The 144179-nt window shown below is 38.7% G+C and overlaps 1 protein-coding gene across 3 annotated transcripts; it reads right to left on the bottom strand.

The window, feature by feature from the left end:
• Positions 1-66250: 66250 nt before the first annotated feature.
• Positions 66251-89888, bottom strand: MAP9 (microtubule associated protein 9). 3 transcript variants are annotated; one of them, XM_074822966.1, is made up of 13 exons: positions 89744-89881; positions 88675-88771; positions 87031-87453; positions 84687-84763; positions 83857-83968; positions 81292-81545; positions 80415-80473; positions 79707-79872; positions 78495-78584; positions 77622-77783; positions 77024-77169; positions 76171-76303; positions 66251-70835 (listed from the first exon to the last, which is right to left on the bottom strand). In XM_074822966.1, exons 1-13 carry the CDS (start codon positions 89795-89797, stop codon positions 70713-70715), a joined length of 1896 nt encoding a protein of 631 aa, XP_074679067.1. In that variant the 5' UTR covers positions 89798-89881; the 3' UTR covers positions 66251-70712. The 3 variants fall into 3 exon arrangements, with proteins under 3 accessions (XP_074679067.1, XP_074679068.1, XP_074679069.1); XM_074822967.1 differs by lacking the exons at positions 83857-83968; positions 84687-84763 and having other exon boundaries at positions 89744-89876; XM_074822968.1 differs by lacking the exons at positions 66251-70835; positions 83857-83968; positions 84687-84763 and having other exon boundaries at positions 76170-76303; positions 76957-77169; positions 89744-89888.
• Positions 89889-144179: the final 54291 nt, after the last annotated feature.

Here is a 144179-nt window from a genome sequence, read left to right as displayed (position 1 = left end):
CCCATTGAAGAATTTGCAAGTAGGCAGTGGGGCACCCAAAATGAAGTGTCATCATTGATTCAGGGCAAGAATTTGAACCAATGCACCTCAGTTCTCAGGACCTAGCCAGCACACTGCAGCATCTCCTGAGGCAGCAACATACATCTTCTTAGAGCTGTTGTATTGTGTATAAAATAATTAAACATTGAATATTGTGATTTTATGGGCAGGTGTTTATGACCTTTGCATGACATTCAGGTTCTGGGCCAAGAATATCAAAACAGATATAGAAAGAATTTAAGTTAGGCCCCTCCACATTCTTCATGAGTACTTCTACTATAAAGATACCACAATACAGGCAGGAGGAGAACAAGGAGAGTAGCACTGTGCTAATTTCTGTGTGGGTCTCTGGGCTCTCAGTTGGGGTTGGTTTATAAAAGACCTGCCCGCCACATGAATCCCATCAGATGTGATCTAGGATCTTAGCTGGTCAGTGCTTAGTTCTGGGCCTCCCTGGAAGAACACATCTTGATGCCTTGCAAATTTTACTGGCAGAAATGTGTCTCCAGGCTTAGGCAGCAGCAGAGTACATAGTGCATAACAGTACATAATTAGATATGTACAGCTGCACTTGTACTGTCTCCCAGCAGTGGCTGGACACAAGTCAGCTCAAACTTGGAGGCAGAAGAGCTGCACTCATGCACTCTCCTGAGGGTTTAATGCTTTTGCCTTGAAGGAGGACATAGCAGCTTGGGGCCAGCACTGCAGGCACGACGCTGTGCTGCTTCCAGATGAGTGTTAAAAGTCACGTTGCCTGTTCAGGGCTACAACCATTGGACTACAAGTGGAGAAGTAATCCTGAGTAAGCTTGCCAGGGTCTTATGGGAGACCATGAAGTTGGGTTTTTGGTATGTGGGGACAGTGCTGAATCCTCTCACCTAGCCCTATGAGTAAATAGTCATCACTGAGAATTGTGATCTCCACGTAGAGCAGCAGACTATGACTGAGCAAAAAGTATTTCATTGTGAATCTGAGAAAAAAATAGATTTGAGGGCATAAGCAATTAAAATAGAGGGACTAAGCCTGGACAACAAATGGGTTTAGTATAGATACCTATTTATATATAAATTGTATGGCAGAGCTGTGCCAAAGCTGTTTGGTATGGTTAAGTTTGTTGGAAATAATTATCTGTTGCCCCACAGCTGGTATAACTATGTCTTGTATAAAATCTATAATGGACATACATACATTGCCAAAATATGAATAACTTAAGTTAGATAACACCAAGAGTAATAACTAAATGGAAAATATTATCTGCATTCTATCTGGCAGACCACAAAAGAACCACTGAATTCACAGATTAGTATAATCCACCTCCTTGCTTCGTAGTTTCTAAACTCCCTCAGGGATTTTTCACATATTAATCCAGATAATGACCTTAAGGGATGAATTTTGTCTTTGGATCACTGAGTTATTTACCTGGTACTGTCATTGTAAATGTCACTCCACAATAAGGGAGCTACTTTGTGCCAAATTACAGGTTCTTTGCCCTGAGAAGCTAGGAGATGTATGTAAATCTATGCAAGGTTAGCGTTGCTGAAGAGCCATGTTTTTAATACTGTAGGATAAATGCTTATTTATGCAACTGATTGTGATTTTCATATCTCATCTTCATTTTTGAAAATATATTAAATTGGATGTTATTTTAAAAGAAAATTAATACAAGGGTAGTGAGGAAATCTGAAGCTGCTAAAACTGGAGAAGTAAGAAAGTCAGAGGATGAGCACTTACTTCAAGAAGCAAGCAAGAAGGAGAAAGAACGGGGATAGTGAGGATGTAATTGATTTATAGACTTTCCCTCTTCCCTTAGTCTGAGCAGCAAGAGAAACGTGTTAAAATGAAACCAGAGCAAATGAAGACATAGATCAATTGTATGCACAAAGGACAGTGTTGCCCAGGGAAACTGAGGAACTTGGAGGAGAAATTCCCATGATCATTTGAGCCTTAAAATTCACATCATGTTCTCAAGGAAGTAAACCTGTTTCTGTACATTATTTCATCTAAATGCAGTATAGGTAAACAGCTCTGTACTGATAACATACCAGAAGCAATGGATATGTTATTAATTCTAGCCAGTACATGGGATGAATAATGCATACATACTCCTCATAAGCTCACTTCAGATGGAATATATGAAAAAATTGGTGCTTGTGTTAAAATCTTTCCCCTCTCAGACTTCACTGAGCAACTCTGGAAGGATGAGAGCTTCAAGCTATAAAACTTAAAGACTGTGGAATTCATATGTGAAGATGGAGGCACAATTTAGCTTGAAAAACTGTTGTGGGTTTTTTTTTTTTTTTTTTTCCCTGATACTGCATAAGGGAAACAAGCTGTGGTTTGCCTCTTGGACCTGGAACTGAATTTGCACAACTGGAGTTTATATGAAACAGACTTTTATTTGTATACTTTACAACTCTCATAGTCTACTAACCCTGACATACAGGACATTTTCAACAGTAGAATGTATGCTTACACTCCATAGGGCCAAACTATTTCTGCACAGAAAATAGCAGTCTAGGGCAATTCTCCTATTTACTGGCATCCTCCAAAATTAAGGCTGTTTGTACCCAATTGGATTTTAAAATTTGTTGGCAGCACTGTGACTTTTTAATTTATTTAAGGTAACAAGCTGGTGAAACAGCAAGCCTTGCTCTCATTGCACGCTGGCTCAGGACAAGCCCATCCTAGCTGAGCATGGCCACAGTTACCCAGCCATTCCTCACCGAGCCAAACCTGAAGACAGCAGTTGAGGAAGAAACACCCTTCCCCAGTGGATTGTGAGGATTGCTCCCAGCATCTGGGCTGGGGAAATGTGTATCAGTTTTTCAGCACTTCAAATCTCTGTTTATGCTGCTGTGAGGGCCACACATGTTGTGTTTGGTCATGTTTCATCCCAGTTACGCTCTGATATGGATGACTCCACAGCGTTAGCGTGCAAGTGCCACATGTCTGCTGCCTCTCAAGTTCAGCGTAATCCAGCTTCCAGAGCTCAAAGACAGCCGACAGTAGGCGTCCACAGACACCCTTGTACTGAGCGCATGGAAGCTGTGTACTGGTGCAGGGAGAGATGATAGCTGTAGGTCAGTCAGTCTGGGCTGGTGACACTGTAGCTGTGGCAGAGTTCCCCTCAGGCTGGCTCATCCTGTGTGCCTTAGCGCTAGATTAAGGCTCGATCTGGTACCTTCCTCTGTCTCTAACACTGATTTGCCCTGAGGCACCAAAAGCCTATGGCCACTTCAAGCAATAGGTGAAGTGAGTGCTGGTTAGCCTCTGTCGCTTTGGCAGTGCATTTCTCCCCCACACCTCCATCAGCCCTACTACTTGTACCAGAACTGAACTGTCAGGGAGATCTGCAGGGAAGAATATTTTACATGTAAGAAGTGAAAATGTTATTGTACTGACAAAACCACTGGCTGACAGGTGGTTATACCAAAACATAAATATTTTAAGACAGAGATGGATGCAGCTGGTGGGATGGGAGTATGCAGCAGCACAACCTCTCCTCTGTCACCGCAGCATGAAGCAGATGCTTCTTTAGGCACTGCTGGTCAGAGGGGGCAGAACAAACTTTCTTCCCAGAAGAGGTACCTCAATTTACAATGTGGTATTCCATGGTCCAGTTTCTCTCATGGGATAGGAGCTCCTTGTCAGGAACAGGAGATTTAATCAGCTCTCACAGTCACTGGGTCATCTTGATCAATTCCCCGCTTTTGCATAAAAATCCCACAATACAATAAATAAATAAAAATATTTTAAAATTAAATTTAAAAAATAAATAAAAATATATAAAAATAAATAACAAATTTTACACTGTGCAACCTAATCATCTTTATCTCAAACAGAGGAGCTAATGATTTCCTTGCACTTGGTGTGGGTTCATTTGAAACTGTGGAGGACCAGGAAAAAATGGAGGAGCATTTCCTGAGCATGGACATCTACCTCTGCTTGTGCAGAGCAATGCAGGAGTTTCTTGTGTTTGCATGCATTCTTGAGGTTTAAAACAGTATAACTGCAGGCTGATTATTTTGAAATTAAGCCATCAAACAGGGCTGTAAAAACAAAATTTTATGAATACCACACTTTGAGAAAACTATATCATTACTTACAAGAGGCAAGCACACAAGCACAAATAATAAGATTTCATATCTAAGATTGCAAAGATGCTTTATAATGAAAGCTGAAGACTATAGATTTTTTTAATTAAAACATGAATTTGGCTTTATCAATTTACATAAGACTTTTTTTTTTTTTTTCAGACTAGCTCAGCAAAAAGCAGAACTCTACTAGGTCAATTTGTTAAACCCAGTAGTCTTTTCCTATAGGAAAGAAATGCTTGCTAGCCTTACTAAACATGTTTTTGTGGAGACAAATGTGTCCGATCAGACTTCCAATTTAATTATTGGAATAATGCTGTGGGAAACAATGAAGATCCTTTCAGAAGTCACTTAATCAATACTGATTTTAACTGTGTGGACTGTATTTCACCCCAACACATCTCAATTTTTTCTTCCAGAGATATTGAGACTTAACAAAAGAGAATGAACATTACCGTCCCTGTACAAGAGATGGGAAAACCAGAGCACGGACAAGTAAAAAGATTGCTGGGTGTCGTGTGGGCCATGCTCACTGCCTGTGGCAGTGCCTGTGTGTGTGGGTGCAGTTTGCATTGACAGATGGCTGAAGCTGAAGGCTTCCACACTATCTGTAGAAACAGGCTGGGAGTCCCTCTGATTACAGTTGTTGCTGCTGATAGTCCACACCACTGAATTAGCATGCTCCTTGGCACTGTTTTGGACTCTGCCAACTAGCACTCTCCCAGACAGACCTTATGCACAGACACAACAGACTGTTCCCAGTAGATCATGTGGCCAAGACTGATACAGTTCTCTTTGTCATCCACACTGTCCTATCATAGACAGTGACAGGACCTCAAACATAGTCTCAGTGCCACCTCTCAGGACGTAGAGCACATACCCACTGGTTCATGCTATGAAAACCCTTCACTGGTGGGCTGTAATACGTCTCTTCCTTCACTCCAAAGTCTCTGAAGATACGTCTGAGGGATAGAGGGACACCATAAAAGGTGCAGAGGAAACCTAAGGCTAAGTACCACAAAATTTGTAGGAGAGCTACTGCTGGTATACATTATCTGACCACAGGGCCAGAAGAACAGTGCACTGCCCAGTTTTATTGAGCTATAGCCTCTATGTCTGAACTCCTTTGCATAAAGAAGGAGATTCTCCATCCTTCTACAAAGGATAAGCCAATGTGTTGGCAGCAACGATTTTACTAAGTACTGTGCTCAAACCCCAACCTAACTTAACAGTATAGTTGTGGTGGCTGTGAACGAATGGCAGCGCTAATACTAGGATGCTGTAGCTCTCCAAAAGCAAAAATATGAAACCCCAAATATTTCTGTCCTGTTGTCTATATGGCCAGCCAACATTATTGTTGTTGTTTATTTGTTTTGCAATGCTATTGTAACAGATATGAACTGTGCATATATTATGTGTATATGTGTATGATCTGTATCTACATCTACATCTACATCTACATAAAACAAAGTGAGGTTTCAGTCTGAAAGGGCTTAAAGCCTACGTACTGTCTAAGTTTAGAAATAATGATTACTTGCATGGTTACTGGCAGTAGAGGGACACAGCAACACAAAGAGTTATGGAACTTGTACTAGTCAGTGTCATATGCTGCAGTCACGACACCCCAGCTGGGTAACATTAATTCCTGTTTCTGTAGGTGACTGCTGAAACTTTAGTGATAAAGATGCACAGTTTATGGTCTCCAGTGTTGAGATCCTACATGAGTCATCTTAAGCCAGAGGAATAATTGCAAGGACAACCAGAACTAGAAATGAAGAAAGGGTTAGACTTTAACAAAGGCAGTTATACTGTGTATGGCAAGTCTGTATCCTTCAAAGTTGAAAATCCATGGTTAGCACAGTTAACAGGAGTTGAAGGTAGAAAAAGGAGAGAAAGAGAACTCATTACATTCAGGATCCTCATTTTTATTTGCTTGTTTTCTTCTTCTAATGGGGAAGCAAAAGGGCTGGTATCCAACTCTCTGTATAATTGATTACCAGGACATAAATTGAAATGAAAAATAATGCCCTCCATAATTGCTATTCAAAAACCTAAGCTTGAAATACACCCTGAAAGGATGCTTGCAGGTTTATCAATCCCATTCATCATCCTTTCCCTTTTAGTACTTGTGCCTCTGCTATGAATGCTGATTTTAAACATCAGAATAAACTGCCTTTCTGACTCTTAAATTAGCTGGAAACCCCAATGGTGTGTTGGCTTATTCTTGATAAACTGCTATCTAGACTCTCATAATCTCTCTTTCTAGCTTGGGCTATAAGACCAGGCAATAACTTTCTCTAACCTTACTTTGTGTTTATTATTTAGCTATTCCTGACAAACTCTTAGAACACTTCATAATCTCATATGCATGTGTTGCATATGTATGATGCAGCTCATTTCTGACTTCTCTGATTTTCCTGTAGTAGAATATAGCTGTTCCAATCCATTATAAAAACCCCAATCCCTCATTTTTATTGCTTAGTTTATTACTTCTCTGAGACATAATACAGGTGATGCCAGAAATTTTCTGTCTCTGTGAGATTATATATATGGCACCACTCATGCCTCCTGACAGTTGAGTAATTTGAAAGATACTGAACTTTGGCTCAAGAAGGTGTTTTGCTTACCTATTTTGTCCTGTTAAAACAGAAAATTTCTTGTCCCTTCTGGTGCACATGGGTACTCGTTGTATGGGCTCTGCTGCTGAAAAGGTACGTTCCAGGGGAACAAAATGCACAGGCCTTTGTGTGTGATGCTGGCAGCACTATAGCGTCCTTGAAATGCCCCCCCTTTCATGTTTTGTTGCCCATCTCCCCACCCAGTTTGCTCCAAAAGAGATTTTCCTCTTGGGATCTACAAGTGACAGTCCTTCATGGACTGTTTTACAGCCTTATGTCTTTGCAAATCCAAAACAACTGACATTTAAACAGCAGGGAAGAGCCAACAGTGCAAACAGAACTACAACTCTATCACAGCACGGCTTCCTGTTTAAAGCAGATGAAATGCTGACTCATCAAAGCAAAACAGGTAAAATGGGGAAAGTCAGAGCACTGATGCCTTTTTTTGTTCTTATGTTGATAATTTCAGGTTAGAAACTGCATTCATGTTTTTCTACTAAAGTTCCACCTATCCAGTATCACAGCTGCCGAGGCAAAAAAAAGATTAAAGAGTTACATTATTAGGACTGCTTTTTCCAACACAGACTGAACTGCACTTCTAATCTTTGTACCAGTGGGCATGTAATTCTTGGTTTTGGTGTCCATATCTGAACTCTTGCAAACTGGTGTGCTTACTGCTGAACTTTGATGGATGGCTACCAGCTTCTGTTACCAAAAAGAGCTAAGAAATAGAGGAAGGCAAATTTCAGTGAAAGCCGATTTTGAATTTAGGCTTCCAAATCCCTTTTATTCTTTTGAAAATCTCCCCTTAAGCAATTTCGTACCTTTACATATGCACACATTTAGATCACATAGCCTGCTCTCCTTCAGTTGCATGGAAGGATCAGCAGCATCAGACTGAAATTTCATGGGACCTATCCCACCACTCTGACTGAAGGTGGCTAAGTTGTGGGCCTTCATTTTACCTGGCTACTTTGCAGCCCTAAGTAAGCATATACTCTCTCAGGCATAGGCTGGAGCATTCTCAGGGTGGAAAGCTTGCAGATGCTCAATTGTCCTTGGTAAAGTTCTGGTTCATGGATGAGGATGCAACAACTCTAAATGACCAGCCCCTCAAGAGCCCAGTCCCATCAGCAGGTCTCTCTAATGCTAACATCTAACAAAGTCAATGGAAAGCATTCAGTTTGCGTAGTTTGCCACACTTCTTTCCTTACAGTGGAGCCTACACTTTAGGATGTCAATGAAGAGTAGCTTTTAGCAGTATTATTTGGAGAAAATGGATATTATTTTCTGTATCTCCACTGGTAATTTAGAGGCCATGTACTTGTCTATAGCACCTGTTAAGAAGCTCGCCACAATAACCCTCCTGAAAAGCATGACAGGTGGGAAGGTCCTTCCCGTGGCCAGGCTTTTAGCCTGCCTCATTTCCTGAGGCACTGCACTGATCACTCCTGGGTACTTCCCTCCTGGCTGTCAATAAGTCAGGCTTTAACGTTCAGAAATTATTTGGGTGGCTTGAGTAGGCAGTCAAGACAGCTCTCATCCTTCCCACCACCTCCCCTAGAAGGATGCTACCATGTCTCATTTCCAAACAATCCTGCTCGATAACATGGATACAAAACAGGGAACTGGTTTCTTCAAAACACCATGAAATTGCTTTTGCAATTAAAAAAACCCAAAGAAGCCCAGCACAAGCAACATTTGAAATAGGGGTGTATGATTTAATTTTTATGTCTGAAAGTCATATACAACCATATTTAGAGTATGACCCTCTCAGAGGCTGCTGAGAACCTTTGGCTGCTGCAGATTTCAGTTTCTCACTAGACACCTTTCAGGAGGAAACAGCAGAAAGCCAACCCTGAACACATACAGCCTAGTTTCATCATCCAACCTTGAAGAAGGACAAAACCTACACAGGGAGAATTGGCTATTAGAGTCAACAATTCATTGGATTTCCATTTTCTGTTAATACACACACAGCTTAATTGATTTTTACAACAGCTCATTTTAAAAATATGGTCCTAGGTAGTGTTCCTAGTACATTTTTACAACATGACTGCAGGACTGGTAAAAGGGAGATGTAGTCTATTAAGGCACAGATGTGTTCCCATTGCTTACAATCTTGGAAACACTTAATGCAGACCCTGCTATATCTGAACACTGTGGCACCTAGCAACTCAGGAGTACTTCAATTCTAATGTACTTTGGCAGGTATTTTATTCAGATGAACAGCGTGCCACTTGAGGTCACGATTGGTTTGTAAATCCATGCTGAAGAGCTCTACTGAACTCTGTAAAATTATACCAGACCAAAATATTCTTTTGCATAGACAGAACTAAAGACAAGCCTGATGTCTTATTATCTTATTTTACCCTCACTTATTGTGTTATGTTTAATACAAAATTATTAGTTTCCTGAGACAGAGACTTGGCTATCTTTTTTTTTTTTTTTTTTCTGAAAGATGTTTAATTTGGGTGGGATGTTATAAGAGAAAGGAGAGAAGGAAGTCAGATATTGGCAAATATGCCTGAAAAAATGGAGTGAACCATTGGGAAAGAAGGAAAGGTGTTTCTCATGCAGAAATTTATATTATGCACTCTTTTGCTGGCTCAAAATGTAGGTAAACACTCCCACTCGGCATTTTCTGAAGCAGAGCACAAACAAGCAGAAGAGTAGGTACTGTAAGCTGCTGACCAGATTCTCAGCTCCCATAAATTAGGTCAGTGTAGCTCCACTGCATGTAGTAACACTAAGCCCATTTATATCATGTTGTGGCATGAGCCTGAAGAACTCTCCCTTTCACACACTCAGTTTCAGGCAATAAAAAGAAATGTGCTACGTTAGTGCTATGATAAACTTTTTCATATGCCCTACTTTTCTTTCTTTGGAACTTTGTTCGGATGGATTATTGATAAACGCAACTTGTGTTCTCATATCTGAAATCCCTCCTGAGGCAGGAGGGAGAACAGAGGGGAAACAGGCTCTGCAAGCCAGAGCAGCCCTTGCTACAGTCACACCAGGTGCCAGCAACAATGGGCACATGGGAAGAAAGGCTGGTGAGTAACTGTTGGCTGGGGGCTCTGGGATAGAAAGTTGAGTTTAGGAGGAACGGAGATGCCTGGGACCAGGATTATGAGAAGATAAGGGATTTTTTTGCAAGAGAACTTGAAGGTACACAGTATGGGGATAGAAAGGAGAAGTAAAGGGCTTGGGGCCAGAAGGTTAAGTTTTATACTTGATACTTTATACTTAAGTTTTATATGAGAACAGCTGTGTGGTACGGTAGTAGAGACAGTCAGGGATTGGAGCTATGGTCACAGAAGGGTAATAAAACAAGCTTTTCCCCATGCCTGTTAATCCTGTATCAACCAGGTGCCCTTTTCACTCATCTTGAGTGTTTGAGTTGACACACCTATCTTAACGGCGGTATCCACTGGTCTCCATACTTGGTAAGTATTATGAAATAATTACGATGCAGTTCCCTGTTTCTCCTCACTGCAAAATGAAACCATTTCCAATTTAGCAACCCAGTAGACGTCCAGGCCAAATGGAGCCTGAAGCTCCTCATCAGCCGCCAGTTGCCTTGGCCAGAGTTTCAGCAATCCAGCTGATGGCTGGCAGTTACTCCTTCATCTGTTCTTGTTCCCATAGAAACAGAGACAAAATAGTCAAAACTTAGGTAAAGCTTTTTAGGTCCCCCCACCCCCCCCTCTTTTTCTGAAAGAAAGAACAACAGCAAAGATGTTCATGAAGTGCTACTTGTTTTCTGTGACCTGGGGCTCTTTTTCATCAGAACTGGCAGAAAGTAAACAGCCAGCAACAGAATCATAAAATCCTGTGGAAACTACAAGATGTACAGGCTCAAGGGGGATAGAGATACTGAGATATTTCCTCAGTAAAGCATGCAGACAATGAGTCAACAGTAGTGAAAGATCAGTAGGAGTTTACCTGATGAAAAAGTAAACAAAAGGCATGAAAAAACACCTGTAGGTGTGAGTTCCTCTCTTTGTAATTTAATGGTATTCATTTGCCCTAATGAGTAAGGAGCAGAGTATATTGTTTGGGTTTATTTCATTATACCATGTACAGACATGATCAAAACATTTGCTGAAATCAAATTCTTCCTTTTGTTATAACCATTTTCTTAAAAGCTACAGCCTTGTTGTTTTGCAAATGCTTGCACTCACACATCTTTTGGGCAATATGTTGCTCTCACTTGTTCCTACTGAAATTATTCCAATTCTTTAACAGTGCAGTGGAACAGCAGTTGGCCCAATGAGTATGTTTTATGGCACACATTTCTGTAAAAAGAAGACAAATTTACTTGGCATTTAAATGTGCCAAAAAGGAGAAGGAAGTATCTTGCTCAGGATGGGGTCTCTTCTGCCTCAAAATTGGTGGCTTTTATCACTAGTCATTGATCCTCGACAGACATATCACATATGAATGACAGTGCTCCATGTGGATTCAGACTAATGGTGCAGGTGAAATTTCTACAATGTGTGCATTTTCTGACTAACTTCTTCTTCTTGTAGTACATCTGTCATCCCCAAAGGCTAACACTTGTTGGTTCTTTTATTGAGACATTACACTAGCAGGTGGACATCCATTTAAAGCCAGTATCCAGATAGATTTATTAACAAGCTGGGAAGACATCCATCCCAAAAGTTACTGTAAAAGAAAAGCACCATTCTGGGAGCTCATTTCCATATTGTGACAAAAGTTTACAACATTTTTGGATGGGTTTTGGTGATAATTTAGAACCTTATATATGCAGACACTTATTCTTGTGGTCTTCAAGCCTCAGCAGCCTTGAGGTACTGCTAATGCAACAGATGAGTGAGCTAACTGAGCTGGTGACTGACAAGAGTAATAAAATGGCTAAGGAAAACCGAAACCTCTTCTCTGTTCCCATGAGAAACATCTATTGCCAATAACATTTCCACATTGTAATGCAGCTAGGATAGATTTCTTGCTGGTTTTCATTAATAATGAATGTTTTAGGATTTTACTTTAAGAGTAACTGCTAACAAGATCACTTACTTTCCTTTCATCATTTACTTCCTTGCAGTTGAAGGAAGTAATTTTACATGTTATAAGTCAAATAATGGTGAATCTTGCCTCTTCTTAAATTCTGGTACACAGAATTCTGAAATTTCTGTTTGGAACAGCTAAGAGAGTAAAAAATGAGATTGATTTATTTATTTAATTATTTTTAAGAGGTAGATGAACCTAGATTCTCTGCTTTAATATTTTTTACTTCTTGGTGCCCTATACACCCATTTATCCAGTTTCCCTTGTAGCTGACTCAGAAATTTAAACTCTCTACTGAACATGGACTCAGTGTGATTTATTTATATGCATAAGGTGAGACTCAAGTAGGATACAAAGGCAAACTCTTACTTCATCAGTTGTCTCACCTATATCAGAAGCTGTACCTTGTGTATAGAAAGTTACAGAGAAAATTACCTACAGAGTGCAAGAATTCATTTTTTTAGAGCATCAGAATGGCTGGACAAGGTTGGCTCAAGTGTCTGTGTAACCCCAAAAGGCCAGAAAGGGTGAATAATTGATATGAAAGGGGGAGAATAGTGACAGAGCAGGCATGTAATGACAGCTGCCCCCAATACTTTCTGTTTTCCGGAGAGCTACACCCACTGGATGTAGGTAATATCTCTATATTAAATAAATTCTTGGATGCTACAAAATTGTTAGATTTCAATTCCACAAACTTGTCCAAGCAAACCTGTCTTGCTTTTTAAGCCTATTCAAACACTTAATACTCTCTGGCAAAGGATTTCAAGGCTTAAATATGTGTTGCATGAAGGACAAATGCTCCCTTGTTTTCCTCTGAATTGTTGTCAGTTTATTTGCTGCCTCTCTCAACAAACAAAGCCCAGGAGCTTCACCACAAGGCCTGAAATACCATTGCCTTGTGCCTATTGATAAAAAAATCTGCCAACAAATTGCTCGTCTAAAGCTACACTGTAAGAGAAATAGGGAGAAGCTGGTTTGTATAAAGCCATTACTACTCACACCCAGGGGCCAGAGGGTGTAAGAGGCAAGGGACAAGTGCTGACTACATCTTGCTCTTCCACAGTGACTCACTTAGACTTCTGCAGAGCTTTGGGTTGGCTTTCACAACCAGGTCAGGTCACCTTACCACATTTGGCACAGCTCAGCAGCTGGTGACTAGCTTCTGTCAGCCCCAGTCTTCCACATACTGATTTACTACACTAATGCACACTGAACAGAGGGTGTAGATTTATATTTTGCGTATCTGTGCTAGCAGCTCTACAAAATATGAAAAAGAAATTGTTTGGTGGCAAACGAGTCCATACATTCTTTCTTGTGGCGTCCAGAAACTGTTTTTTGTCTGTATTCATTATATTACTACAACATAGCATTATAATGACTTTATGAGTATCATGTTTTCAGCTACATTTCCTCAGTTCATCCCCATGTCCTATTTACCATATTCCTATTCACTGGTGATTATTTAAAGATCTATTAGATATCACATAGGCAAAAGAGCAGCTACTCCAATATATAAAGGTTTTACAGGTAGACATACAAATTATATATCGTTTACATAAACTTCAACAAATCCTATTTAAACCGGAGACTGAAATGTCTCCATCAATAAATGATGATTTGGGTGAAGATAAAACAACTACTAGAAAATCAATATTTACTTATTTTCCAAGGCTGGTTTTATCTCTTTCCACATGAAATTACGTAGTAATACATTCAGTATTTTGCTGCTTGGCTTTTCGTCAGCAAATCATTTCTTATAAAAGCAAGCAGTAGACCAGCTATCAGCGAAAGGCAGGCATCAAGCATCTCATTATTTGAGACACGAGAATCTAACAGGAAAATGCTGCTGCTTCCAAATCTTTCCTCTGCTGTCTGTAGTTATTACTGTTTCCATAAATATGGTGCTTTAGAAAGGTGCTGGGCTGGCATCAACATATGGCTGAAAACAGAACTTGTCTTCTGCATTCCCAGGATCAGGAAGAGTCGTGACAGTACGGCACATGCCAGTCATCCTGATGCTATGTACTACCCATTATATGCCATTTCTCATAATTCAGGTTTTTCTGTGTCCTTCAGTAGGACTTTTGTGTGCAGAAGTGCAGGCTTAGGACATGTGCACATCTGCTCAAGCCTGGGAGGTCTGCCTCTAGGAGTCGGATGGCAGGTTTGAAGCAGGTGGATGAAGCAAGATGAGGTTTATTCACTTGGATGTCTGGTTTTCCAAATTATGGACATCTGATCATTCTGAACTATGAACTTTTTTTGACAAGGCTTGTCTTTAAAGTTGCTGCCTGTCCCAAGTCACTGGTGGTTGTTCAAAAATATTTTGGACTATCACACTGCATAAACATGACCATTCCAGCATTTGTGATATACAGACGAATGTACACAACCCCTTACTATAGCTTACAGAAGACTTCTAAATGTGGCTGTTAAATGCACAGCCAGAGCTGACTCTGGGTTTCTCCACAATACAGGTAAAATTCAGTTTTCAGATGTGGAGTGGTAAAATTCCCTTTTGCCTAGATCTTGCAGGTGCTATTCCCCTCCCCACAAAGCACCGGGGAAGTCCTGTGGAAAGTAATGGAAAAGAGTGCTGTGCCTCATTGCCCTGCATTTCCCTGCCTGGCACCGAGCCCATGCCCTGGGAAGGAGAGCAGCAGGCACTCCTGGCCAGAGTGGGGGCACAGAGAGCAGGAGTGAGGGTGCCAAACACCCGGATTCTGGTGAGCACAGAAGCCTGCATCCGCCCATCACTTCTGAAGAATCCATGTGGAGTACAGCAGGGAGTTTGGTGTGCAGTGGCAGTGGGAAGGCAATACAGATTAAGATCCCCTTTTCCTCAGTGCTGGGGCTCTATACTATGGCATGGGCTCTTTCAGTATTTCAAATCTTCTTTGTGGTTTATTCACTTTCCATAGGTACCAAACAGGTTAGCTAGCCGGCTCATTAATATACCACTATGCTACGGCTAGATCCTGAAGCTCTCATTCAGGCAGTAAGTCTGCTGCATTGCATGAGACAAGCAGCATAAGTAACAGCTGCCTAGCTCAGCCCTAACTCAAACCACATTATGAAACTTGAAGGCATAAAATGATTAACATAATTTCTGAAATCTAAAGAAAATTTAGCCATAGTTAATTTCCCCAGGCACTCTAGAAATACCGTTTTCTTGTTTAAGACATATATAGGTCAGTCAAGTGTTATCAGTAACCAGCATTTAATGAGAAAGCTAATGCTTTCACTGCTTCAGTCATCAGTTTTTCTAAAGCTGACTGCCTATTTCAGAAATCTGGGGGTTTTCCATATAAACATACAAACAAGCACAAGGTGACGTATGGATGAGTAACCTCTGTCCTTGTATTTCAGCAGGAACCTCTGTCACTCCTGTACATAGCACTTTTCTCCCATTTACTAATTCTTTAAGGACTGACTTAACATTTTACAATTCATCATGATTAAAGAGCAGAGCATAGCCTAGCTGTTTCAAAAGCACACTGAAGGCATTTTCACTTCATACCCCAGGCCCTCCAATCCTACTTTGATAGTGCGTATTGAAACAGACTAGGAAAATGGTCTGAAACCTTCCAGTCCTGCACATACTCTGAGCAAGTGAGGGCCAGAGCATGACAGCTGTGTGAGAGGAGAGAGCTGCCTTTCCCACAACATTCACGGAAGAGCACTGACACCTTAATCAGTATGAGGATGGTCTGGCTCGGTGTTATGGACATAGTTCCTACTGAATTTCTTGAGCTCTCTGCCTAGTGTCTGGAAGATCTGTCACTTGTGATAAAGATCCTAGCACTGTTAGCTGGGGAGTTGCACAGGGCTCCCTACCTACCCAGAGTACTGCATGTAAGGAGGAAAAAACCAAACATGGATTGCATTGGAGATTTTTCTCTTTTCTTAAAATGACTAGCAAAAATCTTCTGTACAAAACTGATAACATCACCTTCTGCAGCTGTAGCATCCAATGGCACAAAAGGAAAAATCAATTAAAATTATAATGTGGATGGTAGGACTGCCCATGAACTTTCTGTTCTCAGCATTTTCTAACCCTTGAAGTGACCAGTCAGCGATAGCAACCAAAGGCAATGAGGCAAACACTTTTTAAAATTACTTATTAAGCAGTACTATCACATCGTATGATCATGGTCTCTTCTAATCTGCTTTATTATCCAATTGTTCAATATGCACATAAGCTTGATCTGGTGTGAGGGAGAACTTTTCTTTCATTTAAGGTTTTGTGGAGTAAATAGTTAAATATCTGACTACAGATAAAGAAAAAAAATTCCAGACACTAAGTTAGATGATGAAAAAAATCAGAGTTGAAATGAATCCCAAGTGCTTTTCACTTGAAGCTCTTCATTCACTGTGTTGAAACAGTCAATGTCCTCATAAGACACTACAGATTCAGTACACAGTGCTGCTCAAGCATGACACTAGCAGCATGCTATACTCACAAGAAGCTATGAAGTACTATGAAACAGAAATTAGAATTAGAATTAGAAATTCTCTTCAAAGCTTGACAAAAGCTAAAATATAATAGGGTGTCCTGACAAAAGAGAAAAATAAATATATGCAGCCTATGGAAAAAAGACTTTGTCAGTAAGGCAAATGTTTCTGTTAATTACATGCCACGTACTGGTACCATTTCTACAAAGCAGTAAACAATATGCTAGGAAAAACAATATGTTAGGAAAAACACTCATTTAAATGGTGCAGCTTTAGAAACAAGATAGTATTTGTTTACACTTATTTTTAATTTAATTTAATTTAAATTTTCTGCAAGATGACTAATTTAACATATGAGACCACATAGTTTCAAAATGCTGTCCTAGGAGCTGCTAAAGTTCCCCAAGGTGGCGTTGAAGGCATCCACTACTAACAGAGATAACAGCATTCTTCAGTCTCAGATCGTAAATCCAAAATACAATGTCAGGAAAAGACTGAATAAAATATCAGAGTTACCAATAGCTATAAATGAAACTGGATTAAAGGCATATAACCTCTAGGAAGAAGTGATTAAAACCAGCAAATTGTAAATTGATTGAAATGTGAATTCTGTACACAGAGATGTGACTGTAGTTGCAGAAGGACTAATGGGTAAGGACACAGTCTGCAACGGGCACATGAGTATACGGGAGCATGCTGCAATCTTTGGTTCCATAGATGTTGTGGGAGATGACAATGCCAATAACCAGACTGGCAGTGCTGGGGCTGTGACTGAACAGAAAGTGGTAGTGGCCAAGGAAAACTTCTGAGGAAATTGAAAAAAGTTTCTTTACAAAGACAAAGAAAGCTTTCCAAGTTCTCAAAAACAAATGTCAAAACTTTCTAAAACATCTAAAATGACTTCTTTAAATTAAAAATTATTAACTAATTCTCTGTGGCATTTTGGTTTGTCATTGTTCCAGTAATAAGTAATGGTAGTGCCCTAACCTTATTTTAACACAGCCTAAACTATAAGAAAACCATACATCTATCAGAATGTGGAATAACTGGAAAAATTGTCTGGTTTTGCTTTGAAAAGCCATGGGAAGGCTTTTCATTTTCCTCTGAGAATCAGGTGAGAGTAAAGCAAATGGATGAGGAGAGCTGGCTACAGTAGAAACGCATTTATTAGACAGATACAGAACTAGGTCAAATTGTATTAAGACCACATGCTTTATAAGGGAAAGGCCAAAAGTAAAGAAAGTGTGGAAAGGGATTCATTGCCTATTAAGCCTGGAGGAAGATAAAATGTGAAAACAATTAAATGTCTTAAAGATTACAGTATTATCAACATTAAGAATGTGTATTAAAAAGATTAGCATAATTGACAATGATATCATATTGTGCAAATGTAAAGTGTAAGGAACTGCAAGAGGCTAGAAATGGTAAACCAGTGTTGTCAAAAGAAAAAACATTCTCTTCCTGCTTACTTTAGCTTGTCAAATATGTCTGACAATATGACTTTTTCAGTGAAAAAACTGAGATTTTGATTAAAGCAATTTCTATAGACTGTGCCTGTTTTCCATTAAAAAAAATCAACTTTTCACTGAAAAACAATCTTAGGCTTACATTATTTAAAATGAAAATTGCAAAGGCTCTTCAGAAAAAGAGCCATTTGCTGATGGAGGTATCTTTGGATAGCTTGGAAAGGGGCCTGGAAGTAAATTCCTGATGAAACAGCAAAGATAAGAATTGAGAGAAATGAAAGCAGCTTTGGAAAGGATGGCTGTGGAAACAAAGACAAATGAGTGTTTTAAAAAAATATTTATGCTAGGCTGATTCAAATAACATTGTGAGGCTTGTGAGTCATGGAAAACAAGAAAATAATAGGACCAAAGAAAGAACTGTCTCGGGAGATGGATAGAGCTCATACTCTCCACCACCCTTCCCCAAGTGATGGCCCTCAGGACCTTGGGTGGCCAGCTGAGGAGGAGCCATCCCCCAGTGAAAACTGAGCAGCCCCATGGTCCTACAGAGCTATTGTAAAACAGAATGGGAAATTAATGTAGGGAATCACATGCACATGAGCTTCCGATTTGCTTATATCTGTTTACAGTAATGAGCAAGTAGTTAGGTCTCACTGCTCTGTGTACCCAACCACCTGAGCTGTAAAGACAGTACTGAGAGAAAAAGACTTGCAGTTAAATTACTTGAGCAGACTAAATACAGAAAGAAAATGTTAAATTAGTTGGGTTCAAATGCCAGCTCACTTCAGAAATTAGAATTCATTTGATCTATCACTTTCTTGCATGTCTGTCAGCATGAGAAAATCACTAATTGGCAAAGAAACAAAACTGGCTCTCTACTCTGGACTGGGACAGCAGAGCTATCAGATTTCAGGACAGCTTTGGCTTCTTTTAAGAAAAGAAAATGGAGGTGGGGGGAAAGAGAAATTAGCTTTAAAAGAGAAAACCCCTCTACCACAATGGTGAGAAAGAGAACTCAAGTAATGTATGTTATTAATAGGGATAGAAAATGTAAACAATATTATTAATAAGGATAGTAATTATTTACATCAAATCTTGTGGCTGCTGCCTGTGAATTATTAGTGAATACAAACACGGTATTACTAATTATTGTACTCTGTAGTCATTGCTACATTCATGCTTCTTTATTTTGGTCCCAATCTTGTATTTTCCTCAAGAACATCTCCTGGTGAAGGCACAGGCCAGGATGAGAAGAGGCCATGGTGTTCAGCTCTAGCGTGGACTGCAAGGGTGAGCAGTTTATTCCTACCCTGTGTCAGACTGATGGCACACATCTGAAGAAAAGCCAGACATACAGCACCTGGGAATACTGTTGTTTCTTCCTTCTGTCACAGTCTGGGATGCAAGCTCTCCTAAGATGTGAGGCCATGTCTAAGACTGCCACGTCAGCCCCGGATGACTTATTGTCTGGTTCCCAAATCCAGCTGTAAGCCCAACAAGGAGCCTTCAAATGCTCTTTTTGTTTTTCTTATGAAGGGGACTCACGCAGAAAATGAGGCTGATGTATGTCAGATTGTCAGCAGGCTGCCAGGGGAGAGACATGCTGCCAGCAGTCAGTCAGCTGGCCGGTCAGTCTGGACACATGCAAGAGATTATTTCTTTCCTTTATTTATCTGAAGCTAGGGTATTGCACAGTCCCAAATCGCACAGTGGACAAAAGGTATGCAAGCCTCTCTTCCGCTTTCAGCATGGGTAGATCAGATATATCCTGTGGTGTCTAGGCAGATGAGAAGGAAACAAAAGTGTCTGCTGGCTTAGACCCCCTTGGCTTTTTGGCCAGGGTATGCAGAGTGATGCTGGGAGGGAGTAAACTGATGCCAAATCCATGTTAAATAGCACAGAGGTCTAACCTCAGGCATACTATGGTTGGACTTGATGATCTCAAAGGTATTTTCCAACCTAAATGGTTCTATGATTCTATATACCAGCCTTGGAGTAGCAGCAATTCCACTTCCCTTGTCTTTATGAAGCATTTTTCTAAAACCCCACTCACGCCTCCTCAAGAAGCAAAGGGAAGAAGTCACTGCTGCTGAGATCCCTCAGATCAGAAATATCAGACTGAGGGGAGAAGGGTCCAACCGATTTGTGAAGAGTGCAACCAGCATAGACTGATTCAGCCCTAGTTTTTGCACAAAAACAACGTATTGAATTTATTCTCTTTCCCTTCCCCTCTGCCATGTGCACTTAAGAGTCAGAGAAAGTAATCAATGAAAGAACAGTGGCTCCAATTACAGACTGTTTCCTGACTTGTTCCAGGATAATACTCACACTGAGACAAATGGCAACGCTGTAGCTTACCCACAGTCTTTATAGAATCTGTCTTTTCTGACATTTAGACTAAATTTAAACTGCAATTCAGGGCAATTTGGTGCTGGCAGATGATTGTCTGTCTTTTAATTCTATGGTGTGATTTTTTAACCACTGTGTTGCATTATTCCTGTTTTGCATCTCATGACATGGAGTTAATTTTACATTATCCATAGTATTCAGGGAGAGAAGAATGAGATAAGTATAGCAAAAAGCAAAGCAAAAAAATATCTCCACTTTAGGCTATAAACATGTACACTGAGAAGAGAAAAGAAAGGTCTGTAATCTACATTTAGGCTCCAGCAGGGGCTGATCTGAGCTGGCACACTCATAAAACCTCATGCAATCTGATGCCGGAGTACCTGTTTCTGGGAGGGCCCAGGTAGTTCACCAGAGACCATTACTGTGTTTTCTTTTCACCTTCCATAGCCAATTACAAGATGCTCACCACTTACAGTCCTAGGAAACGTGTGTTTTCCCTTTCTCTTTCTGGACGACTTGAGCCATAATTCAATATGGTGAGGGCTCCAGCAGCACCAGCAGCAGCTCCAGAGAGCTACAGCCTTGACCTGAGTGCTTGTCCCCAGTCCTATGCTCAGGGGCTGTCAGACAAGGGGAACCCATCTGAGGTGAGGTATCCCCCACAACAGAGATAGTATTTTTATTTAACATCGGTCATTTTCCCAATCTTGTTTCTGGCAGTGTGGGGCAGAAAGAAGTCACGTATAATATTTTTGCTGTCCAAGAAGATTACACCATGTTCAGCATATGCCCTGAATCTTTACCTGTGACTTCTAGAAGCAGGATATCTTGTAAAACATTCAATATCCTGCATTACTGTTGGACCAGCCCGAGTTATAGGAATATAAAGAGTAATGTTGACTAAATTTATTTTTCAGGGGAGCGTGAATAACACAAAGTCCTGTGACTACGCGTTTACATTAAAGTTCAAACTAGCAGCCTTTTTTCTGCTAACTTTCAACTAACATGCAAATAATTAAATTTTAATTGTGCTGTGTTTATGAAAAATGAAATGGCATAGTTTTTGTACCAGTACTTTCAAAGCTAATTTTGACTTTCTCCTGAGGTGAACATTTGTAGCTGAAGAGTTTGCCGTTACAGAACTAATCTGCACAGCAACAACTAATCCAAGTACTTTAAATGATAAGAAATTGCAGGAAAGAATTTGCCATCAGTGAACCTGGATGGTTAAAAAATGGAATGCCTCCCTCCCTGAATCCAACATAATTAAAGAATGATTAAATTAGTAAGAATCTTGATTATCATGTTTCATAATGAGAAAATGATTTGTTTGTGGAACAAGTTCTTCATTATATATTATTTCTTCAGCTCTGTTATTTTCTGCCTGCACTGCAGCCAGCTGTGGTTAGAGCACTGTGGTCCCACAGTCACAGATAGTGTTGCACAAAGAGAAATACTAACTGCTAGTTCTGATGTGACACCATTTTTTAACGGTGAAAACAATCTCAGATTGTTTAAGAATGTATTTTATGGATAATTCAAACATTATTGTTACCTATGCCATGGTCTCCAATTGCTACTTTTCTTTAAGTGGCAAGCTACAGTACAATTATCTCAAATACCATATACTAAATCACATGAAAATGGTACAAATTAGAAGTACATTAGTTGAGAGGGTGGTTTATTAGCCATAAACATTCAGATTAATCACATTTCAGCTCTAAATTTTTGTTATCTTGTGTGCTTCCATTCCCTTTATTATTATGCTTTGATAGGTTGTTTTTAGCACCTCTGGGTGTTTGTTTTTTATCAAATTATGATTCATAATTCATGAAAATCATGATTCATGAGCCTTGAAAGATTCACAGCTTTATATAAGCATCTGAGATTTAGAGGTGCATTTAACACTAATACAAATTATCGGCACATTATTCCCTCTTTTCAGTGGAGACTTGTCTCTTCACTACTGCAGTTTCTCTCTGATGGGATTTGGCTTTCCCTACCCCTTTCACCCTTTGGAATGAGAGCTATGGGAGACAGAGCTCACAGGTTGCTACTCTCTACCTTTTTTCAGCTACCCACATTTCTAGCAGAATCTCTTCTAGCTCAATCCCTTGGTTGTACAGTCCCTCAAAATTACTAGGATTTCATTTCTGACTGCAAGACAAGGTCAATGTTGTTTTTAAAACTCTAGTGGAAATATTTAATTTTTTCTTGATCATACCAAATGTTATTTTGCTAAAAAAAAAAAATATCAAAATTCAAGATGAACATTTGCTGAAGGACAAACTAGAAATGCAGGCAGTAGCTCATCCCCAGAGATGATTCACTGTAAGAATGGGAACGAAGAACCTGACTGCTGTGAAAGTTACTGTATTCATGCAACCTGTTAATCGCCACAGACCTAAGAAAAGGTTTTTCGTAGATTAAGGAAAAGAGAAGAAATGTCCCAAACCTTAACTATTGAAGTCCTCAGAAGTGGTTACAGCTTTGTTGTGACATCTCAGGAAGAGCTCTACTGGCAGCATGGTCAGTCCAGCAGAAAGGCAGGTGTTAACCATACTGCAAGAGCAGAGGTACCTGAGAGAATATGTATCAGTTCAGGAAAAAAAAAAAGAAAAGAAAAAAAATCCCCAAACCCCCCAAAAACCCAAAACCTGCTATACTTCTCTGGGATGGGTTAGTCTAGTAGCAGACCTCTAGAATAAGACAGATGTACAGTTTGACCAGAAAACACCATGAAGACAGCATAAGGAACCCGTGGCTGAACACACTTCAGTGACTGGTTTGGGTATTGACACTGGAGCACAGTGAAATGAGGACATTATTTCAAAATGTTACTATTGGTGACAAACACTTTGTGCTCCCTGCACAGAAGCACACAGAAGTCACACAAAAAATTGTGTCACAGATCTCTGGGACATTCAGTAATATAAAGACAGAAGAATAGAATAACAGCATTGTTTCATTCATTTTATGCTTAAACCCCCAAACAGCATTCATAAGAAGATTTCTTAGTTGAATAAACAATGAATCAGAAATGGTATCAAGTTATAGAAGTTAAGGATGCAACTATGGTATAAAGACTCTCCAGAAAATAGGTTTACAAGGCTCATCTCAATGCAAAGAAGCTCTTTCATTTACATGAGTGTATATGGATCCTCAGCCATTGTCTCTGGACAGATTTGTCAAGTATTAAACCAGTAACCAATGTTACACTTGGTCTTTTTTGTTCCCTTGAGTATGTGGATTTGTTGACCACTCAGTTCTCTCTGTGGGCTCTGTTCCTAGGACTTAGGGGAAAAAAATCAAATATATAAGAAATTCAGTTAGAGCACTGAGGAAAATTTTAAAAATCAGTCTCTATTGGTGATAAAAATGTACAGAGTAAAAATGAGCAGATGGTACACTATACACCATCATTTTTGCAGAGCATATACATATATAAAAAAATATCGCTATCTCCATAACAAAATTAAACCTGCCACACGTAACCCAAATATCCTCTCTTTAAGGAATATCTTATTTCTTGATTCAGTAGAAACAGAAGAAAGTAGAATTGGGAAGCTGCGTGTGAGAAACTGGGTTTTGTTTTCAAAGGTAAATTTTCTTTTAAAATACTTAGGTGGATCACAATTTTCTTCCAGATTTAGTCCATAATTATTTTATAAATGATGAAGTACAAGATAAAACAGGTTAGTTTCGGTCTAACTTTCAATCTTACTAACTTTGTCTAAAATAATTCATCATGTTTCCTACATCACTTTAATTGATATACTTCAAATGATAGAACTTGGTAGCTTTAACTAATTTTCAAGTTGTTATAAAGTCCACAATATTTTTTAAGTTCAATTTGTCTTTGTTTATCAGTGATGGAAATGGAACAGTGAAACTACCTTTGTGTTAAAAAGAAGCAAAAGTTCTCCAGAGTAGCTAAATTTTAAATGAGGAGGAAGTAATCTTTAACAAATTTTCCTTTTTGTAAGAACGCTGATTGTCTAAATAAGCAGTTAGGCAGCTAAAATAAACTTTAGCATGATTTGGGTTAGCAATCTGAATGGAGATGTAGGTGAGATGGAGGATGTATCCATTTTCAAGTCCACACTGAGGTATTAACCTTTGTCCTCCCCATGACCCACCATCAGGCATAGGGCTCCAGCATTTTACTTCACCCAGGAGGTTTGTGTCTGCCACAACCGCTTGTGCCAACAGAGTGACCCAATCAGCCACTGGTCACAGGTGCTAGAATGGATGGAGGGTGAGCATTTCTGGGTAACTTAAGACAATGAGAGTGTTTGGAAGAAAAATTATTTCTCATATATACTTTTAAGGTGCGAAGTCGCTCATTGAGGTAAGCATGAATTTAAAAACTGACGAACTGCGAAGAGGTATTGAAAGGGATTTTGGCTTATCATAGGAGCTGATCCCAAATCAGAAGTGGGGATCTGAAAATTCATGCTAATTTTGGCATGAGGACTTGAAGCCCAGCCCTGAATTTTGAAACACTGGCTTCCTGGGAAACTGCACACCCCTTCTTTCCTCCCTTCCCCTAAAGCTGAAAGAGAAAACAATTGCACCAGTACTGGTAGCCAGTCATTTCAAATTTTTGCCCTTAACCAGAAGGTTGTGGGGTTTTTTGCGGGTTTTTTTGTGTTTTTTTTCCAGCTACTGGAGTAAACTGAGAAGTATAAATAGCATTGAGCTAAGTTAAACAGTCTGAAGTTTTCTCATTAGGAACAGCTGTTCAAGAGAAAGTGATGGGACCTGAGCTTGTATTTCTAAGGCCAGAATTAGGCTGAAGACTGAGGACCTGAGTTCCCACACAATCTCAACAGCAGTTCCAAAAGAGACTAAGTCACTCTGCTGTGTGGGGTCTGATCTCTCAGAGAACTCAAAATCAGGGTTGCTCCTCCTCAGGTTCTACCACAAGCATTAGGCATACTTTTTTTTTTTCCTAAAAAATCCATATCTTGATATTATACATTATGCCAGAAACTGTTTTCCTTTAAAAATCAAAGGCCATTTAAACTTTTTCCTATAGAGCTTAAAAACATGGCCCTAATAGAAAAACATAAATGAATAATTTTAGAAGTTGCTTGGCCTTTGAGCCAGGAACACGATTCTCTGTGACTGAGATATGTGGTGCCAGTGCCATGAAAACCCAGTAGCCGCAGTGTGGGCTTGTGGGGAAGGATATACACAGAGAGTTCAACTGGAGATGGGAATTTAATCTGCTCATAGTTTCTACCATCGGAACTAAGGAGTTAGAGGCCAAAGACATCACAGATGGAAGTGCTACTGAAACACCCAATGAAGCAGAGGTTCCCAACTGAATGATCACAGCGTTAGCCTAAGAATAAAGGAACACACAACATACTGGGACACATGAAGGCTATAAAATCTAGCCTTTCACATCACATTTGCAGCTGGTGGCTTGGAATATACTATTAACTCTATGACTCAAAATCCTAGTAAATAATATGAGTATTCGTAACAAAAATTAGTATTAGATAAGCACAATGATGTATTACCAAATTAAAGCAGATTTTCAAAATCTCCTCATGATATTTGTGATGTCCAGAATATACTTAAACACATGCCATCGCCTTGTCTTTCCAGCGATTAAGTTACCATGAAAGCATCCTTTTCAAAGCTGGGTTGACAAAGCTGTGCTAAACTACAGCTAAATTACAGCGAGTAATCTCTACCTATGTCTTGTTTTGCTAAGTAGTCTGTTTTGAATCTAAACTTAAAACTTCAAGCAGTTCTGAAATATTTTATAACTGACATGCTTTTCTATTGCCAGTATTCCAAATACAGTCTTTGTGGCAAGATGCATATTCTGGTTGTGTAGGGGCTAAATTATTCTAACATTCATCAGAATAAAAGCCATTTTGTCTGCAAAAAAGTAATATCCAATGTATTTTTCATTATAGAAGGAGTACAGAAAGGACAACTGGCAGAGTAAGACCCATCTCTTTAGATTCAGTACAAGCCTTCCAAAATAAAATGTGTTCAATTTTCTATTATATGAATTCTTCTGTGGTCACAGATGTTCTCTCTCCTTCCATTTTACTTATTGACAAGAGACAATCATGTATTTAGTCCAGTCACTTTATTGTCTTCCTTTTATCACAAAAAATATGTTCATCTGAAGTGATTCTTTATCTTTTCAAAAGCTGTTTCATGAAATTAGAAATAATACAGAAACCTGACTTGACCTGTCCATTTTTAATTATATAAGTTAAAGTGTAACTAGCTCTGTGCTTACTATAAGCATGTCTTATTAAATTATACACATAAAGGCCAATATTCCATGGAAACTCCAGGTGCTATCTCAGCATGATTCACATTAGAAACAGCTGAAAGCTATACAAAACTTATGGAGGAAATATTCTAAATGGATTTTAGGGACACATGGAGTTACTGTACACTCAAAAGACTTAGATCTAGAGCTAAAGACTAAGTCTTTTCATTGCAGGCCAGTAATGAGGGCATTATACCTTCTCTTCCTCTGTTCTTCAGAAGGGATGCAAGTTAACAATGTGATGGGTGTCCTCAAGTTAGGGAAGCTTTAAGTAAGGGTTCAGAATCATGTAGACTTTGGTGTTTATGGTGTGGGCTACTGATTCCAGCAGTGTCTTTATTTTGCAGTCTCCTGTAATATTTTTTAATTCCCATTTCAACTTCGTAATATGGAAATGCAGTCAAATTAAAACCTCACCATTAATTTTCCTCATAGTAGGAAATATGGTCTAGATAAATAGATTAACACACATTAAAAGTTGCTGTGAAGCACAGTGGTGCTGAGGGAGCAAAACAGATCACTTTTTGCAGTGCTCTTGGCAGTACTAAGTAATAGCTTCTTATTTAGAGACCTTAATAAAGAGTCCAGAAGCAGATGGATCCTGAAGTGCAGACACAATGCAATTTTCCAAAAATATTAATAGAATGATATATGAAAGAATTAGAAAAAGCATAGGTTCTGTGTTTCTGATGGCTTCCAAATGTTTGTTTTTCACATCCTGTGATCTGAAAAGCACCTGAATGTAGTTCAGAAAATATCTGTAAACAAAAGTCTCCAAACCCAACACCATATATATATCTGTATTCAAGCATGCAAGACAAAAACAGGAATAAAATGTGAAAGGAAAGCTCAAAGCTTAGCCAAAAAATGCAGAAGTTGATAAAAGGAAGCTTCTACAGCAGTGTTGGGTAGACAGTCTTTTGATTGTTTCAAAAATGCTAAGGCATCCTTTGAATTTTAAAAGGTTATGAAATACTGGGTTTGAGAACTGTGTTTTATCAGCCAAAACTGTGAACTCTAAATGTGTTGAAAAAGGCATCTGCCCAAGTCAAATGAAAGCAAGTTCTGCCATGGCTGAGAAAGAAATAGTCTGCCTGCTCTTGAAGCTCCCAATTCAGGCGCCCTGTAGAACTGGGCAGTCAGAGCATTTGGGAGCCAGATGCTAATGGGAGGGGAACTATCAGCATAGGGTCATTAAACTGGCATAGTAAGTAAAAAATTTCTTACTAGAGGCAGACTTTTCCTGTGTGGGCCACCCACTGAAGAAATAAACCTGTTTTTCATATATGCCCCATACCAATACATTAAGAACATTTACCATACATTAAGAATATTACTTGCTAATTTAAAGCAAAACCGAAGAATAAATAGAACTCATCACTTGATACATCAATTGTATGATGTATCAAAGGAAATGACCATGCTCCCTTCACTCCTTAAGCTGTCTCTCAATAGTTATCGAACAGATGCTATTCTTGGAAAGATAAAAAAAACCCCCACAATATAGAGAATAATTCTAAGATCCCAAGTGGTTATTGTAAATTGCTGAGATTAATTACTTCTAAATATAAACCTTAAAATACAGGGGTCTAAGAACACAATGAAATCTTGACTCTCTGTGCAGAATATAAACATTCCTCCAACCCTATTTATCTATTATTTTATGGCGTTAACTTCATAAATACTCTGAAATGGCCATTTTTCTTACATCTTGATAATGAAAAAACCCCCAAACATCTGGATTAAAACCAGGTCAATGTCAAAGTGTTTTTATGAAAATGTCTGCTTCATGAAAAGGATCTGAAGGCACAATTTAGTTTGAAGTCTTTCAGTATTTGGAACAGTGTTTGTGTGTATATATGCTATGGTCCTGGGGAAGCGTAATAGGTAAGGAGAAAATTTTACAGACCTTACTAATGCTTGAAAACATTTATAATTGTACAAAAATGAAAGCATAGTATTCAGCTGCTAATGCTCTCTGAAAAGAAAATTCAGTAAAGGAAAGAAAATTAGGTCAATTTACTTTGGTCTCTAAGTACAGAGTGGAATTAAAAAAATAAAAAAAAGAAATGGCCCCTGTAGTTTTTCAAGTACCATTACTCAGAAGATCAAATCTAGAGCTTCTACAGTCCATTCTTGTTATACTTGAAAGGAACAGTTGCAAGTGAAAATTTTTTTCAACAAAAATACAATTAATTTTGTAACAAACACATACTCTGCAGTTAAAGTAACTCAAAAGATTCAGCCAAACAACTTTAGTCCATAATATCAATTGCCATTAGTCTTCTCACTACAGTTTGGTTTTTGTATGGCAGGGGTTAGAGGTGGATGGTGAGAAGTTGTGCTTAGCTATGTTTGAAGTTTCCTGAACAGAAGGAACCCAAACATGGTCTCAGAAGAATCAACACATGTGACTACAAAGGCCAGGACACTCTTTTTCTGCACCAGCTACTGTTCAGAAGATTATCTCAGTAGCATAAGAACATTCTAAGGAGTACCTCTAATCTTGCTTCAGCAAATTGATGAAAAAAATTTCTGCGGATTTTCCTTTCCAGTGGGAGGCAAGAACAATACAGAGTTCAGCCTTGATTCAGCAAAGACCCCTTTTTTTTTTTTTTTCCTTTTTCAATGTCAAGTACCTCTGAACCATAATAAATTCTTGTTCTGATCCATATGTTTAATTTTCTTCCCAGGTAGTGTGCGGAGAGCCCAGGTGTCGTTCTGCTTCCAGCCTCTGATCAGACCAGGCCATCTTTTAAATTGGTTTTGTCTCATACTATTTCTCAAAAGCTTTGCAGAATCAGCTTCCCTTGTACAGCGCTCTTCACTTGTACAACTCTTCACAGAGTTCTCTTGGTACTTTCAAAGGGCATCCTTAAACTTTAATTTTCTTGCATTACCTTCATACTGCTTAGTCCAGCAAAAAATGCATAGCCTATCCTAAAAGCCAATAACTGGTCCCCAGATCCTACCACTATAGTCTCGGGCATATTTCTGCTCTGGTATGCATGGGTGTAACTGCATACTTCAATTAAAAGAAAAATGTGGCTCAGTACATAAGCATAAGTCTGCAGCAGAGAAGAGGTTTATCCTGGAACGAATCAAGTATCAAAGCAGGATGATACAGTTGTTTATCTAATCTCTACATGCAAGTAACGCTTACTATAGCAAATCTCCTTCAAGGCAGGGAAATCCTTCCATTGCTGGGTGAAACAAAATATCATGTCATTGCTTTACTTAAATGAGAAGTGCAAGTCAAATGGGATTTCAAGCAGCTGTGTTCACAGCTCTGCACACTTGTCAAACCAGCCTGCAGATTCTGGGAGGCAGGAAAGCCAAACAGAGTGCACATTTAAATCCAAATAAATAAAGTACCCCCAGGACACTTGTGGTGGTCCCAGCCACATTTACACTTAGCAAATGTGCACAAAGCTTTGGTTTGGCAGGTTATTTACTTATTCATACATGCTTCCCCCTTTCTCGATGCCTATTTCAATAACATGGTAGGTTACAAGTCAAAGACTATAGACTAGGTGCTTAAGTAGCTACTAAGTGATGGTAATACAGAATAGTTGCTTCTCACACTCGAGAGCGGGAAAGCTCATGCCAGCAGGTACAGAAGCAAGTGTTCATTTAAGCACATCTATGAAACCATTAGCCAAGACTCCTTTGCAAGATTTTTCTTCCCCATTGTTGCTAGTTATTTCACAAAGCAACCTTAGACAAACTACCATCACCTTCAGTTTCCTCACTGAAAAATCAATCATCTCCCACAAGTAAGAGGAGATTTAATTTTTATACAAAACAACTAATGAAGACACTGCTCCTCAGAAAAGGCATTCTTTTGAATACGATGGCTCAGTAACATATTTCAGTGCTTATTGGAAGTAAATCATGGGCCTGAAGTCAAACATGTTAAGAAGCACTCCAAGCAATTGGGATACATTTCTCTGTATCAAAACTCTTATAGAATATCATGCAACTTTCTCAGAAGTACCCTGTTGCCATCTTTTCCTCAGTACTGTTGTAGTAATTAGTGAAATATCATCAACATGTTTAGAAACCCTTTTTGGACTGTTCTAGCCTCCAGGGAAAAGGGACGCCCTTTGGGTTAATTTCTTCAGTGCAGGCAGGCTGAACAGACAGCATTTTCAAAGCAGATTTGACAGGAATTCAACATCTGATGGAAGTGGGCACTCAGAGCACTTTCACATGACTTTGGAAAGCCCATCTGGCTAGAATTATTTATTTTTTCCCTTCAGAAAAACAAAAGAGTCTAACGTGATATGAAGCTACAGTGCATCTTAAATCCTATCTCTTGCAATAAAAGATGCTCTGATGTTACAGTAAGTCTACTACATCCTCTCTTTACAAAACTTCCTTCAGTGTCTTACTGGCCAGAAACAGGCACAAGTTACTGAATAATTTCCTCAGAAAGTTTATGAAGGCTTTTCCATTCCAACATCTAATTAGCTTTGGAAATTTCACAGTGCAGTAGAGTATGCAGTAATTGGAGTGAAAGGTAAGAATAACATCCTGTTTATGATGGAAAAATAAGGTTCGCAAGTTTATTCTATCAATACATAATGCTACCACTAAAAGAAATTGGTATTCAGTGTTTTCATGACAAACAGATCTTGAGACTGCCCCTGGGTCTACACACAGTGCTGCTCAGTGAATGATGTTAGAGGAGACTGGAGAGCATAGGAGAGAAAAACCTTTAGTCCATGAGAAATAGGGAGGGTGAGTGAAGGAAGACAACTTTAATCACAATGAGACAAAACAGAGCAAATGTGAGAAAAGGACAGAGTAAGTGAAGGATGTGAGCAAAGCAAGGCAGTAAATGTGTGCATGGGGCAGGAAGAAGACTATTCTTCAAGGCAGCCTCAGGCCTCAGGACTTGCTTTTTTAGGCACAAGACCAACAACATTTCTCATGCATTTGTTTTGCTTTGGCAGGGCCTAGCTGAGGCATCAATGCAACCCACCCGAGTATTGCTAAACTACAAAGCCACTTCAGAGAGAAGCGCAAATGTCACTGATAGAGGGGAATCCCACTGGAAATGTTAGGATGGAGATAAGCGGTAACAAGCATCAGCAGCATGCTCATCAGGTGTGCAGGCTCTAGATAGAGAAGAAATCTTTCATCCCAGAAGAGGACATCATGGCAGCAGCTTCTATGGGTCTGTCAGCCACAACAGTGCTGTATCGGTTGCCACCGACCAGGGGCAGCAAATCAGGACTGCCTGCAGGAAAACAGAGGTGTCTTTTGGGATGCATGGGAGGCAGCAATAAATGGCATTCAGTCCATCCAAGCTCATCTTACTGGATGCCACAGTCACTAGAAAAATGAACGCTTGGATTAGTGCCTCATTGCATGAAGGGACAGTGTCTGTGGTTACAGAAGCTTTAACGATAAATACCAATTTCTTCTTTTTGGCCATGAATGTTTCCTCCCCAGTTGTTTCCTAGGGTATAAACCATTTTTCTAGAGAACTGCTGGTCAGCTGTTAGTACAAGATGGCAGCACTGACTGCACAAGTGATAGTGCTGCTCAGTCAGTTGTTTGCAACAAGCATCATGTGGACAGATGACTGATAACCCTGCCAGTGACGATTTTAACAAGATGGAGGTGTTAGGTAGCATGCTCATCTATGTTCCTTTCTCTCTCAGATTTATGACAGAAGACAACAGAGTCAAAACAGGACAAGCAGACTGCAAGCATACCCTCTGAACACTCTCCTTTTTGACAGTTTATAAGGACCTCATCAAAATGTGTCTGTAAAAGACACCAGTAAAATAACTGCAGCAGAAAATGGGAAAATGCTGGGTTTTTTTCTGTTTGCTTTGTGCATCTGACAACATAAGCTCAGGAGCGCAATCTATAAATAGGTGGCAGGACTTGTGTTCATGACATTATGGACCAGTGTCAATCAATGTCATCCAGTTACTGATCAAAGCAGACTTAGCTTGTCCATATATGTTTTGTCTCCAGTCAAACTGTATCACTTGCATTGATTGAAAATAATAGCTATGCTACTGATACCTTATAACTGCTTTGCAATATACATATACCATTAAAGCCTTATCCTAAATTAGCAGCTCTCCAACTCTTAAGGGAAATACATAGATTGAACTCTGCCTTCATACTGTTAAATAAATTTGCCTTTGATGAGCAGAAATAACTCCAAAGTCTGCTGGCATTATAATTCATATGTGATTTTAATGTCTTCTGAAGTTACTCTCTCAAGGTTTTTTTGTCTCCTACTGATTATCTTCACACCGACAAATCAACAGTGCCTGAATTACGGGACCCATAATACACATCTCACAATTCCTGAAGAATCCAAGACTAAATTTGTTTCATATGTGTATATGTATAATACTTGTTCTGTAGAAGTCTAAACAGTTATTAACATTGCAGTCCAACGCTCTAAATCATCGACACTTATCAGTGCTGCTAAATTGCCAGTCGCCTTCCTGGACGCCATTGAAACAGGAAATTGAACAAGAGATTAATCAGCAAGTTAATGCAGGCAACCAAATATGAGGGTCCCCTCAAAGGCTAAAGACCTGCTCTCATGCTTTCATCTCTATCTCAAAGTCCAAATATAAACAGCTTCCCTACTAGTTAATTTACAGGGATTAATAACTGGATGACTTTATAATTCACTTCAATGAGGCTGGGAAAACAGGTCAATGAATCATGTCTTTTATCCGCCTGGTCAGGCTTGTTCTGAAGTCTGTTCTGCATCTATGAATGATTAGCAGCAGGTGTAAAATTGTTCCCCAAAGGTTGCTACTGGCAAGTCCCATTCACTCCTGGGTCCTCCTGACAACAGTTCGTTAATTTTCCGAGCTTTCAGACCTAAGTCCTGACATCCAAGTTAAGGGTACATCACATCTGTTTCCATTAAGAGACCTTAAATGACCTTAGCCAGTAATTCAGATCTTCAGCAGCTTTACCAACTATCTAGGCCATTTTTTTTTTTTTTTTTCATAAAAGACCACTAAAGAAAGAACCAGGTGCCACTGGCCTTTTTTTCCTTTAAAAAGGCAACTTGTATATCTCTTCTAATGTAAGTTCTCCTTGAAAATGATTGGAGGGTTGGAATATTTCAGCATTTTGAGATTCAGTGACCCATGGGAGCTAAATTTATGTCACCGATGCAAGTTGTACTCTGCTCTGTAAACAAGTGGCTGTAATTCCTCCGATACTACATTAGAAAAGAATATAATTATTAAAATGATCATGTGTATCTGAAAACACTGAAAAATAGAAGAAGTATATTTGATGGAAAAAGAACTAGATGAAACAAGGTAGAAAAGAGGAAATTGAGAATGTCATCAACATAATTCAACAATTGCTCAGTCAGAGCTAGCATTCAGTTTAATATAGTAAAAATGGGCTTGCTTCACTCAGCAAGTGTCCAGTGTCCAAACCCTGCAGCTGCCTCACTTGGATCAGACCTTTTGCAACTGCACTGTCTTTAGATACAGCAATTAGGCCCAATTCTGCATTGCAGCTGAGGCTGAGGCGAGTCCAAGGAAGAAGACATTAGCATACAGCGGAGGAGTATCTGAGCATCAGTGTGAACTACAGCATCTGAGATTGCTCTTCCTTAAAGGCACAGCTTGACCTTACAGTTGTTTCCAGAATAAGAAAAAAAAATTCTGTAGGTGAGCCTCTTACCTACTATTTATATATTTATATTATTTTTATATTAAAAAGTATTTATACTTTTTTCTGTAAGTCTGTCGTATTCTAGATGCAGCAGCACATTAAGTACAAGTGCTGCACTACTAAAAATGCAGATCACACCCGTGAGTCTTTAAGCAACAGGAGAATCTTAGCCATGTTTGGTAGCAGGAGCACAAAAAGGAGCATATTGCAATGCTGCTATTTGCTTTCAGGTGTCTTGGTCATCTTGATCATATATCAACATCCAGTAACATGCAGTGATGTGGGAAGAACAGACAGCAGCTGAGGAGCAAACACCTTTGGAAAGGTTATTTTAGCCGTAACTATTGCTACAGTATACAAAATGGAGTTCCCTCGTCTTATCATCAGATGCCAGACTAGGTTTTTGGTTTAATCATAATGTCTGTCAAGAGGACTTCACAGCAGACAGTGAGCAAAAGGCTTTATGGACTGCTTCTCTCCTTCCTTCCCCTAATATGTTATAAGCTTTTTCAGTCAATCAAGATAGTTAAACTGCTAATGGCAGATTGCCTGAGGCATCAGAGATGGGCACAAACTAGGAGTATCTCATATTTGCAAGGCTTTTCTTCAATGTCTAGGTTCTAAACAGCAACGTTTCTTAGCAATGAGACTAAGCCTTTGCATGTGACAGCATTTGGTTGTTTGATTTGTAAACAGATTAGAACAACTGCTGAAAAAGCTATTTCTCATATATATGCAGACACTAGTATGAGGACAACTTTTATAAGCCAACTTCTTTGTTAGTGAAGTGTAAACCATTTCCTTATTTGGGTTGTAGGATCACTTTTTGTCCATATCTAAACTCATAGCGATTTTACCAATCTTCCAGTATCAGCTAGGTAGTTGCAACTTTCTTATGCTCTTGATTTCTTTTTTACTTTTAAACAAGGACTACTATGGTACATAAGTGCAGACTAAAGGTTTTACCAATTTTACCTTAATGAGGTAAAATTTGTCCAAAGCTTGTCAGATTGTGAAGCAGCCTGTGAACATGATGAAGCATTAAGTGAAACTACCTCTACAGCTCTGTTGATCACTTGTACATCATGAACAAAAACCCTTTTGTGGATCTCATAACAGTGGTCAACAAATACTTTTTGTTAAGATCTGCCAAGGGAAACAAGACTCTTTATTGTACTATACCTAGAACAGTGATGTCTCTCTCTGTAAGATCTTCTTGGGAGACTGATGAAACTACAATTTCAATACTCACCCATTACTGTAGGCATGTTTACTTATACCGATCCAGAGCAAATAAAGAGAGGGTATGCCACTGCACATAGCAAAGCAAGAAAATACTTTACTAGAAAGAATAGAATTTGCAGCTGCTATCTGGTTTCATGTTCAAAGCCTGTGATTGCTTCATGCAGTTGATCACAATCTGATTAACTATCATAATTAGAGAAACTGAAAAATGACTCATCTGAAAAATGTGCAAAAGAACATTGTAATGTGAGTCCTTACTAGGAATGATCCTGTTTTCAAGTCTGACTCAAATATTAAGTTCAGAAAAAACAATTCAATTATCCAGTTTAACAGAATACAGACACACAAACTCATCACAGAATTTCTTTGATAAATACACAAGTGAATATGAAGACAGGGAGACACAGAAACCTCCTAGCTTCAGTTATGCACAAAGTTGGTGATAATGAGGGGAGTTGAACCTTCCTCTTTGAAGAGAAATATTGCTTGGGCTGTGCAGTATCTTATTTGTGTCCACTTGTGGGGACAAGTAAATAGCTTGTCACATCCATAACACTCTGCATACAACATTCTCTTGACTATCTTCATTGTGGGTAAACCAAAAGTACCGAAAATGAATCTGATGCATCAAATCTGTCCTGATATTTTCTGTGCAGGGACAGGGAAGTGATCTTACCCCTGTACTCGGCACTGGTGAGGCCGCACCTCGATGACTGTGTTGTTTTGGGCCCCTCACTACAAAAAGGACATTGAATTACTCGAGCGTGTCCAGAGAAGGGCAACGAAGCTGGTGAAGGGTCTGGAGCACATGTCGTATGAGGAGCGGCTGAGGGAACTGGGGGTGTTTAGTCTGGAGAAGAGGAGTCTGAGGGGAGACCTCATCACCCTCTACAACTACCTGAAAGTCGGTTGCAGAGAACTGGGGATGAGCCTCTTTAACCAAGTAACAAGTGATAGGACAAGAGGTAATGGCCTCAAATTGCGCCAGGGAAGGTTTAGACTGGATATTAGGAAACATTTTTTTACAGAACGGGTCATTAGGCGTTGGAATGGGCTGCCCAGGGAGGTGGTAGAGTCCCCATCCCTGGAGGTGTTTAAGAGTCGGGTTGACATAGCGCTTAGGGATATGGTGTAGCTGGGAACTGTCAATGTTAGGTTAATGGTTGGGCTGGATGATCTTCAAGGTCTTTTCCAACCTAGACAATTCTGATTTTTTTCTGATTCTGATATATCCTATAAAAGAACAGACTAGTTTGATCTTGAGTCCCATAGCAATAGTAAACACTCTGAGTCATTTGACATTCCAAACCAAGTGCCAATTGAGAAATGGAAAGAAAAAACAAAAGGATTTCTCAAGATGCCAAGTATATCCTTCCTCCTACTTCAGTTATAAACAAAGTACTAAGGCAGAACTACGGTTTCCAAATAACTTGACTATTGAAAACAGAGATCCTGTCTCTAAGAGTAGTGACTGAGCATTTATTTTTGATGAAAGAAACACCATTTTTAAGCAGTTATGAACAACACTGGGTACTTACTAGGAATTAATGGCTAGCACAGGACATTTTTTGGTTAATGTAGTTTCAGCTGGGATATTGAGAGCTTTTACAGAGGACTAGTGAGTCATAAAAAGACTCGCTCACTTGCTTGGACAATCTCTCAGAGTTGTTGTCCACTTCAGATGGTCTGTGTTACCATGTCACAGATGAGATGGGTGACCTCTGTGGTCCCATTTCTGTCCTTACCTGCTGCACAAATGACTGCACTTCTACACATGCATAATTCTGTTCAGATTCATTGGTTGCATGACTTCATCTGAACCATAGTTTCAGCCTTACTGAATTTTCTCTTCCACATAGTTGTCTATATCTGCATTTTTTTGTATTCTTCCTGTTCATAAATAGTACTTGCCACAACAGCTGCTTTTAATAAGAAAATAGTTAATTTTCTAAGTGTTGAGCTCTGTTTGTTTGAAGAGTACTTCTCATATTCTAAGCCCATGGCTGCTAAACAGGATCAAGCACTTTCAAGAGCATACTTTAATTTGTGTGAAGAAAGTACATGAGGAATTTTATACACAGTGTTTATTGAGAGATATTAATATAATATAAATAATTACAAGACAATTGTTCATTGTTTTTGTATTCCCTTTTGCTCTTGAACATCTGTAAGAGCAGTTTGAAAGAAGAGGAATATGGTGAACTGGAGTTAAATTAAACTTACAGTTCAGAAAAATGAAGGATGACTACATGAAATGCAGAATATTCCTTGGAGGAACAATTTCAGCATAAATACAGAACTTGTGTTAAGTTTAGTATTATAAATGCTAGCAGCAAATCTTGCAGTCACTCACTTTAAACAGTCCAGAAATATTCTTTCGATTCCTGAGGGAATTTAGGGAGGTATACTTCCAAAACTTTACAGCTGTACACAACGGACGTTTATAATATTACTTAGCATTCTGCTACACCAAATGAAAAGTCAATTCACATTCACTCCCTAGTCAGAAGATAGTTCAGAACAGAACGACCAAGTAGCAACAGAGAACAGAGAATGTGAAACAGAAACACAGTCTTTAATTGCATGAGATGTTTACAATTCCACAGGCTGTTCTCATCTTTAACTTGGAAGGTTGTGAGCAAAGAATGGGTTATTAAAAATAAGTTTACACTGTTATGGTTTTATGATGAATTAGAAATCCTGGAAAAGAACACTTAAATTTCCACTTTCACAGTGTTGTTTTCATGCCCATTGAAATGCTACAAACAGGTAGCATTTCCAAACATGAGCAATCAAATGATTTTTACAAGTTATAAAATTATTGCAACTTCTAGCTCCGTTATTCAAAGGAATTTAGATGGTTAGTATTAGGAATAACGTTATTTTAGAAGAGGATCATTACTGGTGTCAGGTATGTTTTCTAGCATTAGGTTAGCTGATATGCTGAGAGTGCTGGAGTGTTTCCATGTTCTGAAAAAGCACAGATTTCATAGACTCAGTAAGTGCTATTCCATAAAAGTTAAGACACTTCTGAAGTACTATAGAGGAATGTAAATGTTCGGTTTCATGTTCTGTTTCAGAAATCAGAAGCATTTAATTTTCATCTCACTTTCAGTGTCCTACATATCCCCTCATTACCCAAAACTCTGTAATTTTCTCAGTTACATTTCTCCTAGAAAAACAGAGAACAGAATGAGCCAGGTTTTTTAAGCCATGCCCAGAGATACATGAAAACTCTTCCAGAACATAAGAAGTACTTCATACAATCAAATATCAGCTGGAGGCAACAAACTGGAACAACCTCTTCTCACTAGATACTATGCCAAGCCACAGAAGAGACCAGAATGTCGTTGTATCACCAAAATAAGTCTTGTGTAAATATGCAGTTCCAGCTAAACCCCATTTAAAGGTAATTGCAGCCTAGCTGGCTTTAAGCATTGAGTTGCTTATATCTTCAGTACTTACTGAGCAGAAGCAAACCTTTATGTCTCAGTTACAAAAGAATATATCTTCACATGTGAAAAAAGATCACAGATGTGCAGAGTAGCTAGGTGCTCAGGGAATGAAAGCACACAATGGCACATTCCCACCTCTCTGCTCCCTGTTGTCACGAGAGCCTTCCACTTACGTCTCACATGTGTCCGTGATGCATAGGACGCATTCCTGCCTGTGCCAAGAGCCTCACCCCTTGCACACTGGTGCATGTGGGAGGGATTATTTTATACCCACCGGAGCATGGATTATTTCAGACTCCTACCTGTATCCCTTTCAAATCCATAGGCACAAATGCACCATCTCACACCACATATATATTTTAAAGTGTTGCAGTGGAGGAATGGCTTTTTCTTTCACTGGAATTTCTTGTCAAGACCCTGAAGTATCAGTTTCTTCCACATTTTAAGAACAGAAATGTATGTGAGAGCAAGCATTGTGAAAACTATGGCTCTGACTGAAACTGAGCTGCAATGATTTAAATTGTAGGTGTTTGCTATGTAGCATGACCTTTACCTCCCTTTCTTGAAAGGTATTTATAGGACATTTCTGCCAGAGCACACATCTGAGATCTGTAAGCACTCCAGTGAGTCTGTTAGTACTATTAAATATCTATGAGTAACTGAAACACTGTATTTCATTTTTACTTTCCAGAACCACTTCAATGATCTCCCCTTCTTTGACTTTAATAGTTTTCAGATTTCTTTGACTCACCTTGCTAAAGGCTAAAGTAAAATTCATTATGATCTAGAGCATCTAATTTATGTTCCAGCCAGTCAGTAGCCTTGGACAGAACAAGGTAACAGACAGCTGTTAACACTTAGTAAATGTTCATATTCATCAAAAGATATGCATGGGTGTACATGCACTAGTTTTCATAACAACTATTACATCTCCAGGCTTCCTAAGGTGGAAAAAGACATTTAGAGAAGAAGAAGACATTGCATACATCTCCTACACAGTTTTGTCTCCACTGTATCAAGTCACACACCAAAAGGACTGCAGGCAACTGGAAGTTAATATTATTGTATGAGTAACCAAGGACCCCAGTTTAGATCAGGGCCCTGGTCCTCTTTGCAAGGCTGTGCCATCAAATGCAAAGGAAAAGACAATTTGTTCAGGTGCAATTCATATTCCCACCAAACTAGACAGAGGCAGAAACAGGAAGTTATCAGTGCTAATTTACACAGTGGTCTTTCATGGCTCACCCTCATGTGGATGATTATCAGCAGTTATTGACTATCCACTGCTTCAATAGATGTGTTACAGTGCATTGTACATTACATGCACTTACTAAACCTTAGCAAGCGTATTCTCAAAGAGCCACTATTGGGTTAGCTCACAATAAATATCTTGACATTCTAGTTATAAAGTTATGCCTAAGGCCATCACTCCACTGACTTTGCCTGAAAGTACAAAGCAGATTGCACTGACCAGGTTCCAGCTGTAGCATTGGACCTACTTTTGTGCAACGTGTGTGTCTATCTAGACAGAAGTAGAGCACAAAGCAGTTCAGCTGTGCACATGTAATGTACTGAGCTGAAAACACTGTCTCAGCATTGCTACAATGTCTGATTTTAGTCTCAATACAAGACATTTTTGGGAAAGATTAAAAGCAAACAGCATCTGACTGAAGATCAAGAACCATTCTTTGTTATCCTCTGTCATTTCTATCCAGTTTCCTGCTCTCTTACCTATTAGAAAGAAAACTAAAAAAGCTAAGTAAAGATTAGGTTCTTCTGAAATAATATCATTGCTAAACATGTGACCTGATAAAGGAAATTAAATACATACCAGTTCAAGTATTATAAACATGGTGTCAAACAAGTCGATCCAGCCTATACTGATGTTAATAGGTTTGATGCAGGTTTTGCATTACTTAAAGCATGATATAAGACTACCTGTAAGATCTTTATCTGCTATTGTTACAAATGAAGTCCAAGATGGCTGAAAGGGAAAGCGATTCTTTTTTCAGCTTGTTTACTTGGTGCACTTGACAATAGTTTCTGTACAGTCAGATTCTTCATGCTGAAAAGGATGAGCTTGTACAGATATGCAATCATTATGATAAAGCTTCAGCCAGCACATCTTAGGCTCTGTATATAAATCCTGCTCTCTTTTTAACTGCATCCCACCCCATCTAAGGAGATGATATCAAGTAGCCTGTATTCACACTAACTTGCTCATGCTCTAGTCCTGAATAGTGAACTGGGGGAATTAATGCAAGTTACTATATATGTGAAGTTAAAACATGATAGCTGTTACTCAATAGGTCTCCATTAAGCAATCTTGCTCCACACTGAAGCCATGGCTGCACAGGACTCCTCAAGCTAAAAACTCCTGTAATGGACAAGGGCGTGCAACCAACCAGATGTCAATAACAGGAAAATTGAACTAAAAAAAAAACCCTCAAGAAAAAAGCACAACTTCACCTCACTACACAAATGCTTCCAGAAGAACTTACCACAGAAACCACTGCACGCAGCTCTGGCCGGAACACATTCCTCTCACTTTGGCAGTTTTCCTGATGTGACCAGACAGGACAGTGGCTTTTCACAGGCTGTTCCACTCCCCCCTTGGGTGGCCAGAAACCCCTCCATGCTCTTCCACTGGCTTCTTTTCCAGCTCCACTCCTCTGCGTGCAGGTGCAACAAGGCAACTTGCTCTGACTTCAGACCCAGAGCTCTATTGCTCCTCTTATGACTGTTGCCTTGCTAGCCCACTTCCATTTGCTCTACTTAGCCCCCAGGTTTAAAAAAGTAGCATTCTGGTAATGAAGTGCTGTTAATCTATGTATCCAGCCTAAATTCAGTTCACAAATAATTCAGGTGAAAACTTGGTCCTATTTCATATTAATTTCCCTTGAAATCTGTATTATGCCACTTTGTTGCTTGGCAATATACCAGGAAAGATGTCCAGTACCTGGGGGAGTAAAGAAGGTCAAGTAACAGTTGTTTCAAATGACAAGCTTTTTCTCAATAACACTGCAACCCACACTTGCTCATCTAATAGAAATCTCATTAACTGTCAGCTCTGACAGTTAAATTATTGATAGGTCTGAGTAGCTTTATCTGAAATATCGTGTTAGAATTCTTTCCATCTTAATCAAAATATTAAGACTTAGAACCATAAGAAGGAACAAATACAGAGTTCAAATCATTTCCTTTAAAACCAAGGACCAGTTCTTGAATTTTTAACTAAAATCTAACAAATACTAGAATTATTTCTAGAATGTGACTTCACAGATAATAAGGTCTATGAGATCTGCAGTTTTGAATCTCTCAGCCCTCAGTCTGCTTTTTAAGAAAAATGTAATGAAATTAGTTATATGTGATTTCTCTAATGTAACTATATTTTTATCAAAATATCCTCAGATGATGAAAAGGGCTAAATCACTTTCTTACATCAGTTTCAGAAAAGGTATCTTACCACTCTGTCCCTGTTGCATTCAGGCACCTTTTCCACCTATTTATGTCTGCATTTTCAACATCAAGCATTATATTCTGCCAAGAGAGAAAAAGCACAGTTGACTTTCTTGCATCATTAATCCCAGGTTTTGCCTAGTTAATGTCTTCAAAAAGTCAGAATTTGTGTTGTTCCTAAGTAGTTAATGGCTAGTGACTCCTACTGGAGAACCTAACAGCAGGCAACCCTGGCTGCTCTTCTCAAACGTAAATCCTGACTGTAGGAGGAAGAATGAAAGTCATAGGAGTCACTACTTTTAAAGCAAGAAACTTCTCTGGATAAAATACTTTAACCCACATGACCTTAGAAATGAAGCATGGAAAAATAATATGATTATGATGGAACACTGACTCAGTTGCCTCATAATCACCAAGATATTTCTCAAAGCAGATTTAAGAAAAAACATAGCTGTTAAAAAAAAAAAAAAAAACACAACCTAAAAAATCTTCATTACCCCACTAGAAAAAATGTTTACCTTTTGAAACTGCTTACTGCTGCTGTTAAACTTGGTAGGACAGGAGAAAGCTAGCACAATACCTGGGGCGCCTCCCCTTCTAAAAGTTGCAGAGATAGTAGTAGTGGTTGTGATTATGTATTCTACTAATATTAGCAGTACTGAGAGGAGGCATAGGACAAGTCATTAGTGCAATCAGGTAGCTAGGAGTTTTTATAGATACACCTCTACTAGGAAGTAAAAAAAAATATGTTAATTTTCAAAGCACAGTCAATACACCTGTCAACTCTGACTCAATCCACAAAGATACATAAATTCAGAGCATCTACTTACACATTAGTAGTGGCTCTGGGAGATAACATGGTCACCCCACAATAGTCTAAACAATGTCAGACCTGCCACATTGCCAGTAGTTCAAGTGCCCATGCATTTTGATTTTGTAATTCAATAACATTTCCTAAAAAGAGCCTATGGCCAAATTTTCCAGCTCTGGTGTCATTAAAAAACATTTGAATCACCACTAGACATTGGAATTATCTACATATGAGCAAAAGTTTAAGATTTAGCACTGGGATTTTCTAGGAATATACTGAGGTTTTAAAACTGTGCTCTTCAGCTGAAGTCCAGCATGACATTACACTTATTTACGTCACCTGGCAATCTAACCAGCTCTAGTTAATACCTACACTTTTAGTTAGAATTGTTGTGCCATAATGATTGGGCCTTCAGTATAACTGGAAATTTGGCGTTTGCTATACTTAAAAAGGAAAGGAATCTGATGAGCTAGTGCTGTTTTCGCAATGAGAGTTCTGCTATTGCTCACTGTTTATGCTTTTACCAGGAAAGCAAATTCCACTGAAATAGTTTCTGCATTCTATCTACCTTTCTGGTACATTGATGAAAAGATTTTCATCAGCATTCTTTGTGAAGTGTCTCATTTCTATCAGAACTTGCTCATGACGAAACAAAGGTTTGCTTTTTATTCCTTTACACAGGGAATTCAGTACAAATGCATGGGAAAGGATGACAAATGGCAGCAGGTAACCAAAACCAACATTCAAAGAGCAGGATCAGAGAGACCACTGACTCTTAGTGCCCACATAAACACAGTAAGAATGCAAAGAGAGTCAGCAATAAGTCAAGAGGTTAAAGTAGCTGCACATACCTTACTGTGTATGCCCTTTAAACTGGTGGTTACTCTTAGATTACTTGAGAACAAGTACACTGTATATTGATGGAAAAGGGATTACTCCCAATTTTGTTCTATTTACTCATATATGAAAATCTCACACTAAGACCATTGCTTTGCTTTCTTACATAGCTCTTTGCCTCGGCTTTTATGGCTACTGCTTTTTTAATCCAGATCCACATAAAACAATGGTGTGAATAGGTAAGGAAATCAACAGTACACTTAACAAACATATACATCCAAAAGACTTCGAAGTAATGTTTAATCAGATAAATCTGAGCAGAGATACATTTCTTTCTCTTCACCATGTTATGTTAAGGGAAAGGGGAATTTTAGCAGTTTGTGACCTTTACTGATTCAGTTTAGATATAGAGATAATATTCTACTTACTGAGTTACTTTATTAAGTCTTCGATACCTGTCAGTTACTACATGAATATATACTAAGTAAGTATATATATATACACTTGAATGTATGACTGTATTACTGTATGACTATATATATCTATATTACTGGTGTTACTTTTCACTTAGTAGATATCTTCCTTCAGTTTTGGGCTGTCTGACTTAGGCCTTCCTTGCACTCAGAAATTTTTCCAGTTTCCCCCAAATTAAAGGCCTAGTATTAGATAGAGATAATGACAACTGCAATGTTAGTAAGTCACTGACTACCTGACCCTCTCTCTCCAAACCAGCACTTTGCTATGTTTCTGAAAAAATGACTGTTTATTACTAAAAAAGTGAGCAATTATTTCACTGCAATAGACATCAGCCAAAGGGTAGGATGCAGAAATGTGGCACCTCTGGGTAAGAAGATATTTTGTAACCTAAAGGGATTTCTTCAGTTTTGCAGAATGACCCAGTTTTTCTACAAAAGTATATACAGATTTAGTATCAGGGAGGACTGAGCAACACAGATCACCTTAAGCAAAGTATTTGATCTTGATACAATATGTGAATATTTTGAAAGAAAACAAGAAGCTTGCTTAAATATTCTAAGTGATTCATGCATAACTGTTGGAATTTAAACTCCAAGCAGACATTGCCTGCAATAAGGTGCCAAACTGATATGCATTTCCAGCACTAACTTCCTTTTTGTACTTGGCTCTTACAATATTTTGCCTACATTTATGTCCAGCTTTTTCAATCTGCTTCAGGTTTGTTTCCATTTTCCTAGGGAAAGAATTAGTGGACCTAGCACACATGTTGTCCACATAATTAGATAACATTCTTATACATTTTACCATGGAAAAAGCCTCACAGGAGCGGAAATTGAAAGAGAGAAATGGACATCACAATATCAGCTAGCCTATCTTCTGGCCCAGAGGGAGAACTGTCATCCTTAACAATTTTTGAGTCTGTTTTTAAACCAGCCCCCTAGATGGAAATCCCATTATCTCATCAGTGCCCAGCAAATATCAGTGCTAAATTACCTTTCCTTACTTTTTCTAATGACTTGCCTAAGTCTGCCCACTATCATTTATGTCCATTACTGCTTGCCCTACCTGCAGCACATGGAAGGGAATTTAATTCTGTTTATTGCACCCCTTAATGTAATTGAAGACTTAGATGTCCTCAGTTTTCTCATCATCAAACTTGAAGTTACTCTTCACACCCGCAACCCGTCCTTGTATTCTCCCCCAACCTGTTTTCTGATCTCTGACTGACCTCACTACTCTGGACCCTGACATTTGATGTACATCCTTCCTGATCTGCAGAATTCAGTGCTGAACAGAGCAGGAGACTCCTATTTCAAGACTGTTTCTGATGATGTATCCATTCTGGCGTGTCTCAATCCAACAGCATGACACCATTGAGTCATATTTAGCTTGCAATCCTCTATAATGCTTAAATCCTTTCCTGCAATTCTGCTGTCCAGGCAATCTTGTTCCTCTGAAGCTGGCATTCATCTCAAGTGAATTAGATAATTTCACAAGAGTCTGAGAACCTAATCTTTTCTTCCAATTCCTTTTGAATTAATATAATCTGCATAGTTAAAACATTATTCCTTCATCCAAAACACCAATGAAAATACTGAATAGAACTAGACTCAAGCAAGGTCCTTGAAGAATCATGTTTGATATAGCCATTTGGTTTGATGTTAAAGCACCGATTTTCTACTCTAGAGCAGATTTTTCTTACCAGTTCTGCATTTCCTAATAGTCTCACCTACTGCATATTTTCCTAGTTGTTAGTGAATGTCCTAGTGAACAGTTAGGGGGCATAAAAATCTGTAAAAGTCAAATTATTTAACTCCTACTGCTTCTCCCTTATTCACCCTGTCAGAGAAGAAAATTAGATCAGCTTGACATGACTTGTTACTGGTACAACTGTGCTGGTTGTTACTCATCTCCTTACCATTTTTTTAGGTGCTTACAAATTTCTTGTTTGTGTATATTCTCGTATTTTTCCAGGATCTAAGTTGCAATGACAGCTGTATAATTTCTTGGCTGTTCTTTTCTGCTGTGTTTCCCAAGATAAGGTCAAAGTTTAGGGGAAGATTTTAAAAACAGTTTTCCAGGCTCCAAGATCACCACTAGCAGTTATGATGGTTGAAGCAATTTGCCTATGTAACCAAGCTTAAATTTTACCAGGTCCAACCTGTAAGTCATCTTTAACCTAATCTTTCCCTATAATAAGCTCAACTCTTATCCTTTTGTGACTATTAATGCAATGTCTTGCTGTCTTTGGTTAATGAGACTACTAATGCAATGTCTTTGGTTAATGCTGTCTTGGGGTCACTCCTGTTTAACATCTTTATTGATGATCTAGTCGAGGGGATCGAGTGCACCCTCAGTAAGTTTGCAGATGACACCAAGTTGGGGGGGAGTGTTGATCTGCTCGAGGGTAGGGAGGCTCTGCAGAGAGATCTGGACAGGCTGGAGCGATGGGCTAAGGCCACCTGTATGAGTTTCAATAAGGCCAAATGCCGGGTGCTGCACTTGGGCCACAACAACCCCCAGCAGCGCTACAGGCTTGGGGAGGAGTGGCTGGAGAGCTGCCAGTCAGAGAGGGACCTGGGGGTGTTGATTGACAGCCGGCTGAACATGAGCCAGCAGTGTGCCCAGGTGGCCAAGAAGGCCAATGGTATCCTGGCTTGTATCAGAAATAGCGTGGCCAGCAGGGACAGGGAAGGGATCTTACCCCTGTACTCGGCACTGGTGAGGCCGCACCTCGATGACTGTGTTCAGTTTTGGGCCCCTCACTACAAAAAGGACATTGAATTACTCGAGCGTGTCCAGAGAAGGGCAACAAAGCTGGTGAAGGGTCTGGAGCACATGTCGTACGAGGAGCGGCTGAGGGAACTGGGGTTGTTTAGTCTGGAGAAGAGGAGGCTGAGGGGAGACCTCATCGCCCTCTACAATTACCTGAAAGGAGGTTGCAGAGAGCTGGGGATGAGTCTCTTTAACCAAGTAATAAGCAATAGAACAAGAGGTAATGGCCTCAAGTTGCACCAGGGAAGGTTTAGACTGGATATTAGGAAGCATTTCTTTACAGAGCGGGTTGTTAGGTGTTGGAATGGGCTGCCCAGGGAGGTGGTGGAGTCCCCATCCCTGGAGGTGTTTAAGAGTCGGGTTGACATAGTGCTTAGGGATATGGTGCAGTTGGAACTGTCAGTGCTAGGTCAATGATTGGACTAGATGATCTTCAAGGTCTTTTCCAACCTAGATGATTCTGTGATTCTGTGATTCTGTGAAATTTGCAACCTCTACTTTTTCCTCATAGTGTATACATTATATTAGACACATATTATGCATAAGATAGGAATGGGTCTAGTAGATATATTGGATAATTTCTTTAGTGATAAGTGATGGTCCTTGTTCTTTTCTCATTGATCTTCCCATGTTTGTTAGCCTCAGTACTCATTTACTTGGCCTAAACAGACTAAATCTGTAAAGGAAAGTGTGGCTTGGGCCAACAGGTATAGTGCCTTCTATGCCTACAAGATTTAGGGTTTTTGTGTTTGTTTGGTTTTGTTTGGGTTTTATGTTTGTTTGTTTGTTTTTTTTTTTTTTTTTTTTTTTAAGAAACATTGTCAGCTCTGACTGAATTATTTGAAGCTAAAGAGTTACTTAAATATTAGCAGCACAATAGCTTGAGAAAGCTGTGAAGCATGGTGAAGCTAAAAATAGGGTTATTACACATAGGAATACAAGTACACTCACGTTCATTAATATCTTAATCAGCATTTTTTTAAAGCCAAGAATGAAGGACTATGTTTCAATATAGCATCCCTGTTAACTATCTTATACATTTATGCATATATATGCATATAACCCTGCCTGATGCCTTATTCAGTTTTTTTCTTATCTTGCAAAGTTTGGGAATTTATTAATTTGACAGTATGTTTAGTTGAAGATATAAATAAAGGAGTCATTATTTTGTCAATATTTATTCCAAAGGGAAGATTTCTGGTCTCCTTATATTAAAGGATAGAGTCAATGGAAGCATGAGACACCACAAAAGGAAAAATTGTGAGCAAAGAGGAAACCCCTAACCTAGTGACATGGAAACATTAACAAATAATTTCACTGTCATGATTCTGCTAACACTGTTCTCCAAAAGCAGTTTATGTCCCTAACTCTTGAAAGTCAGTGGGAGCATCTCTCATTTTGTTTGGCCTTCATTATTTTCCCGCAGTGGCTGACTTACAAGGTGGAGCAGGGGAGGGCATAACAGCAATTTCACCTTGTGCAGCCATTCATACTCATGGAACAGCACAGGAGACACAACACCGAGCACAAGCGAGTCCCACCACACCAACGCTGGCCACAACTGCACTGGAATCCCTCAGCCAGGAGAACAGTGTCTGGCTCCAGACCAAGCCAGACAGGGCCACCTGACCTGTTCAGCTTAGTCATCACAGGTGCCTGCTGGAAGTGATGGCAGTCACAGGACAAGTTTGTGTGCAAGGAGACAGTGGCTCCAAAATGGAGCTGAGGGGAGAGGTTCTTGGGATAGGTAAGGGAAAGGAACAAGGGACTAGGCACAGACAATCTCAGACAAAGCTCAACTACAAAACAGTTGATCTGATGGATGTTAGCCCTGGTCTTGAGGGCAGAACCTGTTACAATTCATCCCCTTTTGTGAGAGCTAGCAGACAGTTTCTCAGACTTAAAGAACTGAGCACTGTGACAATTAAGGTGTAATTAAGCAGATGAAGGAGCTGATCTGAAGAAAATAATCAATTCTGTATTTCACCTTTCTCTGAGGCAGATAAAATTCTATGTTAAGAAAGTAATAAGTACGCAGGTAATTATGCTCCAAATGTCCTCTTAGGTAAACTTTATTATTTTGTCTTCCTAGTGGTCACATTCACCATATTCATATTGATTAATGCTGTCAACAACTGATTTACCTGCCTTTTGCTTGCAGAAGACAGACATAAGAATTTAGCTGAGAGATGCTGCAGCAGAAGATTCTATCACAGACATCCAGAGAAGCTTTACAGATAACAAACATCAGCTTTCACTGACCTTTCCAACTTTGCTATTTCTATAGTAAGACTTTTGAAATACCAAATCCAAATATACTCTGCAGTCTTTTTAAGTCTGCAGAAAAGAAATCAATTTCCCCTTAATACTTACTATAAACATCTTGTTGTTACCCTCTACCTTGAAGCAGCTGGTCTCAAAAACAATGAAATGTCTTACTTTGCACAAAGTTCAACCTCACTTATGGATTGCACAGATCTTGTCATGCCATTTGCATTTTTATTACTACCTTGTGTAACACAGGAACGAGGTAGAAGTGTGTATCAAATCTGTCATATATTCCTAACTGTGGCTGACTGTTGAACAATGAATCTGGGCTGTTCCAAACATCTGACAGTTATGCTGAAGCTCTATTTGATGGAGCAACAGTCACTGTATATCTCTAGCAATGAATGCAAAATTGGAATTTTAAATGTTATTTCATACATCAAAAGACAACATTATGTTATCTGCTCCATCCAAGGCTTTAAAAGCTCTGTTGGAGAAGCTAAGGAATACATTCTATTTAATTTCATACCTCCTATGATCACACAGCTGTGTGATATGATACCACCAAAATAACTTTTCAAGGAATAGAAACGCTCCACATGTTAAAAGTCAGAAAGTGGTAATAAATCTTAAGGATTCAATTTGCTACAGATGTTGGATATTACAACAACACAGAGCACAGCTCAAAATATTGTAAGAAAAACAGGACACATGACAAAAATGCAATTTGTAGTTTTCTAAACAGTTCTGATTAGCTTTTTAAAAAAGTTAAAAAGCTACATCTGTCAGCTTTAGACTTGTGTTTTATTTAATCCTGAATTTTCTCCCTAGTATCTGCAAACTTTTTTCAGATCATGCTTCAGTCTTCAGCAAGTCTTACTCTATTATAAATCAAGGAAATAATTTGGTTCCAGTTTAGCTAGCATAATCCACCCCTTTACATCTTTCTCTGACACGTCAGGTACTAGTCCCTATCGCAAACAGAATATAGGAGCTTGGACTCAATCTACCATAAAAGTTCCTAGGCCTTGTTTAGATATTTTGGGATTATCCCTCAAAACTAATTTGAGTAACCAGACAGTCCAACTGCACTCTTGTCAGAGAACATATGCTTACCTTTATAGACTGTCATTACCAACGGTTAGTGATGCCTCCCCTGCATTACCCTTCTGCATTTAGGCAGCGTGGTGCTAAATTTGTGTTTAAATGATATAAAGGTGCCAGACATAAAGAGTTGGTGTAAACAAACAACGGCTTGATGGTTGAGTGTCAGCTCAACCAGCTGAAGGAGAATGTTTTCCTTACGTTAAGGTAATTACTTGTTTATAAGTAATTAAGTATCAAGGCATGAGCAAGCTCAGTTTTCCATCTTGAAAGAACATGATTCCGTCTACTTACACCAATAGCATAGTATTTCCAAAAGCCATTTTATTCAGTCACTGTTTCAGGAAGGAGGTTAAAATCAAAGCTGGTTAAATTTATGAAAATCCTGGCCAGATGATGGACAAAAGAAGGCAAGGAAAAAGAAGAGTTTAAGAGGCCAGATATCTCACTCTAGATCTTCCTCAGATAAAGCTTTATCCAGGATGGGAGTTTTGGCTAGATGCCTAATCTTCACCATGATCTCCGTATGTATCTGGATAAATGAGAACAGACATTTCTTGGAACTGATATGAAGTATACACCGACTTAGACACAGTGATATGTGTATAACTTCCTGTAAACCTAGGAAATGTGTTGCTCTACTACGATTGCTGAAATATCACTCAAATATCTGAGAAAGGAAGCACCCGTAAGGTGTAGTTGGAAGTTGTAGCAAGGTAGCTGCTAAAGACGCCAGGATGGAGGACTGTGTGCTACACTTTGTCTATGAAATAGGTATTGAGTGCCTAACCTCACTGTGTTTCTCAACAAATATGCGGTATTTATTCACACATGCTCAAAAAGAAACATGGCAGCTGCTATCTGTAAAGACTGCAGAACTGCAGAGACAAGATATAAGAGGGATTTCTTCCCTGCCTTGCTTCTCTCTTCTCCTGTCTTGTATTTTTGCCTCACCCAGTCTTACTTTCTGCAAGAGGCAGTGACTAGAAGGTTGGGTAGCCACATATATATTTAAGAAGATTCAGTTAAGTTTCCAAAACTGTTTTCTATTGGATGAAAGCAGATGTATCTATAATCTGGATACACAGTTATAATAGATTGTTTTAGTATACATTATCAGTATGTGTATTTTGCTTTGTTACTAAAGGCCAAATGTGGAACACTCAGTTAACAGTTTACAGCCAATTAAGCAACAAGTTACTTCACAGTAGCTTTAAATGATGCATATAGTTTCAGTCCTGATTTCCTGGGAATCAATGTTATTTCCAAATTTCTATTTAAAACTTTAAACAATTCGATTCTTATCTGCTAATGGATAGTTCAATCTTTTTATGTTTGTGCCTGTGAAATATGCCAAACTTGGCCTATGACAAAATAATTGTTTACATTGTTACAGAAAAGACACCATAGTATGTATTTGAAACTACTATTCCTGTTCACTCCAGTCTATATCCCAGAAACAAACAGCATTGTTTCCTGTGAACACAGAATTAAGTAACCCATGTCCAACAATGATGGGACAGAAGGTAATTTATCGGGATGGAAAAAGTTCAGTCTCGGTACCCAGTCAGGGTTTGAACCCTTTACCAAAAACACAGTAAAACAATCCAGCCACCACAATAAACACCCCAATGAGCATCTGGAAGCCTCTCTGCAAGATTTGAGACTGAGGAAAACAAATCTCACTTCACAGATACCACTGAATATTACCAACATGATGAAATACAGCCAGAAAGGATCTAGGCACCTAGAAGTTACTTACTGTATTATCTAATGTTCAGGCTCATGATTAATACAGTGGGGTTTGAAACCTGTATTAGAAGTCTAGGTCCATGCACAATACCTGATGGTGTCTCACTCAGGGATTCTATACAGGCGTTATGCCAAGAAAATCATCATCTACAGACAAGGAAATACACAAGTTATAGGAAATACAGATTTTACACCCTTTCTAGCATATCCTAATCTTCAACAACAGAGTGCTGGAAGGTTGCGTCCACTTGTTTAACAGTTTGTAAACACAGCAGCAGTGTGAGATGCTGTTAGGGAAAGCCTGGCCAGTATTCAGCCTACTCCCATCATACTCCCAACGTCCACCACTGTTGAACTGGTGCTGTCAGAGGGTACACCCCTGCCTATGGTTTCAGAGCACTAGCAACTTCAGCGTCACCTTCTGGAGTTGCAACTGCCAGTTTTGAGCTCAGCATCCCATATGCACAGATTATTTTTTTCTCTAGAGGCATTACTTTGTTTTAAAAGAGTAATCTATATCGAAGACTGTCTGGCTTTTTTTCTTCCTCATTCAGATCTGTGAGGTCCTTCTGGAGCTGCCTGCCATTAGCGCATCATTTAACTACCCAAAGGAGCCAAAAGACTTATTAACTGGAAAGTTTAAGACAGCATAACAGAAAAATGTCTAAGCCTACTAGTTAGGATATGTACCAGGGTAAGACCTGGTTTCTGTCTGGAATTCATTTAAAGTCCTTGAGTATATGGTTGAATGCAGCCTGTTTCAAAACTTCAACAGAATTTGTAATAAAAATTTAGTCTCATTATCAGTGCACTGAGCCATTTACTTACTCCCACACACAAGTCAGAAGCATGGCAAATCATTTTGCAGAGATCATTTAATTACTCATGAGTGCACCTAGAGCAGTATATCCTAATTCTCATAAATGACCTATAGTTTCAAGTGTTTATTCAGAAGAGAAGCATTTCAAAAGGTCAGAAAGGATCATTCATCAGAGGCTTAGAAATTGCTCCTTTGTAAGTTTTACATACAGTAAAAGGATACACAGTAATTTTCAGACTTGCATCAGGTTTCATTATTTTTCTGATAAAGAACATTTTTTTTTCCACAGAAAAAATAAATTCTCATTTAAAGGATTTCTTAACTAGTATATTCTTTAATATTGAATCTAGTATTGAACATATTTTATGCAATCATCCTAGGACTGTGAATAAGAATAATTTTTTATTTATCCTGGCACTCAGAACTTGATTGCTTTTGTACGGCTACATTTTATTGCAATGTACAAAAGTTCTCCCCTCACCTAAACATGAGAAAGAAGACTAAGCTCCATTAAGCTTTGAACACTCAAGAGGTATCACACTATTACCCTGAACATAAAGAGAAATTAATTTTCAGTGTTTTACTATAGGAAATTTAGACTCATTTTATTTACAAGGCTAGAGATGTTTCCATGTGAATGAGAAAGATGAGGTAAACCTCTTTCCCTTGCCTCTTACAGGAACATCATACATGATGGCAAGGCATGGTCTCACAGGGTATGTTGGGGAGCACCATCTAAATCCCAAATTACATCAGTCACATGACATGGGGTGCAGTGACACAGGACATCAAGTCACTCTAGTAAAGGCAGATGTGGGGCAGCACTGCAGCTGCAGGAAGACCCTTGAGATCTTGCCCCTCCTTGACCTCATCCTCCTCCCACTTCCCCATCACAGCTCTGCAAAGCCCTGGGGAACACCCTGCTGCAGAGGCTGTGGGGGCCACCTGACAGAGAAAGAAGAGGTGGAGAGGTAAGTGCTGCAGCTACCTCGTGCTCCAGCACTGTCTGCAGGAGAAAATTGGGCTCTACTACAGCTTAACAGAGGGCAAGTTTTGCCCAAAGGCTTCCTTCATATAACTGATGGGCATTGATTTTAACGTCATGATTCATTTGTTGTGGTTCTCTTTGTAACTAAAAGATGCAATAAAAATAACTGCAGTGTGCTCAGCAGCCAACTTCAGAGATGTGGTGTCCTGAAAGGCTGATACAGACAAAGACTCCTTGGCTTGGAACATGTTTTAAATCTTCCCACCTCTCCAGGAAACATTTATGACCTGCCTAACACACACTATTGCTAATGCAAGTCTTTGTAAAGACAAAATTCCAGATATAGATCAGGTATAACTCACTATACCTCTACTTTCTACAGATAGCTTGAAAAATGACTGGGGGTTGAAATCGCCCTTGCGCAGTTAAAAAATTATTCTGAAGCCCAAGAAAAACATGAATGTAAGCATTAACTATTTGGATATCTGTCATTTTAGTGGCTGATAACTGAAAAAAATGGATGAAATATGAATTTCTAACAGTAAAAGGTAACCAGAAGAGAGATAATGGAGAGGAACAAAAAATAAAACAGGAGTACCAAAACCAGGACAGAAGCCATTGGGGTTCTTCCCTGAACTTGCTGTCACCCTGTATGATATAAATCATGACAAAGTCCTGAAGAATGAGCTGTGACACAGCGCAAGTCTCTACCCCCATCTCACCTGCAGATACATCACTGCTCCTGGTAAAAATATGACTTTGACTAGAGAACAGCATATATAGTATTTCTTGGCGATGAGCCAGAATATAAATTATTTGCAACACATCGCCTCTGCTGAAATACTTTGCATGACTCGTGGCTGAGAGAGCAGGACCTCCAAAAATTGAAGCTGGGAGTTGATAGCGAGCCACAACTTTAACTGTGAGAGCAGGACTGATCCTTCTAACATGGTGAACAGCAAAGTAGGCAGAAAGGAGGAACCTAACATGCCTAACCTAAATAAAAATACCCCATCAATAAGAAACAAACAGTAAGAATGATCATATTTATTGGACAATAACTCTAAGTCACTTCTTTACTGTAAACTGCATTTCTTTCTGTTTTGTTGTGCTTTTATAATGTTGTCTCTCCCCAGAGATTGAATTGAGTGCTATATTTCTGATTTTTGCAAATAAAACCAATGAGATAAGAATGATTTTAAATATAAACATCGGGATATAATATTTAATAATGTTGGCATTTCTACAAAATAGCATCACTAGTTGAAAGCACTGTTCAAAATGTAACTTGATTTTTCAGAGATATTTACTAAAGAGAGAATTTTCTTAAAATGGGCCACAGTTTGGAAATCTGTAGTTTGGATCAAAAAATAATACAAGCCAGTCTGGGATCATTTTAAACTCCACCTTTTAAATATCCTTTGTAGGTAAGAAATGGTGAGGGAATTTTGAGAATATCAAAGTGTTAGAGAACAATCTGAATATCTGCATAGCTCCCATAATTCTGTGCCATATGGCCTTTATGTAAAGTCTGTGAAAGCTCTGAGATGCAGCCTGCTCTATGGATTGCTTCTCAGTGCTGATCAGTACTGCTGAGAGCATATCTGCAGGTGTCAGGATATCAGATGACCTGAACCTAAGAGCAATGAGCTTTAATATGCAGATAAATTTAAAGAGCTCAATTCCCTGCTGATTTAAAACAGGATGCTAGAGTCTCTCCAGCTCCAGACATTGACTAGTAAGAAACAGCAGGGCAAAAAAATTAGGGAATATTCCTTGCAGTAAGCACAAGTTCACCATTACCCTCAATTACCGTCTGAAGATCCTGAGTAGCTTTAAACACCCTATAGCAATTAGAAAGACAGCTTTTCAGTAAAATGGGCATTTGCATTTGAATGAAACATACTTAACCAGATAGACTCCAACATATCAAATTCTGATTCTCATTTTTCTCCTCTTCAAACAAAGGTAGAACATTTAAAGTTGCCCTGTAGAAAGAGCTTCCCATTTTTTTTTTTCGTATTCTTACTCCCTCCCCTAGACTCAGATTCTTTACTATTTTTATTACTGCAGTTTGAACAGCTTTCCATAAAACTAATGACTGTACTTCCCCCCTTTAATCTTGTTTTGTTTGACTGATTAGAAACAAATAGAGCATGAGCTATAAAGGAAGAACTTTTGCTCTTCATCAGCTGACAGAAAGCAAGTTACTCTCAAACTTACAAACATGGATCTGCTGGTTTATAAATAACCTCCAGACAGTCAGTGACATCTAAGCCTCCCTAAAAGACAATTGAGGGGAAGAGACATGATTGGACAAAATTCTTGTTCTGGATCATTAACCATTAAATTGAACTAGGAATTCAATTATTTGGTTACGCTGTACAGAAATACTTGGGCAGATTGTCTCTATCAGAAAATTGGACAAAATTAACCCTCTTGTATTTTTGTAATGTGCATGTTCTGGCAAGATTTCCTTGTAGGAATGATCGCACAAATGACTAAAACACTTGGATACACCTGAGTGGTACAGATTATGAGATTTTTGGTTTTTCTTATTCTAGATTCTTGGTTTTCTCCTATTAGGTCATCCAGGTGAAAACTATTGATTTTTTTAGCTAGAAATGGCTACAGACATGTATGTTTTGAAGCTCATGTGACATTAAGTGGAATAAAGTACCACTCTGACTTTAAAGACTACAACTAAGAATGAAGATATGGCAGCTAAACAGCATCAAATATCTCATATAGTCTGACTAGTGAAGCTAGTAGGAATGTGTAGGAATTGTGGGTTTTACATGTGTAGGAACTGTGGATTTTACACGTGTAGGAATTGTGGGTTTGTAACTACACAGGTTCCAGTATCTGGTATTTGTGTTAAAAGTACCATTTATATTTGTTTTCCTCTACTACAGAGTCATAATCAAACATTCAGAATGGTGTTGTAACTAATTTGTATTTTATTTAAAAGTATATAACACATGTTGGAACCTAGCTGTTTGAAATTACCTCCTGATGTCCATATTTCCCTGGAATAGCTTTTTAAAAGTAGCTATTTTCATAGCTTTGGTGCTATTTTTAGGCATCTTTCTAGAGGTTAACTGGAACAGAGGACAGACAAGTCAGTCACCCTGGGCTCTCCTATGACCTGGTATATTCATGGCCTCCAGTTCACCCGGATTAAAAATGCCTTTAGTATTTTACTTGCACATTATCAGTGTCTTTAATTTCAACAGGACAACAAGTATAACAAGTAGGAAGGTGTCAGAAGTGTACCTTTGTGCCCTTGGACAGTGATATCACGTACCCACCTGTGCTGCATTAAGAACTGATATTTGTATAAATTCGGTTTCCTGCTGCTTTAACATAGATAATGCAAACATTAAGAAGATGTTGTGTAGCCATCTTCACATAGGTACATGCTATTTTATGCTAAGCATCGGGATCAGTGATCAGCGTGTGTAACTGTTCAGCTGGAGGCAGTAGGGTGACAACCAGTGAATGATGGCAAAGTTGAGAACAACATGAATATAGCTGACTTGAAGGTGCTGGCAGAGACTGGCAGATAATTTGCTTCAACTGCTCTAAATGAAAAGCATCACCTAAATTGACACCTTTAATGTCAGAAAGGGATGTGCTGAGGTGCACTGAGTCTTGTTGGTTTCCACCTGAAACCTGACCTGCACACTTTTTGCCACTGAATAGCTCCAATAATATGCAGGGCAGGAGGGAGAGGGGCACCTGGAAAAGTGCATATTCTCACTTTCCATCCCAATGTCTACAAGGCGACATGTCTACTGTTCCCATACCAAAACATCTTTATGTGGCAACACCATGTGCATGATCCACACAGAAAAAACTGCCCATGCAATTATGACTGACACAATTAAACATTTAAAGATTAATGTGTAGCTTCCAAGTTGCTTTGAAGAGCTAAAGGACAAAGGAAATTCTGCCACAGATACTAATCTCCACAGGGCTCTGCTCAGTCCTTTTCACTGATGTGGCCTGAACTCATCCCTCTGTAGCTAGGTCCATTTTGGAACTGAGACCCAGGACATATCTCCAGCAAAGATCCTGAGACTTCCCATTTCCTCACAGGGTACCCCTGCTTTGTAAATTACCCATTGGAGTAAAAAAACACTTCAAAACAGAACACCATCTCTTGGGCCATGTTTTACCAAATACTTTACACAGATGAACACAACTTCCCCTGGCTGTGAAGATTCTCTAACCTTTCTGGTTTTAAAGCTTTCTATTAAACAACAGTTCAGCAAGTGGAATCCTACTTTCAAGCGTCAGTGCCAGTTTCCAGGGTGCTGTGCTGTAATTTAATAGTGCCAAGTACTAGCTTGAATTTTAAAGCATGCTTTTAGCAGTTTGAACTGCATTTTCCACAAGACTATTTCACTCTGAGCTTGCTGTTACACAGTCAAAGAACCTCGCTTTTGAGAACATTTAAACATCACAGTCAAATCACGACCATCTGATATCACAGTTGCTGTACCATGTCTAGCAAAAATAGATTATGGAATATCATATGATTAACAGAAATAATCTTACAATAATACCATATTCGGAGAGCAGACATAAACATTCAGAGCCACTATCTATAGCTTCTCCAGCAAGCATAGGCAATCCAAGCTTTCCTCAAGGCTTTTTGTTGTTGAGTGGATAGCTGCAACCAATGTTTTCTTAGCCATGTTCAATCCGTTTTCTGTCACCCACCTTTTTAATTATACCAACATTTTTATCTTAATCTTTTCTTCATGCTTTTGTTTAGGTACCAGAATTCAGTTTTTCTCTTACTTTTTCTACAGTTTCATTTAATTGATGCTTCCTTTGTTGCTACATTTATTTTTCTTTTTAACTTGTGTATTTTCATGGCAAGTACTCCCTCTGGCAAGGCTCGTTGGGTGATTTACTCCACCATATTTCCTTCCTAGCACTTCCCAGGTTTTTACCATGGATTGTGTGTCCTGTTCCCATATGTCTGCTTTCTTTTTGAAATACAGGAATCACACTAGAAGTGCACCAATTGAATAATAATTATATGTATTCAGGTGGAACACCACAGGGATCCTTGACTCATTGCCTTTTTGCAATAACATAAACATGCATTTCCCATCAGGGAAACCCATGTAGAAATACAATGCTATTTCTAACTACAGTGTCCAGATATACAGTCCTAATGCTGGCAGAAGTGTCTAGCAGAAAAGAATATAGATGGGAATGAATAGAAAGAACTTGCGAATTCCACTCCATCCTTTTCACATCCGCTCCTCAATAGCCCCTCCTATTAGCTTCCATTTCTCATCCCCTGTACGCAGCACTGGCATCACCCATGTTCCTTGGACATTTCCTCCTGTTCCTGTGACTCCCATACCATCCACATCAGGCAACATACCAGGTTGTATGGTGATAAAAATAATTCAGAAACATACATTTCCAAAGCTTTTCCCCTTAGAAGAAGTAAACTAAGCTATTTCGAGAGTTTCATTCAAAACAGACATTCCCTATCCACAACTGAATATGGGATCTGGATTTACTGAGCTGCCCAAAGTGCTTTGTTCCTCACTGGTTGGGCACCAGCCGGCAGTAGCACTTAACCCTGCTCGAGCAGTCACCTGGGAAAGCTGCCGACTGCATGTGCTCTGTCAGCCTGGGTCTCTGGTCACACAAGGTTTTGTGTAATGGACCACATGCAATACAAGTGAATTATTTACCATAATTTACAACAGGTCTGTCTCCCAGGAGAGACCAAAAGCTGGAATACCATATCAGAAATGAAATGTAATGTAGTTTGTTGGGGTTTTTTTCAAGTGCATTCAGAAAGTTTGGAGCCAGACAAAATACCCATTTTATTGGGGTCAGTGACCACAAGAAATACTCAAACATTTCTGGTGAGATTCAGGAAAAAAAGTAACTGAGCAGAAGCAATGCTTACCAGCAGAAAGCCTCTCTGTTTGCAACAGGCTCTGCCAAGCGCCGAGCCGCCTCTCCCTGCTGCCATCATGTTTGCTCCATTCCCATCCCTGAGGTACTGCCGCACCGGCAGCTGTGTGCTGTCAGTTCATTGAGGCAGCGAGGGGGTAGTTATAAATGTATAATGAATGCTTTTACAGCTCGTCGTCAGGAAGGGTGCGTGCTGTTTGCAGGCTGGTGCAGTGATGCTATGGCCGGGGCAAAAAGCTGGTAGACTAATGGAGAAAGGAAAGTGCTAGAAAGTGTGAAAATGTAACCTTTTTTGCTAGAACTTTTGCTCGTGAGGGGTGTGCGGTTCTGGAGGCTGGTCAGGTGCCAGTCACAGGAGGCACCCTGACATCCATGCCACAATGAGCATGGTAGGGGATCGTGCTTGTCAGCTTCATGAATCACTGTCTTTAAAAGGTGGTGTGTTCTCATGTGTTTAGATGGAGGGGAAATGCAGCCTATGACTCTTGCTCTGTAGTTGATTGCCTGTTTCCCAAAAACATTTAAACACATACTTTACTCAAACACATAGTCAGATGGTTCAACAGTGTCCTCTGGTTATGTTCAGGTACTTTCTATTTGTCAACTTTCACCTCAAGTCACAGTATGCCTCTGTCTAGCCAGCCACATTGGTAACAGTCGACTGAAATGAACAGTTTCAGGTTTTCTCTACTTGCCCTATTTAACGTTTGTCTCCAGCACTCATTTTCCATGGAGATTCCCATGAACTTATCTTGTGAGCCATAGCAGAGCATGATACCGTTAGCGTCACCTTGGCTAGCCTGACGAATCTTCAGCACACTAAGTGCTAATGTTCAGGCACTGAATTTTCTCCTAGAGATGGGCCACGTTGGCTACTGACAAGACTTCCAGTTTGGTGCTTAGAGCACCTTTCAGGTCACACAGGGGTGGTTGCTGAGCTTAGTTCAATGCCTCTACATAGCTCTTCAATACCTCACAGTATAAATATCTGAAATACAAGTTCCCATTCTCCTCAACAACCGAAGACTGTGATGGGCATGGGGAACAACACAGTAAATTAACTTGGCAGAACCTGAAGCCTTTACAATGATATTTGCACAGCTAAAACTTTGTAAGAAAAACAGCAATGTCTGCAGGAGACAAGGCAGGTCTGGGAATTAAGTAGTCACGTTTTCTGACCTCTGATTTGGTCGTGACTCAGGGTTGAGAAACTACATCTGTCTAATATGGGGGATAACAACTGTAACCTGTTCCCATGGGCCATTGGGAGGATCTCTTTAACGATTACCTTGTGCATCAAATGTGTCACACTATCCATGAACAGTAAGTGCTCTAATTTATTCCAGGTATGGCTGGACATGAATACGAGTGAAATCTCTGGGAAGTTTCAGATGATTTACATTACAGAGCTGGAGTTCAGGATATATGAGACAGGATGGATCTCTCCTTGACCTGCTAAGATTTTAAGTGTGGCCCTAACAACAATACTTGCTTTTTCCATTAAGTATTCTTAGCAGTATTCAAGGTCAATCTAGGCCTCATACAAGAGCAACAAAGATGTGTGTGCTAATTCTTGGCTGTGTGTTTTGCTAAAGATGAGTAAGACTCACTTACTGCCCATGGAGTGTTTTACTGTGGCAACAGATTACCCATTTTTTAAAGGAATAAATGTTTAAATCGTTGAAAACAGAGCCTTGCCAGCCATGACTATAGTACATTCTGCCCACAGTAAATCCTGTCCTGGCACCTTTGGGCACAAGATTTTTCAAACGCATTTTCCCAAACTTTGGTAGGTCAGAAAAGAGACATGCAGCCTACAACAAAGAGCGGAACCTGTACAACACCCCACTGGCCAGTCTTGTCCTTGCTCTGTTTTACCCCATCAGTGGGGAGACAGTCCATGAGCTCAGGATGTCATCACGGTTCTGTGGCATGGCCCCTTGGACACTTTTATATGAACCCAATGGCACAGCTGTGCAGAAAACCAGGTCCGGTGGCATCTGAGCCCAGGTTGCAGGCTGGCACATTTCATTTCCTTCCCTTGTGGCAGTAATTTCAAGTAGTACAGTCTTGCCAGCTAAATTTTTTTAGCAACTTCTGTTTTGCATCCACACCCATTTTATAAGTTTATTTCTACATGCAGCTCACAGACTGACAGCAAGGATTGCATTTACTGGTAAAACTCTTCTGGCTCTTTCTCTTATGTCTGCTTTAACCATTGCACATGATTATTTAAAACAAATACCTGCATGAGAAAAGGCAAAAGTGAATCATAAAGAAAATAGTGTAAAGGGTATTTGACTTGCAAATCAGTAGACAGGCTTTGTGAAACACTTAACGTTTACTTGCTACATTGAGCCTTCAGCTATTAATCCTGTCGTTTCCAACTGTCATTGCCCTGATATTATTTGCACATAACCCCTCTTTCTAGTGATCATGAGCCCTTGCTTCGGATAGGTTACAAATGCATAGCCATTTGCAAAGAGCATTTCTCTAACACAGTGTTCCTACGTTTTGTTGATTCACATGAGGAATAGAAACTTTAAGCAGAATGTCGTTTTTGCTGCAGTGAAATTTAACAGCTTGATGCACTACCATCTGTTTAAGGGAAAATAAGTATCAAGCCGATGTTAGGGTTTAACGCTATAATAATACTTCAAATTGTACAGCAATACTGATGGCAGATTCATTCTTTGAGTAGATTGATCTCTTTTGGAGGTGCTGTATGACAGCGAAAATAGACAGAATTATTTGGTGTCTTAAGCAAGAAAGACTGGAAATTTGATACATCAGAAGAAAGGAAACCAGAGGATGCTTGACAACATAGTCAACAGAAGAGTCAACGGGAGAATGAGCACATTGGCTTTGTCTGCTGAAGGCAAGATAGCAAGCAAGGACAATAGCTGGTGGACTGCGAAATCAAAGTGCCAGGAGCTGTTGATACAACTGTACCATGGCTGCTGTTCTGAAACTGCTGCTGCCTTCCCAAGACCATCCTCAACCTCCTTGTGCTTTTGACTAAATCTCTATTATGTGTTTTCTGGGATGGGGAGCCTTCTGTGGCAAGTCATCTTTCCATTTTGCTTGTGCAGTATCCAGCACCACGTTCATAAACACTGATGTTTCTACAAATGATAAATTTAATAGTCACAGTACTGATTGCTTTTATTTTCTCACTGGTACCCTCTATTTCACTATGACAGCCAAAAAATATTTAAATAAAAGCCTGAATGTCTTAATTTTGCTCCCTCAGCTTTTGCAATATAAATCTTTCCTGCTCCCATGTCAATCAAAGACAACATTCTCCTTCAGTGGTAGATGATCTAAGCAATAAAAATTGTATCAACAAGGGTCTGCTTAGACAAAAGTCAAATCTGGGAAGTTTATAAAGTTACCTGCAGTGGTTAGTTATTGACTGAGTTAACTGCTGCTCCGATTTTGCCTACAGCTGTCACTGAAAAGATACTTCTGGTATGGGGAGAGAAGAGCAGATACCATCCTGCCTGCATCAGGGAGCAGAACTTGCAATCCACAGGTCTCCCAGAAGCCTTCAGGATGGGAGCAGTTATCCTGCCCACCTGCAGGGTTTCATGGCCAGTGTGTTAGACTAGGTGCTAAATAACCTCTGCACATCCTCGTTACACTTCAAGATTAGCAGTGCTAAGAAGCGCATAGGAACTCAGGGTAGCTAAGAAAGTTCTTTCCCAAAATGTCATTTATTCTCCATGACTCTGCAAGTGCTTCTTCAAGAAAGTGAACTAGATTGAGGACAGCTTTAATATTTTCCCTTTCTCTACAATTTTTTTCCTGTTGTTTTTCCTTAATTATTTTGTTAGAAAACAACATATGGGGATGAATCCCCAGCGTATTACACCGTGTTAAAATGTGCAAAGGAAAATATAAGTCAACCAGGGTAATATTGTTAATATCTATGCTACACCTGGGCACTAAAACAGTTAAATGGTGGAACATCCTATTTCACTTGTTGGGAGTTAATGATGCTTGAAAACAATGTTATCCTCCTATCATTTGTTATCATCAAGGACTGGACATCCCAGTTTATATTCATGAAAATGAATATATATTTCTATTCATGAAAACTGATTAACCTATAATGGGTTATTTAAATGAAGAATTAATGAAAAAACTTTCAACTGTTCTAGTCTGAATCTACTCAGAAACAAAAGAAGCACAGAAAAAGACTATTCACAAAGGTAACAGCAGTAAAAAACCCCTTGCAATACCAAGGACTTTTATTAACACTTTTCTTCTGTCTTGACTGTAGTTGCTAAAATTATGTGCTATGTTGAAAACATAGCTTAACCGCCTGAATGCAGTCTGCTAATATGAGCAGACTTCTCCATGCCCCAGGCTGAAATAACAAGGTAAGAGTTTTGCAATTACTTCATTATCTATTGGGGGAAAATCTAACCAATAAATGTTATCAAAATTTTAGAAATTGTTCTTTAAAAGCCAATGTTTCAGTAGAAATGTGAAGGTGGAAGGGCTGATGACCTAAGAGGTGCTTGGGACTTGAGCTTAGTTATTGCATGGTTACAGGGATGAACTAGTCTGGGTTGTGAAAGCTGATAGATAGCCACTTGGCAGCCATGACTCTCAGACTGTGAAGCTTTTAATCCTGTAAAAAGAAGGCAAGATAAATAGTAGAACCACAACCTTGGCCTTCAGGAGAGAAGATGATGGCTTTTTCAGGGATCTGTTTGGCTGAATCTCACAGGAGACTGCCCTGGAGAGCAAAGGGACCCAGGAGAGTTGGTTGACTTTCAAGAACATCCTCGTCAGAGCACAAGAACAGTCCATTCTGACATGTGGGTAGTTGAGCAAGTGTGGCAGGCAGCCAGCGTGCATGAACAAGGCTCTCCTGCCTGAGTTCAGACAGCAAGCAAGCACACAGATGGTGGAGTGTACTTGCCAGCCAGGAGCAATATAGAGACATTACTTGAGTGAGCACTGAAGGATTTAGTAAAGCCAAAGCTCAGCAGGAGTTAAAGCTCATATGGGGCTTGAAGGGCAACAAGAGGGGTTTCTGCAAGTACATTGACAGTGAAAGAAAAATGTGGTCCTGCTGCTCAGTGGGCAGGTGACTTAGTGACACAGGGCATGGAAAAGTCTGAGGTACTTGATGCCTTTTTTTGCCTTTTTTCTGTTTTTTCACTGGTGAGGTCTGCCCTCAGGCCCTGAAGAGGAAGACAGAATAGGGGAGCACTTCAGCTTAGTGGACATAGCTATGTCCGTGGAACCATGTAGGGTATCTCTGAGGGAGCTGGAGAAGTGGGCTGATGGGAACCTTTAAGTTCAACAAAGGTAAAGTCAGTCCTGCACCGAGGGCCAAATAACCCCATGCAACAGTATGGGCTTAACCCCAACAAGATAGAAAGCAGCTTTGCAGGAAAGGACCTAGGGGTACCAGAGAACAAGAAGTGGAATGTAAGCCAGCCATGGGCTCTTACAGCGAAGAGTGCCAACAACATTGTGGGCTCTATTAGCAAGAATGTTCAGCAGGCTGATGGAAGCAATTCCTCCCCTCTATTTGGCATGTGTGAGACTGCAGCTGGATCCAAGACTGCATCTAGAGCACTGTGTTCAATTTTGGGCTCTCCAGTGCAAGAAAGATACGGACATACTGGAGCAAGTCCAGCTCTTGACTTGTAGCCAAGGCTGGCATCAGCGTTCACAACCCAAACTAGTTCATCCCTGTTGGTCAGACTCAAGCAACTCAGTTCCACACACAATTAACCAAGTGAAACATAGCAGTCCATGTTACACAGACCAGGTAAGATGACCTAGTATTTAGTGAATATGAAAGAAAGAGAAGATGTAAAGGAGAACAGCGTACAATCTTTCTTACCCAGAATGAGAATCGGAATAGAAAATTATTCATCATGAACCTGCCCTTTAGTGCACCAATGCAACAACATAATGCCTGAATAAAATACGAAAAAAAAAAAAAAGAGAGACACTGAACATCTTTCAGGTTATTACTTGGAACGCCCTGCCTTCATTAAAGGTTTGTTCGCATTGGTGTGGCAGCAAAAGTGAGTGTTGGTGAGCTGGAGGAGAGCGCTGTAGTGCCAGAAGCTCCAACTTCAGTGGGATACAATTCCCTGCCTGCTCGTCACATTAACAATAACAAAAGAATAGCTTGTGCTTAGGGACACTTCCCTAGTTCATTTACATGCATTAAAGCCTTATTTAAAGATTTGTATCCTGGGATCTGATGAAAACATTGAGGACATTATACTAAAATATACTTTATTAAACACAAAATATTTTCCCTCTGTCATCAATAAACATATTAACAGGATTTATATAGATACATATACATTTTTATAAATGTACATATGTTCATATTTCTCAGCTCTATTTTTTACATTTGCATCATGCTGTAACATGTCCAAGTTTTTACAATGTAAAATTAGACAAAGCTCTAAAATTTTACTATAAGAGTTAAACACACAGTTTTATCAACTGTTTTCCCATGTCTACAGACCTTCAGCATCATTTTCTATTTGAAAAGTTGTGAATTTATGTGAGTGCCGGGTATATCACTCCTCTGAAAGATGTCACCAACATCTTCCCACTTCTATCTTCTGTCAAAAATTTTCCGTCCAATCATCTCGAGGCTTAAAGCCAGTAAGGATACCATATTCAGTTTAGTCACAGGCACATGACAAACCTTTTTCTAGCTCTGTCACTTCCCCTACCACACTTCATTTGCACCCCTCAACTCTAGGCCTGTCAGCATAGGGATTTACCTTACTTGCTCGAGCTGGACACTGCAGAAATAAAGATCCAGACAATTTGTTTCTCACAGGGACGCTTTGCCTCAGACTCTCCTGATCTGACCCTGACAGCTGTACAGCACTCTCCGCTGTCTGCTACACATTTCATCGTCCCATGATACTATAGCTATGAATTCATTAAACCTGAATTCAAGGCTCCAAGGACTAGAAGCCTAGAGGACCAATGATGCACATCACTGCTCCAGCCCAGATTTGTTCAGAAATTTTTCCATAAAATTTGGGTGGGTCAATTTTGAGTTGGTAGTTCTGTTGCATTCTGCCCATGCTGTAATGCTGGTACCTCTCCTGCTGCTATCTGTAATTTTACTCTACCTCTTCAGTTGTCCACTGAAAGTGCCCTGGCTGGGCATCTTCTCAACTTCTTGAAAGTTTCTGTCGGCAGTGGATTCTTTCTCTTTGGATGTCAATACAGTCATTGTGATACTACTACTGCTGAAAAAAATGCCCAACCTGCCACAAGGTAACAGCCAGAGCCAGACCCAGGGTTTATGAAAGCCCCACATTCACTCCTCTGTAGTATCTGTCCTACAGCCTGGCTTAAGCCAGATAAAAATCTGGATTTCTACAAAAAAGCTGATGTGCAGGATTCCCTAACTGGGAACTTCTGTGGTAATGCAATGCACTGGAACACTGCAGTGCAGGAACCTCAGCATGGGTACTACTATGAAGAGCCTACAAGAGAAAACACCAACGGCCTAGGAACACAGCCAGACTCCAGGGGCTCTGCAAGAGCAGACTGCAGGCCTTGGGGTGCTTCTGAAAGCTCCAGCCTCTTTCCTGCCCTCTCCCCTTTTTGACTAATGTCCTCCTCCTCCCCCCAGATGAAAAAAGAAGAGCTGCTCAGCACAAACCTGTATGAATGCTGCCCTACCCAGAAGTTCAGCATCCGAGTGATGACTTGGCACAAATCTGAGTCTCACAGAAGGGGCAAAAACGTCACTATTTTCATTAAGGTCCACTGGATGATGTCAAGCGTGCATTACCTGCAGACTGTATATAATCAAAGGGTGGGTGTCTGTACTGGGTCTGGCTGAGCCGGAATTGGTTTTCCCCTATAGCAGCCCTCATGGTGCTGTGTTTTATGTTGGGAGCTGGCAGGGTGTTGATAGCACACTGGTGTTGTGGCTACTGCTGAGTAGTGCTTACACAGCACCAAGGCTCTTTCTGACATTTCCCCCCCCACAGTGGGACGGGGTGGGCAAGATCTTGGGGGGGACACAACCAGGACAGCTGACCCGAACTGACCAAAGGGATATTCCATACCATATGACGTCTGCTTGAGTATAAAGCTGGGAAAAAGGAGGAAGGGAGTGGGGTCACCCTTGGTCCTCCGAGGCAACCACTACGCGTATTGGAGCCCTGCTTCCTGAGAAGGCCCGACAGCGCCTGTTAATGGGAAGTGAGAATAAATCTGTTTTCTTTTTGCTTCCGTGTGTGGACCTTTGCTTCGCTTTGCTTATGTTAAAACTGCTTTTGTTTTACCCACAAGGGTTGTGGTTTTTTTTTCCTATCTTATTTTCTTTTCCCTTTTTGTCCTGTTGAGAAAAAGGGGGAAGTGATAGAGCGACTTGGTGGGTACCTGGCATTTAGCCAAGGTCAAACCACCACAGTGTCATAAAGGTCCCTAGTTTCTCTAGACTTTAGTGGAACAAAAACTTCCAGCCGCAACATTTCTGGGTGAGTGGCCCAGTGACAGAAGGCTAGAAACAAAGAAAAGAATAAAAGCCAGGTCCAGTACAGTTGTCTTTTGAGGAAGAACCAGAACTTAAAGCAAGAGTGAGGACCAGTGGAGACATGCTCAAAAATGTCAATACACAATAGGGCTACCATGAACAAGGTACATGAAAGACAACTAGAAGTTGAGACACGCAATGTGAAATACCAGAAAATATACTCAAACCTGATCCTGCAATAAAAATACTTCATAATCTAGAAGCTGTATCAAATCTGCAACCATTCCTCACAATGGATCAAATCTGACCTGTCAGATGATTCGGCTGTACACAAATCCAGCACAACTACTAGTGAAACCTCACCATTATTCTCAAGATTAGCAAATAATTCTTGATGTTGTCAACCGATCATATGCAACAGAAATATTGTACATTTTACAAGCCTTCCTCTACACCTATTAATAGAAATTCGGTTAATTATGGCAATTACACCACTATCTACTGGTTCTAACAAATTTATCTTTTCTTTCTAGCATCTGCTTGTGCCTGTCATAAACTCTGCAAAAGGTCTGAATCAGGAATTCACAGAACTACAGTTCATACTAACAATAATGAACAGGACCATATTCAATAATGAGACAGAATAGATATCCTTCCAATTTCACTCTTACATACATACCAGCAGTAAATTTCACCTGAACAGCATTCTGGTAATAGAAACAGTTACTGCCAAAACAAATGTCTCTAAATCCTCACTGGCTCTCACTAAAATGTAAAAAAACAGGCAAGAAACATCATGAAACAAAATAAATTAATCTGTTTGCCGGTCTTATGGTTTTTCTTTCCTGAGGAGACGCCCCAGTGTACATGAAATGCAGAATTCAAGAGTATCTCAGTGATTTATGAACAGCGCAGGACTCAAGTGGAAAAGGCAAGTCTACTTCTCACACACTCCTTTGACTTCCCAAAGAGGCTGTCAGTCTAAACAGGAGCAAGATTCTCAATTGAGAAAATACATCTATAATTTAAAGACTAAGTTTTTTTACTTCTTGGTTGGTGATGATGATTTTGTGGGTTTTTTTAAGAATACATACTTGAGGAGCAAATCTGATCTGGAGTGATTATTAAAATTCAAATAAGAAAATACAAACATAAGAAACAGCTTGAGTTTAGACAGTAGGCAAACAAGAGATTTGAAGATTTCTAAAGATACACAGTCTTGCCATTGTTTCCAAAACAGTGAGGCAATAGCCATGAAAAAACAGAAGAAATTTTAATCATGTACTACAGCAACTAGCTCATTAGCAATGATGAAAACAGGTTTGGGAAGGATTTACTTCATCATGTAAAAACCACCACAGAAGCCTTTAAATTAAGCTCCTGAAAAATAATTTTCAGTGTCTAAGCTTGCCTCATAAGAGTACCACTGTTCTGTCCTTGCAGTTTTTATGTAAGATTTTACGTGAACTGAAAAACATGCCTCTAAAAACAGTTTCCTGTAGGAAGCAGGAAATCTAAGGAATGTATGTGAAGACCTGAAATGGAATTAACAGCTACAGTCTTACTTAGTCCTGGATCATTTTACACTATATGGATTCTAGTTTCTTTTGTACCATCACATGGCTGGTTTTGGCCCCATGAAATCTTCTTTCTGCTTGATGCAGTTTTAATTTAAAAGCTATTTTTATATTTCATAATGTAACATAATCTAAGAATTATATGTTCCCTCTAGCTTGCCTCTTCACGTATGAAAATGAAGTCCCCCTACTATACTGCTTAGCCTTTTGTCTTCTTCCTATCACCACAAGGGAGCCAACATCTCCTTGCCCATCATCCCCTCACCCAAAGCATTTCTTCCAGACTTAACTCCCCAGCAGTATGGCCTAGTAACTTAAAAACAACCATTCTGCTACTTACTGGGTGAAAAAAAATGCAAGAGTCCAGCCTTAGGTATCCTGAATATACACTTTCACCAAAAAGGAACAAAGTAACACAGGATTCAGCAAAACTAAGTTAAATGAGGAATTACAAAAATTAGTACATTTTCTAAAGCAGTGGAAAGGGACAACCGATCTATTTAAACTGCAGAGATCAAATAAACCAAAAATAAAGGATGCAACATCTATAATGCATTCAGTGAAAATCAGCTGTTATTGAAATAATGATGAGCTATCGTCAGAACTTTGTGGATCATCTTTTCTCACAGAAGGCAATAGACTGCTCAGTAATTCCTTGAATATGTGACTTTGCCAGGTGGACTCCAGGGAGAAAGCACTTCATTCCCATGGACAGCCTGCAAATTCTTTTGCTTCTTCTCAAGCTGCTCTCTCCTCTCTTTCTTTTCCTGAGAATAAAAAGATGTGTCAAAAAAACCCAAACCAAACCCCTCCCCCCTAAAAAACTCACAAAAAACCCAACTCTACCAACAGAAAAGTTACAATTATTGTTATACCTTTCTTGTGTAAAATGAAAAGTTAACATGCAATGGAGATTTGCCTTTCAGAGCTTAGTGCATCCCTTTTAGGGATTCAGACACACACACTGCACAATGCAACCCAAGAGGCTGCACACTTAATGTCATTTACGATTACGGTGACTGTCTTAAGGATGGGCTGGTTTTGTGCATCATCTAAACGAAAAGCCCAACAAAAGGCCTAGTGGATTAGGTACTGTATTTGTCTTGCATATAATCAGTCTCATCTTAATTACTTCTTTTCTTTAAGAGGATACCTAAATCACAATGCTAAATATGTTGTTCTCATTAATTCTCATTGATGCATCTTTGTAACTTTCTGTACTTATTAAATCACACTTGCCCTGTACTGGAACAAACTGGGAATTAAACAATTTAATTATAAACAAATATCTATCTAACATTATAAGCACTGCAAGGTTCTGATGATATCTTCTATTGTTTCAAACAGCAATGGGTGATTAGGACGATGATGGATAAGCAAGTTGCTTGCAATATTCTTTTTGTGCCTGATTAACTAACGATTTTCAAGAGACCTGTCATTCAAAAAATAATTTGCAATTATTTATAATTATTTTTGAATATTTATAGTGTTCTGTTCTATATAAAATAAACATTCTTCTTTGCAAAGATGACTGCCATTTCACCATTGCGAAGACCAGCATGTACGGGTGCATCTGCATGAGCAATTTAGTACACTGGAGAGTTCTTTATAGGTGCAAATTTTCCTTGTATCATCCCTGCTTGAGCACACCACTTACTGACTTAAAGTAGTTTCTCTCTTGGGGGAACCTAGTTTGACATTATGGACCAGAGCATAACTTACAATGCCCCACCTGACAGGTGGGTAAAAGGTCTTTGAGCAGCTGGCTTTCCGGCACATGAACAGTGCCCTCACTCCTAGGACCAACAGCCTGCGTACACATCACTGGTAGTAAAGAAGCAATGCGGATATGCAGACTTAAAAACACCATCAAGGTGGGTATAAGCATTATTGTAAAAAAGGGAGCTTGAGTGGAAGTTTTCTCTTGTTTTCCACGTATGCAGCAGTCAAACTGTACTCATGCAGCTATACATGTGATATGTACAAAAATTTTAAAAAGCATAACATGCACTGAAACATCAACCCTATCAATATGATGTTAATCTGTGCCCTTTAGGTCTTTGTTAACATAAATCTGAAGATCCAATTCAGTTAGGAATGCCTGGTCTGACTAAATAAACACCCAAGTATTTCATGCTGTTACTAGTAAAGCTGATTAAAAGCAAGGCAAAGTTTGTATGGGGAAGTAATGCCCTTTACTAAAACAAGCGATACAAAAGTTCATCACAGTCTAATAAAAAACCATTATCTCTCTGTACAAAGTGTATCTTTCTGAATTATATGGAGTAATTGAGACAAACTGGTCTTCTAGCACTGTAAGATTCTGGCTCTTCTGTGCCATTTTATACTTTAGCCTTCTTTCTCCTTCCATAAAGATCTTCCTTGGATGAACACAACTGGTGGCTTTGGGTCTTTAGAACAAGTTCAAGATATTACTCATGTATGAAAAACCCAAACCAAAGATAAAGCATACACTGACCCCGGAAGGGAACGAAAGTTGCTCTGGATTTTTTAATCACGTCTCAGCTTTGAATGTTTGGGTTTGAAGATTCAATTTTCATGAATGAATCCCAGTGCCAAGGAAAGAGTCTTGAGTTAATTTAACTGGTTTTCAAAAGAATAAATTTGACATGAAGAATTATTGGCTTCTTCCCTGCCTTCAACACACAGAAAGCTTTTTATGTTCTAGTCCTAGCCACAGTCCACATTCTCACAAGATATAACTGACATAAATCTTCCCTAAAATAATAAACAAGATGTTATTTGCACTAAAAGGAGAAAAGTAACAGAAACAGTGAAAGATTAAAACAATAACTGTAGCTTGTCATACACTAGATCAACTCAATTGTATGGCTTGAATTCTCTGTGGAAGTTTCCTACTCAGTAGCCTAGTAAGATGAATACATTTCTCACTTACAAAATTCTGGGAAGATCACATTCTTTAGCAGTATGACTGCTATATAATAATTGAATTTTAGATAGTGCAGAAGCCTTACAACATTTAAAAGGAATAACAATAACAGCCTTATTTCTAAACATATTGCAATTTCAGGAGATTAAAATTCCAATATAGAAAGTATTTTCAGATAGATCTTATTAAACCACATGAAATGAATAACCCGTGTCAGCTGTTTCCAACCCAGAAAAGCAAGAAATCCATGAGACGCATCCAGTACATCATTTAGTGATGTTTTTAAACAGCTTTAGAATGCCAAAAATAGATGTTAAGCATGCTCAACCTCAAGGTAAAATTCTTCTAGGGCATTTAACCTTACTATGTTGATGTTCAAGAATTATCTGCGAGCAGCCTTACTTCTCTTCAACTCATACTAGGTTAATGCTTACCACGTAAAATGGAGAACATACGTAGGATACTTGTTTTTCTCTACAGAAAACAGGTATCAAGATTACTAGCTCAACAATAATGGAAACTACACCGATCTGTCGTGATGAACTTTCTACATGAATCTTCTCCATGTTCTACTCCTCAGAATAGGTGTATGTCAATGACAAGCATCAGACACTGGTAGTACGTATTAAAGTATAAAATGATCATTTATCAAGCACGTCATCTAGATTGGCTTGAAGAGTACTCGGTGAGTAGCAAGAGGCAAATACTATGAAAGAAACAAAAGACTCAGAAGCTTAAATTTCCTCAGCAAAAGTAAAGTTCCTCAGCTCAAGATTATCCTTTTTATGTTAGTATTTTACAAGTGTTAGTAGCCTTTTTCAGGGCATTTATTTTAATGCTTAAAAAGTAAATCTTCTCTATGCACTTATGTTACCAAACATTCACACAATGATCTCTAAAAGTATAAGTAACAGAATTTCCATCAACATAAAAGCAGAATGTTTCTTATATTTTGGAAGAAGTACAAAGGAGATTTTTATGTCTGTTTTACCTATGCATTATGGTCAACACCTGGTTCAGGAAAGCCAAGGATGAATTTACATATTTATTTCTGGTGAATGTTAATGAAAAGATATTAGAATATCTCCCATTATGTTACTCTTATTTCCCTTCAAACAAAGACCCTCTTATTTGAAATAATATGCTTCAAAGACTTCCACAATTCTGCTCTCTCAGATTTGATCCCTGTTTATCTACCTGTAGGCAGATATCATCTTAGTTCCCTTGATAATAAATTGACAACTTTACCGGTGTTTCTCTCCTGCGGTTCACTGAAGGTGTGTATTTTCTCTATTACTACACTAAGCCAGATAATATCCTGGCCAAACATGATGACAGAGCCATTGCCCGATACACCTTCTCAAACAAAGGTGTGTTAGCTGCAAAAACCAGCACAGTTTCAGAAAGCAAAGTGTGAAGAGTGGGCATGAGACATATCAGTCAACACTTGCAGATAGACACTGAAGATGAGATCATTTTAGAGGTACCTCTGCCAACCAGTTCAGAACCTATCACATCCTCCAACACCTGTTTTTCAAAGTGTACATGCTTCTCTCAGGTAGGAACATGTACATCCATTTAGGTCTGGTCATTCCTCCAACTACTGAAATTTGTATTAATAATCCCACTGAATTGAAGTGATGACCTCAGGAATTTAAACACAATTTGAACAGGGGAGCCTGTGTGAAGCAGCAGATTTCATTCCCCCCAAAACAACAGATAATTTTTTTACCTTCCTACAGAGTCCAAGACAGCAAAGAAGTTAAATGTACAGTAAGAGGCAACATCCATGCTTTGGTACAACTATGCTAACTGAGGACAGCCTCAGTAAGCAAAGCATACCAGGACAGAGTGTTAGCTACTACTCAAAGTATAGTACTTTCTTCCTTGGGAACCAGGAATATCAGCTAGGCAAGAAATAATCTAAGATTAGACATTAATCATTTGACAAAACTGAACTGGAAATCACTTGATAAAGGGGATCAGATAAAACAGTTCTTACTAATGATTACACAAATCAGAGGTATTCCAACAGGGGACCAGGTCAAAGAAGATCTTAAAAGACTTAAACCTAAGACTAAAAAGGTTCAAAAATAGAGAGAAGGGAAAACATGCAGGCTCTTGCCTAACTGCATATTTCTGAGTTAGGCAAGTAAAGGATTATTGTCCTTGTAAGATCTGTCCCACACCCATATATCTGCCTGCCTCAGTTCTCATCTATCCCCTTCCCACAAAAAAACCCCCCAAAAAACCCAAACCAAAACAGAAAACCCACTCGAGACTCTGGAAAAGACTTTAAGCTACTGACAGTACAAATGAATCCCTGTAAGGACCTTACGCCAGCTGAGTTGCAAGATCCCATCCTTACAAATGACAACAGAGACTGTATGTACAGGATGCATGCCAGAAACCACAAGGAAGAGAAACAATAGAAGAAACACTCTCAGACTAAGAAAACCGTGAAAGTCAGTATGATCAATGACTGTGTCACAGGCTGAGGATGAAAAATGCAGGTTCTTCTTTAAGTAGCAAGTCACAGGTCTTTAAGAAAACAATGTATGCTAAGAATATTAGTGATCTCTTCTCATTTGTCTTTCCTGTAGCAAGGGAAAAAACCAACCATGCCTTACTGTAGGGACTAGAGTACTAGATTAGTTTACTGCTTAACAACTGTGACCAAAGTACACTGTTATAGGAAAAATATAATTGGGAGCATGAGAGTTCCACCCTTTCTCATAAACAGAGATAATCTCAAACCTCATTACAAGTGCTTTTATCAATTTTAAGGTATGCAAGTCTCCACTTTAAATACTCCTTGAACGTATATGCAATCACTGTTGCAGCTGCTGATGCTGCTTGGCTTTGCAGGTTTTGTGCTGTAGTGAGTTGGCGTTTCAGAGATGGTTGCTCCTGACGTGGAATGTCAAAAAATGAAGAGTAACTATGAAATTCAAAACCCTATGACATGTAGGTAGGGAGAATATATTTTCCATGTATGCTAAATATCAAGCCCACCACATTTTATCATCATTTTGCTCAAGAATTTTGGGGGACTAGCTATGTAATGCTGCCATCATCTGGCCTCTCTTATAACAGCATGAAAAACCATGAGTATTACAGTACAAAAGTTTTCACACCCATTACTAATCTTTTGGTTTTGACAAAGTGCAAAAAAAAAAAAAAAGAAATACCAGCCATCTTTCATATTCCTCCATAGCCTTTTTACTTTTTTCTTCCTTCTTTGCCTGTTGTATTTCTTGCTTTCTTCTCTCTAAAATTTTTTCTATTTTCTTCTGTTTTATATATTCTTCCTTTCTTTCATTCCTGTGTAGTGAGAGGGAAGAAAAGGAGATCATGTAACAGACTAATGCTGCATCTGTGACTAAATAACTAAATTGAGTGAAAAGAGATATTTTACATGTTTAATAAAAGATCAAGAATACATTATTTAAAATCTTCAAAGTCCACCTTTATATATTATATAACGAAGATATAAACGAACCTACTGTTCTATCTATTATGGCATCACCTTTTCTGTACTTCTTTCCTCCTCATTTGGTATCATATAAAAAATTAGATTCAAAGTTTCTGTGTGTAATAGTAAGTTGCACATGGTCTGTGAGAACTCTTGACTTGTAAAACTAAGAAAGAATTTCTCCAGCAGACACATCATTTGCTTCTGACTACATCTACATTCATACATTGTATTCCACAAAGCTTAAAGACTTACCTTCCTTCCTACGGCTTAGTAATGAAGCATGAGACTAATCAATAAGACATTATACTACTCAATGAATCTTACTTTGTCAGTTGCAGTATCTCTGCAGTAGCCTTTTGAGGGGAAAAGCATATAAGTCACTAAACTGAAAGAAGCTGTACAGCTTGTTCTCATTGTTATACCCATTCTCCATTGGGACTAAAGCACCTGATCCCAAGCATGCCATTGTCTCCCAATTAAAAGCACATCAAGCACTCACAGATCTATTGCATTTGTAAGCAAAGATTTGGGAAACTATGATATTCCAAAACCCAGTGGGGCAGCACCATTTTTCAACTGCTGACACGCTGTCTCTCTTCTTCTCTGCAACCAGTTCCTCTTCTTTTTTCTTCCTGATTCTTTCAGACTGTTTTTCCTTTCTGCTTTGTTCTCTTAAATATTCCACCTTTCTTTCTTTCCATTTTTCGAATGCCTAAACAAAACCACAGATTCATTAGAAATCTTACCCCCACCTTCTTGTCAATACTCTGCTTATTATGTATTATTATTTTTTATAATTTCTACACATTCCAATTTTAGAGTATTTGTTTGTAGTATTGCTCAGAAGTGCATATCACTATACCTAAAAAGAATTATATTCTTTTTCCCAGTAAGTAACAGTTCACTGCCAACATATTTATACGGAGTTTATTTTACATTCAGTTAATAGAATCCAAATACGGAAAAAAGCCCGTTTGTGTGCAAATGTAAACATTAGATACTTCCAACAGAACGGAATCTAATATGAGCTTTCTTCAAAAGTTAACCACGTTCAGATTTTAGAATCTAATTCATTCCCACCTCTTGCTGGATTAGTCAAAATTATTCTCAACAATTTCTTTAATCATATTCAGTATGCATTTATGTACATATTTCCGATCACACCTTCTGTGCTGCTTCTGCTTTTTCCTCATTCTGTTCTGCTGCTTTCTTTTTCTTAAGTTCCTCAAACTTCTTTTTTTCGCTTAACTTCTTTGCTTCGCTTCCTTTCTTTTTTTTCCAGGCTTCAAAAGATGCAATTGCTTCCTCTCTTTTAACAGCTTCTTTCTAGATTGAAAATAACAGTCTACATTTAAATACACTTAAATATAAAACTGTAACTGAAATAGTATGCTTTAAACTCATTATCAAATGTAGGATTAACTGGAGCAATAAAGAAATGGAAATTAATTTGCACACAACATGCCAAGTAATACTCAAAATTAAATTTGAACTATATAGAGCATTTCTTTTCTATGCTCATTTTTAATTTAACTTAATCAAATGAGACAAACTGCTCCTGCAAAATATGTGTAGGAGAATATGAAATACATGTTAAATGCCTAGAAGCAAAACATATTAAATACTTAAAAGCCAAATCTAAGAATTGTGTGGTACTATTCAAAATACAGTCCTCTGTAGATAAGCATCTCTTGAGGTAGGGAGCAAACTCATTTTCTAACAGATGACAAATTAAAATTTAATACCTGAAGGGTTGAGCATCTCAAAGTCTTTTTAAACAAAGCTGAAAATTAATCTAAGAAGCACACTTTTAACATACCTTATGTAAATGTGGATGGAAGCATCAGCCACACACCTTTTACAGCAAGCACAACAAGTGGGACATGCCCTTTACTGTTTCAACTCACTGTATGCTATTTAGAGAAAAACAGATGCCTTAAAACAGCAGAGCAATGTGATTAGGCAGAAAGCACAGGTAAGCATACTTCAAAGAATTACAGTTTGTCAACTTTTTTTTAAACAAGAACATAAACAAACCTCTTCAGCATTGTTCCTTAGATTTTCAGCTTTCTTCTTTTCAGTTCTCTTTAATTCCAGTAGAAAGACCCTTTTCTTTTCCAACCAATTCTGTAAGAAACATTAGAAGACTTTTATACTTTTAAAGTCTTGTTAAGGTGTAACTAAAATGTTCTGTTAAAACAACCAAATGCAGCACCAATATAATGACCACCAAAATTACTCTTAATTCTTCTACGTTCTACTTAAATAACTATCCTATGTGGAAGACTAATCTGTGATCACACAAACATTGTGATCAAAAAAGTCTGAGGTTCTGAAGACATAGCTACAAAATACAAAAAAGCTTAAGGATCTTTAAAAAAAAAAATCTTCAAAAAACCACCAAAAAACGTAAGCATTAGAAAAAAAATGAAAAAGAAGAATGGAATAAAGATTCTCATCACTTGGTATATAGGAGTATTAATTACATTTATTGTCTCTCCTGCAAATACCTAAAGAGAATAAAATCCAACTAGGAAGAGTGAGACTTAAACTGTTATGAGCCATTTGCAGAATCAGACTTAAATTTTCAAGATTTAACTATATATTTGGTATGCTGCTTAGAGATAGAAGTGTCCTAGATGAAGCCTATTTTACCTTTAAAAATTATGGAGACAATATAAATATGGATTTGATGTTCTAAATTTTGTTCCAGAACCATAACAAGTATTAAAACCACATACCAATATGAACAGTATCTGTTAATGAAAGTTCACACACAGATTAGTAGCAAAAATCTGTTGGAACCCACAAACGAATTGTTATGAAATTCTACACAGAATCCACATAGATTATCCTTCTGGAGAGAATACTAGACTTGCTTCCATTTTTCCTGAACGCCAACTGAATAGAACATATCAGGAAAAGAAACTTTAAACTACACACCTACTTATGTTAAGGAAGAAGTAGAAATAAAGGAAAATATTCTATTTGCCTGAAAATAGTTTGACGCAATAAATTATGAACCACGGCATGCCCCTCTCATCTAGCTTTTTAGTTTGTAATTTGATGAAAAAGTGTAGCCAACAGAATAAAAGCATTATTACACCTGTAAGCATATGCAAGGAATACACTCAAGAATACTGATTTCAAAAAAATAAGGTGTTGACTCCTGTAACAGGACCTTTATATACATAGTTTTGTTTGTTCATCGTTTTGTTCATTTTTTATTTATTTGTTTTTAAGATCTACCTGGAAAACAGCTGCTCGTAAACTATCTGCTTTGTCAAATTCTGTACCATTCTTCTGTGTGTGTTTATCTTCCAACACCTTTAATGATCCCAGATATTGAGATGATATAGGTGTAGCTGGTGGAACAGCTTTTGCCTTTTTCTTTAAGTGTGCAGAAGACAGAGATCTACAAAAATACCAAGACACAAACATATCAACGATCTTTCCATCTACTGTAGCTGATATCAAGTAGTGTTCCTTTTATTTCTGTGTATACCAAAAGTTATGTGACTGTTTTTTACATGCACTTGGCTGAAGACAGGGGAAAAGGAAAGGAGGAAGAAGCCTGTTTTCTTCTGAGGGCTTCATTATTGTCAAAACAAGGCACTACTCAACATATCCAGCACAAGAAAGTTTACAAATTCCTTACACTTTCATCTACAAAGCAGCTTAAGTCCTATAATGACATTATGGACTGGATTCATTGGTGGATCCAGTAGCACACACTCATCATAGACATTGGCAAAAGACTTGGGAGTCAGATCTGATCTAACCCTGAGCAAGGGTTATAATAATATGCCGCATCTACTAAACTGTTTTCCACAGATGGACAGAGGTTGTCAGCAGTGAAGACAATGCTGACAGAAAACAAGAGTGAAGCAGCACTGTCACGGCACTTACATGCACCTTACACTCTGCAGACTGTGATACACAGTGTCTTTCTCTTACCTGTCAGATAAAGCAGCTTTCAGGTTTTGTAGAACTCTCTCCTTTGCTTCACTTAGTTTCTAAGAAACACAGAAGAGAAGTAAAATTATAGAGTCTCTCAAGCAACAGGACTAGATAAGGATGAAACAGATTTTTACAAGCTAACAAGGATGTTGGGAATTGGACTTGACAATCTTTATGGGTCCCTTCTAACTTGAGATGTTCTGTGATTCTATGGTGTCAGAAAAATATGCAAGAAAGCCACTAATATAGAAAGGGTACAGTACAGGGTAAGAAAGTTTAAAAAAAACCCACCCCAAAACCAACCAACTGAACTTTCAGAATGTACCTTTTTGGAATGGCACCTAGAAATGTATCTTCTATTATGTAAAAATATAGCCTATAGTTTAGAAATACAAAGGAATAAAAAGAACCCAGCCTTGTTATTATACCAATACACTTTTAACTGTTCTTAATACTTAGCTTTAGCAATTACATGTATCTACATATTTTCTTTCTTGTGATAAAGCTTAAAGTGCTTTGTATCTTATCCATTATTGAAGTCACACCACGGATTCCATCCTCTGACGACATACACTGATCATTGCAATTCAGTTAACTTCACAGCAGAGATCTGACATTTTCACTTGGATAAGGGTATTTGCTTAAGGTTGGTAAACACACATTTCAATACCTTTATATGGTTTAAATGATTTGTGTAAAGTCTTCCATAAAGCTGTACAGAATTTGTAAGAGCCTCAGCTCTAGAAGCCAGGGGTAAGTTGTCAGCTTTACAGAGTTCTACACATTTAAGGTACCAACAGCAACTTCATGATACTTTTCACCGTACTTCTAGGTCATTGTTCCAACCAATGGTAAAAACGCATACGAATAATACCTTGACAGAGTCTTTTGAAGTGTTCTTTGCCTCCCCACACTCAGACTGATCATTCACTGACACCTCCTGTATTGTATCAGTTACTATTTGCCCCTCCACTATTTTCAGTGTTTCATCTGAACTGTCAATTGTTGACTTCTCCAATTTCTTTGTTTTCTCACATACTGTGGTCATCGTTACTTCTGTCACAGAAGGGGATTTTTGACTGTTGTCCTCCAGTTTCAAGTCACTGGTGCTGATCTTCCGATCTTGATCTAATGGGAGAAAAAAGATTGAGAGGACAATTTCATTGTTTCGTTGTTTCTGAACATTGTTATTTCTGTACTAAACACATCTGTTTATGAAACATATTACTAAATTTGATATAACGTATTTTCTGTGTACTTCTTTCTAAGAACTGTATGGACTAATGAGAAGAGTATTCACTTGTATTTAAATGTAAGACTGGAGTAGCAACTGAAGTTTTAACGAATGTTATAGAATGCGAGATCATGACAAAGGCAAAACTTCCCATCTGCCCTACCACCCAAACATGGTTCTAGTGTGGAAACCAAAAGCAAGAGTCGCTGCAATCACAGCAAGAGCTCTTCTGACATTTAGCAAACCACTAATGAAGTCTGTATAACAATTTGGGTAGCAAAAACCACTTTGTGTTTTTCAGGCACGTGGGACACAAGAAAATAATGGAAAGATTCTGAGGCAGGGATTTAAACAAAACATCACCTCAATTTAAATGTATGCTTAAGTAGTGAAATTGTCATTTATGAAACACTTTATTAATAATACTTAAAAAATATTTTTATCAGATCTGAACTGCCATGATTGTAGAGATCTAAATTTGTAAAACAATTCAGACACAAAAAAGGTCATGGTAAATTCCAAATTACAGTCTTCCACAATTTTCTGATAGAATTCTTAAAAGAAATATAAATTGTGGATCAGAGATTAACTTCAAATTACCTGAAGAAAGGAATGCTGACAATCTAAGATAGTTAATCTAGATTTACTGAGATGAAGATAAATTCAAGGTGACAAGAATTCTGAATTTATATGAACCATTTCCTATCCTCTGTTGATATGTAAACTTTCATATTTTACTTTACACTTACTAGAGAGTACAACTGTATATAAACTGTACAATTCTGATTAAGCTGCAGCACTCAGTGCACAGGACACTGGTGACAGCAGATTTACTGCTGACTGCAAGCACTCGATTGCATGAACTTCACTGAACTTCATGTGCAAGTCAGTTTGGCTCCATTTGCAAAATGGATACAAAATACTAACCCTCCCATGGTTAGCTGAGAAATGCCACATAAAACCCAAAATTATTATTATTGTCACTTCTTTCTTGACAGTTCAAGCTATACAAGTTTGATCGGTCTGCTTGGAATTCTTATACTGCACACTTCAGCATCATATTTAAACAATCTTTTCCAATCCTTTCTTCTCCACTTTCACTGAAGACTCTGTATCATTGTTGTTTCTATGTCCTCTGTCCTGACAACACCACCTTTATTATTCTCTTCCTCTTATGTTGTCCCTGCACTTGGAGAATCTACCCATTCCAGTACACTGATGCTTATATCCTTTTCCCCACACAAACTCTTCTTTGACATTGTTTCATTAATGATGTTTAAAAACATCAAGCTATACCAAATTTTCAAATCCAAGGTATCAGCAAAATATAAAAAAGAGCTGAAATTAAACACAGATCTAAGCATATTTCTTATTTACTACTCAGTAAATTGCCTGAGTTTTCTACTTTTATTCACCTTCCTACACTAAATTATTCAAGCCAAGTCCTATCTTTTATCTCATTAGGCTGCAGTGTATAGACTTCTTGCTGCATCCCACAGTCTATGTTACCCATTACAGTCCTGCACAGAGCAAATTACCCCCCAGCATGATTCCCTTAGCAAATTAAAAAAGGTGTCTAACAGCCTATTCCAGTGTTTTTTAATCTGGGGTCCATGGATTTTCTGTGACCAGCTGAAAAAGGGGACTATGAAAGGTAAGTTTAATGGATACTGCTGAGAAGCCCACATACTTGATATTTCTTAAAGGGTCTGCACACCTCCTAAGAACTGTTAGGTATTTACAAATCCAAAAAAAATAGAAAAACACTACTCAGTTTGTATTAAACTTTGTAGAAAAGGTGCAGGAAGAAGTAAAAGGTTTACCCTAGTCACACTGACTGCAAAAGAGGAAATGAAATCAAAATGACTTAAGTCTTAAAGATGCTTATACAATGACATAAGTCACAGTACAAAAATCAAATTTAACTCAAACTTTAATCTGTTCCTCTCCATTCCCGGGATACCTCTAGGGACAAATTTCTCAGTACTTGGGATGATACTGTATGTGGACATAACTGCAAGCATGAGGCTGGGCCATTCTCAAAACCAGAACAGGAGGAGACATGAAGGCATGAGAAAGATACTGAAAGAGAGTAGAAAGGAAATTAAGAATGTCACTGATTTTAAGAAAACTTGTATTAGACCATTAGGTATTACTAAGGTATAAATGGTAACATTTATCTGGTTGTACGTATCTAAGTTCTACCTTTTACAGGTGGTGCTTCTCCACACATCAGTAAATCGGAGTCTCCAGATCTTTCATTGTGGGAAGTAAAATTAATGGAAAATTGTGGTGAAGTACTTTCTAGCCATGGACCCTTAGATCAGAGAGTGACAAATAAACAAGTGAGCAATTTGTAACAAATCAGTGTAATTTAATTTGACTTTATAACACTCTGACAGAATGTTTGTTCAGAACTGTGGGGATTCTAAAGGATTTCCTGCGAGGAAATGGACATGTGAGCAATCCTGCATATGAGCAAGACTGGTAAAGCCTCAGCGTCGGCAAGGACATAACCTGGAAAGAATGAAGAAGAACACAGGAAGTTAAACAACTTCAGGGTGTGGGTTTGGGCGGAGAAGGAAGTTTGTACAATGTCGATGTGGCAGTTTTCATCCAATCAGAAAGAATTATACCATGTGATTATATCATGTGATTCTCACCTGCATTATAAAAGGCTTGCTTCACTACAATAAAATTGGCATTGCTTAATCACGTTGATTGTCTGCATGTCCATATCTCCCGCACAGAACTCTCTAGGAAAAGTGTAATTCTTGTTTTACATTTGGAGAAATAAAATCAATCAGCACGTAAGGCTGCAAGCCATCGCAAAATCCTATTTCTAGTTAGAAAGAAAAAGAATTATGTTCACTTATCTGGCCCTCATCATAAGAATACTACTGGCAAAGACATTTTTTCCCCACTCATATTTTTGTCCTATTTTTCTTCCCAAAAATTTTGCCAGCTAAGTAAAAGTTAGTTTCTAGAGTTTCCAATGTAGATGGTAAAAAAAATCAATACATATCCTCTCTTACTTCAGGACCAGGGCTTTCGTCAAGCAGTTTTTTCTTGGGCATGGCTTGGACATTCAGAGTAGTTAGGGATGATGGTGCTGAAAATGAAGAAAATCCATTTCTAGAAGCTATTGTTCCTTCTGACCTATTAAGCTCATCATTTTCCACAGGATCACATTTTCTCAACATATTTCTTGGTTGAGGTGATCGTTTATTACAACTATCAAACGAAGGAATGCTGATATTATCAACTGAAAATAAACACTACCGCTTCAGTTATGTCTAGTTAAAGACATTTTAGCCTGGAACACTGTTTTGCCAAGATAGATTCAACTAAGTTTTTTCAGTTAAATAGCTATTTAAATAATAGCACAGCTTTCTTAACATAGTGAGGCCATATACAAGCAGCTATATAAACAGTTACAGCCACTTTTACACCAAGTAATGAAAGTTTTAAAGCTTCTAATATAATCTCTACATAGACAATCTATTATTTTTTTTCCATCATTATCTCTGTATATATTGAAACTACACTCAAGGGCTTATCTGTAATTAGAGAGACAGAGTTTTCCTAAATACAGAAGAGAGCGTGTATCTAACAGCACTGTTGTAAGAAAACCTTCTTGCTATTCTGCTTGTCCAGTTCCCCACTAGCAAAAGATACAACGGGAAGACTGCCTTGCTCTGCACGGTGCAGAACAGAAAAAGGCTGGGTAGGAGAACACATCATGAGAAATACAGTCAAAGGGGAGGCCTTTCAGTGTATTTCTAGCCTCTTCAGTGATGTCTCTGTTCTCTCCCTAAGGCAGTCATTGCGCAGCAGAACCACCATGCAACTTCTTACAGATTTCCATCCTCTGGCTCTTCATCTTCCTCCTGCTTAGTAATCCTATCTTCTTCATCTTTTCTTCCCCCTGCCCTGCCACCAACAAGATCAAGCCATACAATGGTTTTCTACCTCCCGCCTTCTTTATGTATGCTGATCCACATAAGAATGCTTATCTAATTCTGCACATTGGCATGAAAGCATTTCTTATTAAGTCCTAGTTCATACAAATCTATCACAGGAAATGGGAGAATCATCATGCCTATCCAGCACACTCAGCTGCCTAAAGTCTAATTATACAGTTACTGTGAAGTTTAGAGAGCTAAGAGGTCACAACAATATTCCTACAAGTGCACTGACAGTTTTTCCATGCACTAAATCACAAGAGAAATCAAAGGAGCAGAAAACGCTGATTAGTCTCTGGATAGTCACCTCCTCTGTCGGACAGAGATCAATTTATTTAATATAAGAAAATTTACAATGGTTGACTATTGAAGACAATATGCTAGTATCACCGTATTACTTAGATTCACAAGAAGAAAAGGAGTACTTCAACTTTTTTCTGCCACTCTAAAACTACACAGGCATACGGGTCAGGAAAGAGGCAGCTGCAGTGCCCAGCTGCACAACCAAATATCTGGCACTTTGGTGCCACCATGTGGAAAGAAGAAAAGGAGCTGTTATCACTAATCATGCTCTATCAATTCAAAGTTGTAATCTTCCATCACAACCATAAATTTCTCTCAACATCAAACAGGACAAATTATTGTCACATTATGAAGCACATAAAAAAATCTGAACTCTTCTGACATCTTAAATTTGTAAAAGCACATATATTCAACTAGCAGAATTCCAAGTTACACTTTGCATATTGAAAATGAATTAAACTGTTCTTATTACATTAAAGTTCAGGTTTTTTCATGTTTGACTATACATCCAAAGTGGCTGAGTATCTTCAAAGTAAAAGATCATTTGAAATTTTAACTTTGCAATGGTGAGAAGTCTGCCATTCATAAACGTTTTGGTTACAGCTCATTTTTTGACATTCTGTTACATTACAGCATCATGATGTCTCAGCATCGCGACTTCAACATTTTATTTGCGAACACTGTGGTCCAACTTCACGGGTCACAGAGAAGGAATGCCTGGTTGAGGACCTTCTCATTAAAGGGTGCATGGATGCTGCGGACACTGTGTCAATATGGCTTTCTGTGCTATGCACACATACAGAAGGCAACTCTGTAGTCCTCCCACACCTTCAGACATGCACTGATGGAGAGCTGAACTTTAAGTACCCAAATCTCCTGAAAGGAAAAGGCAAACAGGAACCTCCTGCTACTTGGCCCACACTGGTTCAGTTTACTCCCTGGCAGTTGGAGGTTATCAAAACACGTGTTTTTAGAAGAATATTGAATAAATTTCCTGCAAGCCAAAGCAGCTGATACTTAACACAGAAAATAACCCAAATTACAACACTTTATAATACTGTAATATGGCTAAGCAAGTAGCAACAACAACATTCAAATGCTTTCTTTTCACCTGATGCTGAAGCATTTCTTGTTTTGTGCACCCGTGGCTTTGGTATTGGTTTGTTTTCCTCTTGATTTCTTTTCTTCTGTACTTCATGAATAGGCAAGTCGTTACAAGGGTCACTTTCACTATTATCACATGGCACTTCAGCAGCTGAACACTCTTCATTATTTTTTCTGTCATCACCCTCATTTCGACTTTCCAAACATTCTTCTTCACCATCTTTTCTGTCATCCTGTATGTTTTCACTTTCTAAAAGCATTATTTGCTGAAGCTTCTTTTCATGAAAGGATAAAGTCAAGTCATCAGCAGCTTCATTTTTCAGATCTGTTTTTTGTGAATCATCATCATCTGAGAGAGGACTCTCAACAGCAACTGATTTCTTAGTGCTTTCAGCACCTGAATTACTTTCATTAAGTTCTTCCCCAATACCTGAAAATAGCACATTATCAACTTCCATTTGAGACAAGTGGAAAAAAATAAGACAGAGAAACTCTATCTTCTATAATTTAAAAGTATTTTTCATGTAACACTCTCCTGACTTAAGTCTCTGAGCGTTTCTCTTTCTGCACCTCTGATCTCTGCAAAGCCACGAAATAACATCCTTACTCTCCTTCCTTTCCTGTCACCTGTTTCCATGGATCCAACCTAAAGCAAATAATTCAAATATTCACCGGTTAATTCTTACCTGTCATGCAATTTAAATTTCTTCTAAAAAACCATCTCCAATACCATAAGAAGTAGAAGCAAGTCAACAACAACAAAGCTAGGCATGTTTGGTCTCTAGAATCCATCCTCCCCTTCTTTTCACTTCTGTCCCATCTGAAATCTACTAGAGGATACTCAAAGGATTTATCTGCTCCAATGCTAAGGTTCACATGTTTAACAAAAATATTTTTATCTTCCTGTAGCCTGTTATTTCTAACTGACTTTATTTCAGAGTTCAAATGCTCGAGGAAGACGACAAAAGAATGTCATGATAGTTGAGTATATTTAATGCCAAAGGACTTTTTTCTAAATCTTGTCAGCAAAGGAAAATTAAAGCATCCCATGAACTTTTAAAAGATGTTTCAGATGTGAATGAAAAACAGGACACAGAGGAAGCCCTTTTAAAAATACATCATGATATTTAAGATTCACACTTTCCTTAACATGCAGCATCATAAGGAGGAAGAAGAGCCATTCGGCTCATCTCATAGACTAAACATAAACATTACCAAATATCAAATGCATCTTGGCCCAAGAAAAACAGCCAGCGCAAACCTGCTCCTAGTTTGTTCTGCCCTGTGTCCTGCAGCCCAGTGATTGTCCAGACTGGGAAAACAGTAAGACAACAGGGTTTTCTCTCTGCCCATATCCACTTTCACTGACAGTACTGTGTGCTACTGTCTCATCCAGGTATAGAGTAAACAATATAGCTAAGGAGTAAAACTGGGCACCACAACTGCAGGAAACAGCACAGACTGTCTGGTCCGGGAGGCTGGCACCACCACCGATTTCTGCTCCTAACTTGGAAGAGGAGGACTAAGTGATTCAGAAGTTGTTAAAATATTCTTGGAAATTAAATCATATTGACCCACAAAGATTGTCTGTGATGTAGCAATGAGTTGAGGAAAGGAAGAACACAAGGAAAAATATTTAATTCTGTCTTACCGTTTATCATGCCATCTTCGTCACTCTCGAAGTCGTCTGAGTATTCAGCTGTTTGCTCTCTTGCTGCATGAGCAGAAATTGCTTCTTGGGGCTTATCCTGAAATGATTTCACAAATAACTTTTATACAGAAAGGAAGATTCACTTGTTCAATTTCAGCACTAACTCCCCCCTCCCACACAGAACAACAGTAAAACTGAGCAACAAAGATTAACCTCTTTTAACTGAACATTATCATGAAGGATAAGTAAAATACAGTGTTTTCACTCTATCATCATTGCCCCAATTTTTCTGTGTTTAAAAAACCCCTCCATATATTAATTTATATTTCCTCTTCATAAAAAATGTATCTTGCAGATCTCTCTTCCATTTTTGGCAATAATGACCCCGTATTACGTGACATATTCTCCCCCTTTTATATGTTTTGATCGGCAAGAGTACAACAAAAAGGTCTGTACAGTCAGCCGTGGCAGAGGTGGTGAGCAGGGACTACCTCATCTCTGACTGCTGCAGTACAAGAACCTGAAGCAGGTGGCAGGCCCGAAACAATAGAAGAACTTCACATAAGCGACCACTGATATTCTGGACTCTGCTGCAGGACATCAGAGGCCCACCACATTTACATGGGTTCTGAATGCAAGTGGCCTTACTTATAGATTAAAATACGTTATGAAATGCAGCAGTTTCTGCAGATTGGAAGACCTAGAGCCACAAACCACTGAAGGCTTGAGAGCAGGTTGTTTGACATGGGCCTTACCCTCTTCCCGAGGCACCTCCTGTTGGCCACTGCTGGTCCGTTAGCCAGAGCCATTTTTGCAGGACTATCAGGAACTAGGAGGTCAGGCTCCTCACGCCTTACAGCAACTGCTCCCCAGGTTATGCACGGGGAGCAGCTTCTAGCGTCCACGCAGAAGGAAACCTGCTTTCCCAGTTTTCATTTCGACAGCAAATCGGCTTTTTTCGGGCGTGTTTAACAGCAAATGACTGTATTCGCAGCCGCAGCCAAAGGCCACCGCCGCCGTTCCCCGGCCCACAGGCCCCCGCCCGCGGCCTGCCGCCGCCCCCGCTCACCTCCACCGCGCTGCGCCGACTCACCGCCCGCCTGCCGCCGCCTTCCCCCGACATGGCGGCGGCCTCCCGCTCCCGCCGGGCAGCGCCTCCGGCCGCCAGCCGGCCCCTCCGAGAGCCCCGGCCCCGCCCGTCGCCCGGCAACGCCGCCGCGCGGGAGAGACCGGGTAAAGGGCGGGCGGCGGCGCGGAACCTGCCGGCGGAGCGCCCCCGCCTTCAGGCCGCGGCTACAGGCCGGCGGGCGCCGGTCGTGGCTGCGCTCTGACCCTGCGTCTGACACCGCTGAGCATCCGCCTCCCAGCCCAGACCCCAAGGGCGCCGTTTGCCGTGACCAGGCGCACAGACTTCAGGGTACAGCAGAGGACAGGCGAGCCTGCGTGTCAAAATTGAGGCCTTCCGTCACTGCCGAAGCAACGTTCTTAGCTGGGCCAAAGTCAGACTTCACCTGTGCTTTGCAGAAACCAGCTGAAGTCAATGAGATTTATTATTTATCCCCATATCCTACATATAATCCACATACCTCTTCTCACAAGATGTATATATAGTATATTTCTGTGCCACTCAGGGCATGCCAAGCCAAGGACAGGGCTGACACAGGTTCATCAACCCCACTCTTTAAGAGTCAGGTAATTGTCTAAAACTTCCCACTTGGGATTTAAGTGCTGACATCAACAACACTTTACATAAGGAACAAACTCATTTTAGTGCTTTGTGGGAAAAAAATCTCATAGCACCAGTGTGTTAATTTAAATGAACTTTTAGAGGTGAAGGCATATGATAGTGGCGTAGAAGTAAATCACCTGGTGCTTGCACCTCCTAATACTCTGATTTTTACTTCCCCACACCTGGTGAGCATCAACCCCCAGGTGACCAGACAGCTTGCCAAGCAGCAGGGGTGCCTGCAGAGCTGGCTGTCCTAGAGGTCATCTGGCCCCTGTGTGAGTGGTGATGGAGGCGACCAAACCTTAGGATGCTCTGGGGATATTGACCTTGTGCATCAAAAGACAAGTGCCGACTTCAGGACCATGTACAGATACAGACATTTCTGTTCTTTCTCCAGTTCAAATGCTTCTGATTGCTCCTTTTCTAAAATAAGACTAGTGCTCCAGTTGTCTTAGTGATAATAAAGAACTTCTGACATGCTCTCTGTACTGTTGCTATATTTGCATATATTAATCTTCCCCCAAATGCATTACATTTTCACATGTTGTGCAGAAGAAAATCTCTCTGACAGGAACAGGGAGAGAATATGTAGGACAGAGCCCAGAGCCTTAGGACTTGTTTGCCTCTTGTTTATTTACGCAGAGTTGTATTTTAAAAGGAGTGCTGTTACACAAAGGCCACAACGGACCTGTGGGAAAGAGGCCCTGAGTTCTAAGAAATAACCTTGGATTTAAACTAACAATTAATTGTGAATGATTAATTTATATTTATGTATCATCTGTGAGCAGTTCCTTGCTTTGTTTACCTATATTTCTTTATGACCAGATTATGCCTGATCTGCTGATTTTTCATGGCATTTGTTGAGAGTTATGCATGATGCACAAAGTTTTTTCCTCTATTTTATTCTCAAAAGCCTTAAATGTCAATCTGTGCTATTCCATCTCTCTGTGGAAGTTGAAATTGGACATAATTGTTCAGAATTTAAAAAGTAATAAAGAAGAAATATATGTATGCTTTCTCTGTAATAATGTTAGCAATTGCTGTTGAAGGCTAGATTATGTCCATGTTACAAACTGAGATGCACATTTTATGAAATTCCAGAAGGTGGCAGCAAAATATTTTAAAAGTAAAACATTGGTTCATTTTTTTTTAAATGTCCATTTTATTCTAGCTTCTTTTACATTATCTCTGATGTATATGGGATTTTTTGAAAGACCTTGTATTCATTTAGAACAAGTTTCCAGCCTTGCATGCACAATAGAGAAAGAAGAAGATTTGGTTTCAATTATTATGTTATTTATATGAGTCAGACAATGGGGCCCCATATCACCTCTATTATTAAATATTCAGTGCACTGAGTTAGTAGGATGTGAAAAAAAAAGGGATCAATACTGTCAGCACTGAAGAACTCAAAATGTGTGAAGATGTTTTTGTCAAGATGCATCAGATCTGCATCTTCTAGTCTTACCTCAGGCAAAAATCCCATTGAGACCCACTGAGGTAAATGGGATTTATGTCTAAATATGAATATAGTATACACTGAGTATAAATATAAAGGTTTTTAAGAGTCTTGCTTAACAACAACAACAAAAAAGTTTGTTGAGGACAAAAAGCAGAAGATTTTATGGCATGAAAATGAACATTAACATCTTTTTTTAATTAATAACTGGTGAATATATCACACGTATGAACTGAACAAGGAAATGTATATTTGAAGGTGAAGTTGTTCTTTCTCAAGTATACAGAAGCTTTAAGAAAAATACTCTAAATAATCCCAGCAATTATGTTAATTTGGCTAAACTAGGAAGCAACATTTAATTCTGCTGCCCAAATGTACGTTAACCTCTGCCATGCCCAGAACCTTAAAAAAAAAGCTTTTTAAAACATGCATCACAATGCAAAGTAATTCCAATCTGCAAGAATGATGTTACATTCAGAAAGCAGTCGGGTATGATGATGTTTTCAGATGGCTAGCTCATATGCATATAAACGACTTTCAGAAGTGGTTTATTTTATTCATGTGGCTAGGGTTCGTAAAATTGGATTCAGAATTTCCTCGGAACAAATAACAGACACAGATGAAAAATTTTAAAGTCATATACCATAAATTACCTTAAATCAAAATATATAAAAACCCTTACTGGAGAGAAATGGTGTTCTCCTTGCTTTGGTATTCCTTCCCAAAGTCAGAAGTTATACTTGAAAGGAGATGTAACGGCATGACAAAATGCCCGAGTTGGTGTACATTCCTGTACAAAGTGATTTTTGGTGTTGGTTGCAAGGGTGTCCACTCATAATGACTATTCCTGTTCTTGACATCAGTGGGAACTGGACATCCAGCTACCAGAGCATCTAGCCCTTGGATTTTGCATATCTATTGGTTTAGCAGAGTAACATAGTCAATGGGTCAAGTAGCTTCTTCAATTTTAAACAATGAGATCTTCTACCTGTGGGTCACTCTCCCAGACATTTTTAAGCACAAACATGAAAAATTAATCATCACATTTTGCACCGAGTTCATATAAAATAATCTATTACAATGTACCACATTTAGTGTGGCTATGCCTGTCCTGCCAAAATATAATGTTCTTTTTTTGCTTGTCTGGAAATAAAACCAGAAATATAATCAACTTTATGCCATTGGGGTTAGATGTGCTGGGGAAGTCACATGGCTTCACTGCAAGTCATCCGGTATAGACCTGTCTGAGCTGAACTTCAGCTTTGCGATCTCAGATGGTGAGAGCAGCATCGCTGTGTTGGGAAAACATTCAGCATAGTCTAAGCACAGAAAAAGCTGGGTGGGTTCCCTGGTGAGTTTGCAGCCTGCAGTGCGTGCTGTGCCACCTCAGCTACTCAGAGGCCCAAAGGAGCCTAAACCAGTTTAAAATTGGTCTGGGGTAATTGCAAAACCAGCCACCCACCACTGCAGAGAAATACGCACCAGTACTTCAGCCTTTTGTTCACCTCACCTATAATATTTTGAGTAAATGTCATTCTTTCTCAGAGAACAATCTGTTCAAACCATGACATTGCCAGTGTAACTGGGAGGGATTTGACAACTCACCTTAATTAACTTAATTCATATTGACGGTCCTCTATCAGTATCCCTGGATTATTCCACAGCTGCTCCTGCAAGAGCTGAAAGACACGTTGCTCCTTCTAAAAATATCTTTTTTTACCTCTCAGTCACTTCTGGAAAGACAGATTTAAGTATATTTCTTGACCATCTGATTTTTTTTTTCTCTAAACAAAGAACAAGGGCTAAAGTAATGCTCAGTTTGAACAGCTAAGTGGGTAAGAGTAAGGAAATACCAAAGCCGTGTATGCTAATGTATCTTTCCCCCCCTTTCCTTTTGCATTTGTACTATGATACACTCTTTAATTAGGTGACTGGATTTGAGTATTTATTAACTTTATTTACATAGTAAAACCTTTTTCAGGATAAAAATATAAATTTCTTCATTCTTATTTTTCTTAAAAGAACTGTCATTATTCAGTGATTAACACAGCAGTTTGGTCCTCACTACATAGAGAAAAGGGATTATATTCCAATAGATTACAAAATAACTATGTTTTTAACCACTGGGTTCTTGTCAGATTGAAACAGCAGTTTAAAATTTAGCTTGACCTTTTCTTCATCATTCATTCCTGTAGAAAGTCTAACGATATGAAAACAAAATATGTCTTGGTTTACTGGAATTATATTCAGTGGTTTCCTACCATGTTTCCAGAAGAGAGCAGCTAAATTTGCAATAATGCATTCTTAATGCATGGAACATAGTAATATCCATAAAATGTGCTGTCATGGAAACTGGGTGAAAATCCACGTTGTCATCAAATTCACCCTCTCACTTTTACATCTTGATCCTGTTTTGTAAGTAGTTAAAGAAGATGCTGTCAGGATAAGGAGGTATACAAGCTTCACTTAGTAGATTCTTGCTCTCAGGCATATTACCAGGGAACTTGAATTTGATAGTTTTAATATATACAGGAGTAAACATAGATGTTGAAGGAACAGACTGCAAAACTGAGGCAAAAGAATGGGCTGATTAAGATGAATAAATTCATGACAACTTAATTTATATAGCAGTTTATGAAGAATACATGTATTCTTGACTGGTTAATTTATTCCTGAGCTTTAGACTTAGAAGCAGCAGATGGAGGTAGATATCCAAAAAGAAAAAAGAAAAAAAAAAAAGGCCCTTTCTTTTTTAAAGTTATTTTAAGCTTTATTTTTTAACCTGCCTTTTTTTGTTAATAGTACTCGATGTGATTTTAAGGCAAAGCATTGGAACACACAGGAATGAGACACAGCTGTCTTGGGGCTGTGCTTGGTCATAGTAACAGACAATGAACTTTTCAAACACACAAAGCTTGTATGTGTTGGTGACAGCAGATTAGACTTCCTGTAAGGGGAGTCAGAAAATGCAAACCTTTTCACGTCAAGTGGAGTCATTTTGTGTGCAAATGACTCAAGCTACTGGAATCTTTTGTATATAGATAAATTATTCTTTTAAAGTCTTGCAGATGTGAGTTCTGGTTGAATAAACACCTTTGCTAGAAACCTTGCAGACCTGCAATTTCATTAAACATCTCTCCCTGTTGAAACATCTCTATGTCTAATATTGTATTAGTGCTGTCAGGAAAAGCCAACAGCTGTTAAGTGCTGAGCAGTAACTCAGGCCTTTAATGTTGTGGCACATTTCACAGAGAGAGGAATAATACTGCTTCCACCTGCAGGATCACCAGAGAGGCGGACCAGGACCTTGGGTTAAAGACTTGGACAATGTCCCGCAGCCTTCCGGCCCCAAGGGACAAGAAGTCTGACATCATTAAAATTAATCAGAGAAAATGGATGCAGTAAAAGGCCAAATTAAATTGCTTTGTGGTCAGAAAGATTGACTGACTAATTCTCACTGACAATAATAATGTCTGCTCCTGCTCTTTATGTCTATATTCCTCCCTTGTCTCCTTTTAATTTTCAGTGCTATTCTAGTTATACTAGGGCAGGAAGATTTAAAGGAAAATAGAGCTGCCAAGTCTGATTTTGTTACCATTATCCTAATGAAGATAGAACTTTACTGTGCAAGTAGCTTCAGCAAGTAAAAATGTACGATTACTTTACTTGAGTAAGTGTAGTAAAACTAAGGCCCATTGGGAGCACACTGACTGTATTGTTTAATCTTTTTTAATTTATAAGTGACCATATAAGATAATATTTTTTATATCTTTTGAATGTATTGGCTTGTCTGTCAGTAGACCTGTAAGAACCTCACTGCTACAATATCTGAGGGCTTCCTAGTCTTCAAGGGAGTTATCAGTTCTCACTGCTACACTGCTGAGAGAGGGAATTATTATTTCCATTTTCTATATGTAGAGATAAGACTTGGGAGCTGTGTTAGTGGCACAAAGGCATGCAAAAATTCTATGGTGTTGTAATTTTGAATGATTGCTAACATCTCTGTTTTTCACTAACTTGTGCCCTTATCCAGTGAAGAAAATCCAGACATCCCAAGTGAAAGCTTGTACCCATTAGAGGCAGTGCTGCACAAGAATCAGAAAGATCTAAAGAACATCCATGGTATTTCAGTGCTTGATAAAAGGTTTGACCACTTACTAACAGCTGCTGTTTGTGGTTTGTTTAGTAAAGTAGCTGTTGAATGGCATCTTTTATGCATACACTACAGACAAGGTATGTATTTATGATAACATAGTAGAGAAAGCTACATCAGACCCACTCCTGGAGAAATGTAGAGATGACTGTAGCATCTAGTTGGATGTGTCTTATTTTCTATTTAGGATATAAATGGGTAGATCACTAACTATCATGTAGATTGGAGTCCTGGTTTCCTTAGCTTCAGATACACTGCACTCAACTGCACATTTGAGAGAGAACCATATTAAGGGAGAACACTTATACACCCTTTTCCTCTTTCTAGGCCAGCCAACATACATTCACTGGTCATGTCAGGGACTGCGGGTTGAGCTCTATGGTGGTAACACCAGAGAGACCTGCAAAATACAAACTCCAGATTTTGTGTAGTTCCTACGGAGACCATGCTACTGTATGATACTTTCTTGTGGATTAAGGATTATAATTACTTTCCCTATTATTAATATTGTTGTGTACTTTTATGTCATCTCTACAAGGGCTATGGAAAGAACATTTCATTCAGACTTGTTAAGGGAAAGCGTTGATTAACCCCAGCACTTGGAAGCAAATAATCCAAGTTAGTAATCTGGAACATTAAATCAAACTCTGTATTTGCAAAAGCAGCTTAACAGTTCATCTTTTCTTGTTCTCCATGTTTCCTTCCTTCCGCCTTGTGACTTAGTTTATAGCCCCTGTAACTGATTTGAAATTTTGCAGCTGCTAAGATTACTTAGCTTTGGTTTAACAGCAAATGTCATCAGCCCAAATCTGTGCTTCAAGTGATCTTTCTTTCCACTTACTATTTATTTTTCAAATTGATTACTCCTTGGTTTAGGGGATTATCTAAAGCTGCCCTAAGACTGTTTCTCTGTGCCAGGGCTCTTCAGCCTGTTTTGTCAGAGGAAAATCCCAAACAGAAACTAATGGCTGTACCAGAAACACACGGAGGGTGAGAGAGGGTCTGAGTGCCCAACCTCTATCAGGAGGGGCTCTTGCGGAGCGCAGGAGGGAGTAGGGGAGAAAGAAATGGCATCTCAGTGAAGAAGGGAGCTGGGCTGGACATGGTGGGCAGGAAACAGCACAGAGCAAGTGGAAGGGAGTAACTGAGCTGTTTGTGTCAGAGTATTTTTGACTGTGTACTCTTAAGGAAAGGGAATGTGCCTCTTCTAAGTACATTTTCATGCATGCATAGATTCAGATTAGCTGATGTAAACTGCATTTTCAGTTACATAGATCCGCCCAGGCTGTTTGGGGAAGTGGGCAGGAGAGCTATTTAGCTTCGGTACTGTAGGATCATGTTAACAGCTGCGCTGTTTCCATTTCTGATGTAAATTCAGTCAGCAGTAATGCTGCTATCTCCTGCCAGCAATACCTTATGCCATAAGGACATGTTCTAAATGTCTGAGGTGCGTGCAAACATTTCTAGGTACAAAACCAACACACAAGCATTAACAAACAAAGATTAATACCTGAAAATGGTATTTTAAAACTGAAGGCCATATCTAGAAGACCATTTGTAGCATGAGCTTTCTTCACCATTTTAAATTTCTTTCTTAGTTTTAATACTTGTACCTTTAAAATGACAGTGGCTGATGCTGAAGCTATTCTTTCCTGAGGTTAAAACTTACTAATTAAAACTGCCCAGCAGTAAGCCCATATATACATACACACATATTTGTACTACAATATCTATCTAAGCACCTGACTGCCTACCTATCTAGTTAATCACTGGGCTCTCTGTATTGCAAATAGGTCCTGAAATACTTCATGAGAGGAACCAGCATGATCCTTTTCATCTGTTGCCTATGAATTATCCACAGTATAGCAACTGCACTTCCCACCAATGGTATTTTCTGAAGCTTTATAGTTCTATAACGTCGGCAAGCTTTAGATGCAAAATTAACAGGCAACATCAACAAAGCAGAATGTATTTACCCAGCTGCTGAGAATCTTTTCCTGATAGTAGAGCTGTGAGCTATGAAAGCCATTTCATGACAAAATACAGCTGGGAACTGCATTTTGTCTTGTATCAAAACATTTTTTTTCCTGTAGAAGTATAATGGAAAGCAGATCAAGATGAAGTAGTGATTGCATGCTGATCTTTTCATGCAGTGTTTCAAAGTGGAAATGTTTCAAAAACTCTTTTTGCTAATGATGAGAGACCCATTTGTGTTGCAGTAAATTGCTCAATGGATTGTGCTGTTTTTCTTAGACAAGATTGTTGCCTTTTTTTCTCTTCTTCTGTTTGTTTTCTTCCAAACACACAGTTATTTACCTCATAATTCAAATAAAATATGCTAACTGTAATTCCAGATTATCTAGGGAAACACCGTGTCACTCAGGCACTGCTGTTAAGAAGCACAGTTCAGTTCACACTGTCTTTTGAGCAGCGGCAGCACTGATGGATGCTTGATGATGGCTTACTGGACAAGAGTACCTATTACAGATCTAATGGGATTTTTTCTAGTACTATCTACTTATTGTTTTTCATTTTCTCTCCAAAATCACCAACGGATCCTTGGATATCAGTGGGGCTCTACCAAAACCCTTCTGTTTCCTTCTAACTTGTTCTAATTTATGTGGTCAGTTGTTGAAAGAAGGTCCTTATGAAAGTCCTGTTTTTTTTCTTCTTTTTTTCATATAATCCAGTGAGCATTTAGCTCATTGAAAGAAAGAGGAAAATCTCCAGCAGTACAATGTCCATTATACATGCTTAGGCAAACTGGATTCAGTGCAATAAAAGGCAGTGGCTTTCATATATGCTAATCTGTGCATTTGAGATATTTAAAGTATTCAGTGGTGGCCTAATTCTGCACTACTGGCTTTAGCAGCAGGACTATAATGATCCATGAAGGGGCAGAGTTTGGGCAATGCTGAGGGTTTTTCTAATTCTTTACCGCTGTATTCTTTCAGTGAGAACACACTCTTCAGGTATTGAGTTCTTTTTTTATCTGTAGCTTCATGCTGTGCAATGAATGGCTTTAGCCAGGTCTGGATTTAGTACAGCAAAGTTGTTAAGTGAGCGCGGAAAGGCGCTCCCAAGTCAAATGGTGCCCTTATACAATTCAGCATCTCCTCTGCTAGCTATCCTAGCTAGCTTTAATCTTGCCTAATACAGACAAAAAGACCGATGAAATCAGGACTGTAGAGACTTCCCTGTGTGTTATACAAATCCTGTTGATAACTCTGCATATGTATCTAGCAGCTGACCTCCGTTATACTAGAAACTACCTGGCTAGAGAAAGCCATCCTGTGTTGAAGTCAAATGCAACATGTAGAAAAAAAAAATCCAGAAAGGTATTTAGACATTTATATCAATGGAGTAAAGCACCTGAGTATGATTGCGAGTGGCAGGGGGGGGTGGTTGTGTTTTGTTCTTTTGGCTTGGTGCTAAATGCATTAATTTGAAAAAAGCTGGAGTAATCCTGCAATGTTCTGTAAAGAGAATCGTCCCTCAAATTTATGATGCCACCCTACTTACTCTTGAGAGATAATAGCCAAGTAGACAGAAACAAAGCTAAAGAATAAAATAGAGAGATAAAATTATCGGTGAGCTCCAGTTCTTCAAAGTGAGGCGAGAAAAAGCAACTGGCCCTGATTTTCAGGTGGTGCCTTTCCCTGTCTGTAATACCAGTGCTGGTGACATTATAGAGGATTTCAGGTGTTCAGAGTGTGTTGTTGCTGTTAATGAGTGATTCTTGCAAACAGCCAAGTGAATTAGCAGCAAGTGAATATTACATGCCTTTTAAATGAGGGAAAATGAGCTTTACAGCAGAGTCCTGAAATGAACATTAAAAAATACACTGCATAGTACAATACTTAGCCTCAAAAACAGACTCCACACACATTTGGATGTTTTTTGATGTTGTAGTGTTTTTCCATTTCTGCCTGAACATGGTTACTGCTGGCAAACAGAAGAAAATTTAGTTTGACACCAATTTTTCCAACTGGATGAACCATGCAGACTACTGGCCAATGTGATTGCCTAAAGTAATCTTTCAATTTGAATGTTCAAATAGTCTGCTAAGCAACCTGGCTTGCGCATAGGGAACTGACTGCACCATTTCTATACTACAGGTTCTTGGGTGTGCAATGGGTGTATTTTTTTCACAGTTTCAGTTACATGGAAACTGTAGTGTTATCTTCTGGGAAGGTTTCTGTTTGGAAGACTACATGTTTTCCCCTCTGTTTCTCTCTCTTACACATACATACACACACATAATCATGTGTACACTTTTTTTTTTTTTTTTGTATGATCTGTATGTATACAGATTACTGAATGCACATTATACTACATGTCTAATATACAGGATATAATTATATGTCAGCCTCGGTATTTGCGATTTTATTTCCAGTGCTGAAATCATATGCTGTATACACAGGTTTTACACAGATACTGTGAGTGGGCTTTTGCAGTGTTACATACCAAGCTAATGCTTTCCTTCTAATGCACACTTCTATGTGTGATGATTTAGCTCATGGCTATGAATTCTTGTAAAGTGGCCATTTCCTTTTGGATTACATCTTCTTATCCTAAAATAAGCAACTGTACTTACATTTGGTATTGTTTTGTTGTAACAGAAGAGTCTACACTAACAAACCCATAGTTGTTAATTTGCAGATGTGAGAATTCAGCAGTGCAAAGCTTGATTTATTTGCTTGCCCAGTGTATGTTCTAAAATTAGCTTTGGCTTCCTTTCACATGGGACAAAAAGCATAACATGTTCCACAGGGAATCATTCAAGTGTGTTGAACTCGGATGTAGTACTTAAATCCCTTTTAATTTAATTTTTCTCTTATACCCTTTATTACTTTGTAACTCCCACTTACTTAAAAGGATTTGTAATGTTAGAATATATTTTTGAAGGGTAGAGATTTGTACTTAGAAACCAGGTTTCAGATATCCAGATTCTTTCTCCTTTCTTTTAATGGAGTGAGAAAAGATATAATGATGTGCTAAAGGTTCTTGTGATGTCTGCAGTCTAAAGTTATATTGAAGCGATGATAAATATACAGCCTATTAAGGAGGACTGGTGGAGTATACACACTTCTAAGATTCATGTTTTTGGCAGACTTAAATGCTGTCAATGGCTAAGGAGAATCTAATTTAAATTAGATGAATTCTGCTCCTTAATTTCATGGCAAATATCTAAGTAAACATTTTGCCAGCATCCAGGGTGAAGTCGTGAAGTCTTTGAATAAAGTATAATACTTTTGTTTCCTAGGTTAGATATGGTAATCAGCTTAAGAAAGGAAATAAATTGTAAAACCTTGGTCCTGCACATGAAAGGGACCACTTAGGGTTATACAACTGCTATAAAAACATACCCAGGGTATAAGCAAACATTTGTTTGCTCATTATCTGTGACAACAGAGTGTTTCCAAAATTATTTCCAGAAAGCAGAGATCCCAGTTACTGCAAGAAACCTCTAAGCACTGAACAGTGTTTTGTCATTTTTCCATGAGTTTTAGCAATGGCTTTCTTAAGAAAATGAAGTTTTGGAGGTGGTGAGCACTTAAAATGGAGGCATCCTTTCATCAATTTTTCAAATAACCTATAATAAAGGAAGATACTGACAGGTACACCCTCTCTGCTAATTACTGGTAATTGGCTGTGGTCCACAGAGAAACCGCATTTATGCAAAGTCATAATTGCTTCACTGTTTTCTATTTTAAATAAGGACTGTGGATCAGAACTGCATTCCTTCCAGAAGACAAGGTGCAGCTGATGCACAGGAACTCTACCTGTGTTAAATAATAAGACTGTTCTTACTAATGGGCAAAGTGCAGAAATGTGTTGTGTTACTGCCTTTTGGCAAGTTTAGGCATCTGCTCCTACAGCACAGGATGTCAGAGTGTATTACTGAGATCATGTGAACCGAAGAACAGAGCACTTGCCTTTAACAAACAACTCTTTCCACTGTTGCCTTGTTCTTCCATGCAGGGTTTTAGGTCTTTCAGCCAGCCATATCCTTCCCAAGATTTTTTTCTTATGAAGATTTGGCCATAAGGCTTAGCTTTTCTTCTGGGAACTGAACTTCAGAGAGAGGTTAAAGAGGTCATGCCTTTGTAGAATTAATCAGAGGCATTTGACTAGATGCTGCTGCCTTTCCAAATTCATGACAAGTTTAAACTTGTATTTTGTTTTAAAAATCAAAACCCTCAACACTCTTTACAGATCTTCCGTTAATGAAACACACACAAAAACCCCCTTCTTAAATCTTAAAGGTAAACACTTTTGGTAACTGAATTTCTGTCCACCTGTCACACAAGATAACCACCGTGCACTATATAACCTGTATTTCTCTCCAGAATGTCCTTCTCAAAAAATACATGCTGGTCTTGGAAGGAATAAACACATCAGTCTTTAAAAACATCCTTACAGGCAAAACACTTATCCTTCTGGATTTGGAGTGTGAGAAATTGAACCGCTTGCTCTATCCATTTAGCAACATGAGTTTTATTTAATTCCAATCTATTTATACTGGCAAAACTGAATATTGGATCTTGGACTGATTTTCAGTTTTGATCTTTACAGTGGACTCACGTGTGGTAAGGGACAATGGACTGCAGTTGTGATCTTGTAAATTCTAGTATTTTACTAGTTGCACACTCTTCACCACTGTCCATGCCATTTAGCGCAGTTGAGGTAACAAAATTGTATGAATATCAGATTATATGAAAGGTCTATCTACTTCAACTGCCTGTCTCAGTCACCAATAGCACCGAAGAAACACGGCAAGCGTGTAGTGATATTTCCTCAGAAAGTTTTCTCACCCTATAGCTGTGTGTAGCTCAAAAGGTTTCTGAGTTATGAGTAATGGCTTTCTGTTTATATTTAATAGCCCTCAGTGGATTCTTCTTCTAATGATCTGTGGAGTGACTCTTGTCCTACACCTCCTCACCGGTCTTTTGAATATTGCTATTTACACAGAGTCCATTTGTACTAGGAGTGGAGGAACCATGAGGCAAGGTTTAGGAGAGCAGGAACACTTCTTGCTGACCACCCACAGAAAACAAGCAGAAGTTTAGTCCTTAAAATTATTATTAAAGCAATGTGATTTAGGCACATTTCCCATTAATTTTCTGCTACCTCAGGAAGTTACTTTTACTATTTCAGTGATAAAAATGCATAGATGAATTTCGACAGCTCTCCAACAAACTGATTGCAAACAGAAGCCAAAGACCCTAGACAGGACTGAAAACTCAGGACACAAAAATCAACACCTTTCTTTTTCAATTCTATTTGAAACTTTTCCTATAAAGGGATTTTTTTTTTTAACGTGACCACAAACAGAACTGCAATGTAAGATTGCATATGAACATGAGAAAGAGAAATGTTTCTCTTTCCAGACATAAATTCCGCTATTTACTCCAGATATAGAAAATTGCATATTTTGCTTCCTCAGTTGTGATCTGTCCTTACGTATTTTGCTTTAATCCAGGAATAATAGCATCTAAACCATCTCACATGGAATGCAGGGAGATGAAGCTCTAATGGCTGTGAGTCCTTACTGAGCATTTCTAATCCCTGATCAGAAACAAATCACTAAATCACAGTAGTGACAAATGCCGATATTTTATTTCCACCCACTGGAAACTCTTCTATCATCAGCATATATTTTTGCATTCTGTAAACATGCAAATATTTTGTGTACTCTGAACACCAAAGATTAAAAGATGCATGACTAAAGTTTGGTCTCATTCGTTCTGGTGAAACAACCTTTGAAACTTCATGTGAACAAGAAGCTTGTCATCTGACCCCAAGTTCTTTTCTAAGAGCTAAATGCTGTCACTTACCAACACAGTTATCCAGACTGTTATTGATCAATTTGTAATTAAGCAATAGCAATCAGTTATGTGTTGCTGTACTAACCTCAGAGCAGCCTGGGAAGACTATTCAGTTATCACCCTACCTCTGAGGGACTGCTGGGAGGAAAATGCTCCCTTGCACTCAAACTGTTTCACTTCCTCCCGTTCATCTGTGCTGGGGTTCTGCAGCAACCCTGCAGAGCCCTTTTCCCCAGTGTGCAGCAAACAATCGCATAAGTGACTGGTAAAGCAGTGATCTCTTTGTGGCCTAATCTGTTAGTTAGAATCATTACTTGTAGGGCTACTGATTAATTAATTTGGAATGATCTAGTTCAGCAGAATTCACCCTCCAGTTTAGATTTTATGGCAGAGATTCTGATTTATGAAATTAGTCTCACATATAATTCACAAAGCATCAATTCTTTCAGTTAATAAACTATATATAATATCAATGCAAATATAAAGTATCTGCTGTTTGTATTACCATCTGAAAAATGTTATATTGAAAAGTTTTTCATATTAGCTGTTTCAACAACAATCATTGTGGGACATTCTTCATTAGCTGATGTGTTTTACTGTAGTTCACTAATTTCTAGAGTTCCATCTTATAAGTTATACACCAAATACAGTTCTAATCTGCACCAGTCTCAGGCTGCTACTACTATTATGATGCTACATTTGCATAGTGAAGATCTCTGTTTATTTTCATTCCACTCCTACATTTTAATTTCATTTTACTCCTGAAATACTTCTAGGTCTCTAGGATTTTTAAAGATCATGGAGCCTGAAAGCTCAGTGTTAGGAGTCCAAGATACTGCCCTAGTATTTACTCTAAGCTTTTAGCCCTTTTCTTGTATTAGGCAATGCTTTTGTTAAGCTGCTTGGCCTTGTCCATACTGAAGCCCTCTTGAACACATTGAACAGTCAAACTTTGTGCTTTTTAAGTGTTAAAGTTGAGAACCAAGATTAAATATCATCTCTCCTCTATGAGAAGGGCCAATGATTAATCAGTCTTGACAAAGGTGATAAAAGCAAGCTGCAAAACTTAAAATCATTCAAATAAACACTCTTATGTGCTTTAAAATGGTATTTGGAAGTGTTTAGTAATTGATATAACTTTAAAGTATCAGAAGACAATTATGATTGTGGTCACCAGGTTATTTACTATTTTGACCTGATATAACATCAACCTGGCCTAACTTTTGAAGTTGGATCCTGTTTTGAGCAGGTGTTTGGACTATATGACCTCTGGAAGTCCATTCTAATCTAAATTATTGTATTATACTACCTGTTTTAATTTTGCATTAATAAGATGACATTGATTGCATTAAGGCTTTTTGTGATGCAGAGCAGTGTGAGCTCAGAGTCGGTCAGAAGCAACTATTATTACTACAACAAAACATGGCTACTTTTTCTCCACTAACTCTTCTGTTCTGCTAAAAATTAATGCCATTTCTGTTATCTGTTCACTTTGAAGGTGATCCCACAGATGTAAGCCGAAAACCTGTGGAAGAAATGAACACTCACATAAGCAAGAATGACAGGGGAATCTGGCCCAACACTTTTTGAAATTGTATGGGTTTTTTGTGTATAAGTATGTGCAAAGTAATTCTGTTTTCTCCATGTGTAACCATTATTCATCAGTATTTGTTGAATAAATTTTTCAGAAAAATTCAGATTGTAGATGGTTAGAAAACTATTCATATTGGATACTCACTATTTATAGCATGTGAGTGGTCACTCAAATGAGAGGGGACAGATTCTGCTCCCCCAGAAGAACGCATCTATGTTTTCTCTGGTACTGTAGCTAATGGTGGAAGTTAGGTATTAACAAGTAACTAAATACTTGTTACATCTATTGCCTATTGCCTCTATTGTTAGCTCTATTGCCTATATCCTGATAGTAGATACAAAATCTGAGTGTGTGTGTAACATTTTCAGAAATATTTCACCAACTAACAACAAATAATAGCATCCTCCCAAATAATGGCCAACTGATCTCTTTGTTTGCATTTACAGAGTATTTCCTGAGTATTTTTTGTTTTATATAACCAGTTCTTTAAGCATTCCTAATAGCATTTCACAGAAAATAATATCAGCACTTCTTTGTGGATTTAGACTCATTTCCATGAGTTCAACATCTGGAACTCTTTATAGTAAAGCTATTTAATACCGTTGTCCTCCAAAAAGACACACAATTTATGTCATGGCTGCAATGGGTGTCTGTACTTTAATCTTCTCATTGGGCTTATGGATCACATAGAATATGTAATGGACAAACCTAAGCATGTCAGACAACAACAGTTTATGATAAACACAAAACCATTAAGAAGATTGCACTCACTTGAGAGAACATTAAGAAAAAATCCAGTATATAGAATACTGTTAATGTAATTGCAAACAGAAATATTTAAAGCACATTTAAGTGCCAGTTTCCAAGATCTGCTTTTATCAACAATATCTGTGCCTTTTTTTGCCTGGTACCTTGGCTTGCTACTTCCTTACAGATTTTGCTACTTGCTGCAGGTTACACTAAGAAGTCACGAGGGTCAAAGTTTAAAAACTTTGTTGGCTGTTTTTCTCTCCTCACATTTTGCACTTAATATGACTGTGAAGTTTGATGTTGCCTTTGTACTTGAACCAAGAGGCCCCATGTTTTTTTCCCAAGGCCTTCATTTTCAGAGTCCTGTTACAGTTTTATTTCTTTATTTTTTTCAGGCTACTATTTATAATTCCCCTTTTTATACAGAAAATGTAGGAGTAGAGATGTATCTTTCTGAGCATAGAAGTAATATGGAAGTGAAGCCTGTCCCTCCTCCAAAGGTTAAGGGTGAATCAAATTCTCAAACTGTGAGTGAGTCTATGTGCCTGTGTGGGTTTTGTAGGGGAAAAGGAGAATTTCAGGAAGGGGAAGAGGGCTGCAGATGGTAAGGTAACTTTTTTCTCATGACAAGATAAGAATACAGAAAGGGCACATGCCTGGTTGTGTAAGCATGGAAATGCTCTTTGCTCCCACACTCTACATATAGCCTCTGTGAAAGAAACTCATCATGTCTGCTCCTCAGTGGACAAATAACATGCTATGAAATTTATTTTTTTGAATGAGCAGCTGCTGATGGACATGCTTGTTAATATTCTTGATAGTGGGTCTAAGAACCACATGTGTGTAGATTACAATCCAAGGAATCACAAAATCATTTTTGCAGATCTTATTGCAGTCTGATGGATGCACAAAATATTGAATCTACTTAGTTACTTGCATTAATAAATAGAAGTTGTGCTTGACTTTTAATAGTTCCATGATAAATTAAATAGTGTTAAGTTACCTGATTTGGGATAGCTCCTGGTCTGTGACAGGTGGCATTAGTGTACTGGTGCTTGGGATTTTTTTTAATATTGTTTTTTTCCTGAAAGGTTATTATAGACGTGTTGGGAAAAAATAGAGAATAGAAGAAAATAAAATCTATTTATTTCCAATAAAAAAATTTGTGAGAACAGGTGTGTAATGGCTGGTTTCATTGCAAAAGTATCAGTCTGACCGCATTTGTATCAGCTTAAGTGAAAATGTACCAGCTGGAAAAAATTAAATCAGCATGAATCATACATCCAAAAGGTCACTGATCTAAAAATATGCATCCCAAGAAAAAGATAAAAATGATGTATGCAAACTAAAATTGCCAAGTAAAATTTAAAATCCTTCTAAACATTCTAAACTTAGGACATTAATTAATTTGAAAGTAATGTGGAAAGAGGCAAAAAGCCACCCTGTGATGTCACTTTCATTATATGGAACACAGCTAAGGAGATAAAAGAAGATCATGCAGAGCCCAGGAGAAGATTAAGCCTCTTTATCTCTCTGTGGAAGGGGGAGAGCATATATACAGGTAGTATTTTGTGTATGGGGAAGAGGGAGGAACTCAAAATGACTGAGTTTTAAAGCACACTTCTATCACTTAAGTGTACTGATGCATAACAGGAAACATGCATGTGGGTGCTAAGGATCATAAAGTCACCCCAGTTGTCAGTCAGAATTACAAAACTAGCAAGTAAAACCAAGTCCCTCTTCTTAATAAACTTCCAAATATGACTTTTGAAAGGAAACAAAACCAAGCTCTGTTGGATGTTGCACCTTCTTGTCACAGTCTAATGCTTAACAAGAATGAAAAAATAAAGCATAAGAATGTGGTAGAAACGAAAATAGAGTGCAGGTACTCTTGAAGTCAGAGCCTTATTACTAAAGCCTAGAGATGTTTTGATCCAGAAGTAGATTGTACAATGTTTTGTCAAAATTGGTTTGTATGTGTGTGCATGCCAGAAATTTCAAAAGGATACTAATGAGCCTTTCTTTTTCCTGTGGTAAAATCTCATTACAACATCAGGCACTGGGAGACGCACCTTTGCAAAGGCTGACATGCCACTTGCTAGCCAAAGAAATGTTGGACATACAGCCACACAGGAAAATGACATGTTTATTGTCCCATATGACTTTTCCTAGAAAAAAACATGGCTCTTGTTTAATCTTATTAGTAAGCAGCCCCCTTATTCTTTTCTTAGCCATCCAATTACAGCAAAAGGGGCATATGGACTCACACTAAACTGTTGTAAATAATATAGTTCCACTAAATTCAAGGGAATAAGACTGATTTGCACTGATGCCTATATCAGGCCCAGAATATTTACAGAAAGCTTTGGTATTTTTTCTTCTGTCTGCCAGCTGTCTTGGTTCTGCTTTAAAACCTCATGTCTATGCATCTTCTTCTCCCTACCTGTAATTTCTTTGGATTTTGTAATGTCATACTGTGGGGGCACCTTCTGTGTAAAATCACTTCTTAATTGCAAAGTTCCTAATGGGCTTAATGAGTTTCTCTTCGTTCTTGGTGTGTTCATTTCTGCTTGAAGTCAGCTTGGTATCCTTCTTTTTCTGGTAAGTTTATTGATATCATTATTTTGCTTGTATTTATTTTTACATGGTTTTCAAAAAGAGGTAGGAGAGCACATAGGAGGAACTATTGCCATAAAAACTCTTTGGGATGATAGAGATGAAGAGACTACACTGTTTTCTAAAGATGGATAAATTCCAAGTTTATTTAATTTCCCCTGGCAGTCCTTTTCACTGCCTCATCTCCTTGACTGTGGGCTACCTAACACATTTATAAATCAGAGATTAGACCGGGTAGTTAATCACTGCATCAGCAAGCAGGAAGAAAAATAGAAGCAGAAGTCCAAGCAGTGGATTGTTGCATTAGAAAGAGGCAGGAAGGTGATGGAGTACACCAGGAAACTGAATGGCGAAGCTGTAGGAGAGCAGAAGCTGAAAAGAATAGTACTTCCAGATTATCAAAGGCTCAATTTAGCAATTACTTCGGTGGGGTTGTGGGAGCGGCTGAGGGAACACGGGTTGTTTAGTCTGGAGAAGAGGAGGCTGAGGGGAGACCTCATCACCCTCTACAACTACCTGAAAGGAGGTTGCAGAGAGCTGGGGATGACTCTCTTTAACCAAGTAATAAGCGATAGAACAAGAGGTAATGGCCTCAAGTTGCACCAGGGAAGGTTTAGACTGGATATTAGGAAGCATTTCTTTACAGAATGGGTTGTTAGGTGTTGGAATGGGCTGCCCAGGGAGGTGGTGGAGTCCCCATCCCTGGAGGTGTTTAAGAGTCGGGTCGACATAGCGCTGAGGGATCTGGTGTAGTTGGGAACTGTTAATGTTGGGTTGATGGTTGGACTGGATGATCTTCAAGGTCTTTTCCAACCTAGACAATTCTGTGATTCTATGTTTGGTGAAGTCCAAGAAGATACATTCAGATTAACAAGGGTTGAGTAATTTAAGGTACCACAAATGTTTACCCTGTCAATTAATCCATAAGAATAAAACTGTGTTTTAAGAAATAAAGCCAATTATCCTAATTATGTAAAAGCATATGTGTTGTTGCTGTTTGTAGATACTGCTATCATTGGCAGGATTCCTCCCTCAAGTGTTTTTCTGAACAACATTCCCAAACTGTCACATTTTGTTGTGGACATTATCATGTAAAACAAATAAAAGTGTTGATTTGTTAATTGTTTACAGTATTTACTGCACAGTTTCTAAACCATGGGGGGCCAGTGTTGATGTGATTGTTTTTCTATTATATCTAGTTTTCACAAAAAGAAAATCAAGAAACACTTGAGATATTAATGTCTTCGTAACACACAATGTCTTTCTAATACAAAGCACATCATTAGAGGATCAGTTGTGATCTGCAGCATGGTAAATAATTCCATTTTGTGCTTGTACTTTAAGATGGTGATTTTTTGCAGTAATTTTTATAAAAATTCCTCAAACTTATCTTGCACCGTAAAGTTTTTGGCTAAAGTTCTTGTTGGTTAAACCAGCTTTCTGTCTACAAAGTAAAATTACCTCTGCAAGCAACATAATTCTTCAGCCAGCAAGGACAACATCAGCTGTTTCAGTAGCACAATTAGATGAAGAAAGGCAAAGGCTAATCTGTTCCTTCCCTCCAGAATTTACCATTTCTGGCTACCAAAAAGCTTCCAGCTGTGTTTGGATCCCAGCTGCCATAAGTGAGAGAGGACATCCTTTCTGACCACAAGGAAGGATTCCTGGCAGCACCCAGTAATGATGAATTTATTCAGGAGAGGGAAGGGGACATTAATGTTTCTGATAACCAGGACTCCAAAACACGTAGATCTGGGCTGTACAATGCTGCACAGAATCCATGGCAAGAACCCACACTCAGGTCTTGAATAGCGCAACTACAGGCAGCAGTCAGTGCTCATCTCCCGCTACTGTTTCAGTAGTCTGGTGCCAGTGTGTCTCCAGTGACCCTGAGAGTCCTTTCGCTTGCCACAAACACCTCTCATGAAGACTCTCAGGAGTGCCTTCAGGTTTGTGACGGTGTGAATTGTGGAACAGCCCTGAAGCAAATCTAAGCCTTTTCAAATTTTCACCAAGGTGGTTTTATTTTTCCTCACTTGGTATTTTATTCAATGTGCATATTTGCCTTTTGCAAAGTCAGAGCCCCCTACTAATTGCCCTTGATTAGGAAAAGAAAATCAGAAAATCAGGGCACCTTACATCCCCAGTGCCTGTCAAGTGTAACAGTAGGGATCAGTAGGAGTGGATGGTACAATGGCTGAGCATGCTTGAGTCCGAGGAGAAGCACAAAGGGTTAATGTACAGCATGGCTGAAGAAAAGCAGAAACTACAAGACAAATATTAGAATGGTGAAAGCTGCGGGAGGTGTAGGAAATGTGTAACAGGACTTCCATGGATAAGACAAATAGCTGGGAGGAAACATACACTCGCTTGTGGGAAAAAATACAGGATGTGTCAGAAAACACTTCACACACGTCTTAGTGTGACTAAGTGGTTTTTTTAAAAAGTATTAAGGTTCAAGTTCATAAGCTCTGAAGTGTATTGCTATTTTCACATTGTTTATCACAATTTGATATAACTTTGTTTTCAAATCATGAACTAGCTAATGAGTATGACATTCCTATGTATACATGTTTACAGGCTTGAACATCCCCTCTACCCTATTCACAACAGGGATTTACAAGTTATGAAGAATCCAAATCCAAGCCAACTATGCAGGCAACTAGACAAAAGCAGCGTGCTGTGCAGTTCTGACTGACTGTTAAAGGGATCTTTACAGCCTTGATGAGCTCTTCTAATTGTGACAGGTTATTCAAAATTAGCAGTCCTTACACTTCACTCCTCCATCCAGCTAGTTTTCACTCTATGAGTATTACTGAAAACATAATGTACAGTAGCAACAATAAGAATGCTTACTCATTACAGTTCAGGCTAGCCATGAGTCACTGCCAGGATTTTTCAGTCTGTTTGGTACACATTCAACAGCTTTGTTGTCCCTGTAGAGAAAAAAGGCAATCGGTTCTCCATTGCTAGTCAGTATAAACCAAGGAAGCAAATGGCTGTCTAAAATCAGCATTTAAACCCACAAATGTAGGTCTCATAATTGTATTCCTATTGGTTTTGTTGGAAAAGACTTTATATTTATAAGGCTGCAACATCGCATACCTTCCCCACCTAGTGAATGCTGTTCATGAAGCATCCGCATTGTGTAACTGCGGGTGCTACCATAGAAGACTATGAGGTCCCACATAGTCATGAAACAGTAAATAGCAAGCAATTTCTTGCTGTCTCCTTCACTATAAAATATAATAAGCATCAGATTAAATTAGTTACCTGTTCAAAGCAAACTCATTTAGTTCCATAGGCAACTTCCCCAAAAATTGTAGAATTTACCACAGCTTGTGAATACTAAAGTTTTACAGAGTTTCAAAAAGCAACAGCACAAATTACTGGAAAAGGAATTAATCAAAGACTGTGAAATACAGTGTGAAAACCTCTGAACTAGGAAGTCCTCAGTCCTCTGTTCCTATGTACTCAGAGGCACAATGTGGTGAGTCAGACTGGGTTATGCAGGGGGTTTTTTTGCCTCTTCAAAATTCAGGTGTCCCATCATTTCAAATCTGCCTGTTGTTCTGTTGCCACAGTCCTGGTACACCTGACTGACAATCTGTTCCCATGCTGGGCTTTCCAGCCGCAACCTCGTTAACCTTTGATAACTATCCTGGCCAGAGCCAAATTTTGGATATGAATAAAGAGGAAGGCTGTGCATTCATACAGCTGTGAGGATATCGTGCTATGCCAGAGCAGATTGAGCCCATGTAACAGTGCTAAGGGAGGGATTATATCTGCTGTAAACTCCCTGGCCCTTCTTGCTCCCAGTGAATCAGCATCTGGGCTAAGGGTTGGCAAATGAATGATCTCCATCTGCTGTCACCAGTGTCTCTGTGCCAGAGGACATTTCAACCTTCGTGAAATTTGGGGTCACTGGTAATTTTCCTGGATTTGTACTGCAGTATAACATGGCACATTCTTTAACTCTTGCTTCCTGCTGCTCTGTTGTGCAGGATCATCAAAAGTCTAGGACATCTTGCCCTTTTCATGCACTGCTGTCATCGGCCACTCCACCTGGTGTCTACCACAGCTTCACTGGCTGCCTTGGGAGTAGAGTCTGTGGGGAGTTTTTGTCTGTGAGCAGGCTCTGGTATGCTACCTATCTCTCTGGGCCCTTATTTATGATTGAGAGATTGAACAGAAAGATGAAAAAGCATCATAAAAAATCTTAAAAAGAAATGTGAATGTCAAAGAATGGGAAAAACATAGTGGAAGAACGGGAATTACGAGAATTCAAACCTGAGCTCCTTGTTGATATCCCACAGCACACTTCAAGATGTCCCTGAGGAACTGTACTCAGCAGAGTTGCTAGGTTAAATGGAATGTGTGTAGACCATATCTTTTGCCAAAACGGACTTTTAAGGGGAGGATGCTTGGCACTAGCAAAGGCAGTTCAGCAAGTACGTATCTGTCCTTCCAGTGCAATGCGTACAAGCTGTAATCAGCCCAAAGTCCTGCCAGGAGAACCTTCTGGTGTAGACATGACCTCAGTCCTCTACAGCAAGAAACCCAGGCTAATATTTGTGCAACAAAACTATGTGTGCAAAAATTTAACATCTGTCTTGTAACCAGACATGATTGCTGTGAGGCTGAATAACCAGTTAGATGGTGAGCTGACTGTTCATACAATCCTAAGAACTGTACGTACCCATAAACTAAACAAATGATAATCATGCCTTCTTGCACATAATATTCTGAAATTTTGGAAGAAGTTACATTTACCTTTTTATTTCTATTTTAATTTGCCTCCTCAAGAAAGGGATAGTTTTTGTCTGCCTTCAGTATCACTCTGGTCATTTTAATAAAAATGTATCACATGTTCACACTATTTTTGTTGGTAAAAATATATGATACTATTTCATTATGTAGTTTATTATGAACCTTGCTATTTTTCAAGGAATGGTGTAGTTACAAACGTAATTTCCTCCTTTTTGTGTGAGAACTGTGTTCTGCATTCATTCTGTTAAGAAGCAGTTTACCATGAGTCATAGATACTGCCTCATACACATGGTACCAAGTCTTTTTATCTGATTAAGTAAGATTAAAGTGGAAAACCTTTCAATCAACATTGAGTACTAAATTTAAATTGAGAAAGTACTTTGTGATCAGCAGAGATCTCATGTCCCCCCCTCCTGTGATTAGAGGGAGTGACACATCTTTGCCTTGTGTGTGTTACTTGTGTTGCCAGCAGCAATAGTTTCATGTGCTGATCCTAATGAGTCACGACATGTATTGTTAATTATTCTAACATGAATTTTAATTTTGGACAGATGTTGTGTGTAGCATTAGTAAAGTACCAGCCAAATGCATTGCTGTATTACTGTTTTCAAAGAAAGTTTTTCCATGGAATATATATTGAAAAGCAGCTTCATGTTAGGAATGTAGTTTCAGCTCTATATTAGGATGAGCTATCATCATAATTATTTTGGGGTAGCTTTGGAATGTGCAATAGGGTAACATACATGGAAATGACACACCGAAAATCAATTTGTGAAAACAGAGGACTGGTATCATAGTGATATAAATACATACCAGACAAATGACTTCGTTTTTATTATACAAGGCTACAAATGAAGTCAAAATAGAAAAGACATGCGTTTGAGAAAGTGAGGGAGCAGTCAGAGCGGGCTGTGGGAGGTCTTCAGTCTGCTGATGTGTGATCAAACAACTTTAATCAGCAACCCATCTCCTTTGGCATGTAGAATTGAAATTCCACTTTTAAAAAAATACAGAAAAAATATCATCAGCAAGGCTATTTAGGGAATTTAATGTAAAATGATGGCTTTCCATTTTCCCACTGAAAGGAACATATTGGGTCTTAAGATAATATTGGGTCTTACTTTCATACTACAGCTGGTGCTGGGAGCTGGTTTTCCTGACTGGAAAAGTTTTCTATTGAAATTCAGGAGCCACTGCTTCTATCATACTTTCAGTATTCCTGCTTGATACCCGTAAAATATGTGGCTGTCCTGGCTAACTAAAAGAGGAATGAAAGAGAACATTTTCCTTTTGTGTAAGCTATAACATCAGATACTACCCTCTCCAGCATATACTATTGCCTTGTGGGTAAGCAGTGTACATCTCTGAAGAAAAATAAAACAATTCCAAGTATTACAACAGAAAGCAACCTTTTAGACACATTCCCTCAACATTTTTTTCTGGAAACCTAGAAATAGTTGAGCTGGATTTCAGTCTTGGGTCATGTGTGAGTGCACAAAAGAATAGTCTGGCTTTATCTAACTACTTCTTTTGCTATAATTGCTGCTATTTTTCATAGTTGCTCTATGTTGATTTCTATACTGTAAAGGTTTTATCTTGCTGTACTGTGCAATAACATATGGAATTACAGCCTCACAGAAAATATTTAGTAAGGAAAGATGCTATGACTATAAATCCCAACAATCAGATTTCTGCACAGATGGATATCTAGCTTTGTATGTCTTCTTTAGACCTAGAATCAGCTCTTCCCTGAGATGCTATTCATGACACGGGCAACTAATACATCAATAATAGATTCAAAATAATAGTATAAATAAACCTCCTCCCTAAGCAGACACAAAACCAAACACAAAACCTAGCTGGAATGTGCCTGATTAAAATTAGTTTTCTAAACCCTTTTAGAAATCCTTTAAATACACCGCTATTTGCAAGACATGCTTTTCTTAAGGAGCTGCATGAGTTTAATAGTCAACCATTGCAATCAGATGGAAACAAAGAGGTACTTCTCTTTTCTTCTTCTCACTTGCTTACTGTGGTTCATAATCTTTTAGAGAAACACAGCGAATACTGTCAGTAGGGAACTTAACATTGGACACCACTAATCCCAGCAATGCAGGAACATCCTATTTTTCCCTGCTATAGTTATTAGTGTTTTCAGTCTCAAATATTTTTACACTGAACTAGTGGAAACACCATTTTATATTTAATCTAGCAGTTTACTCGTGGTACTCAAGCCTATGACTTACAGTAGCAGTGGAGTTGCTTAGAAAATAATTTGATCACGGAAAAATTCTGAGGTTTTGAAATTTTGGATAGGACTCCATTTGGAGGTCATGGAGGAAGAGGGGAGAGCCCCAGTTCAGTGTAACCAAGAGATGGGTAGGCCAGTCAGGTGAGAAATGAGGCATTCTCAAACCACTCCTCTGCCTGACACAAAGAAATAATTTGAACTTTATAGGAGCATTCTTGGTCTTGGTTAGTCTGAGGACTGACACATGCTCTGGTCAAAATTTGAACCTAGATGTGAGGTAGTGTACAAGTGAAATGTTCATTAGACCAATAGACTTTCATAAAATGCTTTGATATTGCTGGAACAGTAATTTTGACACAGATTCTTTTTTGCTCCCCCCCCCCCCCCCCGATACTATTGACAATTTGAACTGTCCAATGGAGATTGTAGGAGTCTGATACTCTTCTGAAAAGACAGCATTTTTACTAAAGGAAAGCCTTTAGCTTATTTAAAATGTAAGTAATATCTCTTGGCTTGACTTTTCTTTTTGAGGCTTTTAGGTTTATAGCATTAGCCAAAGTGAATCAGATTATTTCTCACAGCTCTGTACCTCTTCATAAAGGTCAATGTTTAGTTATTGAAAATGTTGGAAAGAAGATACATGTGACATTTTATTCTATTGATCTGTTTATAATGTATCATAGTGGCCTCCTTACTAGCCCTCTTTTAGTGCTGCTGTCAAAGTGGGAAATAATGTTTTATGTCTGTCCTGAGTTTCTCTGTCCTTACCTGCTGCCTGCATTTCACCACTTGACAAAGCCTTTTTATCTTTGGACTCGGGCATTCTGTATTCAGTAAGTAATTGCTCTGTAGGCCTTTTTACTTCTCTTGTGCCTCAAAGAATTTAACACCATATCAGCTATGTTATTATCCAGTAGACACTTACTGTGGAGAGATGAGATGCTGAAAATAATGTCAAAATTAAATATTCATTGACTTGAGGGTTAATTTGACTAGGAGTGCATGTGTGTAGGAGTAGTTTGCTTGCAAGCTCTATAGTAAGTAGGTTTTTCAAATTATATAAGTGACAGGCTGATTTCAGAGCTATAACATTTCATCTTGATGACCGACAATGGAAATTAATATATGGAAAAAAATGTTCTTGTGAATATACTGTCTCACTTATGCTAATGGAGCAAATCCATAGCAATGGAGTTAATCCATATTTACATAATATACCTGGGATCAAGGTGGGGCTTTTACTGATTTTGTCCTTAGCACTTATAACTGGTGTTCCTAAATACCTGGGATAAAAGGCTGAAGTTTTGGTTGTTTAACTAAAAGCCCTAGCATTAAGAAAGCAGAACTGCACATTCAGAAATAATTCATATTGCTTCCAATTTGGAATTTGCACTGTGGGGTAGAAAACTTCTTCTGTGGAGAATGTAGAGCAATATTCTGAACATGAATTAAAATTTAAAAACTTCTTAGAGTTTTACAGTACATGGAGACTCCAGACACAGGAATGGTAATGAAAAGCAAAAAGAAATATCAAAACACAGTACCATATGTTGCCAGATGAATAAAAAGAGGAGTAGCTTCCATGGGGAAAAAGCTGAAAGCCCAGAGATCCCAAAGGACTAAGTAAGCCTTTAAATTTTGGTCTCAGAACCGCTGGAGACCCTAGTGAGTTAGAGAATAGGATGTAGTTAGTTGTTTTCCCAGCCTGCTCTTGGATTTGGGGGCCATTTGGAATATTTTTAATTAGATCACTACTGTTGGTCTAAGGGAATTGGAATTTGTTTCCATTCCTCTGCACTATCTTTTAGCATATTTACAAAATGTGGTCAGAAGGAAGATTAAAAATAGATCTTCTAACACTGAAATATATTGGTTATTTTCAGCTTGGAGCTCTCCCTTTTGTTTATCATTCTGCCTAGGACAGAATTTGATTTGTTTTAAAAGGCCATTTCATTTTATAGGGTATGTGATCTTGTGTTCATCTCACAGACTTGTATTTTCACCACTGACACACCTGACACACAGTACACTCATCATTAGAAGTCAGTGCTTACTTTAAAATACCGTTTTTCCTACTGTGTGTAAGGTGTTAGCTCCAGTTCTCCCCAGAGATTACCTAAGGCTGCTGAATGCCTTCTCTGTACATTGCCCAGTTATGTGATGCTTGGGTCAATTAATGGCTGATGTTCTTTCACTAGATATTTCTCTCATATTTTTCATGTTGAGTGTTCCTATACATGCTTCTGAGGTGTCCTGTAAAAAAAAATATACATATCTGAGGGAAATTTCAGCCTTCTGAAAATTATTTCTCACTCATCATATAAGTTCAGCCTTTGTATTATGTGTCCTCTAAAATAAACATTTGAGTTGAGCTTAAGGTCTCATCTTAAGTTTCTGCCAAAATGTTAACAGTAAAGTCTGCTTCTGCCTTCCCCTCAGTGTCTGAATCTGTTTTCTTGTATGTGGATACATGCATGATGCCTTTATCTCCATGTATTAATTAAACATGCAGGACATGCTTTCTTTTTTACAAGAGACTCTTTAACAAGAATTCAGAAAGTAGAAATGAATTAAAATTACAATTAAATTAAAGAATTTAAATTAAAATTGACATGAAGAGCAAATAAGTTTCACTTGAACTTACACTGGAGAAGAACTCTGCCTGCTTCCATTTGCCTCAGTTGTATTGCTTTTAGGATAAAGTATGATAATATGATTTTTTCCATTCTCCTTAACTCTGGTTTTACTATTCAGTGACAGGATCTGGCCCAGTGTTAGTTTCAGGATTTAATGTTCCTAGTATGGAAGAAGACATGAGCAAAGCTGAGGATAACAAAAAAATGAAAACTATTCTGAAGAGCAAAAGTCAAAAGAATAATCAATGTTTTAAGAAACTAAGAAATAAACACAAATGGAGATAGATTCCATTTTAAAATGCAAACATATCAGGTTTTCTGTAGGTAGGTCAACCTGATTGTGGTGTTGTAAAAGAATGTAAGAGAAGAGTGATTTTCTGAGGTAGCAAGTACCTCAATAGAAACTGTCTCTCAGACAAAAAGGTTGTTGTACTAAAGGAGGAGCTGGGGGCTATATGAAATTGGACATGCAATCACACTGAAGCTGCCACAGTGATTCCTGTCGCAGAAGAAGTGAGGCTGCTGGCAGCTGCGCCAAGCTCCGTTGCAAGAATTGCATGTGCACCATTTATTGCAGTGTCAACGGCACAGTCAGGAGAAGGCAGTTCTCCCTCCATGGGAAGTCCAAGTTATATCTAGAATTAATACACAAAGCTGATAGAATATTAACACAATTTTCACTTGCACTTTGCATTCATACTCAATCAAAATACAGAATATTAGGTGAAACTCTTCTAAAAGAGCAAAGGTGATGGAGGAAACATATCAGCTTTTGCTGCTTTTGGACAGAAGTACAGCAATAGACTGTGAAGAAAGGTTAAAACTGACACAAATATAAGCAACATAAATGGAAGCTTCTGTACAGTCCAGAGCTTGCTTTGCTTGGAAGGAGTATGAATAAGCAAAATGCAGAGATTAAATGGTGCCCAAGCAAACAAGAGGACAACAGATCATGCTTTAATGTTGGGTAACAGTGGAAGGAAAATGAGAGATCATTATATTTTTAGCATCTGGTCCTTCTGGGTTTTATTTGCATTTTTTTTTCTAATATAACTTGCTCCAGCATCATTTGGAAACACAATGTGTTTGTCTCTTTGCTGCTTGCTTTGCATCTCTGGGCCACACTATTTGAAAAAGTAAATTAGTTTCCTTCTGTCATTGTCATTTATTGTGAGAGAAGCAGCCTGTGATAAATCCTCTTGCATTGCTGTAGTGTCTGCAGCCAGGATAGTCTATGTCTATGTTCCACTGAATAAAGAGGTTAAAAAAAATGTTAGCCCTGTCTCTGCCACTGCCAATTATCTCAATATCTTTTCAAACAGATTATTTGTCTCCATTATAAGATGTTTTAGAGAAGAATATCGGTATTGCATTGAAAACTTACCTTTTTATTCTTTTTTTTTTTTTTTTTTTTTTTTCCCAAGTGGTGGAATAGAACAGAGGAGTGATTTTTATCCCTTAGATGGAGATTAGGGACTTAATAGTTCTGGCTAGAGTAAACAATGTTCCTACATGTAATATGCATAAATGGGCATATCCCCCCAATTCCTTGTGAGAGGGTAACAGATCGATCCCAAAACTGGAATTCTAATGTGCCTTTTCTCTCATTATAGTATTACTGATGGAAATAGAACCTTGTTAGCCTCTGATGAAAACACATTTCCTATCTGCAAATTTCAAACATTCTTTTCCATACCTGCAGTGAACACTCTTTAGAAGTCATAGGACAGTTTTAGATTAAGATTCCAAGTTAGCATGCAGAAAATTTTGTGATGTGAAGCTATATAATCCTTAAAAAATCACAGCTCTCCTCCATACCCCCCAATAGAAAAGCAGAAATGAGTTTGCAAACTTCATCAGGTATTTTGTATTTATATTTGGCTTTTCAAAACTGATCCAGCCATGTTTTCCCAGACATACCGACAAACAGATAACTAAATCTGAAGAGATTTTCTTTCTAAATGGTGAACAATTCATGCTCTGTAAAACCTTTGACATGCATTCAGCACTTTTGCTCATTATTTTTTTTATTGCATGCCCTTTTTCTATTAAAATTTTAGCTAAAATTGCCTGGTTTATCAGCAGGGTATAGCATATGAAACTGAACAAGAAAGGATTTCCTTTCTTGTAAAAAGGAAAATAGTGTAGAATAGTCTGTATTCTCCATTTGCTTTGATTAGACACCAGAGATCTTCATGTACATTTTCAAAGCTAGGAAGATGAGTTTTCAAAGTAAATGTATCCTAAATAGCATTAAAGAAAGTGATGGCACCAGTGGTCAGTAAGGACATAGAAGAATTGGAAAGGTTTTCAGTGAGAAGGAGTAAAAAGGGCATTGTATGAGTCTGAATGAGAGAAATTCTGTGCTTGTCAGAGGTGGGAGAACTAAAGCAGATTTTGTTCTTTTCTGGCAAGCCTCTTTTTAAATTTGTGGTCCGGACAAAGAAATATGCCTTCTAAGAAGTAGTATCTTTTATTAACATCATGTCTTAGACCGAGACAGTAATTTTGTTTGAAATTCTCTGCTAGAAGATAAATTAGCATGATTGAACCGGGAAATGTGAAAGCCATAATTCACATGCTTTATTCAGGTAATTATTTAAATTATAGAAAAGCAAAAGAGGAGGGACTTACATTTTAATATATCACAGAATAATCATGTGTCAGAAAAGTATGCAAAACTTGAAACAAAATGTCTGTGAATTAACAATTTGGAGTTCTTCTTTCCCTGAAGATAAAAAGCACTATATATAATCTGTAGGCTACTAGTGACACAGAATAATAAATACTGGCAAAAGGTGGCAAAAAATTCCTATCCTTCTTATATTTTTATTTTCTTGAAAAATTTAAGACCATTTTTAATAGAGATGATTGAAAGTAATCATAGAAATTAATTTTAAAAACCTTTCTGAGTTAGAGTGCAAAGAGGAACTTTCAAAGTATCTAAACAAGAGGAAATCTACAAACCCTCCATTTATTTAAAAATTATGAACTTCTATCTCAAAAAATTGGAAATGAAATTGAGTGTGGAGTTCCAAAGATTATGGCTTGCTATATCCCATTAGACTGATTTATATATTTTTTACTTTTCATTTGCTGAAATGCTCTTTTTAAGATCTTTCTGAAATGTGTGGGAAAATAAAATTCAAATGAACACTAAAATGGCAATTAAAACCAGGAATATGTAGGGACAGAAAACTTACAAAATTATATTAGTGGGGTTTTACAGAGTTGAGTAAGTCTGGTTTAGACATAGACTTTTTCTGTACAGCTTTGTATCATACATAAAACGAGTGAGACTTCACCTAAAGCTTTAATCTCCTTAAGAATTTCCTACAAATATTATGTCTTGCTAATTTTTTTAAACATTAATGTTTTCTTGCCTTTTGCAATAAATAAAAAAAAATAAATGCAAGAATCAATGCAGGTGAGTTTCCTCGCAGTTAAACTACTTGCTTGTGGTAGTGTCAAAAAATCATGTTTAAAGTAGATTGAAGAGTATGGTGAACTTGTCCCAGTTTTATTTGCTCCACATGGGCAGTGTAACAATTCCACTTATGCCACTGTACACAAGAAATCAGATTCAGGACCAAGTAAGAGAAGGACAGGATTCTTATAAAATCTTTCTTAATCCCTCCAAGTGTATGTCATGACATGGGATTACCATTATCCTCATCTTGTTTTACATGGATAATCATTTCACAGTTGTCAGAGCAATACTTTATTTAAACATACATTGTAAATGGATAATAATAGCAATTTTATATAATAATAGCAACCTCTGTTAAGGTTTGGCTATTGTGATATGAATTTAGTGCTACCAGATGTACACTGAGTTTGAAAATATTGTAAATGTTTAATGGAGTTCAGACTTTGTCTCCAGCTAACATTTCCAGACAAAAGACAGGAAGAGAGTGTGAGGTTGAGAAATCATTCCTGCTCATTCCCTCTGAACTGGGATTATGGTCAAGAGAGAGATCTGTGAGACATGAGCCTCGGGCAGCTCCCAGAGCCTCATCCATCCCCAAGGCTGGGCCCTCTTTGGCAATGCACCAGAGATAGATGAAACATCTCTTTATCCCTTGTTTTCTCCAAAGGACTCTTGCTGGGTGGCATTTTTCCCCTTGGGTACCCTTTTGGTACCCAAAATCCAGCTAATAGGTTCAACTGAACAATCAATTCCTGCCTTCTATGCTTGTGGTATCTCAGCCATTGTTTGAAAGGATGCTGTTGAATTGCCCCCACTGGTTAGACTTAATAGATGGCTCTAAACAAATCTGTGGTGCATCTGATGTGCTGCTTTTTGGCAGACATCTCAAACATATGCATAAGATTAACTACAGGAAATTTTTTTATAAGCTTAGTAGCTTCAGAAGCTATTTGATCTTTGAATGCATAAATGGGGACAATGAATGCAGCCATCATAAGAATATTATGGAAGCAGTGTCCATGAAGCCGATATACAAGCACATCTGGAGATGAGGTTGGTTGCAGCCAGAGACCCCTACTTGCTACAACAGTCTCTAGTGCTGAAATAGTGTTATTTAATTATCTCTTTTGAGATACAGGGCTTTGTAATCTGTTATGTGTATGAGTTTGTGTAACGGCAGTTGGTCTGCTCACAGGGTTTCAAGAAGCCTGTTGCTTCCAAAAAGGCTTGAAATCTATGTTAAAGCAACATACAAAACAGTGTTATAGAATATAAAAACTTCCACTTTCTCAGTAATGCATAGAATATGTTTGCTACTTTGCCAGCTAAATGGAAAACTAACAAGTATGTAACAGTAAAAATAAAAAGACTCTTGAATTACCTGTAGGTGTATCTTTATCTACATATGATTCTGTACTGAATAAAACATTATTACTGCTGTTATTACCACCAGGCTTTTTTTTTTTTTTTTTTTCTTCCCCAGGAGTAATATTAATTCTGAATACTAAATTCCTCTGAGATAAAGGTACGAATTGAATGCTATAGGTGATCAGTAAGAAGTAAAAGTCATCCCCTTACTGATACTGTGGGAGAGGAGAGAGAAAAGACCATGAGAATAAGGTATGTGGTGATGGGGGTGAATCACGCTTTACATTCTGAAAAGACTAACCCCTTCTTTTTGTGGAAAGGAAAGAATAGGCTTGCAGTAGAAGCTACATCAAACCCCCATTAATAATGAGTCTTTTGTAGAGAAAATAGACAGAAGATACTCACAATAAAAAGTGAACGATTTTGAGGGCATCTGACAGCAGTCTATTTTTTTCACAGACCTATCTTAGTAGGGAGCACAATTCTGTGCACTAGGAATCTGGTAAGTGTACATAAAATGATACTGCTAGCAAGAAACAGTCTAGTGACTCTGAACCATTTTAATGTCATATGCCATAGAATAGGAAAAAATGATGTAATCAAAGCAGTGTCAGACTGAGAAGGAAGAGAGGGCATTTTTAATATTTCTGATTCTGGGATTTATTAATGCTGAAATAAGGAAAAAGTACTGGGTGTCCCAGGCAGAACTTTTTGATAAAATGCTTTTTTACTTCAAGTTGTGAATATTTCAAACCCATTTTTTTTCTGCTGAAAGCATACAGATTGATTTTCTATTCACAGTAATACCTAACCCCATCACTAGGGAATTCCAGGGTCCAGTCCATAATCTACTGTCACTTATATGCCTATTATTTAGTTGGCGGTGACATTTTTGGATTTTCATTTTTCATAAAACTGTTGGCAGTTCTCAGTTTCGTGTTTATACAGATCAGTGAAGAGCTTTGAATTCTCACAGGTCTCAAACTTCAAATATGTTTTCAAAAGCTTCTTTATCTTTTCCTAGGCTTTGCCCCAGTGAACACCATGGACATTTTCACAACTGCTGCTAGGTGCCAGATTAAAATGAGGAAAAGCATGTCAAAAGCCCAGTTCCAACATGTAAGTCTATATATTCTTTGAGTGTAGCACTGAGGTTCGTGGATTACTTGACTTTAAAATTCTGTTTTAAAAATATTTTTAAATATTGTATGGAAAAATAATATTAAACAGAAAGCTCATCCTCATTCTCTCATGTTTTTAATGCATTCAGCTTTTTGTATAGCAAAAAGTCATGCTGATCCAGTAACTAAATAACCTAAGTACTGTCTCTAAATGCTAAAAGAAAATAAAGTCTCCTTTCCATCCACTGAAAATTTGGCAATACATTAAAGTATCCAAAGAATATGGATCTGGCACAGTTTGCAGTTCAGCAATGGGGGAGAATTGACTGGGTGCTTATGTTCCATTCTCAAATCCAGACATGCCTCCTAATTACAAAACATGGTTCAAATTTTCAGATGATGTCAATTGGAATGTCTGGCCTTTGCTAATTTATATGAGGCTGAAGATTTATCCTAGGGAGGTGTCTACATCATGCAAGGCAGTGTCATGCAAAACTGCTTAGGTTGAGAAGCAGCACAGTTACATTACTGAGGCTTTTTGCTGCAGCTAACACACCTTGCATTTGAGCAGACCTGTTTAGCTCAGACCCCTGACTGATGATGTCCTGACCTTCCAGGCCTGGATCTCTTTGGATGGCACTGCAGGATGTCCCATAGACATAATCAGTATTTTCATAATATTCTGTCATGGACAGCAAAATATGTTGGAGGTTCATAACAAAACTTGTGCAAGTCATTTGGATCACCTGGGAAGCCTTGAGTAAAGATACATAATTTAAGATATGCTAGAATGTTATTTTTGTGCTCGTCAGTGTGTGAAACAGAAGATATGGAGTAACTTTCACTTAGGAATTTCACTCACTTGTCTGGACTCCATGTAACATGCCAGAGGGATAGCAGAGATGATATTTTTTTATTTGAATGAGAGTTGGCTTCTTTTATATTTTAACTTTGCATCCCATCTGTCAGAGATGTCTTTCAAGTTGTTTAAGTTATCTAGAATCACATGAAATCAATTCATTGCATGCAGACACAGAGATTTTTTCATTAGGCAAACACAGAGTTTTTTAGTATGTCAAAAAATCTATTTTAATTTTTTTTCAAAAATTCCAGGTCAAACCAAAAGAGAAGGAAGCTGATAGGCAACTACCCTCATGACAAATAAACCGCTCAAACAATGGTTTTAGATTACATTTCTGTATGTGAAAAATGTGAATAAAAGCAGCAAGGGGGAATGTTATTTAACTCTGACACAGGAAGGGCAAAAAAGGACTAAGGAATAATCAATAACTTTTTCTATATACATGTATATGTATGTGTATGTGTATGTGTATCTATATCTGTATGTATATACGTGTGTGTGTACGTAGTGCATTTGTTTCCTTGAAAGAGTTTTTGCATTTCGCTGGCAAGTGCCACCACGATGAACCATAGTAGCTTTGGCAGAGTGAGGGATTAGCACTGTCAGATATATAGAGAGTATACTGGTCACACTTCCTTTCTACTGAACATGAAGATGCCAGTTCAAATGCAAGGCAAAGCAGGTTTTAGCACCTTTCCCCTTTTAATCATCTCAGAATAGAGCTCCCAATGCAGCCGAGGTCACTGCTTCTCATTCTGCTGCTGCAGGCTGTGCTGTAATTAACTGGATGGGCGACTGCATGCTGTCGTACCTGAATCGAGATAGCTGTAATTCAGCTACCAGAGCAGAAAGTGCAGCAAGTGTGGGATTTGAAGGGAGCCCACCAGAGACCCTGTGGCTAAAACTGGGTTACATGGGTTATGCCTGTGCTAGCAACTAGAACAAGCTGTGCCTGTGTGCTGGCCCCAAGGGCAAGTGTCACAGCATAGCTCATGTCTACACAGCCACATTCTCTTCATTTCCCAAAATAGAGGCCTGGACTGTAGCGCCAACTGGGAGCCATCGTTGGCCTTTGTTGTCCCCATATTCCCCAGGAGAGCACTAACTGGCATTGGCCGGAACAGGGCTAGGGAGCATGACCACAACAGGATCATACTGGGCAATCACACACCAGTGCTTGGGTCCACGGACTCATCTCCATTAAGTAATGTCTGTGCACATGGCTGTGCATACTAGCATGTGAAGGAGATAAGCTAAAGCTGTCTTGTATGTGCTTCACCTAGCCTCTCCTCATAGGTTGAATCTAGGTACAGCCTAGACTATAAGCAAGAAACTAGCTGAGCTTAAAATAGTATTCACATAATTGGATCCTAGCTTTAAACAACATAATATCAGTTTTTGCACTTTTCTGTCCTGCTGTGTTTGTTATACAGGAAGGGAAGTCTAAATCATTTCTCTGTGTTTATGAATTCCCAATGTGCATTAACATTCAGTGCAATAAACTGGAAAATGCCAAGTACTATTTTAAAGCTTCTTTTTCCAGACACACTGTGCTTCATATTTGGTCCTTTTTCTTGCAGTTTACAGCCCCAGAAAGAATAGTGAAGGCATCAGGTTGAATAATATACTTAATTTATAATGATTTTGCAAGTAGATTTCTAAAATCTTATTATGATAAAGAGAGTTATTTCAGTTTTTTACTTTAGAGTAAAAGAAAGTGTCTTCATATTAAGGGAGTCTTTTCTCTAGTTTTTTTTTCCTACAAACTAATGGTAATGTGTAATGCTTTTAGTTTCCTGGAGCTGTAGAAAAGCAAAACTTTTTATTTATAGAGGTTTATAAAAGCATCTGATTCATTCTCCAGAAATCAGTGATTTGGTACAAATAATAGCATGTTCTTTACCTGCATCACTGAGAACCGTTGCACTGCTTACATGGGAACAAATTAGGGTTTATGCTACAAATCTCCCAGAACCCGGGGATAAACAGAGATTTGGCTGTGGTGACCAGTAACATGACAACAGTGGGTGGACTTTGAGTGGGAATAATGTAGAAGGAGAGAAGCTGAATGCCACCAATTCTTTGGAGCTGAGAAACTGATAAGGAAAAAGAACCTGGCATTTATCCTTAGAATCTCTTTGGATGCAGGCAATTACAACTCCCAGTGGCAAATTCCCAGAGGAGTGGAACAAATTCACACACTCTAGTGTTTGCTATGATTAGGGGGGAAATAGCACGTTTAGAAATATAATCTATTTGAGGAGATAGTGGTTACTAATACTGCAGCTTTCCACGTAGGGGTGGGGACAGTGCTCCAGCTGAACAGAAATCATGTTGCATCATGGCATCGAGGTGCCAATGGGCTTTGGTTTTCTATATATAGTATTAAAACTTCAGTTGGAGGGAATGAACTAGTGCTCAAAGTATTAGGCTGGAGTGGATTTGCACATCTCTCCTTATTGCCTGTTACCCAAGTTATATACAATCCTGTTTGCTAGTTCCTTTTCATGGCTCTTGCTGCCAAATTCTCCTGCTATGGTTACATCCACCTGACCACATTTAGTTCAGTCAGTGCAGATCCTCAGGCTTGACAGCAGGGTAGCTGAGTCAATCTGAATTATCTCAGAGTCAAGGAAAAGCTCAGAGAAAGGAAAGGAAAGGAAAGGAAAGGAAAGGAAAGGAAAGGAAAGGAAAGGAAAGGAAAGGAAAGGAAAGGAAAGGAAAGGAAAGGAAAGGAAAGGAAAGGAAAGGAAAGGAAAGGAAAGGAAAGGAAAGGAAAGGAAAGGAAAGGAAAGGAAAGGAAAGGAAAGGAAAGGAAAGGAAAGGAAAGGAAAGGAAAGGAAAGGGAAAGGAAAGGGAAAGGAAAGGGAAAGGGAAAGGGAAGGGAAAGGAAGAAGGGAAGGAAAGGGAAAAGAAAGGGAAGGAAGGGAAGGAAAGGGAAGGAAAGGGAAGGAAAGGGAAGGAAAGGGAAGGAAAGGGAAGGAAAGGGAAGGAAAGGGAAGGAAAGGGACAGGAAAGGGAAGGAAAGGAAAGGGAAGGAAAGGCGAAGGAAGGGAAGGAAAGGGAAGAAAGGAAGAAAGGGAAGGAAGAAGGAAAGGAAGGAAAGGAAGGAAAGAGGAAAGGAAAGGAAGGAAGGAAGGAAAAGGAAGGAAGGAAGGAAAGGAAGGAAGGAAAGGAACGGAACGGACCTGTCCTGCCTCCGGCCCTTGCAGTCCCAGGCCAGGAAAGGAAAGGAAAAGGAAAAGGAAAAGGAAGGAAAAGAAGAACAGGAAAGAGAAGGAAAGAGAAAGGAAGGAAAGAGAAGGAAAGGAAAGGAAAGACAGGAAAAGGAAAAAGGAAAGGAACGGGAAAGGAAAGGAAAGGAAAGGAAAGAAAGGAAAGGAAAGAAAGGACAAAGTGAAAGGAAGACAAGGAAAGAAAGAAAGGAAAGGAAAGGAAAAAAGGAAAGGAAAGGAAAGGAAGAAAGGAAAGGAAAGGAAAAAGAGACCCGCAGCCCCAAATGTGCTCAAACCATTGCCAGCCTATCCCAGACAGTCTGCAGATACCATCACTAAAGACTGAGGCATATATCCCTACTGCAGGAAATGACTATAAAAATGATTATGAGGGTATCAAGCATGCATCAGGTATGTATAGCTGGTCACACAATTTAGCTACTCACTTCACTATGAATCCTATTCCTGGCACTTCCACACTGCATAAATATTACAATATAATCCTGGAGACTTTCTTTTGAATGAACCATCTAGCTTTCCAGAAACCAAAACAAATCCATCTACCACCATCACAGATTTTGTACCCATATATGTCCTCTTAGTATATATATCCTCAGTTTCATGGTAGAAAAATATCACTGTGATGGGTTACAGCTGAGTGATCACATTATTACAGACACTGAACTGAAAAAAGTAACCCTGCAAGAAATAATAATTATGCCTGAGAGCACCAGCAGCACCACACAGAGGGTCAGGGGACCCAGGGCTTAGTGCTGTGAGACAGGGACATGACCAAGCCATGTGACAGATTCTCCACACTCCCAGTTTCCACATTCTTGCCATCTCATAATTACCGCTACATCTACTGAGTCTTGACACCATAATTTGAAATAGGTTTATTCCCACGTTCATTGATGATACAGTAAAATTGACTTGAAAAGAGATGTACTTGGACCCAATAGTTTCTTGAATAGGTGGATGTCTGTGGGAATGATTTATAATAAAAGATGTTTTAGTGAATGCCCTAACTAGATTAGGAATCCTTTCTGAATTCTGGGAGAATTTGGAATTTTATCCAACCCTCTGAATTGGGTGCCTGTTATAAAGTTGTATATGTCTGCTCAAGGAAATTATGTTTATTTTGCATTGTTATATTCAGCAAAACCACCAAGTATGGTTTGTACATTATCAAAGAATGACACAGTTTTTTTAGTACCGTAACATAAATATTCTTTGAAATACAACAGAATACACATAACAAGGGGAGACAAAACAGAAAGGAGGAAAACTTGGAAGTCAAATGTTCATTCTTTATAGAAAAAAATAATCTTTTTCACTTTTATCTTAAGAGAATATTTCAAAAAGCAAAAAAAACTCACAATAAAGAGTTTCTTGCTTTGCTGAATATTTTTCCAGGGAGTTTGGAAGGGAAGAAAAAATTATCATCTGTGAATTCATTCTCTGTTGATTTTGATTAAAATTCCAGACTTTTAATGAAGTTGAAAACCCACAAGGAAGAAGAGAAAAGTAATGTTTCACTGATGCACAGGAAGGCTGGACAAAATACTGAGAAAATTATGACTAAAAGGCTTCTTAAAAGGAATAAGACACTTGCTTTTCCTTTGCTAATATGTAAATATGTCTGGAATATGCTCCCTTGGTCCAACAACAACTGCAGTATTTGCCACAGCTTCTCTAAGCCTTTCACTGATGGTCTGAAAATTCTTTGGATTCTGCCTTTAATCAAAATTTTTCCTGAAGCATTATGAGCAGGGACATCCCACTGTAGTAGCCTGTCCCCAGACAGTTCCTAGCACTGTTTCCTGTACATAGACTAGAGATAACCATTCTCATCGAGGCTGTACCTCATCCTCTCTGCAAGGGCACAAACAGTGAGATTTCAGATGTGCTCAAAGGACTTTGGAGCATGAGTCCCATTAATATTTTATTTCGTTGTGGTGAAAATGTCACCCTATACTCAGAAGCTTTATCCTTACTCCTTCACATTGAGCACTCTGCAGAGCAGGCACCATCCAGGCCTGTGAAGAACCTGAGGCATGTGTAAGTCTCTGTGCAAGTACTGATGCCCCTGTGGTAGACCTTAGAAGCCATTTCACAGCGCACTGCAACACTATGTAACAGTACAGAACTGGAAGTGCAGAACCCTTCATCCATCACTCATCATGACTGCAGCAGTTGTTGCAAACGTCAACAAATCAGTGAGAAGAATATGATTTATAGATTACACTAGAGTGGCTTCTAATTCTGTACTCTGGTTTGTAATAGGCACAATTCAGTAAGCCTCTATTACAGGAATATACTTGAATCTTAAATTCATTGTCAATGTACTTTTCTTATCCTTGATAAAGTATTTAGGAAGCTTTAATGAGTAGTGAAAACCAAAAACATTCCTAGGAAATCAACAGAAACTGAGGGATTTTTTTACAGATGGAGTTTAAATAATTATCAGTTCACCGAACATGGAGCTGTTCTGTGAAACAATAGGTTAAACCACTGTCAAACAATTACACAATATTCTCAGCACTGAGAAACATAAATGGTATTTGCAGGTAGTTAGTTAGTGTAGGAGAGCAAATGAGCAATAAAACTTCAAAGACAACCAGTTCATCTGCAGTAATACAAGAAGATAAATGGCCTTTACAGAAGATTAATGTCCATGAGTCTTTATAGCCTAGCATGTTAAGCATCATTTGCTCTCCTGTATAAAACTCCTTTCTAAAGCAGTGATAACTATTGTAAGCTGTTCTCATTTGCAGTTGAAACAAAGAATTCACAGGATCACAGAATCACAGAATCGTCTAGGTTGGAAAAGACCTTGAAGATCATCCAGTCCAACCATCAACCCAACATTAACAGTTCCCAACTACACCAGATCCCTCAGCGCTAAGTTGACCCTACTCTTAAACATCTCCAGGGATGGGGACTCCACCACCTCCCTGGGCAACCCATTCCAATGCCTAACAACCCGTTCTGTAAAGAAATGCTTCCTAATATCTAGGACAATGTCATTTCAGGCTCTTTTCCCCTCTTTTTTCATCCTACTCCTTCTAAAATCAGTTTATCTCACCATGTCTTTATTTCTCCAAGACAACTCAGATACTCTTTATCCAGGTTTTGTTTTGTTGGTTTTTGGGGTTTTTTTTAATTATCTGAAGGTGGTTTTAAATCTGGAAATGCTGAAGACCACCAGAAGAAAGTTATAAAAATAACTTCAGGGTATGAAGTACTTCAAAACCATTGGCCTTTTCACTCTGGCTTTTGGAGCTTTCCTAAGGTTTCCGCTACAAAGAAACTGTGTTTTCAAAACCCAGCTCAAGACCCAGGATCAGTGTGCATTAGAAGGTCTCTATGTCAGTGTGGTGGGTTGGCCCCAGCTAGCAACCAAGCATCCACTCAGCCATTTGCTCACTCTCCCCTGCCCAGCAAGACAAGGGAGAAAATAGGAAGAACAGGGGTGAGAAAACTCATGGGTCAAAACAAAGACAGACAGCTCACTTACCAAGTACTGTTGTGTGAAAACCAGACTGGATTTGAAGAATTTAATATTTAATTACAGATTTGGTAATGGGAAACAAACAAACAAAAGACAAACATTTAAAACATCTGTCCTCCCCCTCTCCCAGGCCCAACTTCCCTCCAGACTCCTCACCCCTTGTTATCACTGCAGGCTACCCTCAGACCCTTCGGGGGGCGGGGGGGGGGGGGGGGGGGGGGGGGGGGGAGCGGAGCAACAAGCAGCACAGGGGATTGTGGTCAAAGATGTAGTTGTTTCTCTCCACAGCTTCTTCCTTTCCATGCTTTCCTGTGCCCTGCTGTGGGTCCTCAGCAGACTGCTGTCCCTTCAGTGGTGTGCCTGCTCCACCATGGAGCACCTCCTACTCCTCTAGCTGTGGTGTTCCTTCTGTTATTTCTCACTCTTTTTGTTCACTTCTCCTTTCACTGCTTGCTCATTCCCTCCTCTGTTCCCTCCCCATCTGTATTTTCTATTTTTCAGTACTTTTTTACAGAGGTGTCACCAACTTGGCTGACGGGCTCTGCTGTGTCATGTGGTGGGTCTGTTGCCGAGCCATCTGGAACTGGCTGTGTCCAGCACAGGGCAGGCCATGACCTCCTTCCACAGAAGCCACCCCTGCAGCTCCCCCTCTACCGAAACCTCACCACCTACACCCAACAAAGTCAGGTATTTTCATTCAATGCCAAGGTACAGGGAAGAATGTAACTCTCTTTCGCTTAATGACATTTTCCCCAAACAGCTTCTGTAGGTACCACCTCAGCTAGAGACTGTAAAACCTTCTATAGGAAATTTTGCTGAATGTACCCAGTGGGGCTACCAGGCACTTTTGGCCTCCAAACTCCAAAATTAAAATGCAATTATGGGTGGAGGTACTCCCAGGCTCAGATATGCTGTTTTCATCACAGCAAGACTCCAGGAGATGAAATAGTTCACAGATAAGAAGTCCTAAATGCTGTGCTCTGGAACAGATGCAAGGCAATACCTCTTCCTCTTCCAAAAGCAAATAGCAATAATCTTATCCAAGCTCTAATAGGGAATCTAAGTTTTATATTATATGATTTGTGATGGGAGGGTTTCAAGCTCACTCCTTTTGCTGTGACCTGACCAGTCAGGTCAGCTAATTTTGAATCAAAGAGTTAGTTGTAAGTTTGTTTTCTGGGACAAAAGTCTGTCAGAAGCCCAGGAAGCTCTGTGGCACACAAGGGATACTAGCCAATTTTTTCCAGGTAGCTTAAGGGAGCTTGATTTTCTTCAGGTAAGGGTCTGAGCTTCTTTGGACCATTTGAAAAATCCTCGCTTCTTGTCTTATTTGGCACTCCTTTACTTTACAAAGTCTGACACTGTAATTTCTAACATACTTCTCAGGGAAAGCTAAATCAATAAATCACTTCCCATATGGATGGAGAACTGGCTAGACAGAGGAATAACTCCCTTTCCCTCACACTGCCTATTTATCACTGACTGATTTGAATAGGCTTCCCCTCTCTTTTAGGTAAGCACAAAATTAATTTATGAGCATGGAATAGGCTTCTACAAATATTTTTCAAATTATCAATATTCTTGAAAAAAGAGATGTTGGCTTAAGAGGATGAAAATATGAAGGCAACAGAAATCTCAACAGTCTTGCCATGTTCAACCTTTGCTGAAAGTTACATATCTATTGTGTTATGAGAACCTATGACTGCTGTTTTGCATGTCAACCATTTGCAGTGCTGAACTAAAGGGAAGGCAATTTTAATAATAATAATGTAATTACACTTTGAATAATAGTGCATATTGTATTGAATTCAAAAGCTTTGACTTTGACTTACAGCAGCATCAGAAAATGTTTTGATTCTACAATGCACCGTATGAAGACTTTCATCAGCCTACAGCCTTCAGGCACATAGGTCTCTTTCCAAAAATAGGTTAACTCCTTCTACCAAATGGAGAACACCTAAATCAAAACTCTTCAGTGTATTTGTCTGCTATGTATATGGTGTAGCATAGAGAATGCTGTAATTAGTCATCCCTTCCTGGTGGTAATTACTGGAAAAAGTTTAGACTTCAGGAACAGTGTGTCTCTTTTCAAAACCTATCAATCATTTTTAAAATTTGCAGATTATATAAAACATTTTGCATGCTTACAGTCTATTAAATTGTCTTGCTACATCTAGCCTGAGGACCAGAGTTCACTGACATTTTAGTAGTGCAGGGGGATTTAAAATTTGTATGTGAAGTTGCTAACTTCATTAACAGCAATATTATTCTTACTATGCTTTTGCTGTTTCCTTCATTTAAGGAGCTGAATATCAGAGTTAAGTGAGTCATTAGCATCCCTAAGTAATATTTGATAAGGCAGACTTCCCCAGGCAAACATTTTCATTTTTAAGCTCATTATTTTATACAGTTCTAAACTGTTATACAAGTAACTTGTATAAAAGAGATACTACATGGAAACTAAATCAATCAACAAGCTTGCAAAGTTTTATTTCTGAAGATATAAACACTTTTGCTGCTGTTGTGCAAGTATTGGCTAGTAATGTATTCATGTTTGCTTTTGAACACAACAGAATACTGCTTATCCTATCAAAGCACAGAAATCATAAATAATAGTGTGGGGCAGTCATGATCATAAAGGTAGCATTAGCTTCTGGTGACTGCAGCAAATTGGAAAGGGTGCAGTGGCAAAAAGCAAAGATTGTGTTAACCTTGATGGTACAAGTGGGGGAATGTTGAAGGTATAGCTCCTCTTGTGAGGGTATGGTTCAAAGCAGCAGGCTAACAAGTTGCTTTGTTTGCAATTTTCAGCCTCTATCAATCCATCTATTTACCATAAGAATGCAAGAAAAAAGTGCCTGGAGTGAAACAGCCTGAAAAACTCTTTGATTCTATTTATCTGGGAACTTGAAAAGGCTAGTTAATGAACAATGAACAGACTCATTACTTATTGATCACAATAGTAGTGATGTGTGTGCATGAAGGCAAAACCAGTATGCACCACAGTGCAAGATTAAAAAGGGAATTTTTTTAGAAAGTTATATTTAACTTCATCAGAGAAATTACTGTTGACAATTTATTGGTTTTAGGATAAGCCCTCACACATAATGATCAAAGATCACACATAACATAACATAACATAACATAACATAACATAACATAACATAACATAACATAACATTGTTAAACTAAAACTCTGTGCCACATGAATCATTCGTACAGAATGATATTGAGACCACTGGGATTAGCTAGCAGAGGTGACAGCATACTTTTCACTTGCTGTCAGTCACAGGAGTCTCAAGCTAGAGAGCACCAGTCTCAGGATATCCCAGTATCAGGACACACCTCAATACCCTTCCATTTTCACAACCATAACCAGTATTCTGTAGCTGGCTTAGATGCACATTGTGTAACCTTTGTGGATGTATGTGAGGTAGGGAAGGGAAGGCCTGTGCCATGCAGGACAGGAAATCCCACCGGCAACCTGAACTAACCATACTGTTACTTTATACCACTGCAGGACAGGTATATAAAAGAAAATGCAGTTATGTCATGTAGTTTTTATGTGATCTCATTAAATGAGCTATGGGAGCCATGATCACAGGAAGCCGCAGAGCTGCTCTAGCATACTGCTCTTTCTGGGTTAGCAGAAATTGCTACTTGTCCTCCTCCTACCCTTTCCAGGCATCTTTCTAGACACTACCTTATTGTCATGAAGATCTACACAGAAAATTATACCATAGCCCTAACAAGGAGAAGTCCTAAAAAGTCATAAAACCTTTGCAGCGAAGTCTTTCTTACTGCATTCAAAATAAAATCCAACAATGTCTGTATAGAGGCAGCCATACAAGATATATGCACTCTTCTATCAGGAGGCAGATTTTAAATAGGGCAATGACATTTCCAGTATTCCATTGCTATAAAAAGCAATAAACCAGAGAGGAGCTGTTTTGAACCTGGCGTTCAGCAACTTGCAATAGACTCAGAATACTGTTATTTCATATCTTCTATTAGAGAAGTATTTCCAGTCTTACTGTAGCTATTGTTGCTATGGTTCCTTATGTTGGAATACATGTTTATGAGCACATTCCCCATTGCTGAGGCTACCTCATATGATAGTGAAATGAAAGGAGATTCACGTCTGGAATCTTCATCCTCCAGAAAGGGGTGTCTAGGGTCTGCTGATGTAGACTACTTCAGAATAATGGCCTTAAATACACTATCAGGTAGTCTGAAAGAGTGATTTAGAGATATTTCAGTTTTGCAACGGAGTGTCTTGTAAGTGTATAAGCTTAGCTCTGATCAAGCTGGTTCATTTTATAGCACAAAAAGTGCATCTCTAATAAAATGTGGTACTACACAGAGACTTTTCAGCTCAATACATGCCAGTTAGCACAGATTCCAGAAACAATATTGTCTGCTGTTCTGCTTGGGCAGTCTCTTTGTCCTAATTCAAAGGAGATTTCAGTGCTCTAATGCATTCCGAGATACTGGCTTCTGTCCTGAAACTAGCAGAATTGTGTCAATATGACTCTGCACCACCACCAGTAAGCTCAGCCCCATGCTACTATTGCTTTACTGCTCTCAGCGGACAAGCCAGTTTATATGGAGTCCCTTGAGTAGCCTCACAGTAATCCTTGGAGCTGTATTGAATGTGTCCACTGACCCTAAAGCCCAAAAGTAAAACAGAGCCTGCACTGGGACTGTCCTTTAATTAAAAAGAGAGTTATAGAGAGCAAAACATCAGTCAAGGTTCAGGATTTACTCTTCAGTGTCTTTCCCAACAAAGTACACATTTGCTTCTCTCCTCTGTGTTCCACATCTACATGCTGCAAGAAGAGAGGTACTTGATACCAAGATACAAAGGTTCATGGGCCTCAAGGATGCTATCCCCAGACAAACTGCTCTCTTGAAAAAGGCTAGAATGGCTGTAAATACACTTCAGCTGATTCAGGTTCACCTGTAAACAACGTTCAAGTAAAAAAAATGAAGGAGTGGAAAAGAGAGCAAACATTTTTACTTTGTTCCCAGTGACTCATACTCACTGGATCTGTTGTCCTACTCACTGCTGAGAACAATTCAGGGGGCAGGTCTCCCTCACAGAGCTGGACAAGGACTGACCTTAGCATTTACTCTGTTATCCCCACGGTGAACACTGCATAAAAGCCTAGCATAGCACAAACCCCAACTCAGCTAGACCCTTGGAGGAGGTGTTCTTTGTACTCTTCCTGCCCCCTATAGTCAAATAGAAGCATGTCAAAAAACTCTCTCCCTGCCTTTTGCAATATGGGAGAGTATTCAATCCAGTCTCTTCCTCTTTCTTTTCCATGCAGCACTGACCTAAGCATGCTCTGTGCAGCAGAGTCACACAAAGCAAACAATTTTTTGTTGGGGCAGAATTCAGCCATGTTTATTTATATAGCTAGACTAATCACTGCAACCTTCTGATGGTCACCATGTGTCTGGCAAGCTTCAGCTGCGGTGTTCTGGGAAGCTACAGTCTTGCTTTCTCCCATGCATTCCCCTATGCAGTCCTGAATGAGAGAGGGAGCACTGGGAGACAATGAAAATCCAGCTTCTATACCTACATATTAGAACAGCTGAACTTTTGCTCTCTCCATATTCTTCCTGTCCACATCCTGCAAATCCAGCAACTGCTTGAGACTGTTCTTTATACAGAGTACAATCTGAGGTGAAACACTTGTAAGAACTAGTGCTGCATGCATTTTCACATGAACTATCGCACTTAGAAACAAATGCTATTTAAAGTGGATTGTCCCAGGAGTCTCTCTCAGTTAGCACAATGCACTTTCCCAGAAGGGGTTCAATTTCAGGTCTTGAACTTGTCCCACGCTCCCAGCCCTTCTGGGCCAAAGAGTGTGGCAGAGTCATTAAACCCAAACCCTAGCTGGGAGCTGGTACTCTGATAGCTGAGTTCTGAGCCATTCAAAAAATGAAGTTTGTATATCCAAAGGGGGAATCAAACTTGGCCTTCCTCAATCAGAAGCAGACCCCCTGCCACCCTAAGGAAGGGACGTGGTGCTCTAACCACTCCTGAGAAAGGAAACAACTGTCCTTCCCACTTTTTCCCTTCCCAAAGAAGACCCTCAAGGAGAGCCATAATTATAAAAAGGGGGAAATTTTTAAAAGCAAACTGAAAACCTCAAGGATTTTTGTTATCCTTATTAATTTTTGCTATAAAGCTATCTAGAACCTGAAGGACTTCAGCAGGTACCTGATTTATTTTTTGTGGTGCTAAAAATTTGTCTTTTGTGGAGAGTGTCCAGTTCTGAAAGATATAGGGGTTGAAATTGATAGTGAATGTGAGGGAAGTAATGGGAGGGGTTAATCAGTGCCTTGCAAGAGAAAGCCCTTTGTTTTGAATATTCTCTTCTTTACTCCTGTTTTCTAAAATGATCTGGCAAACAATGCAGATGGCTTACAGCAGTCTGTTTCTTTTCAAATCAGTGATGCTGTGCTGATTTGCACCTCTGGGGAAACCCATGAAGGTAGTGACAGTTTAATACCTGTACTCATCCACTGCAGTCTCAAGAAAATTTCTTATCAAAGGTTTCCAGTTTGGCTTTAAAAAGTATTGTTACAATTTTTCTATGTTCAGGAAAGCCATGCATCTGTCACTTTATGAGGGTTAAGAAGATGGACAGTTGAAAAACAAGAGCTCAGTTTTGGTATTATTGTTTGTTTTCAACATGTAAGATAGAAGTGGTGGGTTCTCAGGAAACACTTTTTTTAATGTTCTGTGGGAAGAGGACAGAATCACTCACCCTCAACATCAGCTCTCCCTGTTTATCTCCATGTTACGTGTTGCTGAGTTTCCTAAACATTACTAAAAAGAACAGAAGCTGGAGGTTTAACTACCGTCTGGGAATCTCAGAACATGGACCAAGATAAAGCTTGATATCATGGGGCTTCCATGCATTCAAAGATAAGATAATTGATACAGAAAAGGGCATGGTATACATTTCTAAGTACTCCTGATGGTCAAGAATAAGTAAAGCCAGAGAAAATAAATTGGAACATGCTTTTGAACTCATCAGTGACACTTTAGGTACTTACGAAAAACATAAACAGTGGCCATATTTGTTGGGGAATCAAGCATCGAGCTAAAGAGGGAAGGAAGGTAGGAGGGAGGAAGGAACAAGAAGGGTGGAAAAGAGGCAAGCAACACATCAAGGATTTTGTTCAGAGGTTCAATGTGCAATGGGCCCTTTCTCACCCAAGGCTGCAAAGATGCTATGCAGAGATGTTAACAGAGAGTCTTTGCTCAAGTTGGAGGGACAGCAATAAAGTGGACTATAGTGTGGATCTCAGTATAAATCAGCAGTTGTAGCATGGAAATCACTTGACCTAACTGATGATAAACAGTGAGTGCTCATCCATGGGCTGCAGAAAGACTCACTGGTGTTCAACCTAGCCGCCAATCTGTCAGTATGGTGTGCTTGCAGGGAGAAGTCCTGTATTAAAGGAGATGTATGCACTATGATAGGACAGAACTGAGTGAAAGAATATTGCCAAATAATATTCAGGGTGTGGATATTTCACTAACTACATACTTATATTGTTACTATCTTTTCTTAAGCTGATATCATGGTGTCTTTCCCTAAAAAGTCCTTCCTGGTTTTATGTGCATAGTGGATGACTTCGGGTAAGGACCGCACTACTTAGTGAGGGTACCCAGAAAAGAGCTATTACCATGGACACCTGGCAGAATTTCCATTTCATTTGTTCCATTGTTCATGTATGTTACAAGTACCTGACTGCAGAAAGAAAATAATTTTAAGCTCAGACACAGATAGGCTCCTGAGAAATCAGTTTTAAGACTAGAAGGAACCTTAATAATCTCAGAGACTGATCTTTTGGCAGATAAATGGAATGGCCACATCACCATCTCTTTAACAGCTGCCCTATGTTTTTTGGCTCTCTGTTGCAGCAGACAATGACTAACTGAAATCAGTTCATGTATTGCTATTTACAGACTGGCAATTTAATTTGTGTAAACCACTGAAGTTTATCCAAGTATTTCAGTAGCCAGTTATCTACATTTGGTAAACTGAGGAGTAATTTGTGACTAAGTGATCTTTTTTTAAATTTTTTTTTTTAAGTCTCAGAGCATTCTCTCCAGTTATAAACTCACCCATGAATTCCAAGATTTTTATACAGTACTAGAGTTTGCAATGTGTTTGTTAGCAATTTTGGAGTTAAAGTCCTGTTCTCAGGACTGTCTGTTCTCAGATGGAAGGGCTCATGTATCTCCTCTGGTAATGGCGAATGGTTGAGAGACCCTGGTAATAGCCCTGATACTGAGAGCAGCAGAACTGCCCCAGTGTGGTGACCCAGCTGGGCTATTTAGCTTTACTGATATAGAGGGTATAACTACTGTGTTTCAAGCTCCAGGATTATATTGCTTCCGGCCAGTGCATTTCTTTGTGGAGGAACAGTCATGAGCAAGCACATTTGATGCTTACTCAATGGTCTTTCCATCTTGACATGTCCCCAGAAGTTCGCGAGATAACCCTTAGGGCATAGGCAGGATGTAGAATGAAATGGGGTGACAGAACTATGGTTTAAAATCTTTCAGCAGATTGAAAATAGTTTTCACAATACTATTTTGAACAATTCGTTTCATCTCTACCTACAGAGGTTTTCTGGGCTAGTACTCAGACAAAAACTCTGTTGGTACGAGAAGATAAGAGAACATATGAGAAATGTTGTGCCTGTTTAGACTTTTGAAAGGTTAGCAGTAATCAACAGTGATTTACGCTGCTTGCAAATTCCATTTGCAGCCTTTAGTTTAATGTCTTCAAATCTTTGATATCTTACAACACTAAAGGTGCTTATAAACCTAATAGAATGGATTTTTAGAATATGGAGCGAGATAGGAGTTAAACTGGGCTGTAGGTATAAGGAATCCATTCTTTTTTATTTTTATTTCAGTGGGACTTAAAGTTCAGGAGATATATTTCAGGATATATATTCCAGGATTTAATTCATCCCTTGGGTCTCAATTATGCTCTGATTTACACTCCATATAATTCTGCTAAATCAGTGCTCCCTATCTCTAGCTACCAGGTAATGCTGTGCTTGTTCTTATATCACGTGTCTCCCACAAGGCTGTGCAAACCCTCTTGCTAACTGGAATAGAGATGATGTACATTCCTGATGGGCAAAGAAATGAAGCAATGAACACAAATCCTGACACCAAGATCTTACAATGTATGGCCCCATTGTTACACATAGCTGCTGATGGCACATATATATGCTGAAGGGCACAACACAATTCTCACTACATAAAAGCAAGCAGGAGAGCTTGGTGTGCAGTAATTATGTTTTCCACAGTCATCTCCCTTGTGGTCCCTTCCGTTTGAAAATATCCATATAAGAGATTCAGTTAAAGTGCTTTCAATTAAGGTGTTTAAAATTAAGTGTTTTTTCACCTTTCTTCAGACAAGTGACACATACCAGCACCTTGCTGCCTGAAAGATGCCCCTGACCTTTTAGTGAAGCAGAAGGATTGGAATGACATATGAAACAGTTCTCCTGCTGAAGTGATTTTGCTTTTCCTTTATTACTAAGAGACACAGCAGAGAGTGAATGGTGATTTTCTGTTTCAGAAGAACCTCAATTTTTGTCCACATCTTTAAATAAAAATAAAGTTGCTTGGTATCTGTGCCAGCATGTGACACTACTTGCTGCAGAGTAATGAAAAATTCATGCATTATGTACTGGTTAAGAATGTCATCCTTTCCTAAGACCCAAAAGGCAGCACTTTACTTAAACATTGATTCAAAATAAAATTATCACAGACACTTGTCCCCAGAATGGTATATTACACAAGCACATAAAATGAAGAAAGGAAGAAAGGTCACATTAAAGGGAATGCAAGATGTAGTTGATCTGGTTAAATAGACAAACTCTCCAGGGGAGGAACTGCCTACTTATGTGTCGGTGTAGTGCCTTACACAGCAAAGCCCTTACCCAGTGAAGCCTTCAGACCCCTGAACAGCAACAATACTCAGGATTATGGGGGTTAAGGGGAAGACTGAGGCCCATATTTGATTTTCATTGGCATAGCTGATTTCCTCTGTCCTTTGTTTACAGTCTTTGCACTTCACTGTACTTTTAAAATACAAGCCAACCCTACTGCAAATTACATTACAGAAAGTATGCTATTAAGGAATACCATTTTCTAATATTTGTTGGGAGGATTGTTGTAGCACATAGGTGTTTCAGTCACATACATAGAGAAATGTAAAAGAGAACTAGGAAAATGGCAAAATAATTGCATATGATATTTTAATGAAAAATCCCCAAAGAGGCTCAGTTTGTAATATAATGCAAAGTACTGACTTGCAGAATAGAAAGTTATCTGCCTAATAAAAACATCACTGATTCCAGCTCTGATGTGAGTACCAACTTACTGCTTTTTATTCTATTAACAACATCTACACCAAAGGCTATGTATCTCTGTAGGTACAGCTAAAAAATTAATTTCTCAGTTATAATAACGATGGTCTCTAACCAGTGACTTTATGCAAAACAAAGCAAGTCTGTGAAGAATTTGTGCAGTTGTCCATGCTGCCCAGCAAAGGGAGAGTCTTGCTGCACATGCCGCCTACCCCAATATGGTCTGGGAGTGGAGTGGCTTTGCTACATATAAGCAGTAAAGGGGGAGGTGTTGGCAAGCTTTACGGATGGAACTAAAATCGTTAGACCAGCTAACATAGTTGAAAAGTAGTAAAAATGTTATTTGGCAGAAAAACCATTCTTCACGTTTTATAGCTCTTCAGTCTAAGAGTCCGTCTAATTTTTCCAAGTACACTAGCTGAGTCTACTGAGTGACCGACTTGTGAGTTTATCATCTAAACATTGCCCTCTTTTGTACTTCAGTTCTTCTTACACACTTCTCTAACCAGCAAGTCAAAACCAAGCAATAATAACTCTGCTTCCCCCTTTCAACTATTGTTTCCCTGCTATGGGTATCTAGGCTTTGGAACAGATGAATACTAAAATTTATCATTTCTTGTATCAAATTTTCTGAAATTGCTTTCTTTCCCCTCTTCCAAAAAGTGAATGTATGTTTAAAGAAGTCTTGACTACCATCTTCTGAATATTTATACTCTGTATTTTAACGAGGGACAAGCTGTGCACTAAGTAGCGGAGGGTTAATCTCAGCACCTTTTTATGACTCAGGTGATCTCATCTTAAAAGTACATGAGTTATAAAAGACAATTATTAGACATTAAAGAGTTATGAATGCAGAGGATGGTACTCTTGTATAAAAAGAGTACAGAATTAGTTTGATAGCTCTTATCTTGTGCATTTGTAATATTTTCTGTGGGATTAAGACAGCCTGCCCAATGAGAAAGTTTGCCCATATTCTAGTAACTTGTTTCTCATTGTCTTGCAATTTAAAGAGTCACTTGATAAACCCTAAATTATGCACTTACATGGTAATGTTCTCTTTTTATTGTTCTGCTAAATTTGCATGCCAAACAATAAGTATCTTTCAGTGCTGCCTAGGTTAGCCTTAGACAAGAGATTTTTCTACCAGGAATGGCAGCTTTCCATTTGAGAGTTGGCACTGTCATTTTTTCATTACAGGATCAAACCTAATGTAAATCACATAGGTTCCATCTGTCAGGTTATTTTTAGAATTTAGTATCTTACTATTTGTCAACCATGATTAGTATGTTAGGGAGACCATGGGACTATTTTCAACTTAAAGAGATAGTTGTACTATGTATAGCTCAAATAAGCACAGTGTCCTTGTCCTTTTCTAAAGAAAACTCATCTCAATCATTTGGGAATACTATCTTTCTGCATTTGATGTATAAACACTTGCCTGTCTACAAAGACTTTAGTTACTCTCCTGTAAAGAAAATAGTCATGAAATATTTCAATTAGAAAGTTTGCTAAAAGCTACAAAGAAAGCTTTCTTACTGACTGTGATGTCCTGTGTGATCAGGTCAGTGGTATGTCTTAATAGGCATTACACAGTGAAACCTTTTGCACTGTTCTTCACTGGGAGAAGACATCTTTGCCTATATCCTTTGACCGGAAGTGGGGAAATTGTTAAAGCCATCCTACAACACACCTATTTTGAAGGTTCTCTTTTTAGGAATGAAGTACTAAAATAGGTACAGATTTACACTTCATATAATTTAAACTTGGTGATGCATATAGC

The sequence above is a fragment of the Strix aluco genome, chromosome 4 (genome assembly GCF_031877795.1).
Source record: "Strix aluco isolate bStrAlu1 chromosome 4, bStrAlu1.hap1, whole genome shotgun sequence".
In the NCBI taxonomy this organism is placed as follows: Eukaryota; Metazoa; Chordata; class Aves; order Strigiformes; family Strigidae; genus Strix; species Strix aluco.
The sequence above is the reverse complement of the archived record's forward strand: the minus strand, read 5'-3'. Positions and strand labels throughout refer to the sequence as shown.

Coding starts and splice junctions, on each gene's coding strand:
- MAP9 (XM_074822966.1), bottom strand. CDS start 89,797: ATGTCGGGGGAAGGCGGCGGCAGGCGGGCGGTGAGTCGGCGCAGCGCG. Junction 80,474..81,291: donor CTTCAAAAGACTCTGTCAAG/GTATTATTCGTA, acceptor TGTGTTTCTTAG/AAACTAAGTGAAGCAAAGGA. Junction 76,304..77,023: donor GTGTCAGCAGTTGAAAAATG/GTGCTGCCCCAC, acceptor CTCACTACACAG/GAATGAAAGAAAGGAAGAAT.